Here is a 144,179-nt window from a genome sequence, read left to right as displayed (position 1 = left end):
AATTTGAATACATTTCTTAAATTTGACAAAAGTTTAAAGTAAAACTCCGCTTCAATCAATTTCAGATCGATATACCAACCCACTGAGGAGACAAATGCATGAGAATGGCCACGTAAACTTCAAACATGTGTCCTTGTCCACCGATTGGTTGTTAAGTGACTATGTAGCTGATTGCTACTGGGGGTTTAAAGCTTCTGTGCTTTATTGACCACATACGTACATAATTGCGCACCAAGTCTATAGGCTACGTGTAGCCCAGCCTTGCTGGGTGTGCAGCTTGCAATGCGTTTAAATCATAGTCCTTTATAACTTTGCACCGTTGGCCCATCTCTCACTCTGCTGGCATTCTCTCTGGTGTTGTGTGTATAGCCCTAAACCAAGTTAGCCTAATAGCATGCTACTATTAAGAGGAGAGCAGAATTATACAATTGCAAATACCTGCCACTCAATTAACCCTGGCAGTGCTACAATGAGTCACTCCCCTGTCTCCACCCACAGCAGTCTTAATTCACAGAAATGCTAATAAACTGCTTAAATTTGGGAAAAGTGAAGAATCGGCTTCCTCACTCCCTGCATGCCAATGGCCAATAAGTACTAGTTGCCTAGGGAACCAACGGTTTCTCCGAGCTATGTGGCCCATGGGTCAGGAGCCTATCTCCTGTTTCTGTAGAGTGAGGCAGCTTGATGTACAAGTACACCCCCTGGACATGACGCCAGCTTGTCATAGGGACTCACCCCAAAATCCAACCCTTGATGCTGAGTGCCAAGCAGGGGGGCATTAGGTACCATATTTATAATCCAAGGATATAATCCAAGGATATAACCCTGATTTCCCACTCTCAGGGCGGACACTCTAACCACAAGGCTAATGAGCTGGCCAATGCTTGTGTGCAATTTGAGATGTATTGGTCAACCCACTGAAGAGAAAAAAAATGGGTGAGGACAGACAGAAGGACAGAGTTTTCTTCATTTAATATTTTATTATACATTGAATTAATATTTAATAATACAGTAGGACAGGATAGTAGGATTAACAGCAGGATAATAGGATAATAGTTAGATAATAGATAGTAGGTTAGTAGTATTTAACAGCATGATAGTAGGATAGGAAAAGTGTTCCTTAAACATACAGTATGAAAAGGACAGGGGATTTACGCTGAGTGTGTGTTATGAGCGTATCAATACACATGACATCTGCCGAGCAGACCTGAAGCCCAAGACTGAAGTCTGGAATCAGTGCTTAAGAAGGAAAGAAAGACAGAAAGACAGACAGATTAAAAGAAGATCCATTCATTCATTCATTAATTGAGTGGTTGCCTCGTTGACATGGCTACCTGGCGAGAGCCTTGGCCACCAGGTAGGCCAGTTCGGCCACGTTGAGCACCATGCAGATGGAGGAGGTGGTGGCCATGAACACGGTGAAGATGGTCTTCTCGGTGGGCCGGGAGATGAAGCAGTCCACCAGGTTGGGACAGGGCCACTGGTCGCACTGCACCAGCCGCGGCATGTGGAAGCCGTCGTACACCATGTACAGCGCACACCTGGGGAGAGGAAGGACACAGCAGGGTACAGGGTGCCACCGCCGCTGCTCTCCTGACCGCTCACAGGGTTCAACATACAGGCCAGTGGTGGAAAAAGTACTCAAATTCTTTACTTAAGTAAAAGTACCAATACTGCAAAAATATAAATACTCTGTTACAAGTAAAAGTCCAGAATTCAAAATGTACTTGAGTAAAAGTACAAAAGTATTGGCATCGAAATGTACTTAAAGTAGCAAAAGTAAAAGTACTCAAATGTTTGAAAATAGCCTATGTATAAAACAGGGCTAAAGTGGTAAATGTATGTTTCATAATATCATAATTTATATCTGAAAAGTAACTAGTAACTAATGTTCTCAAATAATTGTAGTGGAGTAAAAGTACAATATTTGCCTCTGAGATGTAGTGGAGTAGAAGAAAAAATATTGGAAATACTCAAGTAAAGTACAAATACCTCAAAATTGTACTTAAGTACAGTATTTAAGTAAATGTACTTAGTTACTTTCCACCACTGCATACAGCATATCAGCTCACACACACATGTACCAACCTCCTTCCTCCCTTTCTTTCTTCCAAAATCCCTGCTTCCTTTTTGTTCTTTCTTCCTTCTCCTGTTTCTTGCTTCTTAAAGGTTTCATGACATTCAGTTTTACCACACATTAAAAGTCTTTGTCATGGTCCTTCAAACGTGTATAAAAAGTTTGAACAAAAAAATCCACTCCATTGATCCATGGCAGGTGTTTTTCTCTCACATTTCTAAAGCCTTTTCAACTGCAATGAAAAAATAAATCTTTGCCTGCGGGTGTCGCTGTTGAGGGATTTTGCCTGTCAATCATCGCCTCTGCTCCGCCCCCCCCCCCCCCCCCCCCCCCCCAAAGGAAAGGATAGGGGAGGGGAGGGGCGAGGAGGAGAGTGGGCGGGATTAATGGCCTGTGACTTCACTGCCCAAGGTTTTTCAGGATTACTTTTCAGCCTAATTATTCAGAAAACCCCAGACCACAGAAAATCCACTGAATGTTCAAAGTTCATATTTTTTGGTTGTAATTGAGGTCATAAAACCCCCCAAAAAACATTAAAAATGAAAAAAGTGAAAATGAATGTCATAGAACCTTTAACCCTTGTTCCTTTCGTTCTTTCGTTTGTTCATTCATTTCTTTCTTTCTTTCTTTCCTTCCCTCCTGTCTAGGGTGACCAGATGTCCCGCTTTACGCGGGACAGTCCCACTTTTTTTGGGGGCTTTTTATGCCTTTATTATAGATAGGACAGTAGGCTGACAGTGACACGCATGCAAAGGCCGTCGGGATCGGGACTCGAACCCACGACACGCTGTCAGGCTACAGTGTAGCCTAGGTGCCTGGAACGCTACGCCAGCGGCTCAGGCCTCATTTCCATGACTTTTAACGTGTCACACAAATTGAAACGCTGTTCTAGCTTTCAAAGGGCTGTGTGGAGAAAGCGCTCTAATTACCCTATAATAATAAACCAATCAGTCATAAACCAATGTGCAACGTCCCACATTGTCCCGCAAGCGGTACTTCTGTCCCACAGCACAGAACAGTTTGGATCTGGTCACCCTACTCCTGTCCTCCCTCCATCCCGCCCTCCCATCACCACAAAAAAATGTCAAACAAAGAGCCTCATTGAATCCCAAATCACACATTTACTGAGCTGCTTTGAACAGAACATTGACAATAAAGAGCAGAGGCAGACAAACACCAGACAGTTGCACTGCTTACATGAACACTCCTTCCAACAGCAATCTGAACAACAGGCTGAAGGCGTATGTCCACCAGAGGGCGCCAGCTAGCGGGAGTCTCCTCTTCTTCAAGCTCTCTAGCTCTGTGTGCTCTGACTTGTTGAGGAAAAGACTCCGTCCAGAGCCCTGCCATATGATACAATGAAATATAATGAAATATAATGTGGGTGGAAACCTTATACATCCAAAACCTCCAATGGATTCATTGTAGCTACCTGATATCCCTAATGTGGGCGTGTCATTATAGCCGCAAATGTTTAACATTTTTCTAAATGTAGCAGATCTACATGCTTACATGTCGTAGTACGATGCAGTTTTCACATTTGATGAGGTATAAAAGAGGGATTAAGAGGTTAAAGGATGACCAATAGCATTCATTTATAGGGAGGGGAGGGCAGAAAGAGATGAAAAATGGAGATAGGCCTACTAGGTTTCTGCCCGACAGCAACAATGTGTTGCATGAGGAAGTATAAAAAGTGACTAAAGTAGTTAAAGGATGACCAATAGCATTAATTCATGGACAGAAAAAAATAAAGATAAGGTTTCTGCCAGACAGTGTTGATATGTTGTTGCACACTAAATGTTCAATTCAGTGTGGTCCCAAAGTGTAGATTTATTAGTGGCAGCAGTAGTACCTGTAGGATCCTCTTCTTATCGCGATGGTTCCGGTAAGCCACATACATAGCAACGAGGAGGGTGGGTGTAGAGACAACGATGAGCTGAAGGCACCAGAGACGTATGTGGGAGACGGGGAAGAAATGATCATAGCAGACGTTCTCACAACCAGGCTGAAGGGAGACAGAGAGAGAGAGGGATAGATACTTTACTGTTATTGCCACTACATCATTATCCTGAGAACAATCATTTCTCCACGGTTTGGTCCAGTATGGACGGAGGGGTGGATTTTCATGAATCAGTATAGGCTGGCCCAAAGAGATTATTACATTTGGGTCTAAAGGTTCAAAGGTCAAGGTCACCCAGGTCAATGTCAAAGTTACATACTCAGCCATATCTCAGGAATGGAAAACAGAGTAGATGAGATTTTCAAAAAGCACAAATTGCATGACACCGCCGTACAACAAAGCTTAACCACTTGAACTTAGTGACTGGTGTCCTCCCCAGATTTCTATCCTTGGCCCCCTCCTTTTTCTGCTACCCCTATAGTCAGATCTATAGTACACAAAATACAACGTGTCTATTTTGGCCAAGTGCATTTTATGACATGCGCGGAATAGGGATCACGTGGTTAAGTGGTTAACACAGCATTTTAAAACAAATGCCCCCCCATCCCTCCCCATGTACTACCTGTAGTGTGTTACAGGTGAAGTCGGACTGCTCATCGCCCCAGACGCTCTCAGCGGCCACCACCAGCACCATGACGCGGAAGATAGACAGCACTGACAGCCAGATCTTCCCTAGGCTCGTAGAGTGACGGTTCACGCCCACTAGCTGGGCATACAGCGTAGGCCAAGAAGACATACTGTGCAAAGAACAAGGTGAGAGGGAAAGGGCGGGGAGTTAAGTTCCTTTTTTTTTATTAACACAGTCAAATCTGGAGTGTTATTTTAACGCTGATAGTGTACAAGGGTGTATTTGCTGAATTAACACTCGCTCATTAATAAACTAACTGCATTTTGCCTCATATTTACAATTAGGAGCAGTGGACAGCCACTGACCAGCAGCCGAGGACCAGATCCAGCTGTAGGGCCAGTACCGTATAGTCGAGAATATGTCCCCAACATGCATGTGTTTTGGTTTGGGAGGAAATTAGAGCATCTGGTGGAACACAGGGACAACCAACTTGACAGAAAGGCCCCAATCAGCTTCGAACCCAAATGGGGCCCGGCCCAAATGTTGACCATTAAATGTTGGTACCTGTGACTTTAAAACTACCAATGGCCAAAACATCCTATTCTGTTCTAACAATGGTTCAATATATTTGCAACTGTTTTCTGTTTAAAGAAAGGCTCTTTATAAATCTTTAGACTTACAAAGAACCATTTTGTAAAAGGTTCTGTAGAGAACAATTTCTTCAGTGAAGTTCTGAGGAGAATCACGTTAAGCTATCTCCAGAGTCTAGACCTGGATTTGAAAGGTTCTTTGTGGCTCCATTAGGGAGTCTTTGAAGAACAGTTTCAAAGAATGGTTCATGGCGAAGTCAAATGAGAGCTCCGGAGAAAGAACATGATAATGAAGACAGGAAGACAGGGAATTAAATGAGAAGAGGGTAGAGTTGAAAGAGAGAGAGAGAGAGAGAGAGAGAGAGAGAGAGAGAGAGAGAGAGAGAGAGAGAGAGATGGGTTAAAAAGGAATGAAATGAAGAGTAGGAGGGAAGAGAGCTGTGGAGGGGGGAGAGAGAGAGAGACAGAGAGAGAGACAGAGTGAAGAGAGCAGTGCCAACATTCATGTGAACTGATGAACCTCTCATCCCACTCCTGTCTTGTACTGAACTGAACTGAGCCCACTCATCTAACCACTGTACATACAGTACAAACCTACCTACCTACTACTACAACCCGCACTCATGTACCCTACCCATTCACATTCAAGATATACTACGACACAGTAGTATTGTGTCGCAGTTTAAGCCATTAAGGCCTGAGGTTCCGATCCTACAAAATGTCTTCTAAATCCTAACAGTTTTCTGAAAACTTTATGTTGCAATAATATCAGTGGTCCTTAAACCTTTTCATGTCAAGGACCCTCCAATATTATATGTATTTGGCCGCCGACTCCTCCCATCTGGAAATATTTTGTTCCAGGGACCCCCAGAAGCAAAGATTTGAGTCAAAAATGTTTGCTTAAAAATATATGTATATTCAAAGATTTGCAAAAATGTTCACAATTTTTCAAAAATAGCAGATCTACAAGCTCATAGCGCGGCACTCTGTGCCGTGCTATAAGCTTGTATATCTGCCAATTTTTAATAGACAAAGTATAAAATAATGGTTTAAGTGGTTACACAGATGCGTTCCCGGTTTTAATGGGTGAAAACTCTGAAGAATAAATGGAACCAAATGTGTGGACCCGGTTCCATTTGGCACACTAAAGGCTTTTACTGAACGAAGACTGCACTGATGTCTCTGCACACAACAGTCAGTTCTATTCCAATCATTTCACGTGACATTCAGACTGAATATAGTTTGTATTTTAAAACTAATTATCACTTTGGGCACTATATAATAGCCAGCAAGAGTTTGTTCCGTTTCTAATAACAGCATTATATCTCCCATTTATGCTTTGATGAATGAGAACTTTACAGTCTATGAATAGGCTGGTCAGATATAAACAAGGGATAACTCATTGATATTTGTAATATTCTGAAAAATAAATCAATACAACAGTTTTTTACAGGCCTGTACCTGAATCTGAGTGGATCACCAAATATGTTTTAATTTATTTCAAATAATAATAATAATAATAATAATAATAATGATAATGATAATGATAATGATAATGATAATGATAATGATAATAATAAATTATAACAACAATAATAATACTAGAATTTATTTGTAAAGCATCTTTCATGCAAAACATGCAACTCAAAGTGCATGGGCATATAGGCCTACATTAAAGAGATTAAAAACAGGAAACATTGATTCAAAGTAAGAAAACAAGCAAAACAAAGTGCTTATATAACAGATACATTCTTAAGTAAAGCACATAATAAGAAAATGGAATGGAAAATCTAATTAAAAAACAACGCCTTAAATGGTGAGAAATTGTGTTATAAGGCTGGGTTAGAAAGATGAAAGATTTTTGTTTTGTTGCAGCCTACTGGCAACCATGCCCTACAGTAGATCTCTGCTCAAAATGTATTAAATTAAACTGCTATTGCATAATGGCATGGATGTATTTGTCATTTATATTCTGTTAAAGTAAAATAATCTACGCACCAGTGGTGGAAAATAACTAATTACATTTACTCATGTAATTACTTTAGTACTGTACATAAGTACAATTTTGAGGTACTTTTACTTTACTTGAGTATTTCCAATTTTCAATACTTTTACTTCTACTCCACTGCATCTCAAAGGCAAATATTGTACTTTTTTTATTACTTTAGTTACTAGTTACTTTGTAGATTTTTATTATTATTACAAATCATACATTACCCACTTCAGCCCTATTTAAACTTTGGCTATTTGAAAATAACCGATCTACAAGCTCACAACCCGTGTGTTGTGAGCTTGTAGATCTGCTATTTTCAAAAGATTTTTATACATTTGAAAACTTGAAATGGGACATTCTGCACAATGAGTACTTTTACTTTTGGTACTTTAAGTACATACCAATACTTTTACTCAAGTCCATTTTTAATTCAGGACTTTTACTAGAGTATTTGTACATTGCAGTATTGATACTTTTACTTAAGTACAAAAATTTAATACTTTTTACTTACTGTAAGTGCAAAAATTGAGTACTTTTTCCATCACTGTAGGCATGGATGTAAATTTGTCATTTAGATTATGTTAAAGTAAACTAATCTACACACACTACTCACCTGTGGCTGGTAAATTCAGGATGTATCCATGATGACAATATTCCAGATGTTTTGTTTTACACCAAACAGGTAATGTGACCTTTGACAGGTCACATTAGTATCGATAATGACATCTGGAACTTTTGATCAGAACCAAAAAAGAGAAGTGGTTAACTTTGTGAGCGCGTGCACGCAGCAGCACAGATAGCAGGTGAGGAGGGTGCGCGCAAGGGCTTTTCTGCAGTGGACAGCAGCGTTGCCAGGTTTTGCGAGAGAAACAAGCAACCAGTTCTATGAAAACAAGCCCAAAAGAAGCGACACGAGCACTTTAAACCTATTATGCAGCGGCTATTTGAAAATAGCCAATCTACAAGCTCGCAACGCGTCGTGATGTGACGCGTTGTGAGCTTGTAGATCTGCTATTTTCAAAATAATCTAGAAGAAATGTGAACATTTTTGAATACTTTTGAAACATTTTTTACAACACAAATCTTGTATGGGGTCCCTGGCATAAAATGGTTTCAGATGGGGGTCTGCAGACAAATACATATTCATTTGTGGGTCCTTGACGTGAAAATGTTTGAGAACCACTGGTTTAAACAACATTAGAAAACAAGCCCAAATAAGCAACTACACTTTAGAAACAAGCCCAAAAAACTGCAATCCGCAACTAACCAATATTTAGGCTACAAACAACTTTACAGAAAAAGAAGCCCAAATTCGCTTACAGTAAATGGACATGGCAACGCTGGTTGACAGTGGTCGAAGGAAGAGTCTTGATCCCACACACTGGAGGTATGGCTGCACTGTGATTGGCTAGCTAGTTGTCATGGCAACTCCTACAATCCATACCGACAGAACCGACCAAGCAGAATATGACTGAACACGTTGATACATTTTAAAGATTACATTTGATATTATAAACAACAACCAAAATGTAGCCTTCTTTGTTGAGACATGATAACTATCATGGCTTATGTCCTATAAACCAAAACCAACAAACCAATCGCAGCGTGATCAACTCCCCAGGCTATGGGATCTAAATTATACTGAGAATCCCAGAGTTCTGAGCATCTCTACGCACCTGAAATAGATTAAAGGGGGGGGTCACCAGATGACAGTGAAGTGACAATTTTAGGACTTTAAAGATCTTTTTAATACCTAAAAGAAATAAATCAACAAACTATACAATAAACACTGGTCAAGCATTGGCCAAATTGTCAAATAAAATAACAAAGAAAGAAAGTATACATATATATATATATATATATATATATATATATGAAAATAGCCGAGCTTGTAGATCTGCTATTTTCACAATATTTATTTGGGCGGTCCCCAGTTCAAATAGAATTATTATTTTTGGGGGTCACGGCCTGAAAAGGTTAAGAACCACTGGCCCACTGCATGCTTTTTCTGTTTGTTGTGCCCGTTTGGTAGAGTAGCTAGCTGAAGTCTGAGATTTGCATGAACAAAGTTCTTTTGTTCTGTAAAAGGGGATGGGATAGGTGAGGGATCCATGGGAGAGGGAACTCAGATGTTCTGATCTCTCAATGGCTGTAACTGGACACAGGTAAAGTGCAGAAAGACAATGAGACTGGCTGCTCAGGGCCAAAACTGCAAGAGACAATGCAACACTGTCCTCAGATCAGAGCAAATAAGACCTTAAAAGGAAACACAACCAAACTAAAGCTTAAATCACATGTGATGTCCTGAAGGAGTGGCAAATCAGTACTTATTACTTATGCACTTATTCTAAGTTGCTAAGAGCATTGGTTTAACTGCTGGAATGTACACAGCAAAATCCGGAGTGCCAATTTGGCACCTGAGACCTCTGGGCACCATTTCTTCAGGCTATATTTAGTTCTTTAATATTTCAAATGTTATTTTAGGCTATATGCACATTTATTAGTAAATGGTAGTGGTACATACATATAGTAATCATTTTTAATGACATTTCATGCCTAATATTTCTACAATTGCTACAAATTCTACAAAACTTGTGGATAGCTATATTGGCCATATAAGAAGATGAAGGGTATACGTTTTAGGTCTGATAATGATGTACCGTGCACGTTCAAAATATGCTTTACATTATTTCCAACCATTTCCCAAAGCATACATTTATGCATTTTTTTAGTTTTTTTGTTAATTTTTACATTTTGGAAAAAATAGCCAATTTAGCATTGAGTTGCCCACAGTGTTTAGGTGCCCACTCAACCTGTGATCTACTGTAACACTTAGGATTTTTCAAGTTTATTTGTATAGCACATTCAAATCCTGCTGAGACATAAATCCTTTAATCTGTGATATTCCTAAAGTGATAACAACAGGCTGACTTTGTAATAGTGTTGATGTGGCTGTTAAAATTCAGGTCTCAATCCATGACTACACCAAGGTTTTTGGCTTGGTTTGTGTTTTTTAACATTACTAAGTGTAGCAACTAAAGAACTCACACACTCAAACTTGTGTGATCATGTAAGCGATGGTTTGTACCCAATACTGTTCACCAAGATTTTAGGGCATAAGTTTAAGACTAGACACATGGTAGACAGACAAATAGAACATCCTGGAAGGAAGGAAAAACTCATATGCACATGCACACTTGCATCGAATGCACCCACACACATGCACACTTGCACACACACACTTGGACACATACACATACTGTGCAAACTGAGTTTGTTAGACAAAAATGCAAAGTAGGCTAAGAGTTGTGCACCAAGATAACGCAAGATACTAGTGAACACATACAAATATGCAGGATAACACAAAATTGCAAACATGACATGGGCAAATCATCAACTTTGTGGAAAATGCTGTGTGCAATGTAAATTCTCAGTGTTAATTTATCCAGTGTACAAATGGGAATGCTCTACGAGTCTGTGACTCAGAGAGTGTACAAATGGAACCAATTTGGATCTGTAAGGGTCCATTTGCTTCCATTTGTACACTCTCATAGTTGGAGAGACCGAGGGGGCGTCAGTGATTGTAATTGGGCCATTAATAAAATAACAGCAACATATCCCTGATGCATATCGGTGAATGGATATCAGTGTCTCGGGACTAGACTGAAAGGCCCACTGTTGTGAAGGGAGGAGAGCAGAGGGAGTGAGAGAAAACAGAGAGGACGAGAAGAAAGATGGGGGGGTGTGATGAGAAAGGAGGGAAAAAAAGAGAATGGCGGTCGGATTCTTTCATGTGCTACCCATTCTGATGAGAGACAGAGGACTGAGAGACAAACGCAGTGATTGAGGAGAGAGGCAAAAAAGAATCAGAGAGAGAGGGAGAGAAAGAAAGAAGGAAAGAAAGAAAGAAAGAAAGAATGAGAGAGAGAGAGAAAGAGAGAGAATCGTAAAATAGAGCTTATTGTTAAAGTACCTCCTGGTCAACTGGCCAGCAATGAAACAGAGGAGTCCAGTGTCAGGACACACACACACACACACACACACACACACACACACACACACACACACACACACACACACACACACACACACACACACACACACACACACAGAGAACATACAGAACACACAGAACACACTGTTCATACACACACACGCGCATGTGTGCTAGGGCTGGTAAATTAATATTCGATATTCGAATATTCCTCGAATATGAGGAAAAAATGAATTTCGAATATAAAAATTAATATTCAATGAATAATAAAAAAGTATTAATTGTTTTTTAAAATGTGTTTATTTGACAGGGACAATACAAAAAACAATGTATTAAGTTATAAAACAAAATATATTTTGTATTGGATCAGAGCCCTTGATACATTGTTTTTTGTATTGTCCCTGTCAAATAAACATATATAAAATAAAAGTATAATAATAATAATAATAATAATATTCGAATATATTCGATATTCTGGCCAATTTTTTAGACCAATATTCAAATTTCATTTCTGAGGAATAAAGGCAATCAGCATGCACACATACAGTAAACACGCTGTAAACACACAAACAGACTGTACAACATGCACTGGAAACAGTAAATATGCAGTGGTGGACAAACAAGTACTCAGCAGTACTTGAGTCAATATAATATTTGAACAGGAGTATAGTTACTCCTGGTATCCGATAGGACTTGCAGAGTCCTATCGGACTATACATTAGTATCTTTCTGCCAGTCATCAAATTATTGGCTTGGAATGCGATAAAAATAAAAACATCTCCATGGATTCAAGGCTTTATAGGCTGTGTAATTGATAGAAAATAAGTAATGTTTTGGGTGTGAACTACTCCTTTAAGTATTTTAAATAAAAAGTGCATTTTCTTTTTAATATAATTGCATTGCTGTGTTAAAAATGTTACCTTTTGTTTTTTCCAGAAAAATATCAATAATAGTGAAAATAGCAGATCTACAAGCTCACAATGCATCACATCATGGCACGTTGTAAGCTTATCTCCTATTTTCACTATATTTATATAGTGTAGGGATTAGGGAATAGGGCTTAAGTAATTCATTCATAATGTATACTGTTTCCCTTCCTACAAATGTAGTGGAGTCAAACTCAAAAGTACAATATGTACACACACACACACACACACACATCACACACACTACGCTACACTACACTACACTACACTACACTACACTACACTACACTACACTACACTACACTACACTACACTCAGAAGGGGAGAGCCATTGGGCATGTGACTGAACAGCAGGTCTCAGATCTGTAGGTGGACTTGGCTCACAGAACCAGGACCAGTCCCACTGTGTGTAAAGCATGAAGAGAGGACCACCACATGGTGTGTTGTTGCTTATTGCTGACTTCTTTCACGTACAGACAGTTAAAGACATTTTCAAAGCATGAGATCAGTTGGACTTACAGTAAATTCTCTGTCTTCTGTGTGTCTCCCAGAGGTCCTTAGGAGGGAGGTTGGTGTTGGCGATAGGAGAGCCAGTTGCAGGTCAGAGGTTTGAGCTGGCCCAGAGCCAGCTGGCCCACGCCTGCTGGCATGCTTTAGTTTACATGAATGAAGGAGGGACAATTCAATTCAATTCAATTTGAGTTTAAGCACATTTCAATGTTTAATATATAAACTATTATTATTATTATTATTATTATTATTTATTTTTTTTACAACTTTTTTCAAATACGGTTTAGTGGAGATTCACTTTACATAGGAGGATAGCAGTAGGTATTGCAAGTATTGTTTTCTAATATACAAACATTACAAAATACATGTAACAGGCAGCCAAAGAAACTTTAACACAGAGCAAGTAAACCAAGAAAGAAATAATAAAAATAACAATAAGGTAAATATATATAATTGAACAAAATTCCCCTCCCAACCCATATATGCTGAAAATGAAAATAAAGAAGGAGAAATGGGAGATTAGGGAGGGCAACAAACCTTTTTACGGATCACCTTGTATAGCTGTCAGAGTTCCTTCCAAAGATAACAGATAAATGCGTTCAAAATCTAATCACAATGGGGTCTCCTATCCCTTCAAACTAGGAATCGTATCCGCTCAAAATGTAAATTGTAAGGTGTTAGTGAGCTCACTGGTCCACAAGTTCGGAGTTGGTGCTTCCTTCTTCTTCCAGAACATTAAGATTTGCTTTTTGTTGTTATTAACCCAGATGAAAGGAATTGCTGTTGAGACTTAAGCAGACTGACTGATTGTTCAGAAACTCTGTGGATCTGGTCCTATATGTGATGTTCAATAACTTCTGAAATCACCTTAAACATTTCACTCCAGCAGCTATGCAAGTTAAAGCATAGCACATAAGCAGAGAGTGGCCTCAGATGCATTACATTTGTCACACAGTTGGTAAGACTTTTGGTAATATCCTGTGTAATTTGGTCTTTAAATAATGAAGTCTATGAATTACTTTAAACTGAATAAGACTACTTTACTGTAGACACTAGAGTTAATGGTGCGATGATGGATCTCCTTCAGACTATCTTCCATCTCATCTCTACCCCCAACTCCTTCTGGAGGACTGATGGACTGCAAAGCATCATATAAACGATATCATTTGTTTAAGTGCATATGCAATCTCTTAGACACATTTCTATGCAGGTCTGAGCAGTAGCAAATCCAGGGAAATGAGTATCAGCTTCTGACTTGCAAAAACTTTTAAAATAAATAAAAAAATAAAAATGACCCCTGTGGAGTCCATATTTGTACAGGTCAGTTATAGAATGTATACCTGAGTTATGAATGGGATCCAGTAGGGAGCGGTAATGCAACGCACACGGATGCCAACCGCCGTAAAACCCCAAAAAGAAGAAGAAGGAGGTTGACCCGGAAACAGAAGTCCACCGGAAACGGAAGTAGCGTTGCATCTTTGCAGGGGCTAGTTTGTTGTTCAGAAAGAAGATCTAAGCGAGACATAAAGCGTCTGCCTGTCTGGGTCCTTGATCTATCTTTACGGGATAATTGATTGATATATTATCACAGGATAGGCATGGCTCTTGAATCCAGGATCACACAAGAGGAAATCAAGAAAGAGCCGGAGAAGCCCATTGATCGCGAAAAGGTAAACCATCGAGACAGAACGATCCAGTGCTAAGCTAACGTGTTAGCTCACAAGGCTAACAGCGTGGGATAATACGTTGTGTTTACATTACAACATATACGGTTAGGTTATATGCATTGCTTCGTCTGAATGTACATGCAGGGTTGCCATGTCTGCTTATTATAAGCGACTTCGGCCTTGGTTTTTCTGTAAAGTTTCTTGTAAATGTTGGTTAGTTTCGGGTTGAGTTTTTTTGGTCTTGTTTCTAAAGTGTAGTTGCCTATTTGGGATTGTTTCCTAATGTTGTTTAAACCAGTGGTTATTAAACATTTTCATGTCAACCCCCCAAATTAATATGTATTTGTCCACAGACCCCCCCCCCTTCCATGTTCCATCTGAAAATATGTTGTGCCAGGGACCCCCCATACACAAGATTTGTGTTGTTAAAATGTTCCAAAATTACCTCTTTGTTTGTTTTTTGTTCCCCTATTTTAAAAAACATTAGCAGATCTACGAGCTCGCAACGCGTTGAGCTTGTAGATCTGCTATTTTCAAACATTTTAGTACTTCTACTTTTGGTACTTTAACTATTTTGATGCCAGGCTTTGATTTGTACAGGGTCCAGTTTCGAATTGCAGCCACCTGTAATTGTGATTGGCATTAAACAACCATAAACTCACCAATATTGCACCTCTACATACAGCTTTGTTTATGTTCTGTGTCTCTGTCAAGGTTTTGTTTAAAGGAAAACATCCACCATTGTCAACAACTTTCTGTCAATAAATCTTAACTCTGTGCAAACAAACAGCACAAGCCAGAATTGTAGAGGTGCTGCTGTCCACCATAGTAGTGGTACAGATGACTGAGATAAGAGGAAGAGGTTGCACAATCTCATAGCCACGATGCAGGATTTATTAGAGACACACATCCGATGTTTCTACCTTTTCTTTCCAAGTGTGCATTTTCAAAACGGATGGTACGCACTGCTACGCAGAACGTTGAGTGATTTAAAACGAGCGCTCCCCAAAATAAACACGTAGAAAGATGCACAGAGTTTATTGACAAGTTGCTCATAACAGGTGGATTTTTGTGAAACAAAGCCTTAACAGGGACAAAGCTGTCCATAGAGGTGCAATATTAGTCAGTTTATGGTTTAATTGATCAGGTAGGACTTTTCTGTTTCATGAATGGGGTTGTCAATGGAGGACTTGCAGCTTAGAGGTTATAGGTAACCTCTACATTGCTACATGTTGAGTAGAGTTCCGTGACAAGAAAACGTCACAAACTAAACCCAGTTTTCTCATATGAATTTTACACTTTGAAGGCATTTTAGTTCTTCACACACACATTTGGAAATAAGCTCTTGAGCTTTTTTATCCTTTTGACAGATATAAGTAGAAAAAGGGTAGTCCCGCACACTGTCTTCACTTACAAAAATGTATTTATTAGGGATACAAGGTTTTGGTCACTCTGACCTTCATCAGGCATCTGATGCACCATTTGTTATTTCAATGCTAATCATTGTTGTTTGTTTCTCCAGACATGCCCGCTCTTACTACGGGTATTCACCACCAACAGCGGCAGGCATCACAGAGTGGATGAATTTGCCAGGGGAAATGTTCCCTCTAGCGAGCTACAGATATACACATGGTGAGTTCAGTAACACATGACATCACTCCTGCAAAGTGTCTTTGCAGTAGTGAGTGAGCTTATTTCATAAGACATTATTGTAAAGAAATTGAAAGAGTTAGAGATGTACCGATTTCTGATAACTTGCGCGTCGGTCGATACCGAGTACCGATCCGATACAGTGTGTAATTTTAACAAATCTCAAAGTGGAGTCCAGGGACTATCTGGGTTCCTTGAGGGGGTTCCAAATGGAACCCATTTGGTTCCATTTGTACACTCTCAGAGTTATGGTGGTCCTTGAAATTAAAGGTTTTGAGAACCACTGATCTAGGAATAAATAAAAAATCCATTTATAATTGTTAATAGTGCAGCTTTTTTGTTAATAGTTACAGCCAAGTTTGTAAAATAATAATGTAAATAGTACAGCATGGGTACACACTAGCCGATACCATCATTTTAAGCAGTATCGGCAGTTTTACTGGTATCAGTACAACTCTAGAAAGAGTGGGAGTGATTGAAGGAAAGGGTGTACAAAAGACAGATGGTGTTATGTTTTGTGTGTTTGTGTTCGTTCCAGGATGGACGCCACTCTGAAGGAGCTAACCAGCTTAGTGAAGGAGGTGTATCCTGAGGCCAGGAAAAAAGGAACCCATTTTAGCTTTGCCATCGTCTACCCTGATCCCAAGCGACAGGTGTACAGGTTAGTAACACAATAATACTACAAAACAACATCAGTTAAAGCCATCTTTAACAAAGAACAGCCGACCCGGCTCGCTGACTGATCATAGCCGAGTTTGATATCTGTATATACTGTAGATGTCATTCCAAAGCAAAGATTGGTTAAAGTGTGGCCTTGAAAAGCTAGAGCTGACCAGGAGCAACAATCATTCACAAGGAAGTCTGTTTTTAGCCCCACTTTTAAAGGCAAAACTTTTTTAATTATGGTACTTTATTTTATTTAACCTTAAAGCTTTAGCTGTTGATTACAATATGTGTTGCTTGAACATATTCAATATGTTTATTACACAGCTTTGTTGAATGCTTCATTCTGATTGGTCAATCACTGAATTCAGCAGTGTGTTATTTTTGAATAATGACCACTGAGCTCAATAACGGGCTGCTGTCTAATCAAAGACTCAGAGCACCTACTGCGCTGCTTGATTTTGTGCCGTATCCAACATGGCGGCCATGTAAACAAACGCACAATGTAATTTACAGCTAAACATTGCTCTCAAGAATGTTTTTTAAAACATTTGAAGCGAGAAATAGACAATGCGGTAACCGAATATTGCCATTAACTCATTCCCTGCCTAGAACGACTAAAACGACTTTTGTCCTTTAAGCCCCCTCTGCCAAGAACGACTAAAACGACTTAATGTTTTCAACAAAAAAAAAATCTTTTTTTTTTCTTTCTTTTTTTTCTTCTTATTTATTTATTTAATTTTTAACCTAAAGACCAAGGAGATATGATTTGTTGAAGATCTAAACTCCCATCCACTTCCTTGTTAACTTAAAACATTTTGTATCTTGGCTCCTGAGTACTTTTTTTTTCTATGAAAAATCTCTGGCAGTTTGTCAAACGCAAAAATAAAAAAGTTCTGGCAGTGAATGAGTTAATGGACTGCTTTCATTACTGTATGCAATGAAATCCTTTGTTTTGTTGTTACGTTTGGGGTGATAAAGACCTCTACGCTATCACGTTGGGGTCTTATTTCTGGCTCGCCGTCAATTACCCCTACTTTTATCATTTTTTAAACTGCTGTGCTGCTGACCATAGAGCATTTTTATTTCTGTGTTTGATGCACAACCTCTGACTCTGTTTCGTTTCGTGCTTATTTTGTCTTTTGGAGGCTGTGTATTCTGATTTTATTTAGCTGCACATACAAAAATACTTTCTCTAAAACATACGTTCCCTTTCCTAGAGTCAAAGACATCGGCAGTACTGTTTCCGGGCGGAAGGGAGCAGACGACTCCATGACGCTTCAGTCTCAGCGTTTCCAGATAGGAGATTATCTAGACATAGCCATCACACCGCCCAACCGGGCTCCGCCCATCAACGCACGCATGAGGCCCTTCTGAACAAACACACGGTTTCAGAAATAACCATCCTGGCACACAGCCAGCCACACACCCAGGAAGGGGTCCCATACACACATTCTACATTCAAACATCACATAACTGATCTTCGTACCTGAATCATTTTTTAAAAACATTTCTTTTCTTGTCTTCTCCCAGACAATTCATCGTTTGGCCAACTTGCCTCATTTTGTAAGATGTGACATGTAATAAAGTTGTTGTTTTTTTTTCAACGAGTTGTCATCCATCATTGAGACAATCAAATATAATGTGTTTTTTTCCCTACATTTTGAGCTAATGTTTTACAATTCCTTTTTTTTATGAGTGTTTGTTTCTGGTTGCATTAAACCCAATAAACTGTTGCTTATCTCAAAGCACAGACAGAGCTGACATTTAGCTTAGATTAGATGATGGAGCTACCAACAGGGGCCCAGGTACAAGAATGATGTTGGTTCCTCTACTCATGCTAATTTATTGAGGGGTTGGTTGTGCGGCACAGTTATTATTTGTGGAACGAAACCCCTGCAATCCCCCCAAAACGTATGGTATGCTTTGCATGTTGCATTGATTTACCATCTCATCAATAGGCCAAAATGGCTGCTGGTTTTGTAGAACTAAATCTTAAGTCAGTCACAAGGACTGAGCCTTTATTATATAGGACCCCTGCTAGGCTATTGTTTTATATAATGTGTTTAGTAATATTTATTTTTACAATATATAAAGTGTTTTTTCTTTATTGCTTAATAATAAAGGCAAAGTATAGTTGAGGATTATGATGAGCACGTGGACCATGTGGAGAGAGCAAGGCGCCCCAAAGCCAGCTCTTTAGGTTTCATCCGTCCACATGTGAAAAACTATGAGGAATGTCATAGTTATGTTTGAGAAAATGGACAATAAATTATTGCTATAAAGTAAATGTTATTGTCTTTGACTTTGAAGCAATAGGTATTCAATTGCAACAATTTGAAGTACATGTACAGCCCTGTTGATAGGCGTACATTTTTGTTTAAACAAACAAAAAACAAACACTAATTGTATAACAGTGGTGTAAAAAGTACTCACATTTTTTACGTAGTAAGTAAAAGTATCAATACCACAATCTAGCAGAATGTCCCATTGCACAAGTTTGAAAATAACAGATATACAAGTTCACAACGCGCAATGTGTTGTGAACTTGTAGATCTTTTTTCAAATAGCCAAAGTATATATAAGGCTAAAGTGGTTAATGCGTGTTTTGTAATAATAATCAAAATCTACAAAGTAACTAGTAACTAAAGTTTTCAAATAATTGTAGTGGAGTAGAAGTAAAAGTATTGAAAATTTGTACTCCAGTAAAGTAAAAATACCTCTACCTCAACATTGTACTTAAGTACAGTACTTGAGTACGTGTACTTAATTACTTTAACCACTGCTGTATAATAGAATTGAGCTGGAAATGCCCCCCCATTTAAAGCATCTCCCAGTCATTTGCTTGTTAACTGCGTCACTTTGAGGTTCGGAAGAAGACGAAAAGAAACGCACGTGAACCCTGAACAGCTGATTTGTCATGCGAGAGAGGAGCTATTTGGTGCGTTTCTCACGGGGCAAATGTGCAGGTATGGTTAAAGTTTTTTTGTTTAAAAAAAAGTAGAAGTGTACATTTCACTTTGTTCCCCATTGCTTGCATGCAATGTTCAGGGTTGTACGTTAGGTAGCCATGGTGGATCACACGACGGTCCTCTCGTCTGTCACGACCGTCATGGATGAACTTTAACCTGGTATTTGCACTTTCACCCATTTTTGTCCCGTACATCTACATAAACGTTCACATTTCAAATTTAAAGTGCTTATCCCATGTCCATGGATGTTATTACGATGTACGGGCCCCCAGAAGTACCCTTATCTTCCGTATTGTTAAATAAAAAGCTTTTTAATCTGATCGATGGCCAATTTCTCATAGAGTTATAATGTATCAGAGTGCAATACACCTCCCAACCGATAAGGTCACGCAGTTGAAAGCTTATGGCAAAAATACGGAGAAAATGTCCACCGATTGGATTAAAATGCTTTTCATTGAACAATACGGAAGATACGGGTAATTTTGAGGACCCGAACATAATTGTAACATCCATGGCCATGGGATAAGCACTTTATATTTGAAATATGAACGTTTATGTAGATGTACGGGCCAAAAACGGAGAAAGTGGAAACACCAGGTTGAAGTTCATCCATGACTGTCATGATATGACAGACGTCATGTATCAGGGCTAAGCGTGTACTAAATGTGGCTCTGTTGCACTTAATTTGACCGAGAGGCCATAATGTCATAGTGACAGTGACTGTGTACGTATTCTCGAAGTTGTCCGAGTATGTAGTCGCTGGCTTTGTACCTTTTTTATAGTACTTTATGTACCTTTTTATAGTGTTTGTTCCCTTCGCTCAACGTGATACGTGAAGTCAACTTCTGTTTTTAGCTTGTCATAGTATTTATTTTCCCACACGGTGTCGCTGCAGTTCAATGACTCAACTGATAGGAAAGTGCTAATGAACTGAACCTTAAATCCAGATATTTAGGAATTAGGTGGAAGCCTAATGGCATCCGTGCCTGGCACACTGTCTATTTTTTCGTGTCTACAGAAATTAGAATGCTCAAAGTGTGGTATACTGTTTGGGTAGTGGCCAAGAAGGTAGACCTATTTTGGCCAAGTAAGCTACATTTGCTCCAGTGGTAAAGTAAAGTAACTAAGTACTATTACTAAAGTGCTGCACTTAAGTACAATGTTGAGGTATTCTTTACTTAACTGGAGTATTTCCAAATTTCAGTACTTAAACGACTACGCTACATCTCAGAGTCAAATATTGCACTTTTTACTCCACTACAATTATATATTACATTACATAACATATTACGTACATTATTAGCCACTTCAGCCCTATTTAAACTTTGGCTATTTTCAAGATTTTTATACATTTGAAACCTGTGAAATGGGACATTCTGCATACTATTATTTTTGGTACTTTAAGTATATTTTGATGCAAACTTTTGTACTTTTACACTAGTAAATTTTGAATTCACCTGGTCATTTGGGGGTTAGTATCCGGCTCTAGGGGCTTCAACTCTATAGCCAGGAGGAGCTGGGGTTCGAACCAGGAAACTTCCAGTTCCCAAAATGCCTGCTCTACCTCCTAAGCAGCTTCCGCTTGTATAGTATGGTGTGCTGCACACAATATAAACGAGGTGTCCAACTAGTGAGATCAAGCTCTATGCTGTTCCTTCCTGTCATCTGCAAAGTCCTGTTTCATCACCATAACTAAACATTCATCAATGATGGCTGATACCATAGCTATGGAAGTAAGACTGGCCTTTTGCTGTCAAGGGGCTGGGCCAGCCACCGGGGCATTGTTAAGATTGTTAAGTCAGCAATTGCTAAAGAGAACATTTGCATGAATGAATGATGAATCGAGCTTCTTTGATGGCTGTACGGAGAATTAGTTGAGGTACGTTGTGTTATCAGTTAACATAACTGATGACAGTTGAGTTGACCCCTGACATAAAGGTCAGGGGTCTTGAACTTTATGTCCACTTTTAGTGTGAAACCAATTGGGAAGCACTTGGCTGAATGAAGCATTGTCTTTAGAACATTCAGAATAAATTGCTAGCCTTCAAGCAATCTTCTAATGCTGAAAGACTATTCTGAAACACTATCTCTGTCTGTGTGCGGACATCCCCTCCTCAAGGCTCTGTAATTGTGTGAGAGAGAGAGGGAGAGAGAGAGAGTGAGAGTGTGTGTAACCTAACTCGTGTTATTGATCTTCTTTCCCTGAAAAATAATACATTCTCATAGAAATCAAAGCCTCATAATATACAGTAAATGTAATTGAGGGTTATTGGTATCCAAATAGTACTTGTAAAGAGTACTTGTGACCTCTAGTAAACACTGTTTTACTTAACATAGGGTCCAGTCACTTACTGAGACTGTGCTGTAACCTCATGCTTGCCTTTGACCACACGGGCACACACACAACCAATTTTAATCAGTCCTATTTATAATGGGACATGTGCTGTTTTTGCATGACATAGCCCACACTCAAGGCCTGTCCCCTGTGTTATCTTCTTTTAAATGTACCGTGGACATCCCCTAGGTTTCACAATAAGCTAAGCTGTTGTGGCCAAGTCATGCTCTGCCGTACCACGGTATCGTGCTGAAAATAGCCAATCTACAAGCTCACAACATGTCGCATCCGCAGCACATTGTGAGCTTATAGATCTGCTATTTTCGGCACGGGACACCGTCATACGACAAAGTATAAATCGGGTTGTTAGAAGTGTCACATTGTAGTGCGCGTGGGACATGTCCTGGGCTTTATTTGGCCTGGCATACAACCACGTCACAAGACCTGTGTCCATATGACTAACTGCATGGCTCTCTATTGTCAGAACAGTGAAAGGCGCCTCTGTTTGGGACAGTAAACTGAGCAAATTAGCTTTGATTGTTCTACTGGGAGTCAGGTGTGTGTTTGTGTGTGTGCATCCTGTGAGTGTGTGCGTGCATGCAACTGCAACAAATACGCTTAGCAGACTGTAGGTTATATAATAGCTTATTGAGTCAATGTGTTGTTGACCTGTCTTGAGGTCCATCTCTACTCTGTCTGACTCCCTGGTTAGGTCATTTTGGAACTGTGCCTCACAACTCTCACTTTGTTTGACTTATTTTAAAGACAGACTTTATGGGGCAGTAGTGAGCACAAAGAGTGAAAGAGATGGAAGATGATTTAAAACAGGAATGGAGGCAGACTTGAACCCACAACTACCTCACTTAATTTCAGACTTTTCCTATACTATACGAGATGAGGAGATAAAACATTTGTATTGGTCATAATGTTAACAAGGAGGATGTATATGTGTGCTGTGCAGAAGCTGGACATTTTCATGTGTTCCGCAATTGTTGTGTGTGCGTGCGTGTGTGTGTGTGTGTGTGTGTGTGTGTGTGTGTGTGTGTGTGTGTGTGTGTGTGTGTGTGTGTGTGTGTGTGTGTGTGTGTGTGTGTGTGTGTGTGTGTGTGTGTGTGTGTGTGTGTGTGTGTGTGTGTGTGTGTGTGTGTGTGTGTGTGTGTGTGTGTGTGTGTGTGTGTGTGTGTGTGTGTGTGTGTGTGTGTGTGTGTGTGTGTGCACGATGTAGGCATGGACTTTTGTGTGTTGTGCAATTGTCTTCAGTGCTGGGCCGGTGTTCATGTGCACGTGTGTCTCCTGTCCTTCCTTCCCTCTCAGCTCTAGTTGCTGACTGGAGCAGATGGACAGTGCATTACACTCTCTCTCTCTTTCTCTCTCTCTCCTTACTGCTCAGTGTCTCTGCCGTTAGAACTGGGGGTCGTTGTTGTGTTTGTCGAGATTCTTCCGGTCACTTGGATCTGCGTTACACCTCTCTTGGCTGGCGCAGTGTCAATGGTTTAGTATCTCTTTTTTTTATTTCTTAGCATTAGAACTGTAGGTAGAATCAGTGTTTGAATTTGCCATCACGTTTTTTAGTCAGTTTATATCTAAATTATTTTCTAATTTAGTTTTCTATTAATTCCATCATTCATTTATTCACTTGATTATTTAATTATATTTTCCAACTTATATTTCTTTTCTATTTTTTGTTTATTTGCCTGTATGTATTTTTAAATGTAATTGGGTTTAAATGTAGTTTCCTGTTAGTTTGTTTAATCTAGTGTCTGTGCTGTTTCAGCTAGCGTTGAGGTTCATGTGAAGAAGAGGAGTAATAAGGTGGTAAAGTTCTGCATAGCGTGCGTGCCGGGAGGGGGAAAAGATCCGGTGAACCCGGGGCCAAGATGGGAGAGGGCCAGTCGGTGCACCAGGAGGTGGAGGAGACCACAACGGAGGAGGACAAGGTGATGGTGACAGCGAAGGAGAAGGAGGAGGAGGAGGAGGTGGTGGTTGAGGAGCAGATGAAGGACAAGGTGATGGCGACAACGAAGGTGGACGAGGAGGAGGAGGAGGAGGAGAAGATGGAGGATGAAGTGATGGAGAGAGCAGACATGGAAGAAACAGTGGAGGAGGAGGTGTACAAGATGATGGAGGAGGTGGAGGAGACGACAGAGGTGGAGGCCTCCGTCACCGGTAGGGAGCTGTCCCTCTTTGTATGTCTTGTGTCTCTTGTCTTTTTGTCTCAGTTTCTGTTTGCTGGCAGACTGGGGAGTAGGTCTTTTCTCTCTCTGCATGTGTCTCACTTTGTTTGATGTGAGCAATCTTATCAGTCCTGGCCCCAGGTCAGCGGCCGTTTAGCGTCCGTTTGCTGCCCTGATCGACCATATCCTTATTTACCAAAGGTGGCACAATTGTGTGATGTGTGTGTGTGGGGTGTGTGTGGTGTGTGTGGTGTGTGTGTGGTGTGTGTGACATCATTGTGATCGACAAGAACAGCAGAGAGGTTGGTGACAGCGAAGGAGAAGTGTGTGTGTGTGTGTGTCTATTGGAAGTTGGCTGTGCTTATGATTCAAGTTTAGAGGAAGCTTTCCTTACTAAACAAGTAAAATACCAGCCATTAGTACAAGCCATTATACATCTAGGCTACAAGTGTCAGCTCATTGTTTTTATATTTGGCAGCTTGGACCATGTCCACAGGCTGGTGGTCAGGGGCTTGAGAATTATGGGGTTGTCCAAGTGTAAGGCAAAGCAGCTTGCAAAATATTGCTCAATCTCCTCCATTATAGGTAGTCGATCTATTTGGAGAAGGTGCTTCCTGTACCCATAATTTTTCTCCGGTGTTGTTGGTAATATGGCAGACTGAAGTGTATGACCAATGTTAACTGTGAATAAGTTCATGCGCATTTGTTGTTTATATTCTGGACTTGTTTGTACTCAAGCACTGAGACACATGTTGTTTCAAGTGAGTGGGAGATCAGAAGCAACTGAAAAATATTTGTGCCCTTGTAATGTATTTTATAAATGTGGACTCAAATAAATAAATTGAAATGTGTGTGTGTGTGGTGCGGTGCCACAGTTAGCGGTGGGTATGCTGTTTTTGTCGGTGAGAGGACGTTACTTCTATGTAATGTGGAATGTGTTAGTTGTTGGTGCGAGGTACTGGCAGCAGAACAGAGGTAATTGGAGGTGATGGCTGGAGTCAGTGCTGGCTAGACAGGGAGTCTGCCTGGCTGGCTATTAGGCTAATGATAATTACGAGGCGCTACTCCTTGACACTGGAGTCGTTTTGTGTGCAGCAAGCTTTCATGACTTGGACTGAAATATTGCGTTGTATTTTCCCCCTAATTGTTAGAGATGCGAGCCTGCTCACTGCTTTTAAGAAATCTCTGTGGTGTCATTGCGGAGCCAGAGCCAGTAAGGAACTTGCAGTGGCGCGTCCAGACCTTTTGACCCCACTTGGGCCATACTCATAAGTAGCGTACACGCATACACAGACCCATGCATGCATACACACATGGGTTGGAATGGCATTTTTTGTATATAGCATTTTTTAAACATAATATAGCATTATATTAATTTTTGTGTTCACTATCCATAGTTGCATATCTACTTAATTGCAGTGGTGGAAGAAGTACTCAGATATTTTACTTAAGTAAAAGTAGCAATACCACAACTAAAAGGCCTGTGTTCAAAATGTTACTTGGGTAAAAGTACATGAGTATTGGCATCAAAATATACTTAAAGTACCAAAAGTTAAAGTACTAATTATTTTTGAAAATAGCAGATCTACAAGCTTGTAGATGTATAAAACGGGGCTAAAGTGGTTAATGTATGTTTTGTAATATAATAATGTATATCTGCAAAGTAACTAGTAACTAAAGTTTTCAAATTATTGTAGTGGAGTAAAAGTAAAGTACAATATTGTATGTAGTGGAGTGGAAGTTAAAGTAGTGAAAATTGGAAATACTCCAGTAAAGTAAAAATACTTTTAAAATGTACTTAGTAGAGTACTTGAGTAAATGTATTTAGTTACTTTACACCACTGCTTAATTACTAACATTAGTGTCTTTCTTGCCTTTGTTATAGTTTGTTTTAAAAGATAAATGGACATACCACAACACAACAGAGTGGCACCATACAAATGTAATTTGCTCAGAATTTTCGAAGGGAGACATTCTGAGCGCTCTGAATTTCCCAAACGAAGATAGCACCCCAGGCCATCTCTAGTGCACGCAGCATGTAATAGAGTGGCTGGCACCCTAGGGTGGCCACTCGGGTGGCCCATTCTACCTGTGAACTGGACCCCCAAAATGCTTCAACAGTATAATACTGTGTGTAACACTTTGTTTGAGCTGTCCTCCACTTCTTCTAGTTCTTACTATTGCTTGCTTGAAGCACTGAGGCATATTGTGAATTGAAGCTTCTTAAGTCATTGGATAAGAGTATCATCTAAAGGTCTAATCTCAAAGGATAGTGTTTAAAGATTTTTTTGTTGTTTCTTGTTACAAGAAAATGTTGGCCAGAATTGGCTCACCCAAAAAGTAGGCAAACACATACTGGGAACATTAGATTAGATTTAGCTTTTACGAGCGAGAAAATCTCAAACACAACGAACCTCATTCTTGAATATTTTGTTACGTGTAAACCATTCAAATGTGAAGAGATGATCTATGAAAACGTAATAAAAGTTTACACAGCACACTTTTAATGGGGATGTGCTAGATTTAAACACTTAAAACCTATATTTTGTTGAACGGGCTCCCCCAGGGGTCTGTACTTAGTACTTCATCCCCTCCTTTTAGCAGACTCTATCCCTCTACACCAAATCTCTTGGGAAAATGGCCGATCTACAAGCTCCCAACACGGTGCATAGTGATGCATTTTGAGCTTGTAGAATTGCTATTTTTGGTGTATGTTCGCCTATTTTTGGCGAATGTTCACTTATTATGACGCGCCCAGAATAGAGACAATTGGTTCATGTAGTTAAATATTTTTTCTTTTATAGGCATTTCTGCATATCATTAGATGGAGAAACATGAAATACGAGGTAGAGAGTAAAACGGGTCATAAGCCCATTGTGACCCCATCACGTCCTGATTAGGCCTGTGTCTACAGTTTGTCTTCAATTCTCCGTAACATACTCACTATGGGATATCAGCGCCCCCTGGCGATGCACAGAGCTACATACAATAAACTCCCGGGCCATCTCATTGGCTGTGAAGGGTATGTCACGCGGACGGAAGTCCTAGGGGTATAAAACCCTCACGTGACTGTGGCTCCTCCTCTTTCAGCTACTCTGCAGCAGATGCAGCACGGCTATTAATACATTACATACTACAGTGGATTAGATTTATTTTGATAAGAAACCAGCTTAACCCAAAGCGGGGATACTTGTATCCCCTACGGGCTTTCTTTTCGTTAAATCTTTTAGCACGCTCCCGCGGCTATTCTTCAATCTTTCTATCATCTTAGTTTTCCTCCCCATTCATTCCAGGCTAGCCCGAACGGGTTAAGTTAGCCGCTAAGCCGGTTAGCTTAGCCCTTTGTTCGGACCGGTGTTAGCCTAGCTTAGCTTAGCTTAACACCCGATGCTAGCTGTACCACGATGGAGGCTCCTCGCAAGTGCTGTGATCTCGCGGGCTACGCTCACTACATCGCCGGCGACGACCCTCACCAAGTCTGCAACGTACCAGGGTACTGCATCGACTGCATTTCTCTCTTGAAGCACCTTAACTCCCGCCTGGCTAGAGCGAGACTCTCGCTGGATGCGGCGGTGTACAACTGAGTGGTGAGGCCTCGTATGCAGCCGGCCAAGCGGCCCTTCCCGAGACGCACCGTGCGGACGAAACTGGCCCGAGGGCCGTGCGTGGTGGCCCACACTGCGTGCGGCCTCAGACCATGGGCTCTCCGGATAGCGTAGCCAGCTGGCCGCGGCGCCACCATGCTACCAAACAAGCTATTGCCCCTGTGAGTGGAGGGACCCTCCATTTGCAGAGCGGCTACGGCACACCATCGCCCACTGCTGCTGTGTCTGGTGGGCCACACCGGAGGCAGCAGCCTAGCGGCGTTCCCTCTCGCCCCTTCAAGGTTCCCGCGCCTGCTCAAGCACGTCGCCAAACGAACGTTTACCAGGGGAGGAAGCCGACAGGGACGAGGGAGAGTGAGTGAGTTAGGCCAGACTAGCTACGTTAGCTGCTTGCTAGTATAACGTCGCCCTAGTCAGGCAGTGTTTTGTTGGCTTAACACACTAAGCAACAGGTTATTAGCGGTGCTGTTCTAGCTTAGCTTGCCTCGCTAGGACAACACCAGCTTGTTAGCCTCCCCACTCAGACCGCAACCGAGCCGGCGTTTTACGAAGGACAAGACCGGTTCCAGGTACCAGACTACGCCTTCTCCTAGCGCCAGACTCCCATCGGGTGCCATGGGGACACATGAGGGTTTTTCATAAGACTATGTTAAAACGTTTCATGGTGTTTACTGTTTCTGTGCCTATTTTGTTTCATCTACATGTTTCAAAGTACACAAGCACATTAGCAGCCCTGTCAGGAGGCTCTATTGGTTGTTTTTTCATAAGGTATGTGAAAACGTTTCATGCTGTTACACTGTATTCTGTGCCTCCCTTTTTGTTTCATTCACATGTTTCAAAATGCATAAGCACATTATCCACGGACAGGTTCTTCGGGCGCCTTTGGGACACATGATGGTTTTTCATAAGACTATGTTAAAACGTTTCATGCTGTTTCTGTGCCTATTTTTGTTTCATTTCGAATGTTTCAAAGTACACAAGCACATTGGCAGCCCTGTCAGGAGGCTCTATTGAGACACATGGTTGTTTTTCATATGGTAATGTGAAAACTTTTCATGCTGTTACACTGTATTCTGTGCCCCCCTTTTTGTCTCATTTTCATGTTGCAAAATACATACGCACATTATCCAGCCCCTGTTATAAGCCAAAGAGTGTCTATCATGCCTGGTTCACATGATGATAGACACTGTTGGGATACCTTATCTACCTGTCTCAACCCCTGTCAAGAGGTATCAACCCCTCTTTATAAGCCCATAGTATCTGTCATGCACGGGTCCACGGCATGGCAAATACTACTGGGATATATTGTCTATACAGGGCCCAAGCCAATAAAGTGGGATCAAAACAGTTTTGCCTCTCGTCCACCAGGGGGCGTCAAAACACCACTGTGGGACGAGAGGCTCACAAACGGCCACTCGGCACAAAATGGCCGCTCAAACCCACGGTTGCGCCACAATGGCGGATCAGAGGGCTTGTCGTGTCAACAACCTTTGTGTACTGTACCACGTTCACCTCTGGAGGGCGGCAGAACGCCTCCTCCGCGGAGGGCCTGTCTCCCACGGCACAAAATGGCCGCTCAGGCCCACAGTTGCGCCACAATGGCGGACCAGTGGCCTTGTCGTGTCAACAACCCTTTGTGTATTATGCCACGCTCGCCTCTAGAGAGCGACAGAACGCCTCCTCCGCGGAGGGCCTGTCTGTCGTCACTCCCAGCGCGACCGGCAGACCGGGACAGGCTGTTGACGCCACGCATATGCGTCATCTGTCTCCATGGTAACGGACGTCAACGTTTTCTTGGCCCGTGGTGAGTTAGCCCTGACTAGCTTGTTAGCTGCTAGGTTAACATAGCCTGCAGTCGGGCTACTGTTGTTTCACTTAGCGGCTGACTATCCTCACTGACAACAACACATAGCAGTGTGGTTTTTTAGTGTAGCGCACGGCCAGCCCGCTAAAACAACACTGTGGTGGCCGCGTCCACGGTCTCTAACGGGCCCCGCACGCACGCGCACGTGCGGGTCCGCTGGATCACGTGACGACATCACCGGTCTCCATGGAAACGGTTACCAACGCGGACAGGTTCATCGGGCGCCATTGGGACACATGATGGTTTTTCATAAGACTATGTTAAACGTTTCATGCTGTTTACTGTTTCTGTGCCTACTGTTGTTTCATTTCACATGTTCCAAAGTACATAAGCACATTGGCAGCCCTGTCAGGAGGCTCTTTTGAGAGTGGTTTTTCATAGGGTATGTGAAAAAGTTTCACTTTTTTACACTGTATTCTGTGCCTCCTTTTTGTTTCATTTCACATGTTTCAAAATAAATAAGCACATTATCCAGCCCCTGTTATAAGCCCAAAAGTGACTATCATGCCTGGTTTCACAGCATGGTAGACACTGCTGGGATACGGATACCTTCTCTACCTGTCTCAACCCCTGTCAAGAGGTATCGACACATGGGGGTTTTTCCACCCCCAGCGCCGATAACCCCTCTGTATAAGCCCATAGTGTCTGTCATGCACGGTTCCCGACATGGCAAATACTACTGGGTCTGGGAGATTTGTCTATACAGGGACCGAAGCCTGTATATAGCCAGCCCCGCTAAGGCAACACTGCGGTAGCCACCTACCACCGCTACCCTTCCACGGTTTCTAACGGGCGCCGCACGTGCGGGCCCGCTGGATCACGTGACGACATCACCGGTCCCGTTGGAAACTCAAGGTTACGAAGGTAACCCCGGTTTGTGCGTTGTCCGCGGGACTGGGTGGCATCGGAGCCCTCTCCTAACTCGCTCGCTCAGTGCGCAGCTTGTTGGAGAGTTGCTTATCTCAGTACAGCAGTGACACGCTGTGGTTGTACTGGTCAGCTCCTATATCGGACAAGGTGTTGTTTCTCTCATGCGGGAGGTAATGCAGCCAGGTCTCTGAGAGAGGAGGATCTCTCTCTCTCCTGAGCGAGGACGATTTCAGAATACTATCTTGAATCAGAACCAAGTTTTCTATTCAAAAAAGTTTTCGGGTGGAAAAGAAGGGGGGGGGGCGTATGACCCTCTCTGAATACGAAGGGTCTCAACAAATACCTGATGGTTTTTCAAAATTCCGGATTTTGACGACCGCGTCGCAGCTGCGGACGGGGCGTCAAGGGGATTGGTGGAACAGCATCGATCAAGGATGCTTATTTCCACATTCCTTTCTATCCACTGCAGTCAGGAGGTGGCGCGGCACACAGACGTGGCCGTTTCCCCACTTGACGTCACGGGGTTTTCACCATCAATGTCCGTCGAGCGTCTTGGTCCCGTCTCAGCGGACCATTTTCATGGGGACCTTGCTGGGCTGGACCAGGCTCACGTCGCGTCTGTCCCGGGACGGGATAGACAGCTTTTCGGCCTGTGGTCTTCTCGCGTGAGGCGACAAGTCACATACAGGCTATGCATGCAGGCGGCGGGTCTCATGACTTCGGCCATACACCTGTTTTGTTTGGACAAGCCCCACAGGTGACCTTTTCTCCAGAGGTGGATGCGGGCTCTTGGAGTCGCGTCCACCTGAGGTTATCAGGAGGTCCGGGTATCCCCACGGTGCGTGGACATGCTTAGACCGTGGTCAGATGCAGCCCTTAACTGCTTTATGCGTTCCCACCACTGGAGCTGATTCCCCCAACACTGGAGAGAGTCAGGCTCCAGGGTCTGTCAGTGCTACTGGTGGCGCCGGCGTGGGGCGTGTGGAGATCGGAGTTGACTCCTCTCCTCTACGCCGAGCCTTGGCTTCTTCCCCTATGCACGGACCTGCTATGGCAGGGAGGGGACGTGATTTTCCATCCCCGCCCTCAGGACCTAGACCTATGGTTTTGGCCTGTGAGAGGGCGAACTTGACCTTGTGTGGTCTGCCTCCTGACGTGGTAGCTACCATCCAGGGGGCGAGGGCCGCTTCCACGAGGGATGCGTACGAGGCAGGTGGAACATGTTCGCGTCTTGATGTCTGGAACAGTCACCGCCAGTGGTGGCTTTCCAGGCTCCGGTGCGCTGCGTCCTTATTTTCCTGCAAGACAGGTTAAACCAGGACCTAGCGTTTTAAGGTGTACCTGGCGGCCATTTCTGCTTGTCACGAGGGCTTCGATGGCAAGACGGTTGGTCAGATCATTACCACGGACGCCAGCCTCACGGTGTGAGGTGTCGTCCACGAGGGCCGCTCAGCCAGGGGGGTGTGGGGTCCCAGTCTACAGACGGCCCACATCAACTACCTGGAGCTGATGACGGTCTTCTCTGATGGTCAGACTTTGCAAGGCTCGGTTTCGAGGTTGTCATGTCCTGATCAGAACCAACAACACCATGACCTTGTGCTATGTCAACAAGCAGGGAGGCCTGGCCTCTCCAGTGTTGGAAAAGCTAGCTGGCGATCTGAGTGGACGCGTCAGATCTTACACCCCGCCATCAGGACCTAGACCTGTCGGTCTGGTCCGTGAGAGGGCGACTTTGGGCTTGTGTGGCCTGTCCCCTGACGTGGTAGCTACCATACAGGGGTCCAGGGCCGGTGCCACGAGGGCTGCTTACGACATGAAATGGATTTTTCTGTCTTGGGGTCTGGAACAGTCGCCGTTGGTGGTGGCTTTCCAGGCTTAGTTGCGCAGCATCCTGTTTTTTCCTGCAAAACAGGTTAAATCAGGCTGACCTTCTCGACGGTTGAGATGTACCTGGGGGCCTTCTCCACTTGTCACGAGGGTTTCGATGGCAAGACGGTTGGCCAGCATCTGGTGCGTCGTTTCATGGGCGGCACCAGGCGAGCCAGGCCGGTTAACAGGCCTCTGTTCCCGGCATTGGGTCCTGGCGGTGGTGCTAGATGCACTCTGCCGCCCTCCGTTTTGGACTTTGTTGAGTCCTCTTGGTGGCCCTGTCTACAGCTAAACGGGTCAGTGACATGCACGCGCTCTCAGTAAGTTCGGAGTGCATGAGGTTCCCGGACGGCGACAGGAAGGTTCTTTTGAACCTGACATGGCGTTCGTTCACTCTGAGAACGGGATGGTGACCCATGCCCAAGTCGAGCTGGTAGCTTTCCATCCACCTCCTTTCGCTTCAGCGAAGGATAGATGGTTGCACTGTCTCTGTCCGGTGAGAACTTAAAGTTCTACTGTCAGGGAACAGTGGCCGGCCGTTTGTCGACATAGTTTTTGTCTCATTTGGCCAAAGTGGTCAGAGGAAGGCAGTTTGCTCAGGCGACACTTTCTAGATGGATCTTGGATGCCATTAAGCTGGCCTGCGCTAGCGGTGGCGTCCCGGTTCCAGAGGGACTGAAGGCTCGCTCTACTAGAGGCGTGGCGACATCCTGGGCCCTCTCCAGTGGAGTTTCGGCTCAGGTGATATGCGCGGCTGCAAAATGGTCGTCTCCATCGACTTTTGCGGTTTTATACAGCCTGGTCGTGGCGGCGTCATCAGTGGCGCACGCCGTCCTGGGTGTAGCGGTTGTCTCTAGTTAGAGGGGGGATTGAACGGGCCTGGAGCCTTGTTCTTTTTCCTGACTTCCTTCTCCTAGGTCCCCTTGGGACTGCCAGTTGGCTGGGTCCTCGGGGAGGAGGCCCTGTTCCCTCGTTTTACTTATGGGACAGTCTCGTGTCTGTTTCATTAGTTGGATGAGGCAGACTTGGTCTGTCAGGGTCTACCTTTTCTGTGTCCCGCACCTTTTCTGGCGCCCTAGCCCGGAGGGCTAGGGCGCCCGTGAGGCCGGAGGTCACGCCCGTGGGGGCGGAGCCTCGTGGGCTGGTGGGCGTGCGGGTTTGTGAGGGTTTGTATGGCTTATAGCCCCAGGGGGGTTTATGAATCCCATAGTGAGTATGTTACGGAGAATTGAAGACAAACTCGAGGTTACGAAGGTAACCCCGGTTTGTTTAAATTCGGAGTAACATACTCACCTAACACCCCTTTTTGTGCGCATCTGCGTGCAGAGAGCTGTTGTTAAAGAGGAGGAGCCACAGTCACGTGAGGGTTTTATACCCCTAGGACTTCCGTCCGCGTGACATACCCTTCACAGCCAATGAGATGGCCCGGGAGTTTATTGTATGTAGCTCTGTGCATCGCCAGTGGGCGCTGATATCCCATAGTGAGTATGTTACTCCGAATTTAAACAAACCGGGGTTACCTTCGTAACCTCGAGTTTTTTGTCACAGTATAGTTGCCAAATAATCTCAAAACAATGTACATTGAGGACAGATCGATACCTCCAAAATGCGTTGCTCCTACATAATCAACCCGTAGCTGTTCTAAACCTGTCAGTCAGCTACAATTGAAGTGCCAGCACCTCTTCAAGTTCAAGATCTGTAAAAGCCACCATTGGCTTCATGCAGTAAACTGACCCGACTGTGACTTTACTCAACACTTCAGTACCTTTTCATTTGGGTTGTATAGAATATTCAGGAGCATGATGCCACTTTAGAATTTAGTCAGGATTGTCTGTATGCAAATATTGTGGGAGAAGGGCTGTGAATTAGAACCTATAGAGCATCACAATCTTGTGGTACGTGCACAACTGGTTGAGCCACCAGGGCACCTGAGCAAATGACCGTTAAATTGATTTGGATCTGTGGTCATATTTTTCCTGGAATAATGGTACTTTCACTGTAAAATCTTGAGTTTTCATTTAATTCTGGGAGTGGGAGCCTTACAGAACCTCTTTTACAAGTCGTCGCTGTCGGGCAAAAAATGTCATTTCAGTCAGCAACACTGACGTCAAAGTAGAGTTAACCATTTATTGCAACAAATGGAATACAGTTAAGCTTGGCGTTAAAGGCTCCGCTCTTGGAGATATTCCCTGAACTTTGTCCGAGCAGCATGCTAAGCAAAATCGGGGAATGCTAAGCAAAACCCCCATGGGGGTACAATATCAAACAATACATTGACATAAATGTGAATTATTATATAGTATTTGAGCCTATGCCAGACTCTGATCAAAAGGTGGAAGCTGGGGTGGAGGAGGCAGCTAAGCAGCAGTGAAGCAGGCAGCAAGACAAGCAGAGAGACCTAGTGAATGCAAAGCCGTATTTAAAGGGACCTCCTTGTTAAGGCGTGACTTCTGATTGGAGTATGAATGTGTGACGTAATGACCAGCAGTAGTATGACTTTGTCATACTACAATGTCACACAAAAGTAGCAAAAATAGCTGATCTATAAGCGCACAACACGTTGCGATATGATTCATTTTAAGCTTGTAGATCGGCTATTTTTGCCATATTTGAAATAGTTTTGAACCAATGAAAAATGTGAACAAGAGCTTGTGACTTAATAACTACAATGGATCCATTGTAATCCAAGTTCTTTTTTCCATTTCCTGAAAAGTAACGGTTTTGAACATACACGGTTTTCACCCGACAGTGTCAAAGTGTAAGTGAAATATATATTTGACAAATGGCCATGGGATTGTATGTAAATAGCAACATGCACCCCCCGCTTCCCTCCATGTAGGGAAATTTACTTCCCCAAAAAAGTGCTGACATCTTATATCATCTATTTAGTAAGTATTAGAATAAATCTGAAGTTAGAGAAAGAGCACACAGCTAATAGTTTCAATCTGTGTCATCCTTTATACATTCAGCCAAGCCCTTATACTGGTAATCTGTTGATCAACAGCGCTAGCTTGCTAAATGAGTGGTACCCGTGGGGTCTCAGGCCAAATACATATTACTCCTTATCATCCCCATCATCATCATTCATAGTTGTCTGTCCCTCTCTATTGTGAAGTAACTAGAAAATCTGTAATCTCGCAGATAAGATCATCGTCCGAAAAAAAGAAAGAAAACATTTCAGGTCCCGTTGACAGACTAATAAAATGAATCCAGGCTTCAGCGTGATGTCAACAACGTAATGCCATGATGCTGACTGAGAAATGAGCATTCCTACTTTAATGACCGTGATAAATAAGTGGTCATTAAGTGTATCAGATTTTATTGAATTATAGTTTCCTGTGTATTGGTACCAGTTCAGAGCAGTCAGGCTATTCTTCCTGTCCATCCTTCTATTCTATGAGCCTTTGACTCTGCCCCTTCCATTTGATGGATTAATGAATCTAATTGGAGGGAATTTGATGTAATGAAAAGTGCATGACTGCCTCATTGCCTTTGAAGTTTAAATAGGGACTGCTTGAGTGGGTGTGTGATGATAACAATAAATACTGGGAGTCAACGTTAATGTGATATTCTGTAGAGAGGGAGATTTTAAGCATACTGAGCTCAGGAAAAGCAGTAGGCATTAACATACATCTTTTAAAAAAATAACACTATTGGCCCTACTTTTGCCAGCACTGTCTGCCTCTCAAATCCAAATAAAAGAAAGGGGCTGTTTTCTGTGGATTTTTAGAATGGCTAAAGCCAGCCATACTCCAACAGAACAACCGACATCAGTTCGGTTCGGCTTGTCCAAAACTACGATGTGACGTCACGTCATTCAGAGGTTCGGGTGGGTGGGATCCGAACTAATGTTGGGTGTTCGGTGCGTCCGAGATGTTGTGACTACCCGAATCAGTTCGGCTACTGTGATTGGTCAGAGGTTGCTCAGATATTCCGCATTGTTTCCGCCTTCATTCAGCCCAGCTTCAAGTTCATTCTGTCAGCAGTGAAGCCAGTGAAAACAGTTGTAGTTTGGAAGAGACACGAGCCAACTTCTAGGAGGTACAAACACCTCTGAAATCTCTGTCTAGTGACCATTCATAAACACTTCATAAACACAACCTCTTGCTAGAAAGGTCAAAACCTCCATACCTCCTTCATCCAGGTATTAATTTAACCATCTGTTCTACCTGGCTGTGTTCTGCCTGGTTCTTTTCAGTGCATGATGTCTTTGTGTGTTTTCTTGGTGGTACATTTAAATCTTGGGAAATACTACAATTCGGCTGAAAATACAGTATAAATTAGATACGTTTCCTGAACACAATTAATGAGAATGGGGATTATCATGATGTTAAGTTTTGAATACAAGCCTTTTACTTGGTATTGCTACTTTTAAGGGAACATTTTAAGTGCTTCCACCACTCATGCCCAGGAAGCGAGCCACTTCTGTCTTCCAGTCCTATGGGAAAGCATGTCTCGTTATGAATTGTTGATTTTCTGGTGTTAATAGACTTTGTTTGACCATGTATTATCTCTTCTCTTGTGCTGTGGGTATTAATTGGGCGGAGAGCTTAAGGGATAACAAAACACTTTTGCTGGCTACACACAAAGTACACAACACACACACACACACACACACACACACACACACACACACACACACACACACACACACACACACACACACACACACACACACACACACACACACACAATGCACACACGCAGTGTGATCGTATAATTAGCTGAAGGGGATTTATACTGTAACCACGCCCATTACTTCCTCTCTCACACAGCGGACGTGAAGCCAGATAAATGAACACACACACACACACACACACACACACACACACACACACACACACACACACACACACACACACAGGCTATGTGAGGAGGACGAGGCACAGACCACCCCATTAGATTTGGCTTGCACACACATGCAACACAGCATGTGTATATGTGTGCACATGTAATGCAAATGTATCTTGTTTAAGACACTTTTTGTTCAGCTTAAAGACAGAGAGCTTAAAGACATATAGGCTGAATGAAACATACACTGGGTTTATTTTTGGTAAAATGTCACTTCTGGAGTTAATTGGAGACAGTCAAGATGCATTGACTGAGCTGTTTCACAGTCTGTCTGTAACCATCAGTCTGTTGACTCGGGGACAAGCATACAGGAGCCATGTGTGGGACCTGCAAACAGGTTAGCTGTGTGTGTGTGTGTGTGTGTGTGTGTTTGTTGTGATGGAAGGACAACTTTGCGTGAGATTTTGTTATTTTTGTGTTTACGGAAATGTGTGTGCATGCGTGCGCCTATTGTTTACACTGTCAAAGTCAAACCGCTTTAAACGTTGCGCCACTATTTTGGGTATGTCATTTATAGGCTAAGTTGTCACCTGTAACGATGATGCAATGTGTTGTAGATGGGCTATTTTTGAAGATGCAACAATGTTCATCTTGTGGTGTATTATGTCATAACATCTGTTAAATGAGTGCGACCCGACAGGATTTCCTACAGACACATTGTTACCACCACCCCAACATTATTTTGCTGTTGCCAGAATTGAGTTTATTTTTAGTTAAGTCATAAAGCCGTAGCCACTTAAAGGGATACTTCACTCTCGGGCCGGGGACACATTTAAAAAAAATATTAAAAATAAATGAAAAAAGTTATGGAAAATTCATGGCCCCCTCACGCATTAGTAGGACACTCTAATGCGTGAGGGGGCCATGAATTTTCCATAACTTTTTTCATTTATTTTTAATATTTTTTTTAAATGTGTCCCCGGCCCTAAAGTGAAGTATCCCTCCCCTATATACTATGTTGACCAATGTCAACATAGTTCCCTCTACACCAAATCAACTTTCCAAAAATAGCTGATCTACAAGCTCGGCTCGCAACGCATTGTGTTCTGAGCTTGTAGATCGGCTATTTATTTACTTTTGCTTATGTTCATACAAATTACGTTTTTTTCAAATCGATTAGAAACTTTTGCACTTTTTAACCAAATATCGGTCAAAACAATAATCTGTGATCTAGGATTCTTCCAAAATCTGGATTGACTTCAGACCCAAAAACCTGGCGTCATTCAGGCTCCACGTTATACTGAGAGGACAGTAGTGTTGCTAGAAGGTCTATTAAATACCGGCTTTGTTGGATGATTGTGTCATTGGACAAAAATTACCTATTTTCAAATATGTCAACACTTCAAACGACAAAGTTCAAGAGTTAACTTTAGAATGTAAAACAGGGTGTTAGTCATCTGTCCACAGATAAATTGGTAACACTTTACTTGAGCATGCAAATTCATATACTCATCATTAATTCCTGGTCCTCATCATTAACTAATGGTGAAGTCACTATGACTTAACCAAGTGTATTATATATAATTTAGTCCATGAGCCAGAGCCCCAAAATTGAGCAATGATTATCGAAAGAGTGGGCAAAACCAAACCTATATTAAATTGTTCATAGGGTCAATACGAGTAAATAAATATATGATAACCTTTCCACAGGAGCAGCTTTTTCATGGTTATCACACATTTTGTTATTTTCCCCATACGTACATGACAGGTGAAAAAATTACAAAATTTAAAAAAGAGTTATCATAATGAAACTTCCTGAGTTGATTACTTGCATGAAGACAATGATTTATTGTATTACAAGTTTTCTGAAATTGTATATCTAAATATGCAAATTAGGCATTAGGAAAATATGCCTAAATTTGCATAACTTTCCAGAATCAACATTGAAACATTGGACAAAGCCAGAGTCAACATTCTTATTTCATTTTGTTAAGATGTTGGAGTCAAAGGTTTTTAACGAGGGAATATTCAATATCTGGCTCAATTTTGGGGCTCTGGCTCATGGACTAAATGCCTAATTTGCATATGTAAATATACAATTTCAGAAAACTACGATACGGTAATACGATAAATCATTGTCTTCATGTAAGTAATCAACTCAGGAAGTTTCATTATGATAACTCTTTTTAAAATGTTGTCATTTTTTCACCTGTCATGTACGTATGGGGAAAATAACAAAATGTGTGATAACCATGAAAAAGCTGCTCCTGTGGAGAGGTTATTATGTATTTATTTGCTCGTATTGACCCTATGAACAATTTAATATAGGTATGGTTTTGCCCACTCTTAAGATAATGAAATCTTGTCTGGCTCATGGACTTTAGTTAAGGATGTTATTCCACAGTTCCACTTATATGCCAGTGCCACATATATGCCCACGCCTATGACCAGTCATGCTCTTAGGCGGGTAGGAGTTGCGAGGATGGTCGGTCTCTGTTGGTCGTTCAGAGACCAACCCTCCTCGCTACTCCTACCATAATGATATATTACACTTGGTTAAGTCATAGTAATTTCACCTTTGAATTGATGAGTTCATGATAACCAATTAAAAAAAATATTATTGATCAAGTGATCAATAATTCATCATTAATTAAGCGTTAATTACGTGTATGAATTTGGATGCTTAAGTAAAGCTAAATCATTTTTGATGTTAAAATAATGACATTTTGAAAAATGTCATACCAGAAAATGTAGGAATTTCCCATTTGTGCCCATTAAGTTATTTCACGAAATTGTCATTGAAATATTACAATTTTGCTTAGCATCATCTCAAAAGTATTAACCTTTGTACTGTAGCTCAATAAATACTGGACACACATAAAATTAGTCAGCTAGCCCTTTGAAGGTTCAAGGATCAATGAGTTTTATTGTCATTCCATAAAAGTAGAAGTGGATGAAAGGAATTAAATTAGTTACTCAGGTCCTGGTTAAAAATGGTAGAAGAATAATAATACCAAAACAAGATTACAACAAAATAACAATTAATAGGAATATCCCTCTACACATAAATACCTACTGTAACTCTAGTGCAAATGTAAGTGATTGCACAAGCCCACTAACAACATAAAGCAGATACAAACAGATAGAACCAGACAATAGTATTAAAAACAGTGTGATCAATTGTTCACAATCTCACAGAGTTCACAAGTCTCACGGCTTTAGGGAAGAAGGTGTTCTCTGGCCTGGTGGTTCTGGCCCTGATGCTATGCACACTCCTGCCTGAAGGGAAGGGTGCAAACAGTCCATGTGCAGGGTGGGTGACATCCCTCATGATGTTGGAAACCTTTTACCTACACCTGCTGGTGTAAATGCCACTGATGGCAGGTAGGCAGATTTTCTGTGCAGACTTCACCCGCTGCAGAGCCTTCCTGTCTGCAGCGGAGCAGTTGCCACAGCGTGTTGCACCGTCATGTCACACAGTGCCAAATGTTCCTTTGAATATCGATAAATATGTACAAATGTGTGTGTTCTAAACAAACCCTTGTCAACAAAAACGGAACATCTTGAAGTTAAAATATGAAAAAGTAGGCAATTTTCTCAGCAGAAAAATATAGATTTTTGAAGGAATTAGTATGATTTAGTGCTGATGATACTTTTCGTTTGTTTTTCAATGATTGATAGTTGACCTTGGTCATTGATTACTCCATATACCTCTACTGACTAGCTAATGGATAACGTGCACCTGTGCCCAGGCCCATTCTGAGAGACCTACTCTTTCATCATAGGGTTGGTCTGCAATCGTTTTCAGTCGTGAAGCTGTTGCCTACAATACGGATGTTTATTTTATATTATATTATTTATTTTATTTTGATATTTTGAGGTTCTGACAGCACACTTTTGGCTGTCATGGGAACTAGTCTTCTCTAGCCAGCCTTATTGTTGCTGTGCAAACCAAGAATGTGGAGCATTGTTGCATATTGACTCACCAACAGTCTAATTTGCTTAACTGACGGACAGAGATGGAGAGAAACAGACAAGCAGTCAAGATGGATAAACAGGCAGAGAAGCTGTCTTGCAGAATGATTAGATAGACCAGCAGGTGGAAATACTCAGTTTACCATGTCTGCCCATCTGTGTTGTTGGTGTGGAGTGGAGAAAAATAGACAATACCGTAAGGCGAACCGGGTCAACCGACAAGGTGAGTTGTGGGTGTGTGTGCGTGATGCAGTGCAGTGCACGCACGTGCATTACTAACTTGTCTGTGCTATCACACTAGTGAGAGCAGTTATGTCCTGGCATTGGGTATATGTTCTGGATATATATACTGTGTGTGTACACACACACACACACACACACACACACACACACACACACACACACACACACACACACACACACACACACACACACACACACACACACTGTGTGTACTGTGTATACAACAGTAACTATGTGGACAACCTAATAGCCACGTGTGTGCACCACAGCATGCATGCATGCATGCTCTTGTACACACTTGCACATAAGTAGTTCACTTGTTTTCATGTCCCAGAAACCACAGTGGAATGGGGATTTATAATTGGCAATGCTGACTCCATGTGTGTCAGTGGCATGTGCCATGTGTGCAGAAACATGGGTGAGCATGCACGTGTGGGTGTGAGCTCACGACTGTGTGAGTGTTTCGGGGCGAGGCTATAGCTATTGTAAAGACAGATGCTGTGTAATTGTATTTTAAGTCTAGGTTGCTATTGTTGCGACGGTGTAGCAGTCAGTAACTGGCACTAAAGCCTATAAGACCTCAAATCCCTCCCAGCAAGGATGCTCGGTTAAATACTGTAGGTGTGTATACATATAGGAAGATTTGCAAGTACCTGCTACAATATTTACTATGTGTCCCACTACTTTACACACACACACACACACACACACACACACACACGCACACGCACACGCACACACTCTGAGTGAGGGAGGGGCCAGGAACAAGGAGTGGTGCAATCAATCCGCAAACTGACAGGTGTTAGAGGGAAAGAGAGAGAGAGAGCAAGGGAGGAGGAGAAGGATGGGGAGGGGGGGGTGAAGAAAGGCAGAGACAGCGATGAGGGAATCTTCTATCCATACCTGTGGAGATGAAGACGAGAGCAACGGAGGAGAGGAGTGGAGCGAGGGATGAAGCGGGGCATCATGGTGTGATGGAGCAGTGTGGAGGACAGGGATTCGTTAGCATCTCGCCAGAGGAGATGGCCAGTTACTATGGATACACACATTGCTGTCAACAGCTGCACAGTGAGTTGTGTGTGTGTGTGTGTGTGTGTGTGTGTGCGTGTGTGCGCGCGTGCGTGCGTGCGTGTTAGTATCTTAAGTAAAGGAATAACCAAACATCTGCTGTCACTCAACTTAGCTGAAGTGGTCTTTAGTTTAGTTAAAACGTTCTTTCTGTACTACTACAACTGTTATTTTTTTTCTTCTCTCCTATAATCCAAATCTGAGACTGTTGGTTCTTTTTGTTTTTTTTACCCATAATCCAAAACCGAGACTGTTGGTCTTCTCCCATAATAAGATTATGACGATAGTAGTCTTAATAATCTAATATTGAGACTATGCTGGTTTTTCTCCCATAATCCCAAACTGACCCTCCATATTAAATACCAAATGTATTTTTAGGTAGCAGTAAGAAACCTTTACCTTAGCACACTGCTCTAGTATAGAATGTGTGAGCACATTATTATTATTATTTTCATTTACGGCTTGGCTTGTCTTTAACATTTTCCAACTGTATCATGTGCAGTACATTTAGTTTTTTCATCACCTTTTGCCCAGGTGTATAGTGGACAATGGGGAATTGAAAACGGATGCAGTGGCAGTAAATGGCAAAGTAATATACCACCATATCCTTATTTACCAAAGGTGGCACAAGACAGACTGTGTGCATGTGTGTGTGTGTGTGTGTGTGTGTGTGTGTCAGAGAGAGGGAGAGCAAGTGAGCCTAATATAAAATAAAGTGTGTATAAGCGTGCACATCCTGTCATCCTGACAGTGAATATCTAAATGTAGCCCTGTTCCCTGCGGACATATCTGTATTTAGAACCTCTATGAAGTTGGCTCTTAGTAGGAGCTATTCTGGAAACCGCTGTCATAAAGACTATGTGTATTTAAAGGACTGCACGTGTCAGTCTGATATTATAAAGATTACCGTAGGAAATGGAAGGCCTAAAATAATTGCAGTGTTTTCAAAGTTTGGAAACACACAAGTAGCATTGTGCTTCTTCATTATAATGATTTTCTGTTGTTGTTGTTGTTGTTATAAAGTCCCAACTAGATGTATTTTTCATTATTTGTGTCTATCATACTTTCTCACGTGTTGGTAATTTTGGGTATTTCGGGATGGAAGCATTTCATTGCTATTGGAATTCCTGGAAATTTGTGCTTGATTTGCGGAAATGTTTTCTCTTGCATTGTCACTCTTCAAAACCCATGCTGTTAGTATGAGTCAGTCATAATTTCCAGTGCTTACACTATTTACCACAAACTGGTGATGTTGAAAGCATTAGGACATCATGTGATTTCACGGTCCGGGTCGGAGCGGGTCTGACCACATCCACTGACCATGTGGACGTCAGCTGTCAGCTGTAGACAGTGTTACCTTGTGAGCTCCCCTGCTATCTCCTTTACTGTTATCCCATCTTCACTCATGGCCATTTCCTCCCAGCAGGGCACAACTTCCTCTTTTGGGACCTTTTGTGTTCCCTCTGTCCGTTTCTCTCTAACCATCTCTTCTGTCGTCTGTCTTGTCTGTCTGTGTCTCTCTCTCTCTGGCACTCTATACTGTATTTCTCTCTCTCTTCACTGGAGTTTAATTCTTGGTCAGCTACTGAGTGTTTGTGTGTGTGTTATTGAACTCTTATTCTAGTAAAATAACCCTACATCTAGTAAAATAACCCAACCTGTCTCTTATAATGGTAAGAACCTTGTTTAATGGCACCATCTGTGGCCTGAAATGCACTAAATATTTTTTTTTAAAAACATTTTTGTCATTTCCCAATCCCCCATGTGTACTGAAGTGATTTTCATTGCGAGTTTCACTGGGAGAGCGTAACATGCTAGGTGGTTCATGCTATCACTCTCAGACAGTCCTCCCCCCGCTGTGCCCCGACCAACCAATAGGAGTCACTAGTACAGCAACAAGGTCAAGATCGCCTCCCAGCCTCCCACGAAGAGAGCCAGTCGTGTTTGTTGGGAGTGTCCGGCCAAGCCGGAGGCAACGCTGACTAAAGTTAAACCAAACACCCAAGTTGCCTTGGGAACAGTTTGTGTCCCATAGGTCAGTAGCCTGGTTCCAGATGAATCTGCCATTGCAAAAAAAAAAATGCCCTCGGCAGATTAGGTCTGGCCCCTCTCAATAGAAATCGGATTTCTCTCCCTCCGAAGTTGTGAGGGACCAATCAGGTCCCGGTTTGCAATTATGGGGCATTTTTTTTATTTGCCCCTCGGAAATGCAGGTTCCACACAGAGATTCCAGACTGATATCTACGCAGTGATATTAGCGTGGCCATGCCAGGCTAATAGGTCAGGATCATGGCAGAGTTTGTAACTACAATATAAGTAGTAGGCCAGTGTCACACACGCAGAGTGTCCCGTTACGGCGTATAGATGGCTGAGATACTTGTGAAGTCCAACACGTGTGAAGCTTGGAGTTCAACAATGGTGAAGCTTGATCAGGCACCAACCAATAGGAAAGAAGTGCCGTTGACCCCACTTGGCAGCCATTTCGCTTGCATTTTTTTCCCAGTGAGCCAGCACTCCAACATGAATTGAACAAACTACACACCAGAAAACTGGCACCAGAGCCGACTCTGAACGGCACTGCCCACACCCCGCAAGACAGCATGGGGAAATTGACAGACAGACACACACTCAGACAGGACCAGCAACATAGGGACTTTGTCCCACCTCTGCGTACTAAGTAGAGTCTCAAGTCTTTGCTCTCGAGTCCTGAGTCAATTCCCAAGTCAACACAGGCAAGTCGCAAGTCAAGTTCAAGTCCTAGACTTTTTGTTTTCGAGTCCCAAGCGAGTCCTAAACCCTTTGTTTCGAGTCCCAAACAAGTCATAATGCTAATTAATGATAATGTAAAGATTTACATAATTCATGAGCATTTTTCGCAATTTACATTTATCTTTAAACAATGGTTCTTCCAGTCCAACAGAACGCAGTGCTGATACTGTACTTTTCATTTCCTCCTTGAGGACAGGGTTTAACAAAACAATTTTACATGTCATACAAAACATTATCAGATAAACTTGAATAATTTGAAACTTGGACTCTATCTATGCACAAAAATAACGAAGACTCCAATACAATTAAACATGAATTTGTCAAGTGGAGCACAGGTACTAATACATTATGACACTAGGTGTCACTGACGGCTGGGATTTCTGACCAATAACATTAATAGTTGGATGCTTTTTAAACATTTAAATATTTGGCCTTGTTGTAAGGTATTAAGTGACTTGAAAAGACTTGAAGTCTCAAGTCAAGAGGGCTCAAGTCACAAGTCATTGGCGTTCAAGTCAAGTCACTGGCGTTCAAGTCCCAAGTGGAGTCCAAGTCCATTTGATTTGATCAAGTGAGTCTAAAGTCATCCAAATTGGGAGTTGGGACTCAAGTCCAAGTCGAGTCTCGAGTCCAAGTCCCCACCTCTGAGTAGTAGTAGTAGTAGTATGCAGTAGAATCCTTACAAATGCTATTTTGAAACGGTGCCATGTTCGTCTGCTGTGCTTTTTGGTAGATGCATTAACATGGCTCGATATCTTGCACTGTTTTTCTCATCAAGCTATCCTCTCTTATCTGATTGGCTCTTGCATGGTCTTTACTCCTTCTATCCGGGTTCCTGTACACTCTGTCTCTGTGCTCTCATTCTCTATACACGTACACCATCTCTCTTTCTATCTGCCTCCCTTCTTCCTTCCTTCTCCCTCCCCCCCTCCCTCCCTCTCTTCTACCACACCACCTCTGTACTTCCACCAGCATATTTACTTCCATTTCTACTTCCTAGACCTATTGAGCTATGAATGGCATTGCATTGTACTAGTTAATCTGTTACTGTTATTAACTATTCCAGTAGTCAACATGACTCAAGTCAAGACCTATCCTGTACAGGTCTGTTCATTGGTGATGTGAATAATGTAACCGCAAAGAAAAAGGTTATATTTTGAATTGCATACTATTTTGCATTGACATTGGGCACAGACACAACTCTCTCTCTCTCTCTCTCTCTCTCCCCCCCCACACTTTAACCCTAGTGTTCAGAGATGCCAGGGTCACGTGTCAAAATGCTATTTGTCATACGATTAAGTTTATAGGGCATAAGTGGTTAACTGTAGGTATCATATGACTGTAAGATATGAAAGGAGACGCCTAGCAATGCTATGCATCTGTGTAGATAAAGAGACCTTTTTAGTCCCTCCTGGACACCGCAAAACAAAGTGGAATACAATGGAACAGACAGAGCGATCAATCTGCCTAATGACGTGCTCCCATAGTGACAGTGTATTAGCTCCTGCATGTTAGGAGGCTGCATGCCTGAAGTCAGGTTCAATGTTTAATCTCCTTTTTCACTTAAAACCATTAACACCATACCACTAGGCGCCCATCACAGCCCTAATGTCTGAGTCTCTCTCTCGCTCTCTCTCTGGCCTTTGTAGAGCTTGTGGAAGTGACCCAGGAGGTTGAGTGGCCGCTAAGGCCTCGAAAGGTTCTCGGTTCGATCCCTGTTTCCCCCCTGGGTTAGTGTTGAAGTGTCCTTGAGCAAAACACTGAACCTCTAACTGCTCAGGTTGATGCCTTGCATGGTTTCCTCCGCCGTCTGTGTGTAAAAGTGTGTGTTTATGAGTGCATGTAGTGCATATTGTAAAGCACTTACCCTTTTGCGCAGGCGCGCACACACACACACACACACACACACACACACACACACACACACACACACACACACACACACACACACACACACACACACACACACACACACACACACACACACACACACACCTCCCTGCAGTGCCACCCAGGCTGCAGTATGTGAGGTGTACGTGAGAGAAGAAGTCTGATAATTGGCCTGATGATCATCTGGCACGACATCTGAAATCCAGATGAGAGAGCAAAATGATAGATGAGAGACAGAGGTAACGCAATGTTCCTACTCCTTATAAAACTTATAAAAATAGATGTTTATAACTTTAAGAGTAGGAAACTTACACAGCACCTTCAAGCATCTCAAGTGTGCCAACACCAACATAAACCTTTTGGCCTGTCTTACTATTGCAGCCATTCTTAAATTCTTGATTTGTTTTCATTAATGTGTTTATTATTAATGCTGCTACAATGTCTGGGGAACAAGAACAGCAGCATTTTACTCTGTACTCATACACAAGATGTAACCATAACATAATCTTGTATCTTGAATGAGAGGAGATAAAGGGAGAGAAAAGCAAGAGGGTGTTTTTTTAAATTTCGATAGATAGAAGATAATTAGATGAGGGGACAAATTTAATGAGTACAGCTCATTGTCCCTTGTGATGTTGCTTCCCGTGCATGTGTGTGCTCATGTCCTTGTGAGGGACCACATAAGGAGCTAAATGTACCCAATACAGCTAGGCAGATGAGGAAATATTACACATTATATATTTCTTGTTCTGTCATTCAGACTGTCCTCATCATTTATGTCTCAATATGTTTTATTGTTCTTTCTTCCCTTCATGCAATTGTTTTGGTCACTTCTTTATGAACCTCTTCCTGTTTATGCCCGCGCTGACCAATAGCGTTTGATCCTGGAACGGAAGGAGCCAATAGCGTTTGATCTTTACTGACAAAAATGGAAAATAAACAGTCCGGTCAACAGTCTGGTCCCAGTCTAATTCACATCCCATGAAACGCTCGCGCACACGCAGGCACACACGCGCACGCACACACGTCTCCTCAACATCCCATAAACGCAGACAGTAGTCTACTCTGCATCCCATCTACACACACTTGCACCGATGTCTCTCTCTCTCTCTCTCTCTGCGCGCGCAACCTTTCCAGTATACGTTTAATATATTTTGCTGTCCTTTTTAATCCACACATACTGTACCTGAAGCATAAAGGCTGATTTATACTTGTGTCGTGCGGCATAAATAACCGATCTACAAGCTCACAACGCGTGGGCATTTTGTAGATTGGCTATTACAATGTTGGTGTGCGATACTGTTGTACAACAGATTATCAATTGGCTTAACCCATTAATACCTGGAACGCATCTGTGTCACTTTAGATTTCTTTGGCTATTCAAAAATAGCAGATATACAAGCTCATAGCGCGGCACCGAGTGCCGCGCTACGAGCTTGTAGATCTGCTATTTTTGAAAAATCGTGAAAAAATATTTTTCAGATTTTTTTTCAAAAAACTGTTAGGATTTAGAAAACATTTTTAAGAATCGCCTCAGGTCTTAATTAAAGGAGAATTCCGGACTACGTTTTTCTTACCTTTTTTATATGATATTACTATATCCTAGGACGAGTGGTACAGAAGAAACATTTCATAACTCCACCTCGAGTCCGCCGCAGCTAAAAACCCCGAGCGGGCGGTCCATGCTCTAGATTGTGTAATTTTTATTGCGATTTTATATATATATATTTTTTCCTATCTGACTTTCCTAATGACAAACTGTGAGACTTCTGGAGGGGTGCATCTCACACAAACACCATGGACAGTTTTCTCATGTCATTAGGAAAGTCGGATATGAAAGAAAAGAAAAAGAAAGTAAAATCGCGATAAAAATACGCAATTTCGAGCATGGACCGGTCCGCTCCGTTTTTTTGCTGCGGTGGACTCGGGATGGAGTGAAAATGCTCAACTGTACCACACAACGTAGTCCGGAATTCTCCTTTAAATCATTAAGACCTGAGGCCGCTTCTAAACTTTTTTTTTTTCTAAATCCTAACAGTTTTTCGGAAAACAATTTAAAAAAAAAATGTTCACGATTTTTCAAAAATAGCAGATCTACAAGCTCGTAGCGCGGCACTCGGTGCCGCGCTATGAGCTTGTATATCTGCTATTTTTTAATAGCCTAAAGAAATCTAAAAGTTGTGTGTGACTACACACCTGTTCGATGCACAACAGGATAACATGACCGAAAGGGAGTGACCAACGAACGCTGATGCGTCAAACGTGTCAATGTTCAACAAAGAGTTGAACTCCACGCGACGGCATGTGATACAACTTCTGCAACCCGGAAGCTCACCCGTTCACTCGCATAGAATGAAAGTGATTGGGACGTGACTGTTTCAGTCGCACATGTGTGACAATACCCTTAATCAGCCATCCCCACACACACTCAAGTCACGACAGGTTGCTCCATCTGCTCTCTGTGCATTTCAGAAGTTCTGTGTTGAAGTTCTGTGTGGCAATACAGTAAATAATTGTGAGTTTATACTTAAGGGATGGCAAATTATCTTCATGTATGTTTTTGTAAAGCTCTGAAAATGATTGAGAACTTTGGACAAAATCCAGCTGTCTTCTGTGCTCCCCTATTGAGTCTGTTACAGTTGTATAATATTCAAAATGTAGCTGTTTGACTTACTTAATTAATTTTCTAGGACATTTTGTTATTTTTTCAGACACGAAACACAGGTTTAAACAAGGAATCAAATCCGACTTCGAACAGGGCGGGGGTTACTAAGACTCATGTGACCCATGCAGGGTAAATCACCCAAGAGAGGAAATAGACTATTATAAACCCTTGGCCATTTCCTGTCCTGGAGTCGGCACATTATTATCTAGATGTTTAGAGGCCAGTTGCGACCAAAGAAATTGCTATGTTGCTGCTTGCTAATAATATGCAATTATGAACCCACTTAACTTCAAAGCAGGCTGTATTTATAGTCACATGGTTTGCATGTTTAACATAAGATGTGATACATGTCATTATCTGAAGGTAGATTTCTGAAAAATGATGCCATATAGCGTTTCTGTGTTTTCTCTTATATTTGTACTTTAAACGATGGTCAATGTGATATTGATCTAAAGGGTCTTGGTAGGTTTAGCCTTTTTAAATCTGATGTGATCAAATTCCCCCTGAATTCCTTAATTTAGATGTTGCTTAAGTGTAACAATTGACCGATTTTAGCATTTTCACAGTCAAATTAACACTCCAGATTTGCTGCAGATCTTTGCTTGTGGAACTCGATCCTGGTCGCATCACTGTCGTACCGATAATCACGGTAAAGCACACCATCTCATGTAATATTGCTTAATTTCGCATCCGTTCACATGCACATTCACACACCAAGGTGCAGGAAACGATGCAAGGCACTAATCTGCTCATCGGGAGCAGTTAGAGCTTCAGTGTCTTGCTCAAGGATACTTCGGCGCGCAGGCAGGAGGAGCCGGGGATCGAACCCTGGAACCTTATGATTCCAAGAGATGGCCGCTCTACTTCCTAAGCCACTGCCGCCCCACAAAATGTTTCAAACAATATGTAAAATAAATCAAGTAAATAAAAACAACCTCAGTGAAAAGAAAAGATCAGTGGCAGGTGTCTGGATAGTACAGTCATGTACACACAGTAACATCATCAGTGTTAACCCATTAAATCCGGGAACACATCTACAAATGTCTTCTAAATCCTAAGTTTTCTGAAAAAAACTATATCAGTGGTTCTCAAACTTTTTCATGTCAAGGACCCCCAAAATTATATGTATATGGCCACAGACCCAATCTGAAAATATTTTGTTCCAGGGACCCCCAGAAACAAAGATTTGAGTCAAAAATGTTCCCATTAAAAATATCTACATTCATAGATTTGCACAAAATTTCAAGATTTTTCAAAAATAGCAGATCTACAAGTTCATAGTGCCACGCTATGAGCTTGTATATCTGCTATTTTTTAATAGCCAAAGTATAAAATAATGGTTATAGCTAAAATCTAAAATGATACAGATGCGTTCCCGGATTGAACGGGTTAATCTGACTCTGAGAGTATATGAATGACTGTATTAAATACACTGACAAGTTTACTGTGTAAGAGAGAAGATAAGTAGGGGATGAGACGTGTTATGGTGTTTTCCTCTGTGCGCGCGTGCATGTGTGTATTATGACAGTGGGAGTAGATTATCCTCTTTATGTCTGTCAGCACTGGTCACATACAAAAGGTAGCTGATGGGTTTGAATCTCCCTGACCTAGAATCTATCTATCTCTTGAATGTTTTGTAAGACAAAATGTAGACAGAAATATTCACACAATATTCACAAGAGAAATTCACAGTGTGAATTCCTGGATTTACGAATTGGAAGATATAGATATTTATTTATTCTCCCCAAAACTTTGTACCCTTTCTCCTCCTTCATACTTTAACCTAGAAACGTCATTCAAACTTTTGAAATACTGAACTTTTTAAACCTTCAATTTTAAACTGGAAATCAGTGATGAGGCAAATGGAGCTTTGTGGATATTTAGACACTGAGCCCACAATGTTTCTTCAGGAGCAGTACTTAACAACTTCAAGTCATTCAAGCAAAGAGCCGTTTTTATGGCATGGCTCTTAAGAGGCGAGCTGTGTAAAAGAGTCTGTCTGTGTGTCTTTATCCGGGGCTAATCAAACAACTGGACTGATCAGCAGTGGCACCAACCTTTTTGTGCATGCCAAGGAAGTACCAACATGCATTTCTTTTTTACATCCATTTCATTTAAAAACTTTGATGTGGCAGTCAGATTGGGTTGAAACCATGCACAAATACGGAGATGACTCATGTCATAATACTGACGTCATAGATGACTGACATCATATGTCATAGATGACTGACGTCATAGTACTGGCCACATGAAGTCCGAGATCCACATGGAAGACCCCTTTTTTTTCCTTTTCTTTTTCACATTTTGTGAATTCATAATCTCTGATTCACATCTCTCCATATTTGGACATGCTCACAAGTACCCAGTTTGCCATTGTGAGGACGATTTAATGTGGCTTCGCCACTGAATACATGCCTTGTGATTTGTACAGCTTCGTTCGCAAACTGCACACATACGATTTACATGTGTGTCTACATTTTACGCGCCCTGTTCTTTAACTTCCCATATTCTCTCCTCTCCTTTGATGAAATGTAATGTACCTGCTGTGGTCTGGGCAGGCCCAACACTAGAGCAAAATCAATAAATACTTAATCCTCTTCGTTCCCTGTGGATCAATAAATGGGAGATGATATTCACGAGGGGGCACACAAAAAGTGTGCCCACTTAAAGGTTTTCATGAATAAGTGCTTTATAAATATAATGTATTATTATTATTAACTCTTTGACTGCGGTTGACTCGATAACACGTCAATTGATAGTTTGTCCAGTTGGCCGTCGACGCGTTAGACGCGTTGGACGCACGTTCATTGTTTATTCAGCGAGTCAGCGAGCTGATGAAAGTGTCTATTTGCTGCTCTCTGCTGGTGGAACCATCGTATGTGTTCAAAACCGCAGCTAGACAATCTATATGAAAATTTAATAACAAAATAACAAAACAAAAAAACACGAAAATCGCTTGCACTGGGGGTGTACTTTATGAAAATACTCTGGCAGTCAAAGAGTTAATACTGCGTGGAGGCACGCATTGCTGCTTGTCTGGCTGACATCTCGGAGTGGATGTCGACAAACCACCTGAAGCTCAACCTGGACAAGACCCAGCTGATGTTCCTCCCGGGGAAGGGCTGTCCGCACCGAGACATGGCCATCACCATTGATAATGCTGTGGTGACCTCAACTCGGACTGCGAAGAATCTGGGTGTGACCCTGGACGATCAACTGACGTTCTCGGCAAACATCGCATTAGTGACAAGGTCCTGCAGATTCCTCCTCTACAACATCAGGAGGATTCGCCCCTTCCTCACGGAGAAGGCAGCCCAGGTGCTCATCCAGGCTCTTGTCATCTCCCGCCTGGACTACTGCAACTCCCTCCTTGCTGGTGCTCCGGCATCTGCCATCAGACCTCTGGAGCTTGTTCAGAAAGCTGCGGCTCGTCTGGTGTTCAACCGCCCCAAGTTCTCCCACACAACCATCCTTCTCCGTTCTCTACACTGGCTCCCCGTAGCGGCTCGCATCCAGTTCAAAACCCTGGTGCTAGCCTATAGGGCAGTGAAAGGAACAGCTCCTTCTTACCTCCGGGCTATGGTCGATGCCTACACCCCTGCCCGACCACTTCGGTCTGCCACCTCGGGGCGACTGATTGCCTCGTCACTCAAGGGTCCTTCTGGCCGATCCACACGGTCACGACTCTTTTCTGTTCTGGCCCCACAGTGGTGGAATGAACTTCCCACTGATGTTAGGACAGCAGAGTCACTGCCCATATTTCGCCGCAGGCTGAAAACCCACCTCTTCAGGAAACACTACCCTTCCTCTCTGTCTGACCTACTTGTTGTTAACTAGTTGTACGAACGCTTGTTTTCTATTGTTGTATTGTTTATTGGATCTTGTTTAGTCGATACACTTATTTGTTTTAGCTCATGCTCATTTGATTTAGCTATTTTGTCTCATCTGTTTAAGGAAATAGGTAGCTGATATATTGCACTTTTACCTTAGCGCTAGGTATACTCTTGGTTGCTTGTTTTTGCAGAAAATGCACTAAAGACTTGTGGTGATTAGTAGTTTTCGTTCCCTACCTATGTTGAATACACTTATTGTAAGTCGCTTTGGATAAAAGCGTCTGCTAAATGACTGTAATGTAATGTACTTTATTTTTTTACACACAATCAATCCGACTAAATAGTCTAAATATTATTTTCTCAGTATATAAAAAGAAGGGGGAAAACAGAATCTTATTCAGGCTAACAGCCAAAGGAGGCAGAGACGGAGATTTTCTGTCCACAGACGAACACACGGACGGACAGGGCGAATACATAGTTTCGGCCACGCCTTCAGCCTGGCGGAGACAATGATGGGGATTCTTTCCACCTGCAACATTTTATTCAGACATTTGTGATGTGTCGGGCTGTACAGTGGAGAAAGACATGGATGTGATGGCAAGCGATGCAGGATCCACAGTCAAGGGATTCCAACCATTGACTGTGCATTGGGTGCACTAATTGCTTCAGCCTCCAGGGAGCGCTCTTGGTATTTGGTTCTTGACAGAGTGTGAGTGAGTTTAGAAATGTGTGTTTTTTCTCAGGATGGCTGTGAATTGAGCCTCCTAGTGTGTATTTGCATGCTTCTTTATCCCTGTGTGTGGAGCCCTGGGTCCACCTGCTGTTTGTGTGTGTGCGCGTGTGCATGTGAGAGTGAATGAATAAAAAAGACAAGCCGAAGCGAAACAGTGTTCACTCTGTTGAAGCTTGTTCTCTATTGACACATTTTGCAAACTGTGTTGTTGCAGTGTTGTTGGCAACGATCAGAAGAGGGGGGGGGAGAGAGAGAGAGAGGGAGAGGGAGAGAGAGAGAGAGAGTGTGTGCATGCGTGTCTGTGTCTGTGTCTGTCTGTGAGGTAGTGACAATCGGCAACTAAATGTCATAAGTCGAGCTCTCTTGGAGGCTTGTGCCAGGGTTGACAGCTGCTCAATGACATCATCCAAACAGACAGTGGAAGCAGATGAGAAGGAGGGAGGGATTTGTTGTGACATCACAAGAACTCTTTATCAATGGCACAAAAAAAGACTTACTGATGTTTACATTTTTTTTTTTACAAGTATTCAAACATCAAATCTGTATTGTAGGGTTGCATTTGCATTACCAACTACTGTATAAGTACATATGTTTCTTATGCACATACCTGTTAGGTTCTGAGGTTAACTTTGTTCTTACTTTACACCTTAAGAGATACAGGAGCGCGGGTCCATAATTTTATCCAACTGAACTCAGGTGCTCTTTGGAGAGGGGTAAATCATAGGACATACAGTACACTTTTTAAGTTCCTTTCCTTTGGAGAATCACTGTAGTAAGTTGTACTTCAGTTGGCAAGTACTTCATCAAAGTGTGGACCTTGATGAAGGCTCTCTAAGCCGAAATACGTTGGTCACCTGTGCATTTCTTCTTCTTTTTTTAAATCTTTACCAGCCATGGTATAATAGAGGCTTTTTAACCTTTTCAACTGACCTAATGTACTTGCTAAATTAGCTCCACAAAGGAAAGGAACTTAAATTGTATGTCCTTTGTTCTTACTATATTAAAGAAGATTCAATCAAAGCATTTACTTTTGTATATGCAAATAGTATACTGGGACGAAGAGGGGAAACCCAGCAGATTATGGACATTGTCCTCACTCGACTGCAGATTCCCTTCAAAACTGTTTGATCACCCATGAACCATAAATGTTAACATCTGAAAATATAATATATATATATATATATATATATTTGTTGTCATACAACAAAGAATCTAGTGCTTAAATTATGACCTCACCCATTTTCAACCTATCTTCATATAATTGTTCAATTCAAAATGTAAAAATATAATTTTCATGATAAAATGTTACCATTTTTTTCTACTCGGTCTGTGTCTCATATGAGGGCTGTGGACTCTTCAGAAACCCGCCTACCAGTGACATCATCGTTGGGCAGATTTTTTTTATTCAACAAAATTAAATGTTTTAATTTTTTATTTGTATTAACACAAGAACTTCCATTATAGCATTTGCTAACTTTCATATGGAAAGGGGAATCCTTTCCTTACTGAGGGGAATCCGTCCTTTGGACCAACATATATAGGACACTGTCCTACATCGAAATTGGTAAGACTGCGTTCATGTGATGTGGTCAATATTATAAATTAATAGCGCAACATTGGAGTTGACATGAAACGGCAAACACCCCGAGGGACCTAAAAATTCAGCTCTAAATGTGTCAACTGAAAATGAATGTCTATCATATGCATCCAAGCAATAGATGGTTTGACAGATTTTTCTTCTTTTATGTGATGACAAATGTTGGGCACATAAATATTTTTATTTGAGGTTTGACACTATTGTAATTGATTTTGCTTGAAGAATGAGACATTCTAATAACGTATACGCAATGTTTGAGGCATGTAAGTCTACCTCCGAGCAGACGTGAGTTTGGGTGTTTAAAAAAAAAATCTGACTGTATGTGGAAAGATGCGAAGTACAAATTATGTGCGGACCCGAGCTTGGTGAATGAGGCCCAATGTCACTCTCTCTTTCCATGTCTGTCTGCTTCTCTCTCTTTCTCTCTCACACCCCCCCCTCCCCTCCCCTCCCCTCTCTGTTTGTCTCTCTTTCTCGGTCTGGCTCTCTCCCTCTCGAGTCCCCACCTGCGTGAAAAGTGAGCAGGGCTTGGAATCTGACACCAGCTAGGGGTGGAGCCATCTGAGTCTCCGCCTCCCTCCATCCCAACAGCCTGTATGTGTGTGTGTCTGAGTGAGTGAGTGAAGGGGGAGGTGTGTGTGTGTGTGTGCGCGCGAGCGCTTCTCTGTGCAGTAAGAGGTGGAGAGAGGTTGACAGCTCATTGAGCGGGTGAAGTCCTCAGCTGTGGAGGAATGGACTGCCTCAAGTTCTACGCGACTTTCTCTGACTGTGTGTGTGTGCTTTAGGAGTGTGTGTGTGTGTGAGAGGGCACATACACATGTAGTGGGAAACCATGGCCCTGAATCGAGTGTCCCAGCTTTGCCACGATATCACCAGGCTATGGCTGCAACTGAAAATGATCACAGGTACTGTGTGTGTGTGTGTGTGTGTGTGTGTGTGTGTGTGTGTGTGTGTGTGTGTGTGTGTGTGTGTGTGTGTGTGTGTGTGTGTGTGTGTGTGTGTGTGTGTGTGTGTGTGTGTGTGTGTGTGTGTGTGTGTGTGTGTGTGTGTGTGTGTGTGCTCTTGTTGGCAATGAGCGTGGTCCAGGTGTATCCAGTATCAGTTGCTAGGTACACCAGGCTGTGGAAACTTTGGTATCAATGGTCGCCTGGTTGGTAAAGTGAGAACACAATGTGTAAAGTGTAGCTACAAACCAAAGCTGGTTCAATGTCCAAGGCTGTGTTCTGTGTTGTCTGATTGCCTCATCCTCTGGACAGCATAGGCAGCTCTAGACATACTCTGAATTTTGTCTGCACATACACAGTAAAATCCGCAGTGTTACTCTCTTTGAGAGTGCACAAATGGAACCAAATGGACCCATGGTTCCATTTGTACACTCTCAGAATTACAAATGAATAACACTTACCGTGTTGGGTATTTTACACATTCATATTTTGGACATTTGTTGCATCTACGGCACACATCTCATTCTTCCTTTTTTTTTCTTGTGACTTGCTTAATGCTGCTCTATCCACTATCCATTCCCTGGCAACCATTCAGATGTATAACTTGCGGGCATCAATCTAATTTAGTTTCATCTCATCTTTCATTTTCAATCGATTGAAGAGATGTTTCTAATGGGGACAGCCAGTACTGATGTTCAATGACATTTGTCTTCCTCCTAACAGCATGTACAGAATGCATCAGTTTTGACCACATCCCGGAAACCCTGTCCCTATTTGGACGTCCATCTCGGAAGGACAAATCTGGGTGTCCTCAGTTTAAGGCAGATCGTGTCCACGGAGAATAAGATGTTTTAAAGGTTTAATGACATTCACTTTTACACCACATTCAAAGTCTTTGTCCTGGTCCTTCAAAAGTGTACAAAAAGTTTTAAGTGAAAATTCCATTCCAGTGATCCATGGCAGGTGTTTTTCTCTCACATTTCTAAAGCCTTTTCAACTGCAATGAAAAAAGAAATCTTTGCCTGCGGGTGTCGCTGGTGAGGGATTTTGCCTGTCAATCATCGCCTCTGCTCCGCCCCCCCTCAAAGGAAAGGATAGGGGAGGGGAGGGGCGAGGAGGATAGTGGGCGGGATTAATCGACTGTGACCTCACTGTCGAAGGGCCAAGCTCAGATTACTTTTCAGCCTAATTATTCAGAAAACCCCAGACCACAGAAAATCCACTGAATGTTCTAAGTTCAGGTTTTTTGGGTGTAATTGAGGTCATAAAACCCCAAATAAAACATTGAAAATAAAAAAAGTGAAAATGAATGTCATCGAACCTTTAAAATGAAACTCTGTTCTTCCCGCTGTGGTGAGCGTTTGGACAAAACACAGCACTTTGGAGTTTGAATGTAAACACTCCCTCCCTCCCTCTCTCATGCTGTTGGCATAGTGTGTGTATGCACGCTGTGTGTTAGGGATTCTGTTTGCCTGTTTTTTTCAGGCGTTTGTATTGGTTTTGGATGTTTCTCTCAGGTTTCACTCAGCTAGCAGATGGGGTAAGGTGATCATATAAGGGGGTTGCGAAAGAGAGACACACACACACACACACACACACACACACACACACACACACACACACACACACACACACACACACACACACACACACACACACACACACACACACACACAAAGGGAGATAGTGCCAAGGTGTCATCCTTTCCCAGTTATGCTTTTTTTGCCAAGTCAAAGATTTGAATTTAAAAACAGTCAGCTAATATCTCCAGGCAATCTGGAAGTTTAGTACTGTGTGTGCGTGTGCGTGTGCGTGCATGTATGGTTATGTGAGTGTTGGAAATAATACTAACAGATATTATCTCAGTTTTCCTCCTACCTGCCTTAACAAAAGCACTAAGAAACAATGTAGGTTTTGTTGAGATAGACAATTATGGTTCAAGATATCTGGTGCTTAATTTTACACAGCCCGGAGACAGAGATTTTATGAACAGGAGTACAACAGTCAGTGTGGTCTCATTGACTTGATGAAATTAAAACAGCCCTTGGGCCAAACAGAAATGCATTGGCGCCAATGAGAAAATAACACATTATTCCTCCCTGAGAACATGGGCGCTTTCCATCCAGTAGCAGTGACTATAATTTCATACACTTTGGCAAACTCAATTTATTCCAGAAGTGTCCGCATTCTGATCAAGTTAAGGTTAAGGTTGGTGAGAGGTTGCCTTCTGTGAACCTAGCCTATATGCTGGAAGTTTACCATGGTAAACTTGCCTTGTTTTTTAATGGTAATGTTCTGTAGTAGATTTGATTTGATTACCTTATTAGTCCAGCAGGGGAAATTCAGTTTTCAGCTTCACCCAGCTGATGGCTACTCGGATTGGTTATGATGAGTACTCAAGGGGGAGCAATAAGGGGCCAGGGACACTTGGACACATACTGTAGACCAGGGCTGGGAGGTGAACCGGTTAAAGGAGTAGTTCACCCAAAAAAATTACTTATTTTCTATCAATTACACACCCCATGAAGCATTAAATTCATGGAGATTGATTGAGATAATTTGATTACCGGCGGAAAGATGGTAATGTTTCTGGTAGGAGACTCAAATCAGTGTCTTTGAGTCTCCTACCGGAAATACACCTGGTCATCAAATTATTGGCTCAGGAATGCGTCAAAAACAAAAAAATCTCCATGAATTCAATGATTCGTGGGGTGTGTAATTGATAGAAAAAAAGTATTTTTTTGGGTGAACTATTCCTTTAACTTTCTGATTGCCAGAAGGCCTCTCTATCCACTAAGCTACGGCCACCCTAAAGTTATGCCCATAATTTTTTATGTGGTGTTCTATAGCTGCACCATTATTTCCTATTCAAATCCCTGTGCATTTGCTGTACGTGGCAAATAAAGCGCTTATGATTTGACACATCCAGATAGGGATTGTATGATGTATCCTTTCAATCAATCTACGGTATACATTTCAGGAATCTGTATCTATTATTATGTGTAACTGTCGGTCTGTCTGTCTCTCGATATGCCCAAATATGGAGATGACTGCTGTCATTGATTGCTGACATCACAGGCTGGCCACCAAGTCCTAACGTGTACTGCACGCCCAAATATGGAGACTGTGTGGTTTTTGCCCAAATATGGAGATGTCTTTGGTTCATTATGGACCTACAGTGGAGTTACAGTATGACATCATCAGCCTCCAGCTGATGATGTCATACTGTAACTCTTTTAAGTCTCGAAAAAGCCCCTCTACAGCGATACAGAGTATAGTAGGAAGAAGGTCAACATGGGGGCTATGATAAGGCTGTGTGTTCTGCTCTGTCTTGTTCTGGCGATGTTGCCTTCTCATACAGCATTAGTATCAGTCATGTCTGTTGACTTGGGCAGTGAGTGGATGAAAATGGCAATAGTAAAACCTGGTGTGCCAATGGAAATTGCTCTCAACAAGGAGTCGAGGAGGAAAACGCCAACGGCCGTGTGTCTTAAGGAACACGAGCGCCTTTTCGGGGACAGCGCATTAGGAGTGTCAGTGAAGAACCCCAAGTTTGTCTATAGGCACCTTCAGAGCCTACTGGGCAAGAAGCATGACAACCTCGAGGTGGCGCTCTACCAGAGACAGTTCCCCGAGCACCAGCTGCTAAAGGACCTGACCAGAGGCACGGTTTACTTTAAAAACGCAGAACTGCAATATACCCCTGTGGAACTCCTCGGGATGGTCTTGAATTATTCTCGTGGACTGGCTCAGGACTTTGCAGAGACAACAATCAAAGATGCAGTGGTCACTGTCCCAGCCTATTTCAACCAGGCAGAGCGCAGGGCAGTTCTGCAGGCTGCTGAGATGGCGGGTTTAAAGGTCCTTCAGCTCATCAATGATAACACAGCTGTGGCCTTGAACTACGGAGTCCTCAGAAGGAAGGACTTCAACAGCACAGCTAAGAATATGATGTTCTATGACATGGGGGCAGGAAGCACCACAGCTACTATCGTCACCTACCAGACCGTCAAAACCAAAGACTCAGGCTCTCAGCCCCAGATGCGGATCAGAGGTGTAGGGTTTGACCGCGGATTGGGGGGCTTCGAATTAGACCTGCGTCTGCGGGACCACCTGGCCAAAGCCTTCAACAACCAGGGAAAGAGTAAAAAGGATGTGAGAGAGAACACTCGCGCCATGGCCAAGCTCCTCAAAGAAGCCCAGCGGGTCAAGACGGTACTCAGCGCCAACGCTGACTACGTGGCAGAGGTAGAAGGTCTGATAGATGACGTTGACTTCAAAGCCAAGGTCAGCAGGGCTGAATTTGAGACCCTGTGTGCAGACCTTTTTGAGAGGGTGGCCCGCCCTGTGCAGGACGCCCTCACCTCAGCAGAGATGACCATTGATGAGCTAGATCAGGTGATCTTAGTCGGCGGCTCCACTCGTGTACCCAAGGTTCAGGAAGTGCTGCTCAAAGCTGTGGGTAAAGAAGAGCTTGCTAAGAACATTAATGCAGATGAAGCAGCAGCTATGGGTGCTGTGTACCAGGCCGCTGTCCTCAGCAAGTCCTTTAAGGTCAAACCCTTCCTGGTCCAAGAGGCAGCCGTTTTCCCCATTCAGGTGGAGTATACTCATGAGACAGAGGAGGAAGATGGCACCAAAAGTCTGAAGCACAACAGGCACATCCTGTTCCAGAGGATGGCGCCGTATCCCCAACGGAAGGTCGTCACCTTCAACCACTACAGCGACGACTTTGCCTTCAACATCAACTACGGTGACCTCAGCTTCTTGGGACAGGAGGACCGTAGCATGTTTGGCTCTCTGAACCTAACCACCGTCAAGCTATCTGGGGTGGGCAGCAGATTTCAGGAGCACTTGGAGCATGCAGAGTCCATGGGAATCAAGGCCCACTTCAACATGGATGAGAGTGGCATGCTTCTTCTGGACAGGGTTGAGTCTGTCATTGAAACTAAAGAGATTGAGGCGGAACCAACATTTATAAATCTTGGAAACAAAATTTCCCGCTTGTTTCGAGGGGGATCCTCAGAACCTGCTGCTAATGCGACTCAGCCACTCCAGGATGAGGAAGAGGTGCCACTGGAGTCTGGAAAGGAGACCGAAGAGAAGGATGTTGAGAAAATGGTCAAATCTCAAAAGAAGACCAAGGTCATAGCTGAAGACATCGCTGTGGAACTCGTCATCAGCGACATCCTCGACCTGACTGCAGATGAAATCGCTTCATCTAAGAAGAAGCTGCAGGAGTTGATGCACAGAGACTTGCAGAAACAGGAAAGGGAAAAGATCCTGAACAGTCTTGAGGCTTTCATCTTTGAGACACATGACAAGCTGTACGAATATCAGCAGCTGGTGTCGGACGAGAATGAGCAGATCTCAGGTAAGCTGAGCGAGGCCTCTGCCTGGATGGATGAGGATGGCTACTCAGCCAGCACCAAGGAGCTGAGAGAGAAACTGTCCACGCTGAAGAGCCTGTGCAAGGCCATGTTCTTAAGGCTGGAACAAGAACAGCACCAGCTCCAACAAGACCAGCAAGGCCACAGCCAAGGAGAAAGTCCTGCCTACCGTGGAGGAGAGCCCAAAGACGGTGATAAAACAGAGGGTGTGCAGTCAGTTGGAGTCCCACCCACTGAAGAGACTGCTGCAGAGAATACAGAGTCATCTAATCACTCAGAGCCTGCAAAGGAAACAGAGAGTACAGGACCAACAGAGAAGGCCCAGTCTGAAAACCATATACAGGATGAATTATAACTGCTGGACCAAAAGATTAAAATAAAAAGTCAATATTTATTGACTGTGCATCATGGCCTGTTCAAATTTACTTCTCCCTTTCTTTTGTTTTGTTTCATTGCCCTATTTGTCACTTCCAATAGGTAAGAATGCTTAGACTGCAAGGAGGAATGTTTCCCAAACACTGGTGGGTTGTGGACCCATTTTTATGAGTCACGTTTTTTTTTCCACCTTTCCTGCAATTTTGTTTATTTGAAATCATTTTCAAAATTATTGCAAAAGATTTTAAGAAATACTTTTTTGTTTAATAAAAGTTCTCAAGAAGAAAATTGTGAAAATAGCCAAGCTCACAACGCATCGCATCACGATGCCTCGTGAGCTTGCAAATCCTCTATTTTAACTTTTTTTGAAATACGGCTTTCTGCTGTCTTTTCTGCTGTCTTCTTCCCAGGATGTCCCGATCATCACCCAAACATACGTGTCGTCAAATAATAATAATGATGATAATTTTGCTTTATATGTAGCAAAAACTAAAATCTCAGGCGTTCCCGGCTTGAAAGGTATAACAGCGTATAATAGACCACCTGATTCGAATGCTATCAATGCATTGAATGGGCGAAATAGGCGATTTATTAGACCTTTGAATGGGCGAAATAGGCGACCTACTTACCTACCCGCGATTTATCAGACCATTCATTGGGTGTTATCAAGACATACTGATCTACCAACGGAGATGACTTAAATAGTTCAGTTTCGGTTTTGGTTTCGGACCATGACGGAGGCGCGCAGTCACAGGCGAACTGTCACCCCGTGAAGGACCACCGAGGGAGCTAAGGCGACCGAGTTGCTGTCCTGAACGGTGTGACGTTCGCCTGTGCCTACTCAGCGCCGTTCGAGTTATGTACCGATAGGCACAGAATCGTAAATATTGTTGTGGGGACTGCTCTGCCTCCAAGTAGGTCAGTAGCTCCTGATTACGCCCCATGAATGGTCTGATAAATCGCGGGTAGGTAGTAGGTCGCCTATTTCGCCCATTCAAAGGTCTAATAAATCGCCTATTTCACCCATTCAATGCATTGATAGCATTCGAGGTCTATTAAGACAGCTCAGACTGAGTTCAGTGTACACGGACATGGGACTTTTTTTTTTTTGCAAGAGGCAATGTTTTTGTAAATGTACAGTATGTTTTGGTGTTAATCTAACTTGTCAACTTTTTTTAAATGTGTGTTTTGGAACTTAAATGTCTGTGATTGGCTAAGTTCCTGTACATCCCATAACATAAGGGATATAATTGGCTAGCCTGGCAGGACACTGCTCATCCCATAGGTTGTCGAATGACTGCTCTGCGATTATTAAAAAAAGACAGTTGTTGAATGATTTAAATGAATCCGTCAGCGTGCACAAGAAATTTGATGCTGATTGGCCTATTAGTTTGTGAGTTTAGCAGAGACGCAGACAGACAGATCCAGTAAATGTGCGAGCACACACACACACACACACAGCATAATCTCCTGGCGGAGATAATAATGACTGCTCTGCAAAGACTCGCTCAGCTCTTGTGCACGTAAAGATGAGGACTGGACAAATAGATTTGGTTGGGGAAAAAAACGTTTTGGTCAAACCGTTAAAATGTTAAACAGTTGTGGGCAACTTGAAATATAAAAAAAGAAGAAAACCTGTCACTTTCGTGAGATAGGCTACTTTTTCTTCCTCAACAAGTGAGAACACAGCCTTAAGGGATTAGTTTTTGTAAATGTCTCTTCTCTTCTCTCTGTGTTCCTTTTCTGCTGTAGTGTAATGGCTGGTAACCATGGCCAGAGGCAGTTAAAAGAAAGAAAGAAAAGAAAACTGGCAAAATAAACCTCAGGTTTATTCTTAGTGTCATGCTTTGGAGTTTTTCCTTATGGCGTTTTAATGGAAGGAGGGAGAGTGGGAGGGAAGAGAACTGGGTTTAGACCCACAACATTGCGTGTGTGCGTGTGCGTTTCTAGGCTGGTTCCACACTAGTCTCTGACCCACAATTGTGTCCAATCATGAGGTCAGGGACCAATTTATTGAATACAATATTCCTCAATTGATTTGAACAGACACACTTGTGCTTCAACCAGCTTTAAGCTTCTGTTTTGACTATGAGAATCATCTTTTGCCCCAAAGTAGCATTTGGACCCTACGACGTGGTTTCCGCGTGCACAGACTGCACACACATGCAACCACGAGTGCAAGGACAGAGACACAAGTACAGCTAGAAGCTCCGTCTCATTCCAAGACAGTCTGGCAGCTTGTTATTTCTAAATGCCTGCTTTTTAGTTTTTTGTTTAACCACATGAACCCTAGCGTCCCAATTCCGGGGTGAACACATGGCTTGTAGATCGGCTATTTTAGGTAAAGAGTTTTGGTGCAGAAGGGGAAAAGGAGCAGACCAAGTATAACGATCTGGGGATCCTGGACAACTATGTATATAAGGTAGTTAAACTTTAGTTTAACTCTGACATCAGTACACACTATACCTAGCTTAAACGTCACATGTGATTTTGAGAGATTCTTATAGATACTAGTGCAATGCCTGTCGTAATGAATGCCCCTACGGGTGCTCAGCAATATAAATGGCAAGTTTGAAGTCAATTAGTTGAACAGTTCGAGCTGTACACTTGAAATACACCATCTAAAAATTTAAATACCCAACAGTGTCTGTGACTCCGTCCCTGTATGCACACTGGTCCTCTGGTATGGTAGGTCTTAGTTTTTGGGACCGGGTTAAGGTTAGGGCTTATGGAATGAATGTAGTCCATGGTGGGTCATCAAAAGTATAGTGAGTCGTGTTTGTTTGTTATCCCACTGCAGACAGTGGCACAGTGTTGTGTTGTTGAGGATGATGCCACTTTCTATTCAGTAGAGCCACGTTGCCTGCCAATGAGAGGGACAGTAAGAGAGACTCCATTGTCCCACAATTACACATGAATCTAGGCGCCAAACCCAAGAATCTGGACTCTACAGTACATCTCCAAGAAACTGTTGCAATGTGGAGGCTATGACACTTGGATTGTTCTTAGTTTGTTGTGATACTAATATCGATTTTCATTGGGAAATGTTCTATTCTTGTCTACCCTTCCTTGTGAGGCAGGTCAGAGCACAGAACAGCCCCTGTGGACCTTGCTTGCTCATGGACACATGGCAGACGGGGGACTTGAACCATGCTACCTCTGGCTAGAAGTATTTCACTGTATGACCCTGACACCCATAATATATGCCAAAGCTTACAGTCGCTTAATTACAATGATCAAGACGGTGAGTTGGCGAGTTCATTAGCCCAGGAGCCCCTGAGGGGTTCCCCTTACTCATCACTGATTCAATTTGTGTGCAGCGTTGTTTGTGGTGTGTGTGTGTGTGTGTACGTGTGCGTTTGTGTGTTGTGCATGTGTACAGAGGAACCATGTTAGAAATACGTTTTTGTGGAATGTCCTCTGGGTGCAGCCTCACCTCATGATGTGTTCCCTGTCCTTCCTCATCCCTGTAAACTTCCGTCAGTGGACAAGACACTGTAGGAAGTTGGTGAAACACTTCTCTTTCTAGTCATATTATGACTTCCTTTTTTTAGCCCAACATTGCCATGTGACGCATGTATCTTTTTTGTTTTAAAGAGAAACGACACTTGTATCTTTTAATCTTAGTTCATACCAAAGACTCACGAGATTAAACCAATTTAAGGCCGATGTACTGTATACCTTGTGTCGTGCTCTGAAAATACAAGCTCACAATGTTGTGCGGATGCAACGCGTTATGAGCTTGTAGGTCTGCTATTTTCGGCGCGACACCCTGTCACCATCGCACAACGGAGCATACATTTAAGCATGAGAACGTTGCAGAGAAACATCGCAGCAGTCAGAACTAATCATTTACCCAGGGGTTCTGCGGCCATATGTTGGGAGCCATTGCTGTGAAGCAGTAGTTCTAAACTCGTTTCTCACTGGAACTATGGAGTCATATATTAAATCATACTGTACTTCCTCTATTAGTTTGTCTTTTTCCGAACACTGCTTTAACGGGTAAAGAACAATAGGGCAGATATATAATATGTTTGTGTTTGTCCATCACAAAGCTAGGCTTCAATTCATACAGATGTCTGTAATAATTGAATATTCTTCTTGATCTGCACTAATCCAAGCTCTGTTTTTTGGAGATGGGACACACACACAACACAAGGTCACCTGAGCATGTGCGTGTGTGCACACACACACACACACACACACACACACACCACTCTGTGTGTGTGCATGTGTGTGTGCACGCAATATAAATAACGGATAACTAACACAAGGTTGCACACACAAATTCCAGCACAGTGTTTCCCGTGTGACCCAGTTTCTGTTTGGTGTGTGTGTGTGTGTGTGTGTGTGTTTGTTTTTGAGTTATCCTGCTGCAGTGACAGATGGGGTCCTGGTAAACCCTGTCTATAATTCCAGATAATAGAGCTTGGATTCCCTTACATGTGTGGACACACTATCACACCGACACACACACACACACACACACACACACACACACACACACACACACACACACACACACACACACACACACACACACACACACACACACACACACACACACACACACACAGCTGTAGACTAACTGGACAATCCTGGCTGGCGGGTGGGTGGGCGCACCGACGCACGCGCACACACATGCGCGCAGCTAGACTGGCTGGACAATCCTGGGTGCCGTATACCCTACAGCTGCTCAGTTACATGCCACTACAACAGTTGACATTTCATACCAGCACAGCAAGTTGTCTCTTAACCCAGTGCCTTTAAGTCTACATTCCATGATTTTCCACATACCAAAAAAACAGATGAGCTGAATGTATGGCTCACACATACTTATAAAACATCAATAACATTGTACAGGTTCTCCCACACACGGTAAAATCCTCAGTATTAATTTATCCATTTACTGTGCGTTGGCAGGCCAAACCTTTGTCCATTAAACCACTTGAACGCTAGCGTCCCTATTCTGGGGGGAACACTTGCTGAAAACGGAGGATCTACAAACTCACAATGTGTTGCAACGCCACGCGTTGTGAGCTTGTAGATCTGCTATTTTCGGCGAAGACATTTGGTGTAGAGGGGAAGAAAGAGTGGACCAGTCAACTAAGTTAGTTTAAGTAGAAATTATAGTATAGAGGGTAAATGGTTAAAAGGGATTTGATGTTGAAATGCCTCCACTATTTTCCTTCTCAGCTAACTGATAAGGAACCCTGCGGTCATGGGGTTTCTTCCCTATCCTCCTGGTGTGTGTGTGTGTGTGTGTGTGTGTGTGTGTGTGTGTGTGTGTGTGTGTGTGTGTGTGTGTGTGTGTGTGTGTGTGCACACACAGTAACATCCTCAGTGTTCATTTAAAGGGGCTGTAAGGGATATTATTTTGTTAAAATAAATGTTAAATAGCTCTATATTTCCATAGTAGTCATTGCTATAGTATATATGTTTGTTCAATAACACTGTCTCTCCATTTCTTTAGTAAACAGAAAATACATTTTCCGGTCGGGATGCCAACTTGTACTTTATTGTACAGGTACATAAGAGTAAAATGTATTTTTGTTTGGCTTCCTTCAGACAATGCAGCAGCATAGATAATAACAAAATAATGATGAAATCGTAAAAAGATTGAAAGAAAAGAGCAAAAAAAAGAATAAAAAGAGAGCATCATCATTATGTACATGTGCATATAATCTTGTTATATTGTATACACAAACAGCATTTTTTTCCAGTAGCTGCCACCTAACTTTGTGTAAAGAACTTTATACACAGTATATTCTATATACAGCACATTAGGTACAGTACTGTAGGTGCAGTTCCTAATCTATAACGTAATAGTGCAAGAAAAGGACGTAGAGGTGTGAGGGATGGGAGGGCGTGTAGTGTTTCCCTTTGCCCTGGTTCGTTCTAATTCTTATCAGTTCGTTCATGTACCTGATTGTACGGGGAAAGAAGCGTTTTTGCAGTCTATTGCCAGTAGCTTTGAGACTGCGTTGCCGTTTTCCGTGCGGCAACATCTCACGGTCTGTGGTTGGGATGGCTTGGATCCTTGATGATTCCGCGAGCTTTGCTCACACGGCGTTTGTCGTACAGGGCTTGGATTGGGGGAGATCACATCCGCTGATGCGTTCAGCTGTCCGCACAACCCTGTGCATTGCCTTGCGATTGAGGTGGGTGCAGCTGCCATACCAGGCAGTGAAGCAGCCAATGGGATCAGGATGCTTTCTGTGGTGCCTCTATAGAAAGCTCTTAGGACTTTGGAACCCATGCCAGTTTTCTTCAGTTTTCTGAGAAAGTAGAGGCGTTGTTGTGCTTTCTTCCCCACCCGCTCTGTCTGCACTGCCCAGGTGAGATCTTCAGTGATGTGCACCCCCAGGAATTTGAACTCTCGGACCCTCTCCAGGAGAGAGAACTCATACAGGATACTGGATAATCAAGTGAGATTGGAAGTGATGAAAGATAAATGATCTTTGTTGAGTTCTCTCTCCTGATCGGATAAAACATTTTAATCTGCCCTGAAAATGTATTCTTATATTGTATAAGAGTTTGAGAGATGGGTAATATAGATTTTCATAAGCGACCCATAAGGGTTGATTTGGTTAAATTTGTACACTCTCAGAGTTAGAAATGGACTAATAAAAATGAATTGGTGTCCTTTCTGATCACATAGGATCATTGTCTAAGCATGGTTCTGACATTGCCCTCATCTCTGCTGATTGTTTATGAGCTTACTTTGCGGTTGCACTTTGTTTTTGGGAAGGTTTTGCTTCAATGAGATACTGTAGGACAGCAGAGACACAGGAAACCGAGGGCAGAGGGGGGGTGGGGGGTCTCCAGCCGGACCAGGGACGTTGCAATTATGTGGTCGACGCGCTAGCCGGGCAGCTACCAATGTGCCCCTTCACAGTTGTCGCCTGAATGCCTCAAATGTAAAGTCTCTATGACCTGACTGGACCTGATGTGTGTTTGAAGCAGAACTGAACAGAGAGGGAGGATCGGACCTCAGGGGGGTCATTGTGTGTGTGTGTGTGTGTGTGTGTGTGTGTGTGTGTGTGTGTGTGTGTGTGTGTGTGTGTGTGTGTGTGTGTGTGTGTGTGTGTGTGTGTGTGTGTCCAAAGTCACCCCCAGGAGTTCCTAGCAAAATGAGGAATGGTTTAAATACTTAAGCCCTATTTTATTTGCCGGATATTCAAAATAGAACAGTGAGCTTGTGGAGCTGCTATTTTGGAAAACTGCTGACAAATACTGGCAAATCTTTTCAAATGGGGGTCCGCAGTCAATGCATGAAAACGTTTGAGAACCAGTGCTGTACAGTATGTGGCTCTGTGCAGCCATGTGCGCCCTGCAGGAGTGTGCACAGTTGTATTGTGTGTGTGAACATCAGAGGGGTCCCTGCTGCCACCTGTGCCTTTGATCTCTGAGGAGCCGGCTGCTAATGCAGCTTTTGGACTGACAACATGTGTTTAGCAGGATGACTTGTAGAAGCATAACCGTGTGTGTTTTGCAGGATGACTTGTAGAAGCATAACCGTGTGTGCACGTGCGCTTAATGAACACATGATTTTTTTTTAATGCAAAAAAAATGTTTTTGATAGAAAGCCACCTATTACACTGTGAATTATTTATTAGGCCTACACAGTAGCTAGTACAGTATGTGCTGTAGAATTTTCTCTCTTTCTAAAGGGCTATCATGATTCGGTCAAGTGTACAATCACATTGCGTAATCACTGTGACCTTTGGGAGTGTGAGAGGCTGACAGATGACACTGTAGACGCCTAGGCGAGACAGAGACAGAACATACAAAGTAAAAGATTCCTTTAACTGTCTATTTTAAAAAAAAATCATTTTTAGAATATTATTTGAATATATTATTTCATTAAGGAGATCGTGGAAGGATGGAGAGAGAGAGAGGGAATGGTATTGTGATAAGAAACCACTCATCTTCAAAAACCCCAGGCCAGGATTATGCAGTTTCATGGTGCTGAGTTCCAGCTGAATTGCAGTATATTATATAGTATAGCTCTCCACACAGAAGGAAGCATGACTGTCCACAATGAATATCTAAGCTTTTCTCAACTGTGACTTTGTGTAAGTGGACACAGTGGAAACCAGAACCACAGTTTCTTTAGAATTATTTTTAAATATGGGGAACATAGACTGTCACATTATTACGTGTGTGTGTGTGTGTGTGTGTGTGTGTGTGTGTGTGTGTGTGTGTGTGTGTGTGTGTGTGTGTGTGTGTGTGTGTGTGTGTGTGTGTGTGTGTGTGTGTGTGTGTGTGTGTGTGTGTGTGTGTGTGTGTGTGTGTGTGTGTGTGTGTGTGTGTGTGTGTGTGTGTGTGTGTGTGTGTGTGTGTGTGTGTATATATATATATAGTTATAGTTCTCATTTGACACACATTATACAGTATACAATCATGCATACACACACAATTGTACATGCATGCATGATATAGCATACATGCCACAAACATACACACACGCGGATGTTTATGCACAAACACATTGTGAACCACAGCCAGGCCAACGCATTAAATATGTAGGAATGTGTGAAGGAATCATGTCCTCCATTCCAACAAGCCCCCCAAACATCTTTTCTGTTCTTTAACCTCTCCAAATCCAGGGTTTATTTTCCTTCACAAGCACGCACGCGCGCACACACACACGCGCGCGTGCAAATACTTTAATGCAGTTTGCGACACTCACTCAGACAAAGCTAGGATTGGATGTCCCCTGTCTATTGAGGAAGTGGGTTTCTTGCATTTACAACCGTTGACAATATATAGGATGAGAAAGTTATGAAATCCAATTGATTGGATGTTATATTAAATGGGATTGAATGGCTTATTCCCAAAACTAGTGAGTTTTGCGAATAGAATGGAACATATATATGTTTTGTTTCATAGAAGGTACTGTGGGGGGTGTGTCATTCATCCTCTCTCGCCACCAGTTAAGTCCCTGAATGAGGAATGAATGAATGGTTGTGGGGTGTGTGGGGGTCTGCAGTATTTGGGGGATGGGTACAAGGAGGAGGGGGACATTCTTTTTGTACCCCCCCCCCCCATAGGTTTTGAATCTGGGACTGGCCCAGTTTCTGTTGCAGGCTAGCCGCTGTAGTGAGATTTTCATTCATTTCATTGAGTCAAAGCAGTGTGTTTTAAGAATGGAACCCTCACAGCCTCAGCACCCATTGAAAGGCTGCTTGACGCCTGAATGTCTGATGTATGTACCTCCCCATGGACATGGGTTCTCTTAGCCTAGCATCCCAATTCTGGGCTTGTGGGCAATGTGATGTGATGTGAGCTTGATTGGTTATTTTCAGGGATTTGATGCAGAGGGGAAAAATGGAGGGGGAGTACAGACCCCTGGGGGATTCCAGTCAACAAAGTACTGTACAGTATATAGTGTTTAAGTATTCAAAACTTTACATTGTCAACCACAAAGCATAGGGCTGTTTGTTTGATTTTTGGGATACTTTTTTACCAGATTTTGGTATGTTTTTAATTCGTACTTGGTGATAATCCCACTTTAAAAATGTCTGCTTCTTGTCTGTCACTGTTATGTAGTCCTGGATCACACTTAATCCCCATCTTCTCCTTCATTTCTCACCAAAGAGGCAAAGCTAACCCCAGATTTGATTGCATTTTAAAAATGAGCCTCTTTGGCTTAGCGTTTGCATCACTGTGCTTTCTGTTGTTTCGGCGCTGTGTCCTCCAGAATCGTTCACTCGTCTCTGAGACAATGCAGCAGACCAGAAGCTAGCTTTTCAAAGAACCACACCCTCACAAGTTTCAAAGGGTGGTATTGGTGGCAGGAGTTGTAGACTCACACACAAGGCTGATGTCCAGAAACATCCTAAATAGATTGAATAGTATAGTATTAGAGTACGTTTATGCTGTTGCTGTCGGCATACCTTTTACTTATCTGCATAATTGTAAGGGGGGACAGTAATCTGACTGATATTTTGTTTTAAGTATTGACCAGTAGACTGTAAATTGTAGTTAGTGACGACAAGTTTACAACTTCAGTAGGTCAAGAGTATTGGGTTCTAGTTTAGGGGTCACTTGGACACACACACACACACACACACACACACACACACAAATGCATTTGCGCACATATACACACACACAGACACAGACACACACATATACACACACAGCACATGTCTGGATACGTTCCAAAACCTAACCCTGACACACTCTACTAACAGCTGGGCCTACACACACATGTGGAACTACACACACACACACACACACACACACACACACACACTCACACTCACTCACTCACTCACTCACTCACTCACTCACTCACTCACTCACTCACTCACTCACTCACACACACTTCAGACAGTGTGACACAATACTGTATCTTAGTTTTCATACACTACAGCAATGAGGGACACACAATTAACTGTGCAATGTTAGAGACAGTATACATAATCTACCTGGGTTATTAGCATCATGGTATGTGCCAAGTTTATCCTTCTTTCCTGTTATTTCAGTCCTGTTTTCCTCTCAACATTTCTCCTTCTCTCTTCTTCTTTCCTTATGGTTTACCCTGTAATAGAGCCTAGTTAAAACGTTCCTCCCTGTCATTGGAGAAATTGCAGGTTGTCTTCAGATGTTTTGTAAAAGCTTGGGTCAGCCGTACAATTGGCTAGCAAGCTGGAGTTCTCTAATATATGTGGTCTGGAGGAATTCAAAGAGCGCGTCCACAACGCCTACATCCATTTATTCATCCAGATCATTATCTGAAACTGTCACTATCTCTAAAATACAGAGGATGTAATATTTGCAGTTGGTGGTCAAGGGTCTAACTTTAACTTTTGTGATGAAAAGTTCAATTGGCGAAGTAAGTTTATTTGTATATAGCACATATCTCCAACAAGGCAACAATTCTAAATGCTTTACACAAAACATTAAGCATTGAAACATTAAAAGCACATACTAAAGGCCATTTGAACACAATAAAAAAGTTCAAATAAAACAAAAAAATAAGAAGATAAAATTGGCAGTGAAATGCAGCGGCAAGAAAAGTCCTTTAAAAATAACTGAGTTGGAACAGTCGTGTAGTTTTCTGGAAGGTTCCAGATATGTGGTGCATGAGTACTGAATGCTGCTCAAGGTCAACGATCAAGGTCAGAATGTAGAAACGATGTTTGGATTTTCATGAAACTTGGTGGGAATAATAATTAGGTCATGCCGTCATGGCCACACTTGAGGTGTTCAGGCAATCCATGCCTATGCTTTTGATATCCACCTCTCGCCATTATTGTTTTATGGCCGGTGGGGGGGGTGTGTGTGTGTGTGTGTGTGTGTGTGTGTGTGTGTGTGTGTGTGTGTTTAGTGAAAATAGTCGATCTACAAGTTCTGATCTTGTAGATCGGCTACTTTCACTATTTTATGCACGACAAAATACATATTCTAAGGCTTTTTTTCTTTAGCAAATCCAACCCTGTATATATCATAGTTGCTGTAACCTTGTCTGCGTGTGCACATGAGGCCTATAATGTACATGTACAGTATGATGACTCATTGTTTAGCCAATGGTGTATGGTGGTGACATATGTAAGAGGACTGTAACTTTAATCTTTTAAATCTGTAGGATTCCTCAGACCCCCGCCCGCCCCACCCTCTCCTTTTCTGTCTCTTGCTATTCTGTGAAAGAGAACTGGTCAAACCTAACTTTAGATTTTGGCTGGACCGTTCCTTAAAGTTATAATGCAGTTTGTTCAGTTCAACACACGTTGACATTGTTTTATCCAAATATTCTTTGACAGCGGCACACACACACACACACACACACACACACACACACACCAGTCATAGACCCAGTCTCTACTAGTATAACCAAATACCCTCACTCTCGCACGCACGCACACACACACACACAGGTAAAATAGCACAGGGACACGATGCAAACTCATGAAGCACGCACGCACGCACATAAGCACGCACGCACACGCACGCGCACCCACACCCACACCCACTCACACACAGTCCTTTGCCCTCATCAGTCTCTGGTTTTGTCTTTGATACAATTCACTCTCCTCTCCTTGTTCCCTCCTGTCATCTTCCATCTACCTAACCCTTATATGAAGCTCTTAGCATGAGCCACTTGGACAAGACATTCATTCAGGTGTGTGTGTGTGTGTGTGTTTTGAAGAAACTTTGATCCAGACACACCAACCCCTCTCTCTCATGACATATAGTATGCGCCCAGAAAATATCGGATTGCCCAGATTTGAGCATCTCTCTCTCTCTCCCTCTCTCTCTAGATGACATTATGCAGAGGAGATGCAGTCCACTGTTTGCAGCAGAAATCGGCTCCGAGCTTCAGAAACGGTTTGCCTTTCTGCCAGGTGTGTTTGATTTCTCCATATTTTAACGTTTTTGTGTTTTTTTTTGTAAATGAATGCCCTACTTGATCATACTCACACGTCACACAAAAGTATCAGATTTACAAGCTCGAAGCGTGGCTTGAAGCAACACGTTTTGAATTTAAATCCTGAGAAGTAACAGTTTCGGACATACTGTATGAGATTTCCACCCGACAGACGATATACCCCAACGGCACAAAGCAGCCGTACACAATTAGCCAATTGTAATATAGTTCAAGAAAGCAAAATGCCTCAGCTTTACTTTGAATAAGCTATGAATTGGAATCAAACAATTGAATTGGATGCAATTTGGTTAAATTCAACACAGTGTCTTGTACAGTACTAACCCCAGTCCTTCTAATACTTTTTCCTGTTCTAATCGTTAGTTTTTTTATAGTCTCCCTTAATGTTTTGTAGTAAATTCATGAATACATTACTTTTTCCTGTCTATTTTCCTCCACCAAAAATGTAACACTTAAGCCCTATTCAGAATCTGCAATCTGCACACATATACCATATATATCCGCCGATCACATAGCAGTGCCCAGCGTCATACAAAAACGTGTCCGTTTCTTCCATTAGTGGGTCAGGTTGCTATTTAGATCACCCTGGTGATTAATTATTCACAAGCCGTTACCAAACAGGCATTGTTGCATAGTAACCCAACTTGGAGCTCGCTTTAACTGTCTGTTTGTGTGTGATGTTTAGGTTTTGGGGCCACTATGCTATCGTTTTGTTCTGAAAGAGGCTAGCCATCTATCAGTGGGTCTGTGTCTTTTTGTCCCAAAACTTCTGGTGTACAATGCCAGTAGGCTAATGTAGAACCCCACACATTTTTGTTCACATAGTTCTATACATTTTTTGTTCTTGTTTTTGGTAATAATTATAATGGAAGTCAATGGATTGAAGCCCGAGATCTACATGAAGCCAGGGTGTTATTAATATACCTTTTAGATATTTTTTGTTATATTTAGGTTGTCACGAGTTGCAGCTCATCTTCTGTTATTTCATGTTATTTGTATTCCCTCAATCATGTAGTTGTGGTTGTGTCTGTTGTCCTACCTGCAGAGTGTTCTTGTGGAAAATATCTAGTAAATTTGATTATAAAGGGTTAGGGAAAATTAGGGAAAATACCTCACATTATTGCATGGTAATGTACCAAAAATGTGGTCGTAAACATGTTTGAGTTGGGCCCCTACAACATGAGTCACTGATCCAGGATGAAACTTAATTTACTCTCTTAAATACCCATGCAGAATTAGTTTAAAAGAAGTCTGAAATGTAATTGGATTCCATTTTACTTAGTAATCAGTTTAGTGATATCTCAGTGTAAATAATGTTTTATTTGTGCCACAAGTCCGCAAGGACTTTTTTGGTCGGACCTTTTAGACAAAAGTATTATAAATGTAACTGTGTTGTTTTGTTTTACATTCTTTTTGCCTAATAACAATTTCAATCAATCAATCAATCAATCAAAACCATTTACAATTTAGCCTATTTAGCCTTTGCCTTAGTTCCAAAGTCATATTTTTGACTGCTGGGTAAAACATATTACCATAGTTTTTTGTATTACTATACCTAATTCCCTGCCATTTTATGGTCGAGATTAATTGCATGGATGAATTGATCAAAATAATGAATAGATAGATTCATCAATTATGAAAATAGCCCATAGATAATTGTGGCCCTTAAAAAGCCTGTATTAATAGAAAGTCTGTAGTTCCTTATTATGCTGAACTCCAACAGACTGGACAAACCCATTGGCTCACATGGATTAATCAATACAAATATTTTAATATAAATAAACATTATCTACTGTACGGCCCTAAAAAAACGTATGTAAGGATGTCAATCTACCCAAACGGAAGAAGAAAATAAACCCCACAAAAGCATGTACTGATATATAATGACATACAGAAGAGTCTTGTGTATGATTGAAAGTAATGACATACAGAATAGCCTGGTGTGTAAATAAAGGTAATGGCAGACACAAAGCATCTTTAACCCTTCCATGACCGTCAGTTATTTCCTCTGCGTTGGCAGGCGGCCGCGGGGAAAACGGACGTCCCATCATCGTCTTCCCAGAATTCCCTGCATTTAGTGAGCTGGACGAGGAGGAGCTTCAGAGTGTACTCGGCTACCTGACCAGCATACCCAGGTTGGACATGCGAACGCACGCACGCACGCACCCACCCACACTGAGTTCTGCTTTCATGGTGCTCTCTCTGTCTCTGAATTGTGTATCGCTGAATTTTATATTGCTGACACTTGGTTAATCTGCAACACACGCACACACACACACACACACACACACACAGGCGTGCCGCGTGCACATATAAAGGTTAATGAGCCTTAAATGTATGGCAGTGCCTGTGGAATGGATGGCCATAAAATTGTTGAAGGGTTCCATTCCATAGACAAAAAGGTAGACGCTGCGTCGGATTCTGGGGAGTATGTATCTGCATGCGCCATATTGGGAAGGGAGAGGCAGCTTGGAACTGTACAGAACTCCACTGGAAGAAGAGACCTGGTTAGTTTGTGTCCAGCTTTGGATGAGATTGGTTCAGAACGAAGATGTGTTTGTGCTCAGGGAGCACATTGAGGATACCCCAATTTGGTATCGACAGCCCACATTTTATGTTATTGTCATTAGTTTTGGACATGGACATAAATACATTAGAAGGTTCGGCTCCCCCTTGCCAATATGACGGCCGCAGAGATAGGTCGCTCCAATGAACTGCAGCGGCCAAATACGTATCTACTTCTATATCTATCTCTCTCTCTCTCTCTTTGTCTGTCTGTCTGTTAAGAATAGTTTTGTGAATGAGGCCCTCTCTGTCTCCTCTGATCTCTAAGGTTTCCCTCGCTCTTAAGTTTATATATGTATGTATATTAGTATTTGTGTGTATTGTAGTCTATTGTAGAGAGAGAGGGGACACACAATGCAAACACAAAACTTGTAATGTAACACCATCTGCAGCCAGTAGATGTCAGCACAATGCTAGCATTCAGACTGAAGTCCTGGGTAGCCTCATGTCATGAGTTACCACAGCAGGTACACTGAGAGATCAAAACGGAAAGAGAGACACACCCACAGAGCGAGAGGGAGGAAGCTTATTTTAATCAGCTGTTTATTAATTTTCACTCTCTTCATGGTCCTTGTTTCTATAAAGATAGTTAATGTTTTAATGTTGATGTAAAGAGGTTTGTGCCAATAAAGCATTTTCAATTCAGAGAGGGAGCATGAAAGGATAATAAAGGTCATGAGAGAAGATGCATGCAGAGAAAACAGACTGAAGAGAAATGGATTTAAAGAAAGACAATGCCTTTGTTGTCTCTTTCTCCGTCTGTTCTCTTTCCTTTTTGTCATCATTTTATTTCTCTTGAGTCATCAGAATGTTGACATCACGGCAGCAGATCCTGTGTTCATCTATCTGTCATCATTCTACACCTACACTCTTTAATTTCTTAACTATCTGTTATCATTTTTGCCTCCACTGTTTCATCTCTCTTATCTCGCCTCTTATCTGTCTCCTCTTCCGTCTTCTCTCCTATTATTATTATTATTATTATTATTTCTCCCTCTCTACGCCTCCTCATTTCCTCTTTCTCTCTCACATCCTTTCACCTTTTCTTGCCTTTACTGCTGACGCACACACACACACACACTATGAAAAGGAGCGAGGGAGAAAAGGGGAGGGGGTGGTATGGTACTAGGTAGGGGGGGGGGGCTTGTGTTCTTATGTCCGCCCCCAGCTCCACACCAGCCATTCACACCCCGCCTGGGCCCGAGCAGCCATTCAGCACCACTCTGAGCGACGATTGGCCAGCGGAGAGTGGTGAACGGTGGGCTTAATTTTAATTGGCAGAGGACTCAAAGCGGGTAGAGGAGGGAGGGAGGGAGAGAGCGAGAGAGAGAGAGATGCTGTAGAAGGATGCAAAGAGGCTCCATCTCTCCATCTAGGTGCAACGATCACATTTTATATCACAAATCACAGCGAGGGAATGAAGGAACCATGACAGCATTGGAATAAGGAAGAATTGGAGAAAATTGACCGATTTCCAGACGGTGACAATGGAATATTAATGGCATTTTCCTGGATTATTGAAGACTTGGGGGGGAATGCCATTTGGGAAATCAGTCGGCTAGGCTGCCGTGTTAGGAATATTATTCCAGCCGCAGGAATGAATTGATGATTAGCTGCCGCGGCCTTCACTTGGTAGGACATACAGTAGCATCTATTTTCTGTGCGTGCGTGCGTGCGTGCGTGCGTGCGTGCGTGCGTGCGTGCGTGCGTGCGTGCGTGCGTGCGTGCGTGCGTGCGTGCGTGCGTGCGTGCGTGCGTGCGTGCGTGTGTGATTTGACTATTGGCTAATATTGTTATCCAGATGGACCACCTCAGCAGTATTTGTATGTTGGCTCGTCAGTGTGTGTGTGTTTGTGCATGCATGTGTTGCAAATCTGGCATCATAACAGTCAAGGCGTTGTGTGTGTGTGTGTGTTAGTATGCATTTGCTTACTGATAATAATTATACACAATTTGATTTTGGGGGGAAAACCTACTACGCGCGCGCGTGTGCGCGCACACACACACACACACACACACACACACACACACACACACACACACACACACACACACACACACACACACACACACACACAGGCTTGCACACATATAAAGGTTAATGAGCCTTATTTGGATGGCAGTGCCTGTGGAATGGATGGCCATAAAATTGTTGAAGGGTTCCATACTCACTCACTCACACACACACACACACACACACACACACTGTTGCTATGGTAATCAGAGGGCATGCTCATATTCATAACGTAGACAAACTGTTAAGCACTTTTGATCTCACACACACACACACACACACACACACACACACACACACACACACACACACACACACACACACACACACACACACACTTTTTTTCACACACACTTACTACACAGTAAAATCATCAGTGTTAATTTGTCTATTTGTAACTCTGAGAGGGTACAAATGCAACAGGTCCATTTGGTTACATTTATACCCTCCCAGAGTTAAATTAACACTAAGGATTTTGCTGTGTATGCTGTAAGCATCCAAACCAAGTCCTGGTGCTTGGGAACCACCCTGAATACAGCTGGTTTTCTATCCTACCAGGGAGTTAATTGCGTTCACAAATTAGACCTGGGACAACAGGGGAATACAATTAACTACCTGGTTGGATGGAAAACCAGCAGTAGCAGAGAGGAACTACATTGTACCACTGTTCTAGCTATTGTAATGACTTTAGACCTAACACGCGCCGCACGCACACGTACACACACACACACACACACACACACACACACACACACACACACACACACACACACACACACAGTTGCTATGATGATCAAGATGGTCTCTTGGAATCATGACATCTGATGGATTCACATTGAACTGATAACACATACTGTACTGAACACACACACACACACACACACACACACACACACACACACACACACACACACACACACACACACACACACACACACACACACACACACACACACACACACACAGGCCTCTTCCATGGTGATCATTGTGTTTTTCCTCTCTGCAGTGTTGCATCGTCAGGAGTGGGTTTCATCTTGGTTGTTGACAGACGTCAGGACAGATGGGCTGCTGTGAAAGCTACCCTGCTCCGCATCGCTGTAAGTAGTACTCTTGCTGTGTGTGTGTGTGTGTGTGTGTGTGTGTGCGCAGCTCAGAATAGATGAGGAGAAGAGACATGAATGTTGTTTATATAGCATGTTGTTTAGACAGATGCAGTAGGTTCATTGTTTACTTGGTGTCCTTGTTTCTTTGAGGCACTACATTGTTCTCTCTGTACTCTGCTTACAGTATGTGACTGTTTGCTTTGTTGTTTATTGACTAGAGTTCATGCTTGCTCTGCTGCGTTCTCACACTTGTAAGTCACTCTGGATAAGAGTGTCTGTTAAATGCTTACATTTTAAATTTACACATAGATGGAGAAACGTGTGTGTGTGTGTGTGTGTGTGTGTGTGTGTGTGCGAGCGCAAAACCGTGCTCATTGATAAGTGTGTGTACCTGTGCATAATTTCATTTTTTCATCATTGCTAAAAACATTTGAATGGATCACTAATGGATTATTCTGTCACTTTCACGAGTTGCATTCATAGTGAGACTCAGTCAAAAAATAGCAGTATTTATGTTTGAGTGGGCAGTGGTGCCACACACTGGTGGGAACTGTGTGTGTGTGTGTGTTGGAACAGATTCCACTGATTGCGTGCTGGTTTTCTCTGGTTGTGTGTTGTGGTGTTTTCCCATCAAAACAGTGCGTTTGTGTGAGAGCGTGGGCTGTTAGCCTAGTAGCCTAGTTATTGAGCAACGCCACGACTTCACTGCTTCAGCTCACATGACAAACGGATTGTTTGCACTCGGTTAAAAAGCGGATGAGGGAAGTAGGGAAAGACGATAAGGCGTGAATGGAATGCGAGGGAAGGAAGACAGGATTGAAGGAATGAGATGAAGGGATCTACCTCAGACAGGATAGAACAGAGAGAGCGAGAGAGAAAGAGAAAATAAAAGATGTGAGTGATTCAGTATTTACACATTGTGTAACCCAAACGGTACAGCTAGGCCTGTGTCTATGTACAGCACATATTATAGTAAAACCCTCAGTGCTGATTTTACTAAGAGGCTAGTGTAAAAATTGACCCAAATGGACCCTTGCAGGATTTTACTGTGGGATACAGTATGTGAACTAATTGGCCCTGATACCAGGGTGCAATATGTTTCACAAGCCTGATTTATACTTATTTGCGTGCTGATGTTGCACACGGAAAATAGCCCATCTACAAGCTCACAACGCATCACAGTGCGACACGTTGTGAGCTTGTAGATTGGCTGTTTTTGGTGCGTGACGCAATGCACTTCCAATTATTTCAGGCATTAGCTGTATTTGCTCATGGGAGTACTCATAGTGGAGACATTTAGCTGCAGAATTTTAATATCCGGGTTCCTGGTGTCTGGGGAAAACATGTCAATTCACGTCATTAGTAGACTATTAGGCGGGCAATCTTACTAACAGTTAAAGCTGTTCCCCATAGCTTTCTAATTATGTGAAATAGTTTTTTGACTGACGAAACAGATTGCATCTAACATTACCTGCCAAACGTGTTAGCACAGAGTTCCCATTATTATTAATCTAGTGTCTCATTACATGGATACTTCTGGGACGTCGATCCCTGACACTCTGGTACTCACCCCATCTACGCTCAGACTGTGCAGAATCCATACCTGCCAACACTCCAGATTCCTGCGGGAGTCAGCATATTTTTAAGCCTTTCAATTCAATTTTATTAAAGTGTCAAATCACAACAAGTTGTCTCAAGACACTTTACATGTAGAGCAGAGACCCGACAGTCCCACCCTGAGCAAGCAAAAACTCCCCCTTAACTGGAAGAAACGTCAGGCAGACCCTAGGCTCTAGGGTGGGGGCCTTCTGCCTCGACCGTGTCGGGGGGAAAGAAGAGAGAGAGAGGGAGAGACAGAGGAGAGACAGAGAGAGATAGAAAGTAGTAACAATAACAATAGTAGCAAATATAATAGTGTAAGATAGTATATGATAATATAATATAGTACAACAATAATGTGTATACAGTATATAATGGTATAAGAATTTCTCCTTCTGTATGTCTGATTGGTAATTTCTCCTGTTAATCTCCCAACTTCATGCACAATACATGCGCAAACAACCCCTCAGGTTGCTGCTGAAAAGTGAAAAGGCATGAAACAGTTCCCAAGAAGAAATACACTTCAAAAGTTCAGTCCACTTACTGCGAGACCTTCATCTTTCTAACTCCTAATATATCCATATTCTAAACACTAGCCATACACCTATTCTAGAGGCTGTAGCTGACTGTGTAAATGTCTCCTGCAAAAGCTTATTTCACAGAATTTCCCCCCTTGCACATACGATTGAAGTCCAATCTACAGTAATGGTACGCGTGAGTCCTGTCTAAGTTCTTTGTCAGCAGTTCTTTATGGGATCGTTTAAGTTTGGTTGTTGCTGCAGAAGCAAATTCATCACATAAACCTCATAATTAAGTGTTTGTGGCTCTGATTGATGTGATGGAGTCTGAATTGGCTCCTATCACGTTTCGTACATTACTTTGGTCCCTTTGCACAATGTGCCATGCAACACACAAAAAACTAGAAGAAAATGACACAGTAAGAAATAATTCCCCAAGATGCTTAGGAGCAACATGTATATGGTGTATACTGGTGTCTGCTGTCTCTTTTCCGTCCACTGGAAATTATTTAGCTAAATTAAGCTTGATAGCGTGCTATAGTGAAGGCTATTCAGTGGTATAAAAGCCACAGTAATGAACAGAACTCTCACTTAAATTAGCCAGACCTATCAAAATAAGCCAGGATTTTCCTTTATCTGCCTTGATGGAATACCCACCTGCTCAGAGACGTGGTTAACCAGGTCTGAGACGTGGGGCTTTGTCAGGCTCTGCTGGCAGGATCCTCTCCTTGTTGTGCAACGTTTAACCTTTTAATATATGCAGATGTATGCTAATCTATGCTAATTGGACACGGATAAACATCAGGCGTAGGGGTTTTTCTATGGGATTCCCAAGAAATTTGTCCTGACCGTGACAGTAGCTCATATTGGGGATGGTCTGCTTCAATGATTGGCTACATCACTTTAACATTCACACTAGGGGTGTGCGCGCGCGCACACACACACACACACACACACACACACACACACACACACACACACACACACACACACACACACACAGGCAGTGAAATAATAAATTGAACTATCGTTTAATTTAGAGCATATGCTGAATCAAATTTTAGTTATAAAATAATCAGTGTAATTCTAATATATCTCTGCTGTCCAGCCAGAACCTGCTAACTCCAAAACGCTCATTGTCAGGAAACGAAAAGACATTTTTTTTTCAGGAAATGAAGAAAACCTTATATTTTTAAAACAAAGCAATACTGCCTCATCAAAGTTGGTATAGTGACTTTATATATCGTCAGATACTTGCATGTGTCATTATATTATCACCACTTTACCCAAACCCAGCGCAAGTGGAGATAGTAGTTTCAGACGAGCAGAAATCAAGCTGAAATGGAGTTAGGTGTCCGAACAACAATAGCTCCACTTGCTGCTGAGGGAGAGGTTTCAAAAGGGTACACATTTCCAAAAGCTAACAATGGATCTCCAAGCTCACAATGCATCACAACAACGTGTGAATTAATGCCCTGATGCTTCATGACACTTATATAGGCCAACAATAATAAACAGGACTTTAAATATTACAATAACTTTTGCAAAGAGGGGTTCACAGAATTGGAGTTTCAGTAGAACTAGCGCGAGTCGCGACAGAAATGCTATCAACTCTTTTCTTCTTATCACATTGCTCTCTTCATTAAACACTTCATAGATTTTAGAAATATAATTACTTGTTTTCATAACATTAGCGTCAGTGCTAAGTTTGATAAACAGGTACACTGCATAGTTTTAACCATAGGTTTTAACAGACTACGGGGAGTTTGTTTACGTGATCCTCCTCCTCGTTCACTGCGCAGCGCGCTCTGTTCTGTGTTGTGAAAAGGCTGCAGCAGAGTAGAGAGGGGGAGTTGTTTGTTTTTGACGGACAGTTTGAGGATCCAATGGAGTTGGGAGGTTTCGTCAGAGGCGCTTTTTAATACTTTTCATTGGTTCAAATGTTTAGATTTTTTACACAGACGTAAAGGGTGTTCAATAGCGTTGATTTATGAAAAAAAAAAGAAGCTGAAAATGGAGTTAGCTGGTTCGTCCCGGACACCGACAACTGTGTATATGTATATGTGTTTTACCTTAGCGCTTGGTATACTCTTGGTTGCTTGTTTTTGCAGGAAATGCACTTAAGACTTCTGGTGATTAGTAGTTTCGTTCCCTACCTGTTGAATGTTGAATGCACTTATTGTAAGTGGCTTTGGATAAAAGCGTCTGCTAAATGACTAATGTATGTGTGTGTGTGTGTGTGTGTGTGTGTGTGTTCTTTTATTCATTAATCTGTGTACATGTACAGTATACTCTACGCACTTTTTTTTCAGTTTTAAAATTATTTGATTTTCGAGTTCTGTTTTATGCAGGATATGTTTTTTTGGATACAGATAACTTGTTCTGATTTACCTTCATTTTGTGCTTTATAACCTTATTTCATAATTTTACGGTGATCAAAGTTAATTGCATATAGATGAATAAAATCATCTGGAAAAACAATCCAACAGATTAATTAGGCCCAAACCTCTAGTAATATAATCGTGCATAACTTGCACACCTCCCCCACCACACCTCACCCTACACACCCCAACCAGTCATAATGGGCTGTTCCAGTTCTTTTGTGTTGTTCCCGACCAGTTGGTGTCCTTGAAGTGCAGGCTGATGATTTGTTGATCTGGAGAGAGAACCGAGTCATTAAAATGGTTGCAATCTTTCTTTTATACCAGATGGTTTTCCTTTTGTTGTTAAAGGTCATATTTTCTATTTGGGTGGTTTGATCAATGTGAAGGTGTGAGAGAAGGGAATGAGAAAATGAGAGCGAGTGACACAGAAGGGAGAGATTCCTTCCTTCTTTCTCCTCTCTCCCCTGTATAAATGACTAAAACGACTCTAATAAAAATGTATGTATATTTATAAACCAGTGCATTGTTGCAGGTGTGTGTGTCGCATGCATGTGTGAACCAGTGTAAATTGTGTTCTGGGATACCCATGGTTAAATCAGGCAGCATCATTAGTCTTTCCTCCAGGCATAGGGAGCAGGTGGTGAGAAAAGAATGAGTGTGTTTATGTGCGTGCGTGTGTGCGTGCGCACGCACGTGCTCTTCCCCTTCAGTCCCAGTTTATCTCCCCAGTGTCCTGGGGGCGTGTGCTGGCTGGGTCCACCAGCACCATGTGCTGTGTCCCTGCTGATGAGTGAAGGTCACTCATCTTCCCGTACAACGCTCCTCTCGTCATGGTCACTCAAGGTCATTGGATAGCATTTCCAATGATGATCTCTTTTTCTCTCATAACGGAGTGCCGTTTTACCTTTGTATAGTGTGTGCCATACTGTACCACATACTCTATTATACTGCAAATTCCTAATTCCAGGTTTTATGTTGTAGTTTTTTCCCCCTAGCAGTGCTGCTTGGGACATTTTGTTTTATGCCCCTAAGTTTGTGTTTTGGGCCCCGTTTTGTTGCACAGTGCAAGGTTGCACTGCTGCATATTTGTGAAGCTGAATGAGTGGAGAGCTGAACAGACAGTCTGGTCCTCCTCTGTTTGTATTCCACCTGGATGAAGACGGGGCAGTGTGACATCTATGCTGCTTGCAGTGCAGTGTGATGTCTCACATGGAGCACGATGGAGGCCGGTGCTGCATGCAATGCAGTGTGACTTGACGTGGATCAGTGCTGCATGCAGTGTAAAAATTTGATGTGGATCAGTGCTGCATGCAATGTAGTGATATGTGGATCAGTGATGCATGCAGTGCAGTGAGATGTGGACCAGTGCTGCATGCAGTTCTGTCAGGACAACTCATGAATGGATAAAGGACAACTCATGAATGGATAAAGGACAACTCATGAATGGATCAAATATTTTTATTGAATATAAAATGAGCAATATATTTCTTTTGGTTTGGCGATGAATTGGATCTGCTTTTAGGTACTCTGAGAAAGCACATTACATTTCCCTACCAATAGGGACTTCGTCATTTAAAAGCAGCAGCAGCAAGCATCAGCAGCACAGCATTAAAAGGCCTATTCATACTCGACGTAAGACCCTTAAGTAAGCATAAGGAACGGAGGGGGAGACCAAAAAGGGGAGGGGGGATGGGGGGTTTGTCCGTCGATTATGTCTACCGTCAGGTTGAGCTCTGAGCTCAACCTGACGTACCTGACGTACGTTCACTGCTTCCCTCTGGAGGATGAATAGCCTCTTGGCCCTAATCACGCATAAGAAACGTGTCAAACTATGAATGCACTGACGTAAAGAACGTACTAGTTCCTCACCCCCGACGTACGTCAATCTCCATCTCCGTCTAGTACTGTATGTACGCCACTTAGGCAGCACCTACTTCCCCATTTACAGTAAATAGAGACACACGGCCGACTACAAATTCACGCCCACTATTGAGACAGCGCAGCCACTCGAAGTACGGGTGAACGATGTACTGCAGCTGTCAATGCAATCCATATGAGAGGATATGAGAGTTAGCCTACTTTTGAAATAATCCTACATGAACTGGAGACGATATAGATTTGAATAAAAATATGTTTCTAAATGTATGGAGTGTCTTTGTCAACATATCATCTTGTTTTCTCAATAATTGATGTGTTTTACGTTTAATTTGCCACTTGAATGGGTTACCATAATGTTAGCACAGCAGAGGGGAGACGGCAGACAGACAAGTAGTTGCATTTCAGTGACACCACTGTCTTTACGAGCGCCGAGCGCCGACTTTGAAGAGTGGAATTCTCATCAACCAGTGAAATTACGGTATTTTACGATACCTCTCATATGGATTGCATTGACAGCTGCAGTACATCGTTCTCTCGTACCTCGAGTGACTGCGCTGTCTTAAAAGTGGGCGTGAATTTGTAGGCGGCCGTGTGTCTCTATGGGGTGCTCTAGGGTGCTCTATTATGAAGTGAGTATGTGATTGGTTAAGAATAGACGATTGGAGCTGAGACGGACTATTGGTCGGCCAGTAGCAACTGCACTGAGTTCCCTGACAGAACTTGCTCTGTGCATGTCTGTTCCAAGTGGGACGCTCATTGCAGTGATATGTGGATCAGTGCTGCATGCAGTGCAGTGTGATGTGGATCAGTGCTTCTTACAGTGATATGTGGATCAGTGCTGCATGCAGTGCAGTGTGATGTGGATCAGTGCTTCATACAGTGATATGTGGATCAGTGCTGCATGCAGTGCAGTGTGATGTGGATCAGTGCTTCTTACAGTGATATGTGGATCAGTGCTGCATGCAGTGCAGTGTGATGTGGATCAGTTCTTCATACAGTGATATGTGGATCAGTGCTGCGTGCAGTGCAGTGTGATGTGGATCATCAGTGCTGCGTGCAGTGATATGTGTGGATCAGTGCTGTGTGCAGTAATATGTGGATCAGTGCTCCATGCAGTGCAGTGATATGTGGATCAGTGCTGCATGCAGTGCAGTGATATGTGTGGATCAGTGCTGTGTGCAGTAATGTGGATCAGTGCTCCATGCAGTGCAGTAATATGTGGATCAGTGCTCCATGCAGTGCAGTGATATGTGGATCAGTGCTGCATGCAGTGCAGTGCACTGAGTGCAGTGATATGTGGATCAGTGGTGACGTGGATGACACAGCAGCTCTGGTGCAATGTTTCAGACTGTTACAGTAAAACCGCTCATTAGAAAGATTGTACTCAGACGGAGGTATAAACTATCAAGAATATTTGTATTGTGTTAAAATCATGATTACATTTCTTTTGTTCGTTTTTAGTTGTTCTTTTTACATTTTGAGTACCAATTTGAGTAACCTTTTTTCTCACATTTCTTTGCCAATTAATCCTCCCCACACATTTCTGTGTTTTGCCACTGTATTGTACCCTACTGGTTCACCTGCTAGTGAGGAGCCCCCACCAGGTGGACGTAGTGCCACCATCCAAGTCCTCCCATTCAACACCCACACTGTCATGTAAAACAACCTGGTCTCTCGGTTCAACCTCAGCTGAGCACACACGCGCGTGATTACAGTGCATGTGTGGGCGGGACTGATACACTTCATGTGGCCAGGCTATGTCGTCAGTCATCTATTCTACAGTGTGACATATCTATGACGTATGACTCCATATTTGGGAAAGGTTGCAGCCAGATCCAACCCCATTGATATGCATTATGAAATTTAAGGTAAATATTTTAAAATAAATTATAAAACATGTGAAAAAATGTGAGTCGGTAGAAATTGGCAAGATTAGCCCCAGATAGACAGGCTCACAGATCCCACAGTGCCACACAAAACATTATTGTGTTTAATCATTATGTTATAGATGGTTATGTTTATGTGTAAGGTTAAAAATGGTTGTGTTTAGGCATTAGGTTAGAGATTGTTAAGAGAGGCAGTTAGCAACTAATATTGCAAGACCTCACTCATGGATTTGGAGCTCATATAAATTGCGTACCCCTTCAGAAGCCATGACCTTTTACTTTTTCCCTCTTTTTTTAATAGCTGGAGGAGGGGAGTGAACAGCCTCTCAACATGTGCTATGGGCTGATCCTGGTATAATAATATAGTGGCTATCCCAACTCCCCAGGGGACCATGTACCGTAGTAGATATCTACCCCTCCCTCCCCCTCACATCTCTCACCTCCTTCCTCTGTCCTCCTTCTCCGTATCACTCCTCTGCTCCCTCACAATCCTCTCTAAAAATATAAGATACTTTGATCAGCGGAAAATTATATTCTGACACCTTATCATTTATTTATTGCGTTTGTGCGTGACTGCGTCATGGGACTGAGCAGCATGTGTGTGTATTGTCATGCAAATGTATGTAATGCATGAAGTGGAGACCTCTCTGGTTTTATCTCCTTTGGTTTCCAGGCATCAGAATATTCATCCTGAATCCTCTTGATTTGTTCTTTAAAAAACACTTGAGGTTATTTCTGATGAGGTCATTGGTTGATTAAAGATTTGCTTGATGAAACAAACCAATATATAATTATATAATTCAGGTAATATTATAAGCTGCTAGGGTTGTATTTGTGATGTACCTTCTTTTTTTTCTTTTTTTTTAAATCCACAGATGAAGACCATGCTAATCCTTAAATGAACTGTGTATATTAGAATAGACTTCTAAATGATTGCAGAGAAACTTGATATATTATGCTACTCATTCTATTCAGGCTGTTTATCAGACCTACATGTTTTAATAAGAAGCAATGCGTCTGCATGATGGCCAGCGAAATTCATATTTCACAGAAATAAGTCATTTTCCAGCTGTAGGAGTCTCCAGTGGCAGGGATTGGAAACCAGTGAACCAGGATATTGTGTTAGTGCTCCAGGTTAGCTGAGAATACATGACATATGTAGCAACTGGTTATTAAAGGAGTAGTTCACCCAAAAAATTACTTATTTTCTATCAATTACACACCCCATGAAGCCTTGAATTCATGGAGATTATTTAGTTTTTGTCTCATTCCTAAGCCAATAATTTGATGACCAGCGGCAATGGAGACTCTTTGAGTCTGCTACCGGAGACTCAATCAAATTATTAGCTTAGGAATGCGACAAAAACTAAAACATCTCTGTGAATTCAAGGCTTCATGGGTTGTGTAATTGATGGAAACAAGTCATTTATTGGGTGAACTACCCCTTTAAACTATTATCATTACTTGAAAGAAAGGCCGGTGAATTTATGCACTATTGCAATGTCTCTTAACTCTTTCAGTGCCATTCTTGTTTATGGAAGTTTGGTTCCGAGTGCCACAGCCAAAATTCATTGTAAAAAAAAAGTGCTCAGGAGCCGAGATACAGCCTTTTTCAGTAAGAAGTTAAACACGAAGTGAATGGAGCAGCAAATCTTCAAATCATCATATCTTGGGTTCTGAACCTTTTTTTTTCAAGAAAAAAAATAAAAATAAAAATAAATGTCATGACGTCTTAGACGTCATGTGGTGCTCAGGGCGCTCAGGGCCATGACGTCTTAGACGTCATGTGGCACTGAATGAGTTAATGAGTGGGTCAGGACTCAAAGAGCAATTTTAATGTTGGTGTAATATTCTGGATCCTGACTTCATGGTCAATAGAAAATGTAGGTCCCTGTGTGAAAAGCGTCTGCAACCCACAATGCATGCTGTTCACGTGCACAAGCAGCATGTCTCAATGCTGTGACCTAACACCTGGACAGACAGAGGGCTTGCATTGTGTGTTTGTTAATGCTTTATTTGTTAGATAGACTGTAGAGATACTGGGAACCAAGGACAGAGATATGCGAGACAATCCCGGCAATCGGATTCAAACTCAGGTCCTCGTTGCTCACAAGGAGCTCATGGTCTGTGCAGTGTGCACTAACTGGCTTATAGCCACCAGGCAGGCACCCCAGAGCACTGGTATTTATGACTAATAACGTGATACAGGATGCTGCATTGGCCTGCAGAGGCACAAAACATACTGATACATGAGTGGTCCACTATATCTCCCTCTCTCTCTCTCTCGCTCGCTCACTCACTCACTCGCTCACTCGCTCGCTCAATTGCTCCCTCTCTCGCACCTGCTGTGTTTCTCTGCATCACTCTGTCTTGCAGCGTCTCTCTCGCCTTCACTCTCTCTCGCGCGTGCTCTCGTTCTCTCTCGCCCCCCAAGGCGCGTGGTCTCCATGGCAACCCCAGGCAGGCATTTATGATGGTCTATGGCTAAGTGCTATAGCTTCTGGCTGTGTGTGTCTGTTCGCGTGCGTACGTACACCTCTATGTGGAAGTCAATAAGCAAGTGATTGAATGATGACCGTGTATGTCTCGAGGTCTATAGACAGAATTATATGGCTGTTTTAGTCACATCGACCACCGTGTTCCTCATGAGCATATATCGCTTATTATGGGATGTTCAGTGTGATTGTAGTACAATATTAGCTTAGCTATCCATAGCGGCAGTAGCAGGTAATTGGAATACATGGCATACATCTACAGATCGCTGAAGATACTGTAAGCACATTGCAGGTCAGGACTGCCGTATTTGGTCAATGCATCTCCATATTTAATCTTTTTATGTTTTGTTTTTTTCATCATAGATTAATGCCCTGTTTTATACTCCGACTCCCTATCCCGACTACCTTTGCTGCGTGTCACCCCTTCATCTCTCTCCCCATTTCCTGTCAGTCTACTGTTCCTATCAATAAAGGCAGAAGAAAAGCGTTCACAACCCACCCATCTGACCACTGAAAGTGTATTTATGAAAAATACAGTATATTATTCACCCAAATTGCCGTATTTATGAAAAACAGAATGAGGTATAAACTGGACAGGAGATATATTTGGTCCAACCCAAAATATAGTAATTATGATGTGTGTGGGCGTGGGACTCTGGACAGATTTATTTATGAAAAACATAAGTGTGTGGGACATTTAGTCTAGACAATACACCTGTTTGTTGAATCATATCAGATTGCCAGTGTAGTGGTTCTGTAGTGCGTGAAATCGGTCTAATGCATTGGTTATCAAATTATTTGAATTAATCAAATGGCCAATAACATATCACTTATTTATTTGAATGGCTTCATTTGGACTTGTCATGTCCCTTGCTGTATGTGTTTTCATTTTATGTTGGATTAAAAAAAGAAATCTCTGCTTGGTTTTTCCCAGTCTTTATGTATGACAGCATTAGAATTTCATGGTCTTGTCACACTGACAAGATAGCCTTGAGCTCTTTGTGTGTGTGTGTGTGTGTGTGTGTGTGTCCGTGTGTCCGCGTGCGCAGACAATCATCTGTGTGTGACTGTCACTGTTTTATCGATTGATGCTCGCTAACAGGGTGGAGCGATTCACCCAGCATCCTCTAAACAGCCAGAACCAATTGAATCTCATGGATGAATGGCCTCTCTTCTTTCTTTGCTAGCTGGAGAAACGCTGAAGTTTTACAGCACATTCATTTTACCAGTTCTCCGCTGGACACATTCTAAGAAGGCTCCATCTACATGCTTACCCAAAGCCTGATTTATACTTAGTTGCACAGCGTTGTCGCGCATTGGAAATAGCCGATTGCGTCGCGTCATGATACGTTGTGTGCTTGTAGATCGTACACACGTATAAATCAAGCATAAGCCTAGATCTTTTCAGTGTTGAAATGGGTGGCAGTGCAGCTTAGAGTGCATAATCCCCCCCCCCCAACACACACAAACACACACTGCAGCTGTGTATTCTGTCAGTGTCCTTGAGCAAGAACCCTACATGCTAAAGTCATCCTGGATAAAGGCGAGAGCCACCGTAATATAAGGTTTCTCCACTCTGCTCCAGCTGAAGATGTCTAACTAGCCTTATGTGCTTCCACACGTGGCAGAAATATTGAATTAAGTCATATTCCTCACATATATTGTATGAAATGTTTGATTACAGTGGTTGTTTCAGTTCCTTATAAGTATTTTAGTTGTAGCTGATGTTCGGGGGGATGCGTCCACGCTGCTCATAACGGTTTCTTTCCCTTCTCCCTCTGTCTTTCTCAGGGCTCGTTTCCAGGGAACTTACACTTGGTTCTGGTGTTGCGCCCCTCCACCTTGTTCCAGAGGACACTCTCAGACTTTCTCTTCAAGTTCAACAAGGATGATTTCAAGATGAAGGTGACTGTAGCTCTTTCACAAAAAGGCCTTTTATTTTGATGGCGGTAAACATGAACCACTTCAGCCCTATTTTGTACTAGCACTATCAAAATAACACTCTGCCTATAGCCTATACAGTAGATACCTCTCGCAGCCTCTCGTTTTTGAGTTCCATCAAGATATTGAATCTCCCATTAGTGTTGAGATTCCCTGGTATTCTGAGCCGAATGAGGCTTTGTCAGCAGTATTCCGGATAATGTGTCAAATTTGATTAATGACAGACATTTTTAACCGGTAAACAAATAATACCTTTTTTACTAGTGAGTTGAATGCCAGCTGCGGTATGCATTTTGTCTATATTGCATGTCCAAAATAGGGATGCCAGGTTGAAAGTGGTTGATGTCTATCAGCAGCATAATTGATGAGTTTGCAAATTTGACACACAACAAGGGAGCCGGTACAGCTGACGCTAACAGACTGAAAAAGGGGGCCTAATGAAGCGGGGCAGCCCCTCCACAAGAAAACTCGATTTTTTTTGCATGTTATAAATATTTATTATTTGCGACAGAATACTTGTTTACTGGTTGAATATGGCTGTCACACTTGCACATTGTCAGTGGAATATTGCTGACACAGTCACATCAGGAACGCCACAGCGAAAGTTTTGGCTCAGAATACTTCTCAGAGCTAATGGAAGATTTCATTAATATCTATATGGAACTCAAAAACGGTATAGGCCTAGCGTACCAGCTTACTACCCTCAAAATAGAGGTGTGTGTGTGTGTGTGTGTGTGTGTGTGTGTGTGTGTACTTTCTTCCCCTACCTAATGCATGTGTGTTCATACTGTATTTATATATTATGTTTTATTCATTTGAGAATGACAAATGGTATGTTTAGTACTTTTAGACTATAACTGGTGACTGTCTTACAATCATAATCTAAAACTGTGTGTGTGTGTGTGTGTGTGTGTGTGTGTGTGGGGCAGGTGGTGATGCTGAGTTCGGTAACTGAGCTCCATGCTTACATCAACCCCACACAGCTGACCACAGAGCTTGGAGGAACACAGGAATACTGCCATGACACCTGGATCTCCCATCGAACTGTAAGAGCGAGCGAGCGTGTGCACACACACACACACACACACACACACACTTAAACACATTTCCTCTGATGTTAACCACTTGAACCCTAGCATCCCTATTTCTGGGGGAACATTTTCAGAAAATAGCCAATCTACAAGCTCACAGTGCAGCACGTTGCGACACATTGGGAGCTTGTAGATCAGCCATTTTCGGCAAAGATATTTAGTGTAGACCATGTGAATATGGTCAACTAAGTATAGGGCCCATGGTACGATCAACTTTTCCAGGGGGTTCTGCTTCTTACTGGACAGTTCATGGCTTGAACCATGTGCAAAACAAAGTGAAACCGGCCCCGATCACATCATAACACTGTGCACATATCTAGGCTTACGAAAGCCTGAGTCATACTTAGTTGTGTGTGGGCGTCATGCACAGCTTGTAGATCTGCTATTTTCAGTGCAGATCTACAGTCAAGTATACATGATGCACTAACAAGCTTGCAATATAATGTATTTGTATTATGTCAATACAAACATGCTGTAATTGTAGAATTGGGTCTTATAAATCCATGAGGGCTGGGCACTTTGTGTGCAGGACACGAAAATAAAATAATCAATCAATCAATCAATCATGCACCCAAATAGATATACACAACTGATTTGTGTATGTGTGAGTGTGTCCTTATTGCCTTTTCTGTACATACGTGTGTGTGTGTGTGTGTGTGTGTGTGTGCTTTCTTCTCCTACGTAATGCATGTGTGTTCATATTTATACATTCTGTTTTATTAATTTGAGGATGTGTGTTACAGGCGATCGAGGCATTTGCCCTCATGGTTAAGACCACAGCCCAGACACTGCAGGCTTTCGGCACAGAGCTGGCTGAGACGGAGCTCCCCAACGACTGCCAGGCCACCACCAGCCTACTGCACACACACACTTTGAAGAAGAACCACATGAAGGTGTGTATTTGTGTTACTATACTAGCGAGGACCATATGTCTCCCCAAGTATAATAGAAATTGAGAAATGGACATTGTGAGGACACTGGTCCTCACAAGAGAACTGGTTGTTTTATGGTAGGAAAAAAAAGGTACAAAAATAAAAACAAATTTAGTTTGAGAAATGTAAATATTTTTTTAAACGGCATTAATAAAATTGGCATCCTATAATGCTGATGTCCTCACAAGTATAGTAATACAAAGGTGACTGTGTGAGTCCCTTTTTCCTTTGTTCCTTTCTCATACATATTAGTCAAGCTTCATCACCTTTTACAGCTCAAATTAATAAAACAAGTACTGCTGTCAGATCTTACTATACCGGCATCAATACATATCATTGCCTATTCCGAAGTCATTTAAATGTTAATACACTTGCCTGAGTAATTGAGTCAGTGCCAATAGCCAATACCTATGTCACTTAGTCATCACAGTGGTCATCACAGTGATGGAAGCTCACTTAAAAAAAAAAAAGTTTTTTTTTAAGTGCATAGTCCTATTTATAGGTTATTAATGTCATGTGTCTCGCTAGCCAATCACAGTGCTGGATAGAGTCAGCCAATAGAGTCAGCCGATCACAGTACAGCTAGGGGTGTACTAATGAGCCAATCACAGTACAGCAAATGTGTACTAATGAGGTGTCCCAACCCCACTTATAGGGGCGGCTACACCGCCCAAAAAGTATAACCTAGTAATTCATGAGGGCTTAAAGGGATATTTCACTTAAATTTCGGTCATTTTATCGTCTACTGAGGCTTTTATGAGCCCCCCAGACTGTTTTTAAGTTGCTTGATTCAGTATTTAGATATTTGTCTCCGCCAGAGGTGGAGAGTATGTTTTCGTTCTTGTCCTTCCGTGTGTCCCCCCCGTCTCAGCCAAGCTAACATTCGTCAAGCTTCGCGTGACACGTGACAATATTGTTGTCACCAATGCTCTGATTGGCTAGCGAGACGCATGATGACATAGAAACCTATAAATAGGTGACGCACTTCAATTCTTTTAAATATTTTTTGAAGTGAGCTTCCATCAGCCAAGCTAACATTGGTCAAGTGACACGTGACAATATGTAATATAAATAGGTAAGACAGGATTAATCAGGAACAGTACTGGCGGAGACCTGTGCTCCGAGGAGCACATTTTCTAGTTGATATTCATTTTATCAGACACGCCCCCTTCCTATACAAACCCATTATAACTTCAAACTCCATTTTTAACATGTTAGATTCATCGTAAACACCCGGCCTTGGTTCTGGTGACTCACCCTGCCCTCCTACGTGAGGGGGCCGTGTTTTTTGGATTACTTTTTTCATTCATTTTATTTTATTTTTGGGCGGTGAAACCGCCCCTATATGTGAGGTTTGGATATTTGTACACCAAATCCTGCGCTGTGATTGGCCAAAAATGTACCCCGCCTAACCCTGCACCGTGATTGGCCAATCACAGTCTATTCAGGACTGTGATTGGCCAGTGTCACATGACACATGTGCATAGCCCTATATAAGAAACCATAACTTTAAAAAAAACATTTTTTTTTTTTTAAAGTTATGGTTTCTTCCATCATAAAGAGTGTTTCAATAAATGTATTTATTTTTTGTACATGATTGGTTGACTCCATTCAGTATTGTGATTAGCTAGCAAGACACCGCCCACTTCACACAGGGTGTGATTTTTGGGCGGTGAAACCGCCCCTATAAGTGAGGTTTGGAAATTTGTACAATTATCTTGGGCAGTGAAACCGCCCCTATAAGTGAGGTTTCGAAATTTGTACAATTATCCTGCGCTGTGATTGGCCAATCACAATCTATTCAGGACTGTGATTGGCCAGTGTCACATGACACATGTGCATAGCCCTATATAAGAAACCATAACTTTAAAAAAACCATAAATTGGTTTTTTTAAAGTTATGGTTTCGTCCATCATAAAGAGTGTTTCAATAAATGTATTTATCTTTTGTACATGATTGGTTGACTCCATTCAGTATTGTGATTAGCTAGCAAGACACCGCCCACTTCACACAGGGTGTGATTTTTTTTATTGTATTCAATGTTTTTCATTTTCCAAAAAAAATATTAAAAATAAATGAAAAAAGTTATCGAAAAAACACGGCCCCCTCGCGTATTAGGAGGGCAGGGTGAGTCACCAGAACCAAGGACGGGTGTTTTCGATGAATCTAACATGTTAAAAATGGAGTTTGAAGTTATAATGGGTTTGTATAGGAAGGGGGCGTGTCTGATAGAATGAATATCAAATATCTAAATACTGAATCATACAACTTAAAAACGGTCTGGGGGGCTCACAAAAGCCTGAGTAGATGATAAGATGACCCAAAGTTTTTTTGAAAGTGAAATATCCCTTTTAACACATTGGGTGCCAGCATTTTTTCATAACAACTTACGTTGGGTGCCAGCATTCTCCCCATTGACTGCGCTTTGCTGTTTAAAGCTCTAGACTCCACGAGGAGCAAATCCATGTAAAAAAAAACATCCATTCATGTTGCGCGATGACCCTGGCTACAGCCTGGAACGATAACATTTCACTCGCGAGTTACAATGGGGGGGGATCGCGCATCGCGCATGACCGGTTTTCCCCACCGGAAACAGATTCGGAGATATAGGTGTTTTAAAGAAGGAAATAGACAGGAAGTGGATGGCGGCCATGTTTTTGTTTTTCCGGTGATCTATCTGGCCTATCCTTCTCAAGATCACAATGGGTACTCCCAGAGCTGCTCTAGCCCCGCCCGTGTGGAGAAAAACGAAAAAAACAAAAAGACATATTTCACGGTCTGGACCGTGTTCGGCACCGGACCGCTACTCTGCGCAAACACGGTTCAGACCGTGTTTGGCACCCGATGTGTTAAAGGGATAGTTCACCCCCAAAATGACTTTTTTTTCGATCGATTAGTCACCCCATGGAGACTTGAATTCATGGATATTTTTTAGTTTTTGTCGCATTCCTAAGCCAATAATTTGATGACCGGCAGCGGTTCAGGTAGGAGACACAAAGAGTCTCCTTTGTATCTCCTACCGGAACCACTGCCTACCGGTCTGCTGATCATCAAATTATTGGCATAGGAATGTGACAAAAACAAAAGAATATCCATAATTTAAGTCTCCATGGGGTGACTGATCGATAGAAAAAAAGTAAGACAAAAGTACAGTTTAAATACAAGGTCAACTAAAAAAGCCCATGAAAGCCTAATGGCTTGTTTCAAATGGGGTCTTTATGTACTCAATTCATAGTGATATTAAATGACAGACAGATATACACTACTATGCAGAACATCATATAAACAGTTTACAAATTGAAAAATAAGAAAACTAAACTAACTAAAATATGTACAGTAAAAAGTTCGAGAAAAATACTGGGGGGGGTTTTTTCGCGACAGCGTTGCTGTCCATGGTGCTTAAGGATGCATAAGGGTCGTCTCGTCTACAGTATAGGATCTATAGACTGTGATTATAGGGTACGTGTTGATGTCAAAGAGCGCATTGCTCCAATTAGTTTCTGAAACAGATCTCCAAATGACAATGACCCTGTCTGTATGCAGCAAAATACAATGCAGATTTGCATTTATTTACTTATTTTTAGCGGAGAGCTATTTTTAAAAGTCTGTTTGCATGTCCCCCCTAAATTATAATGAGACTGTGCCCTTCGCTCATAACCAGTGGGCTAAACATGCCCTCCCTGTTAAACAAGTTGCTCGCTTCATGAAAGAAACTTGTGTGTAATTCCCAGGAGGACTTGAAGGTGGCGCTGTCTCAGGGAGGTCGTCTGCTGGAGTGCATCAATGAACCTCTACAGACCGACCCTGAATACAACATGACTCACGATGAACTGGAGAACCTCGCTACTGTACAGAGGTATGGATCTCACATTTTTGGGAACACTTTTTCGCTACAATCTCGATATCTCTTGAGGTATTACATATCAATGTAACCCCATCTGCCCAGATAGCCATCTTCGGAAGCCCTGACGCCGACTTACCCATAACCTCTAAGCAAGCTAGTGTGATCTCATTCTGCTCTCTCATTGCCTGTCGCCAAATTCTGTTCCATTGGAAAGGTAGCAAACCACCACCAACCTCATCATGGCTACAATATGTCATGCTCTTTTTGAAACTGGAAAAAATATCAAATTTACAATCAGGGGCTCAACTAAAAAAGTTTTACTTTAATGGCAGCCACTCATTACTCACTTTAACAAATCAGACTCGATCTGACCCTGGTCCACTAGAACAACCTATCACAAGTTCCCATCTTCATTCACAAATTTCCTCTCATCCTTCTCATATATACTTTCCCTTTTATGGAGGCATTGGGGCTGGTTGTCCAACAATATGTGGGCGATCTATATTTATGTCAAACAGTTAGAGGCCAGGCCATACGGTATAGGGTAACTGAACTCCACAAAAATTCTGTTTTAGATTTTTTGCTATTTTCTTTTCTTTCTTTTTTCTTAATGTACGTTATTAGGTTGCTATTGTTTTCCTTTTTTTGTTCTTTGTTATCTGTAATATGCGTATGTGTGTAACCTATGCTGTGTTACTGTGAGTAGTATGTATGGTTCGTCATGCGAGAAAAAAACTATACAAATATTGACACCTCTTTGTAGTGCGTGCCATGTACATTGATATTTATCGGTCAATAAAATATCATTATTAAAAAAAAGAGGTATGGATAGACATTAGAAAGAGAGAGAGAGAAGTGGATAGATAGATGGATCTGCAAATGGATGGACATACTGACGTCAAACCACTCCCTGTGGGTCATGGAAGTATTTTTCCCATTCAAAATCTTCAAAAATACTTACAACACGTAATACAAGAATAGTTTTGAAGCATCAACTGACGGTGAAATTTATCGAAATTGTAAGAAAATAAAGGGCCATCTACAAATCAACAACACTTCTCAGACTTAGAAATGACCTAATGATTAAATGTCCCATTACATGTGTGGCCGCCTCCCAGCACCACTGGCACACAAAATCAGCGTCATATCGTGTTGCATTGGATTTTCAACACCCGGCGCCCCAGCCCGTAGGAGTCACTAGCATTGAGATAGACATAGTCCTCCGTACTCGGCTTCCCTCCCCCTAACACAGGCAATTGAGTCCGTACAAACACTCGGCCAAGCCGGATGCACCATGGTGGATTCAAAACCCTAGACTCCATGGTGATGGACAGGGTACTTACCCTTGTGCCACCCAAGCACCCAGTAATCTAGTAAATTAAAATGGGTTCTCAATCTCCTCTCCTATCCTCAGACTCCTAGGCCAGCTGGATGAGACAGAGACAGCATTTGATGATTTCTGGGAGCGCCATCGCACGAAGCTGGAACAGTGTCTCCAGCTCCGCCATTTTGAACGGGACTTCAGAGAGGTGAGGGGAATTGTGGGAGTTCTCCTGGGGAACAGCGAAAGAACAGCGATAACGCATGAAAATATTGTTTGTGTGTTTTGTTGCTATAGCTTATAGAAGTTAAAAGCGAAAACATGTGTTGTCTCTTTACCTTTGCATTGAGTGTGTGTGTGTGCTTGCATGTGCTCATAGGTTCGTGCCCAGCTAGACGTGGCATCGGAGAGGTTGTCGGGGTTCTCTGAGGTCAGCATAAGCCCTGCCCATGCTGAGCATGTCCTTCGAGAGCTCAGCAGCCACGAGGAGAAGGCCTACGTAAGCTACACACACTCAAGCACACACACGTGTTATATGGTTATGTTACATGTGGACACCTGCACAAATCTACATACTACACACACATGACCCCCTATCCTGTCTCTTATATTATACTGAAAAAAAGATACAGCGTAGAATTAATTTTACATACGTCATACGCAGTATGCACATTGTACATAAACGCAAGGACACACAATGGCTCAAACACACACACAAAGCTATTAAACAGATCATCCATCTCACTGACACTACTGACTTTGCAGTCTTTGTAGTCCATGCAATTCACGTGAAGATCACGTGAATGGTTTGTCTTGCAAAAGCGCACACCACACACAAATGCACACATGTTATTGCAGTGCTCTCTCTCCATTTCTCTCTCTCTGTCTGTCTCTCTCTCTCTCTCTCTCTCTCTCGGCATGTCTTTGACGTATCCTTCAAGGCATAAATGTTAATGACATAATCAATGTTATGTCCCATCCCCCACTTACTGGGATGAAAGTGCACTGTGCGTGCGTGCGTGTCGCATGGAACTGAGTTTAGGGAAGGAGGGTGTATGTGTGTCGGGCGAGACTGAATCTGCAGGCATGTGTTCTTCCCCATATTTCCCATTCCATCCAGTGGTATTAGCTAATGAACAACACTCTGGAGAGGAGAGGATGGATAGAGGAGGGGAGGGTGATTGGTTACTCAAATAAGATTCATTCAAAGATTTTTATGTCTGCTCGGATGGAGAGAGGTACTGCAATTGCAACTGTAACACCCAGGATTCGAAACCCAGGATTCGAACCCCGGTCTCCTGCGTAGGAAACCAAACATCTACCGCTCATGCAAGAGGGAATCATCCCTTGACCAGGGGAGATATTAGGCTTAGGAGTTTCAGGCAGGACTACTTGTCAACCGTTAGGGTTGAAAAGAGGGAGTGAGAGAGAGGGGAGAGAGAGAGAGGGGGGACATTCCTGAGCAGGGTCTAGTGGTTAGCAGGAATGTGGTGTAACAGAAAGGTCGCAGGTTTAATCCCTGCTGCGTCTTTGTCGAAGTGAGGGCTGATCAAACAGTCAAAGACTAAACCTTTCTTTCAAAGAACAGTTTGCATACGACATCATTAGGAGAATAAACTCCCCCGGAGGATATGCTATTGTCCCAACGATCCTGACCCTTTTACAAGCACTGCTGTTAAATCTTCAGCTGTGAGCTGATGGGCTCTGCTTTCACAGTATTATTGCAGACAATTGGAATGTCGTTTCCCGTTCATTTCCTTTTGCATTCACATTTTTGGGAACGAAGAAAAGAAAAATCACATGGGGCGAGGTCAGGTGAACACGGAGGATGCCGTATCACTTGAATGTACTATTTTACAGCCAAAAACGTAAATGGCAGTGTGTGAAGGAATGAGCTTCATTCCACAATCAAATCAAGACCTTTTTCTCAAAGTCCTAATTGGCTGTTTCATTACTGTAGATCATCGCTAGCTTCATACTTAACAGCACCACTGACAAAGCCATAACCACTTTCTTTTTTATTTTATGATCAACACTTAATGCTCAACCTGGCATCCCTGTTTTGGGCAAAAAGGCAAAACCAAATTCCCCCCCATTTAAAAAAAATCACACCCTGTGTGAAGTGGGCGGTGTCTTGCTAGCTAATCACAATACTGAATGGAGTCAACCAATCATGTAAAAATAAATACATTTATTTAAACACTCTTTATGATGGAAGAAACCATAACTTAAAAAGAAACAAATTTATGTTTTTTTTAAAGTTATGGTTTCTTATATAGGGCTATGCACATGTGTCATGTGACACTGGCCAATCACAGTCCTGAATAGACTGTGATTGGCCAATCACGGTGCAGGGTTAGGCGGGGTACATTTTTGGCCAATCACAGCGCAGGATTTGTTGTACAAATATCCAAACCTCACTTATAGGGGCGGTTTCACTGCCCAAAAATGGATAAAACGGCAGATAAATAACATATCTACAACATGCAACATGCTGTGAGGTTGTAGATCAGCTATTATACTGTAGGGCTTCACGTGGTAAAACGTTTCAATCGTCCCTCATCATAGAGTGTGTCCACCTTTTTCAGGAGGTGTTGGACCGTGCCCTGTCCTTGGCAGGGGAAGGGGACGCGCTCATAGACAACTCCCACTATGCAGAGGACTCCATCAGGCCCAAATGCTGTGAGCTGAGAGTGGTGTGTGAGGGGATCACCTCCACGCTGACAACCAAGAAGAGCCTGCTGCTCAGAGCCATGGAGCTGCACCATGCTCTGGAGAAGGTAGGGCGTGCATACGTGTGCAAAGGGAGGGAGGCAGTTTGTCTATAAGCATAGGTGTGTGTGCATTTGACCAAAATAAAGAATTCAACCCATTTATGAACACTGTTGGTGATAATAGGTAGGTATAATAAAATCGCTCTCTCGCTCTCTCTCTCGTATCTCCATCCCATCAGGCATCCAGGTGGTGTGAGGAGGGTATCTACTTGTTGGCGTGTCAGCCGGTGGACCGCTGTCAGTCTCAGGATGGAGCGGAGGCAGCACTGCAGGAGCTTGAGAAATACCTGGACACGGCCGCCCTCCACACTCTGAATGACAACAGCGCCATCTGCTGTCAGTACCAAGCAGTACTCACTCCTCAGCTCAGAGTGAGTTAGCCTACTCTGTGTGTGTCTGTGTGTCTCAGTACGCAAAATGTTATGTACCCATGGTGGACTGAAGGTCATAGACTGGGAAGTACTGTTCCTGTATTAAATGGCCAACGGGAGCCTTATTGCTGAATTAGTTGAACCCCCTTAGTTCCCTTAGTTCTCCCTTCGGTGTGTTTACATGCACATTCATTATAGTGTGATTAATAAAACATTCTGGTTATTTAAATGGTCTTGTAAACATCATTATCTGATATCCAAAATCTGATTATGATCTCATTTGGGGTAAGCAAACTCCTATTGAGATTGCTGGGTTTTATTTGATTCATTGTAAAATCTCTGTTGGATTTCGTAACATACGTAGGCCTATGCCTGAATGCGTAGCCATAAGATGTGCCAGCTTCAATTCTCTGAGCTTACGGAGAAACCAGCGTGTGATCAAAACATGTAAACCAGGGTTATTGCCATCATGTAAACACTCTCTCCCTCCGTCCCTCAGGACCAGGTGGAGAAGGTGTTTCAGAAGCAGGCTTCTGTCCAGGAGATGTTTGAGAAGAGGAGGGTCAGTCTCAAGAAGCTGGCAGCCAAACAGACCAGACCCGTTCAACCTGTAGCACCGAGACCTGAGGTCAAATCACCACAGGCCTCTCCCGGTAAGGAGGCCCGGTAACAGTGGCTTTCATCACCATAGTGGGTCAGGGGCCTCAAAGGCCGACCCACAAAATCAATTGACAGGGTTGTTGGTTGGCATGTGGTGGCTCACACCAAGAACAACTTTAAAGATGAATTGAAACATGTTATGTTGTTTTATATATTGACTTCAGGGTTGTTGAATTCAGGTCCTAATTTGAAGCCAGTTGAGAAGCTCTATTTAATCTTAAATTAAAAAAATAAACGGAGCGAAAAGAGGTGTGGATGGATAGATGGCTAGATGGATAAAAAATAAATTGGTATATCAGGGTTCAACGTGTCTTTATTGTTACATCTTGAGTAAGCTATATAAGTATATCCTTATTTTGTTCTTGTTCTTTATATTTTGTAACAGCAATGAAAAGGAATAGTAAAACGCGCCCGCACACAAACACACAAATGTGTGTGTGTGTGTGTGTGTATATATATATATATATATATATATATATATATATATATATATATATATATATAATATATAAATAAAAACTTCCCTCTCCCCTTTATAGGATGGATAAGAGCCTTGTTAATCTTGCACCCAGTCTTCAAGTCAAGTCAGCATTCTTCTGTCACGATACGGTTAGAGGAAGAGAAAGATGGTGATGAAGGAAGGGAACCAGAGGTGGCTAGAAAGATTTAAGAAAAGAAAATAGAGAAGAATCTAACCTATTGAACTAACACCTAAGATCAGAGAGATGGTCTCTCCTGGATGGTCTTAGCAAGATGATATTTTTGCTCTAATCTCGAGCACTGGGCTACTAGCGTAGCAATGTAATCAAAGGATTAATGGATGGAGGGAAGGATGGAGTGAGAGAGGGAGAGAAAGAGGGATAGTCATAAAATGCAACATGGGTGGCTGCTGCTGAGTAAATGGAAGAGAAAATGAAATGAAGTTGTATAAAATGTACTGTATTGATCTGTCCTGCAGAACAAAGGAGGAAAACAAGGACATTCTCTGAGGACAGCGTGCTGAATGGAATCTGCAAAAAGGTCAGTTGTCCATCCGCAATATACAACTTTTTGATTTACTTATGGATTTATTTTATGGACATTTGTTTTATTATGTTGTACATATATGTGATTGTGTAAATGACAAACTAAGTGATGAATACTTTCTCGTGTGTGTGTTTGTGTTTGTGTGTGTGTCCGTGTCCAGGTGGAGTCGTCCTTACACAACGGCACCACCCGACATGCTTCTCTGTCTGAAGAGGAAGACAACTTGGCGGTCCTTCGAGGGTAAGGGTTCAGAGAACTTTGGAGACGGTAGCTTCTAGGGGCGCCAGTGTCATAGCTCCACATTGCTGTCACTTTGCTCACACTGAACAGAGTCAATTAACGGATACTGTTATACCTTTCATCTCAACCTTTTTGTGATCCAGCTCAAAGTCTTCATTTCTTTGCAGTCACAAAGTAATGGAACACATCACATTTCAAAATGTTGCATTCTTCTGTGTGTGTGTGTGTGTGTGTGTGTGTGTGTGTGTGTGTGTGTGTGTGTGTGTGTGTGTGTGTGTGTGTGTGTGTGTGTGTGTGTGTGTGTGTGTGTGTGTGTGTGTGTGTGTGTGTGGTTACAGCTATGAAAATAAAGTCAGACTGAGGAAAAGCTAGACACTCTAAATGTCAACTTTGATTGTAATATATAGGAGCAATTAATCCAGTGTGCAGAATCAATTTTTCTGTCTCCACAAGTTCCTTTGTCTATCACCTGGTATTTTATCAATTGGATGTGCGTGCCTTTGTAAACTTTTAGCTTTTCTTTTTATTACAGCCATGTAATGAATGAGCTGTTGGACACAGAAAGACTTTACGTAGAAGAACTACTGTGTGTGCTGGAGGTGAGTTATCACTGCAACAATAGTCTGCTACAGACCTCTGTTTACAGCAGTTAATGTGAAAAAAAGTATACATGGCTCTGCACCATGTGGCTTGGAAAGCCGAGCCCTACAATAATAATAGATATTTTTATTTTAAGAGTATTCAATTTACTGTAGCAGAATACATGCTTCTATACACATTCAGATGGGGTCTATATTTTTCGTTTGAAATTGTCTCAAGTAAAAACATATGATGCATATGATTATTGGATGATGGATTTTTTAAAAACGCAAACGAAAAACGGAAAATTGTATCAAAGGGGGTCCTTGGCCTGGGGCATGTCAAACCTTGAAATTTTAAAGGTTGAGATTCACTGAAGTAGATAAGAAGTTATTTATCGCTGTGCTTTAGGGCTATGCAGCAGAGATGGACAACCCTGCTATGACTCACCTCATCCCCAGCACCCTGCTCAACAAGAAAGACGTCCTGTTTGGCAACATGCCAGAGATCTACCAGTTTCACAAGAGGTAAAGATACACCGTCAGTCAACCAGCTGTCAGTCTGTTAGTCAGACACCAAGATGAGCATGACCAGCTGAACATATCTTTTGCACTGATCTGAACTTTAGAGGAAGTTCAAAGACTTGGCTTGATTTTCACAGTGCAAATGTTCAAGTTCCCACTTTAAAACACAATTCCTACTTCCTAAAATCCGCATTTCTGTTTTTACTGTTAGAAGAATTTCTGTTGTGACATTACTATTAGAAGTGTGAGTGCTTAATATCTAATAAGAAGTGTGCAATAAGTTCTTACCCGCGTGAAAATCATCACTTTACTCGGCAGAGTTTATACTACAAAACCCTATTGTCAGTGGAATAGAGTGAAGCTGTGTCAATATAAAATGTTTAATATGTTTTAAGCAAACTTTAGTTCACAGTGTTTTCATTACCTGGCTTGAAGCAAATAAAATACTTAATTGTTTGACAAAAAAAGATCAAATCCACCTCAACTCCTTTTTGCGATATTTGACACATTTCGTCACATCTTGATGTCGACTTATGCGATAGGCTGTAGTAACACTCCTGTACTACATCAAGTATTGCCTGTGTCTCTCTTTTTCATTTGTTTTGTGTTTGTCTGTCTGCAGGACGTTTCTCAAGGAGCTGGAGTCATACATAGACTGTCCAGAGCTGGTGGGCCGATGCTTTTTAGAGCGGGTACACACATATTTACTGACTTAACTAACTCCCATTTCATCCATTTACAGTCTTGTCGAAAGTAGTAAGTAAGTGTTTATAAAGGGCGGTTATTTAGATTGGAATTTGGTCAGTGTACGTACAGGCAGGCTGATTTCTTGTTCATTGCGGTATATTGATTAGATTGCACCTCAGTGATCCCGAAGGACATTTGTTAGGTATAGTAGTACATAAAGGTCTGTGCAAGACAGAAGTATCAGTATACATTTCATACATCTGTCTGTCTGTTCATACATATATACATACAGTAGCTATCTTGTAGCTGTCTTTTTGTCTGCGTTTATCAGTCTATCTGTCAATCTATGTATCGATCCCTTCCTCCAGCAGCCTGTTATTGATCTACTTGCAGGTAGATGTTGGTGGAGTCTCCTGGCATACTGCCAGGACTAGCAGCTGGCATTCATTGACTGACACGTTTTGTTTCGCGTCTGTGTGTTTCTCTGTCTAGATGGGTGATCTGCAGATCTATGAAGCCTACTGTCAGAACAAACCTCGCTCAGAGAGTCTCTGGAGGCAGTGCTCTGACTGTGCCTTCTTCCAGGTCAAAATATTCACCTTTCACCCTTTAAACCACCCAGCCACGCATTTCACTCGCCTCCGGTCAAAGTTCACACTCAGTGCCTTGTAATGGTAGAAGATAATGAATGACCTTATCTATGTAAGAGGTGATTGAATCATGCCTAAAGGTGAAAAGAAACCATTTAGAACAACAGTTATACTTTTACTGCCGACAATTTTTCAGCGTAAATATTCACTCCCATTCATGTTGAAATGGTGTGGAAAGACAATCTATGACAAAGTTACAGGGTATAGGTAACTCACCCTTTTGAATGTCACTACGCCATTTATTATTTTTCCTGGAAAATAGTTAAGTGCTGCATTTCGAACTCAAATTTTGGCTGCTTAAAGAGGAGTTTAATGATACAGTGAGTTACAGCTAACGCTGACATTTATTGAAAATGTACAAAATGAAAACAAACATGATCTCTCAGAAATAAAGCAAATTTGAGGGAAATGGTCAGAGTTTATGTAAGCTACAGTATGCGGCTGAGATTGACTGGGTATTGACTATGTACTGTAGTAATATTGGTATGGTTCTCTTAAATGTGAATGCCTATCAACATGTTTTACTTCTCACTAAAATAAGTCTTGGGGCTTGTGTTTCTATGGGTAATAGGAATGCCAGAAAAAACTGGAACATAAACTTGGCTTGGACTCCTACCTCCTTAAACCTGTCCAGAGAATCACCAAGTACCAGCTACTGCTCAGGGTAGGGTTGTGAGTGCACGAATGTGCTCATACATTTTTGTATCTGCACAGTGCACACCAAACATTCTTCAGTTATGTGTTGATGATGACTTAATCTCCGGTATGTGTTGTATATTTCCAGGAGTTATTGAAATACAGCAGGGGTTGTGATGGCTGTGACGACCTACAGAAGGCGCTCTCCTCAATTCTGGGGATCCTGAAGGCTGTCAATGACTCCATGCACTTCATCGCTATCACAGGATATGAGGTCAGAGGAATTGGGTTTAAAAAAACACTCGGACACATTCCTCTGCTAGAAATGCTACCATGTAGCTTGGGGTGCATTTCTGAACTGTATTATAGGCAGTAAGACAGAGCTGCCAACTCTCACCCTTTGAGAGTGAGAGTCACGCAATTTAACCTCTTCTCACGCCTCACGCCACACTTGCCATTTCTCACGCTTTTTCCCCCCTCTCACAGCAAAAAAAAAAAAAAAGAGCAATCGGGTGGAAAACGGAAGCCTCGTCCTAAAACACACTGCCACCCTTTTTTCGCGGACCGTGGCCGCCGCATTAGACCGGGGGCGAGGGTGTTTTAGGACGACTTTTCCATATTTGTGGTTGGTGCGCTGCGCGATGGGATGCAGCCACGGTTCACATGACGCTCGTCTGTCACTAATACAAACCAATCAGAGGCAGCTTAAGGCGGGTCATTGCGTCTCTCTAGCCAAGGAGAAGGATTTAAGGAAGCACAACAGTGCACTTTGGTGGAGAAATTAAAAAAGTATACAACGTGAAACGCCGACCGATGCGTCTGTGTCAGCGCCTCAATATGCCGTGACTGATTCTGAAGCGGGTCAAACGGTAGATCACTTAACCACCTCCTTTTTACAAACACATTATCTTTACAAATCATTTTATTTTGATGAAATGGTGGGTCTGACTACATGAGACTTAAACGTTACACAGGCTGCTGGTGAGCAGCATACATGTTGCTGGTGGTTCTAACAACAAACTGTGACTAGCAGTGTTAGTCAAATCACTGGTTCTCAACCTGTGTGTCGGGACCAGGGACCCACAAGTCCCAGGGGGGTCCCCACGTAATTTTTTTGTTTGGGGGGGGGGGGTCCCCAGATGACAGTAAAGTGACCATTTTTTTAAAGACCTTTTTAATACAAAAAAAAGAAGGAAGAAATGAAATTTTAAATAGCATTACTGCATGAAAAGTAATCAACAAACAATACTATAGGAAATTGTAATTTGTGAAAATAGCTGATCTACAAGCTCACAACACATATCTCGGCATGTTGGGAGTTTGTAGATCGGCTATTTTTACTCTTATAGTGTGACACTCTTGTATGATGAAGTAGGGCAGTGGTTCTCATACTTTTTAATTTCATGGACCCCCAGTTTAATAAGCATTAGCCCACGGACCCCCATTTGATACCTCTTTGCTATCTCTGGGACCCCAATCTAAAGAAATCCTAACTCTGAGAGTGTACAAATGGAACACTCATAGTTAAAGTCATGTAACTCCTCAAGGACCCCTGGGGGTCCCCGGACCCCAGTTTGAGAACCGCTGAAGTAAGGCATTCATTTATGAAAAAACATAAAGTTGAAATATGGAAATACAAGGTTTCGGCCTGACAGCGAAGATATATATATGATTTAAGCATTTGCATTTATCCATCAAAACATTATGTTTATTTGTATTTATTCATTTCCTTCACTTGCTGACGTGCTGCTGCGCAACAGGGAAGATATCCGCCAGGCCAGGTGGCCCTACCCAGGCCCATGAAATTGATAGGCAGTCTACAGTAGCCAATTAGAATGAAATCTGCTAAAACTGACTCATACACTAATACAGAACCATATATAGGCAAAATATTGTCTCTGACTCTCTGTCGGTTGGGAAAACTGTTTACCTTTTATTTTAAAACAATTTCAAATGGTGAAAAAAGCCAATCTACGAGCTATAATTATTATAAATTAAGAAATACTATATTTTAAATAGTGAAAAATACAGAAAATAGGGGAAAATACATAAAATATCTAATCTGTGATTCTAATGTGATTAATGTGACCCCTACAGTCAGTGAAGTCCAGGGCTGAATGTGACAAATATTGAGACAAATAGGCTATAACTCAATACATAATTTTATGAAATAAATGGGTTATATTTTACAGATACAGTAGTTACACTATTCTTGTACTATATTAAAATTAAATCATCCTTATTTTATTAAATATTAAATTTATTAAATTCATTATTTCCGTGGACTTAAAAATCATCGTTTTATTTGATGGCCTTCTTTTTGATTGGCCTTTATTACAGGCCCTACCAGCCTGTAGGGGGAGGTAGAGAGTCACATTATAATACCAGCCTGTAGGGGGAGGTAGAGAGTAACATATTATAATACCAGCCTGTAAGGGGAGGTAGAGAGTAAAATTATAATACCAGCCTGTAGGGGGAGGTAGAGAGTAACATATTATAATACCAGCCTGTAGGGGGAGGTAGAGAGTAACATATTATAATACCAGCCTGTAGGGGGAGGTAGAGAGTAACATATTATAATACCAGCCTGTAGGGGGAGGTAGAGAGTAACATAGTATAATACCAGCCTGTAGGGGGAGGTAGAGAGTAACATATTATAATACCAGCCTGTAGGGGGAGGTAGAGAGTAACATATTATAATACCAGCCTGTAGGGGGAGGTAGAGAGTCACATATTATAATACCAGCCTGTAGGGGGAGGTAGAGAGTAACATATTATAATACCAGCCTGTAGGGGGAGGTAGAGAGTAACAAATTATTATACCAGCCTGTAGGGGGAGGTAGAGAGTAACATATTATAATACCAGCCTGTAGGGGGAGGTAGAGAGTAACATATTATAATACCAGCCTGTAGGGGGAGGTAGAGAGTAACATAGTATATTACCAGCCTGTAGGGGGAGGTAGAGAGTAACATATTATAATACCAGCCTGTAGGGGGAGGTAGAGAGTAACATATTATAATACCAGCCTGTAGGGGGAGGTAGAGTCAAATATTATAATACCAGCCTGTAGGGGGAGTTAGAGAGTAATATATTATATTACCAGCCTGTAGGGGGAGGTAGAGAGTAACATATTATTATACCAGCCTGTAGGGGGAGGTAGAGAGTAACATATTATAATACCAGCCTGTAGGGGGAGGTAGAGAGTAACAAATTATTATACCAGCCTGTAGGGGGAGGTAGAGAGTAACATAGTATAATACCAGCCTGTAGGGGGAGGTAGAGAGTTACATATTATTATACCAGCCTGTAGGGGGAGGTAGAGAGTAACATATTATAATACCAGCCTGTAGGGGGAGGTAGAGAGTAACATATTATAATACCAGCCTGTAGGGGAGGTAGAGAGTAACATAGTATAATACCAGCCTGTAGGGGGAGGTAGAGAGTAACATATTATAATACCAGCCTGTAGGGGGAGGTAGAGAGTAACATATAATACCAGCCTGTAGGGGGAGGTAGAGAGTCACATATTATAATACCAGCCTGTAGGGGGAGGTAGAGAGTAACATATTATAATACCTTTGCTCTAAGTGAAACCTGTGTCCAAACCCAATGTTGAATAAATGTGACTAACAATAGCATAATGTAGTCGTGTTTTTCATCAGAATTAATGAATAAATGCAATTATTAACACTATATAAGCATGAGGGGGCCGACAGGGAGAGCAGCTGGCATGGGGGTGAAGACATCAGTCTTAATGTTAAATTCCTCTAAATCAGCGTTAAAAAGGGCCCTTTTTAAATTTTGGGCCCCCAAAATTTTTTTCGCCGCCGGCCGAACGCATTACGACAGTTAAAGTCTCACTCTTACAAATTTCTGAAAGTTGGCAGCCCTGAGTAAGACATTTAGTTTACATACATTCTATAGTCTAGAAAGTTAAAATTCTGTAATGAATGATGGATTGATTGATAGATAGATAGATACCGGTAGATAGATAGATGGATACCTTTATTGATCCCGCTGGGGAATTTCAGTCGCCCACAGGCAGCACAGCAGTTAGAGTTACAAAGTTACAGATACAGAGTAAGGAAAAGTACTGTCGGATACTGAAATACAAAAGTAAGAAATAATGCATGTGTACTGTAGCCTATGTAGTTTGTGAGTTTGCAAGCATGCCATCGTTATTGTATATGTGTTTAAATGAATACTTCTATCCTTCCCAATCTCTGTGGAACCTTTTACCCTCCAAGGTATCTCTTTTGTGTGAGCCGATGCATGTGTTTAATTATTTCCTCCTTCCCTCAGGGCAACCTGTCTGAGCTGGGCCGTCTGCTGATGCAGGGCTCCTTCAGTGTCTGGACGGAGCACAAGAAAGGTCACGCCAAGGTCAAGGACCTGGCCAGGTTCAAGCCCATGCAGAGGCACCTGTTCCTGCATGAGAAGGCCCTGCTCTTCTGCAAGAAGAGAGAGGAGAATGGGGAAGGCTACGAGAAGGCCCCCTCATACAGCTTCAAAACCTCGCTCAATGTAAGTCCTCAGATGAGGGGGAAGGAATACGAGTTAACCACATGAACCCTAGCATCCCTGTTCTGCGCATGTCGTCATAGGCAAACAGCTCTGTAAAAGTGGATGAACATTCAGAAAAAAATTTATATCATTTGGCAAAAATAGGTGAACATTCGGCAAACATTCTGTGAAAATGGCTCACAACGCCTTGTAGATCAGCTATTTTTGCTATTTGACATACAATAAAATATATAGGGTTTAAGTGGTTACAAAGGTGGAGAACGGGCAGATCGGTGACATGTGGCTCATGTCCTTGTACCTACAACATTTGTTTGAATTTTGCACACAACTTATGTCATTTATAAGACTAGAGGTTCGGGCCGCTACGCGGCCCTCACATCTAGAGTTCAGGCCGCTACGCAGCTCTCACACATATGTCGCACCGCCGATCCGACTGATATGCCCATATATGGATATCTCTATCTGTCAGTCCTTGTCCCTTTATGCCCATATATGTAGATCTCTGTATCTGTCAGTCCATGTCACTTTTAAGCCAATTCTGTATATGGAGATCCCTGATGTCATCAGTATATGCCCCTTTTGTGCCCATATATGGAGCTGACTGATTTGTTTGCACCTGATGCCATGACGACACATTGAGGTTAGACAACACACTCCATATTTGGGCGTAGCTGCATTGGGAACTCCTTATATGGTTATGGCTGAGTCATGGTGACATGAGCGTTACGCTCATGTCACCATGTCAGAGGTCCGCTCGCCCGTCCACCCGCCCGCTGGCCGGTCCTCCCTTAAGCCAATTTTAATATAGGATAGAAATCGGTACACGTTATCTCTGGCATCATGTGATCAAGATGAGTCCCAGATCCCATTCCAATTGGCTAAGACTGCCTTCCAAAGCTTGCCGCAAAACGGCCTGGTGGAGACTTTGCTTGACTTTATGTTGTTATATGTTTTTAGAATGGATCAAGAGTCTGGAAAATGTCTTTTATGGTATTATTTGTGTGTACTTTTCTTTATATTTTTGTGTGTTTTAACTTTTTTAGAATGGACCAAGAGCCTGTAAATCATGTTCTCTCTCTCTCTCTCTCTCTCTCACTCTCACTCTCACTCTCTCTCTCTCTGCTCAGATGAGTGCTGTGGGGATCACAGAGAATGCCAAAGGAGACCACAAGAAATTTGAGATCTGGTGCAACTCGAGAGAAGAGGTCTTTATTGTGCAGGTAATAAAACAGTCATCATCTAGGGCAGTGGTTCTCAAACCTTGTAATTTCAAGGACCCCCGTAACTCTGAGAGCGTAAAAATTTAACCAAATGGACCCGTAAGGTCCACTAGGTCCACCCTGACATAAGCCCCTTTTACACTGCCAGTTCAGGACTGGAATGTTGCCCCATCATTCTGCCTAGTTGTATAAGGTATGTAGACAAATTGGTTTGTCATTTTCATGCCGCTTTTGAGCTGGCAGCAGAGCTGGTTATAACGCTGAGTCAGCGTCTGCCAGCTTGTCTGTGTAGAAGGGACAGCCAGCATGGGTGGGAATACTAAACGGTGATTTGTGCCTACTGCAGTTGGGCAGCCGGTGTTGTGCACCAAAGATAGCTGATCTTCAATGAACATGATTTTTTTGAGTCAGTATTTTGTGAATCAAATGCGTAGGTTATCATTGAAATGTATAAAATCTGGTGCCAGCTGTCAACCTCAGTGAGCAACTCCTCTCGTAGCTAAGTTGTCATTACAGCATTTGTCTATACGGAAGTAACACTCAAATGCTGCCGGGTACTAGCGCCCAAGGATATTTTTGCATGCAACAACTTAGGTCTTAAAAGCAGTGGAAGATGATGCTCTGACTGGTATAATTCATGTTACCCCAAAACACAGACTAAATTTACAACCCCTCTGTGCCCAGATTATGCACGTTTAATTAGCTAAATTGGTGTTGGGCACGCCCCAAAATGCACTTGCACCATGCATTTAGGTTCTCAGAGATAAATGAACACTGAGGATTTTACTGTACACTGTAAACGTTCCAGTGCAATACATTGTGATTCAATTAACAGGCCTAAGATGGAAACAGAGATAATGTGTTTGTGTGTGTGTGTCAGATGGTTTATGTTGTCTTTCGTCTCCACTCCAGGCTCCAACTCCGGAGATCAAATCATCATGGGTCAATGAGATCCGTAAGGTCCTGACAGAACAGCTAAAAGCTTGTAGAGGTAACACACACATACACACACACACACACACACACACACACACACACACACACACACACACACACACACACACACACACACACACACACACACACACACACACACACACACACACACACACACACACACACACTCACACATATTGCTTTTTCTCTCTGACTCTGTCCCACTGTCCGTCTTCTCTTTCACCAATATAAGACGCACACAGACAGACACACGCACACACAGACACAACCCCATCACTCTTATGTTTTTTGTTGTGTTTTAGAAGCCAGGCAACAGAGGCCATCAGACACATCCTCACCCAGTCCCAGCCCCAGCAGCAATAACACCTCCATCTCTCTCAGGTTGGTCTCTCTCTCACTCTCTCTCACTCTCTCTGTATGATAATCCAAACGCAACACAATGAAACTTCTATTCGAGTCCAACTCAATATCTGACATATGATGCAATTTGGCAGTCAAGAAGGCAACATTGTTATAAATAGCTCGCATTTGAAAGCTCGGCTCAAGCCTCGCAGCTCAACTATGCACACCTCTTGGTTATCTTGTTATTTCTTATTTCATCTATTCCCTTTTCCTCCCCTCTCCTCTCCTTCAGTCCGTTCCGTTGTAGCGTTCAGAAGAGCCAAAAGAAACAGGAGGAGAAGAAGGCGGAACAAAGCGTGACGTCCGAGGCCAACCCCTCTTCCTCACCCAAACACAAAGGTAATTGGTTGATTCAAACAAACATCCAAATACTAAGCCGATACTGAAAGGTAATTGGTTCTTGACCCATGGTTGTACTCAAAGGCAGTACTGTGCCTATCCTCACTTAAGCCATTTGAGCTGCTCCCTGCACTCCAGATATCAAGACCCGTAGATCCTGAGGGAACAGGAGTGTTGTTTTGAGAAATAGTCGTTTTGATTTACTGCATCAGATTGAGTGAATCTTACAACATCAGATGTATCAGATTTACTACAAAGTATTTTCTGATTTCTTTCTCCAAGAACAATATTGCTCGAGTCATTCGCTGAATTTATTTAGGCAGCAAAATATCAACGGTTTTAAATAAGGTTTTTGTAGGATTACACTTCATCTGTGTTTTTTTATTTACTGCAAGAACAGGGGGATTTCTACTGTAGAAAGAAAGTCTCAGAGAATCAGTTGAGTTTTGTTTAGACAGACTTCCCAGGTCTATTCTTTATTCCTTACTGCCCTTCTCTTATTCGGTTTGCTTTTACTTTTGAATTCTTCTGCTAATCTCAAATCCTGTTCTCTTCACCTCCTTCGCTTTCATGTCTCTTCCTCTCTGTCTGCCTCTGTTTCAATCTGACTCTTGTATATCTCTGTCTGTCTGTCTCTCTCGCTCTCTCCCTCTCTATCCCTGTCTTTCATCCATGACACTCGTTTCTAGATGAGCCAGTGACCAGTCCAACCACTGACAGGTCCTCAGTGGCTAAAAAGCGTTTTACTTTACAGGGCTTCAGCAATCTCAAGAGCCAGAAAGGTAACAAACAGCACCAGACTTGGAGTCACTTTCTAAGAATAGGTGCAACACCAACCCCAGCCTCTAGACATAGTGTCCCTGGTTGGTGAAAGTTGGTAACATTACCACTTCCCTTTCATCACCCTGGTCCCACCAGGTACATGATTGAAGATTTGATAGCAAGCTAGAGTTCCCCACAGTATGTGTTTAATTTACCTCCATACTGTCCTCCTGTGGTCCCATTTGGAACCCAAATCCCAAAGGTGTTAAGTGTTTAAGTCAAGGCGTTACTGTCATCAAAATGGCATAATAACTTGTTCAGAAGTAGTTTGTCTATAAGACAAACTACTTCGGGGTTAGATAAGGGGGGTTAGATAAGGTTTTAATATGGTTTCCTTCTTTCATTGCATTTCTAAACTTTCTTACCTTCCCTTCTCTTCCTTTTGTTCTTCTTTGTCGTTCCTCTTCTCTGCTTGGGGCCAGGCTCAACCCTGAGCCCTGACCACAGCGCCAAACGCCACTTGGTCAAGAGTGACCCAACACCATTTGGGTTTAAAGGTATACTGTAGCTTCTGTCGCTAGATCACAATTAAACTCTACTGAGTAGCTCCATTCCACAAGACTCCATTAGCCATCGATCCATCCCATCGTAATCTTGTTGCAGCATGTTTTCTTTTGTCTGTCTAAATCCTAGCTGATATAAAGAGGGATACAATTCTCCATTGTGTACACACACACACACACACACACACACACACACACACACACACACACACACACACACACACACACACACACACACACACACACACACACACACACACACACACACACACACACACACACACACACACACACACACACACACACACACACACACACACACTCTGTATGTCATCCCACCAATTTTAGCTTGACTTACATTGTGTTACATGTAGCTAACATATTAGCTCCAACTTTTACAATAGGCTGGTCATCCATATGTATTGTAAATGTGTTTTAATCTCGTGTAGACTTCATGTAAAATTAACCACACGTGTTGTTTTGTCCCTGTGGTCTGAGAGCACTGGAAAGACGGCAGTTAGGACATCGTCATTTAGCGACAGTGTTGCGTTGGGGTGTGAATGACCTTTTGGAGGTGTGTCCATTGGAAAAGCTGTATCTGTCAAATAGAAAGACAACATGATTTACTGACTGGCGTTATGACTTATGTCTCCCCTTCAGAGTGGGAACTTAATGCATCGATCCAACTAAAGTCAACAATTTGATAAATGACTGATCATGACTGACTGATTGACTTATTAACCAACTGACTTACCGGCTGTTTCTCCCCATCCAGAGCCTTGTTGCCATATGTCTCTGAGCAGAGCAAGGTGGATAAGTACTTCTAGCCTGTTACAGAGCAAGAGGCAAGGTATACAGCCACCCTGAGTATAAAGCACTTTGTGCTGTGCTGTGCTGTGCTGTGCTTGGGGTTGGTCACAGAGAGCTGTTGATTTGATTAGAGGTGAAGTATATTACAGTATATAATATACTGCCTTCTCTTCCTCGAATCAGCGATCTTTTTTCTGACTGCTATGTACTCCTTGGTGTGGTGTGTTTTTGGGGTTGCTGTGGTGTGGTATTAGAAACAAACCAAAATAGCCATTGGCAGAATTATTGTCGAGTTACCATTGCTTAAGTCCAAGTCATTGATGTTTGAGTCTTGAGTGTGTCATGAGGGTCCATGTCTAAATAGCATATCAGCTAAATAAATTTAGCTGGAAATTCAAATGATTTATAAACATTAATGAAGGCATAACCAAAATATACATATTTAAGTTTTGTTCTAAATAAATTAACCTTATGTAACCCTACTAGGTGACACAATCGAATCAGCCTCGGACTTAAAATGTGTTTTTGCAGCATTTCTTATTAGATAGAAGACTGAGATAGGAGAGAAAGGGTAGAGAGTGGATATTTGTGGCTTGAGACCAATGTGTCTCTTGTATGGATTTCAGATTGCAGCATTGAATTGAAAACTCATCTCTTACTAAATTTCTTTCTTTAAGTTACAGAGATTTAGTTTACGATAAATTTGACGTTTAAATATAGATCGGAACACTCTTCTCTTCAGAAGAGGAAACGTGACCTGGCATGTTTCAGTTAGTTTTATGTCATGGCCACAAGATTTAAGACCATTAGAGCTGCAAGGTGTGGCCACTAGATGACCGTGTCATCTGTGACTGTGACCACAATATACAGTAAATAACTGACCCCCATCTTCCTTTATTCTCTGATCATCAACTGAATTGATTGATCTGCGGTGTGCTGAGATTGTGACTGATCAATGGTTCATGATGACAAACCCGGCTTGTGTGTGTGTGTGTGTGTGCGTGTGGTGGCTGTTCTCAGATCAGTTTATTTTTTTGCCATTCAGATCATCCAGAAGTCTTCCAGATGAACATTTTGATTGATTGTGTGTTTGTCAGTGAAGGGTCACCGTTAAAAATGCCAGTCACTCATCCTCTGTCTTTTCCACACCCTTTTCTCTCCCTCCGTTTCCATCATTGTTCCATCTTCCTTCCTTCCTTCCTTCCTTTCCCAACATCACCCGCTCCTCTTCCCTTCATCCCAAACCCTCTCTGATATACCTTCATTTCATTTTGACATTCTTCTTCTTCCTCTTCTTCCTCTCCTCTGTTTCTGATCACCCTCTCCACCACTCCCTTTTCTCCACTTCTCTCTGGCTCTCCTCTCTCCTCCACCCAGGATGGAACAAAGCATCTCTATCGGTGGACGCATCAGAAGAGCATGATGTGTACTCCAGTGGCGAGGACCCCATGAACTCTGACGCTGAGGACGAGGCCGGAAAGAAGCTGGTGAGCACGGTGATGAGACTTTATGGCAATGATTCCCAACCTGTGGGCTGCGACGGTATTCCAATCATTGGGAAAACACTAGACTGGGATCAACTCCATTTTGCCATTTTGCAGTTTTCTGATCCGGTCTAGAGCGGATATAACTTGCGCTGTCAGGCGGGCGGAAGTCATGGCGAAAACCAAGAACGTGCTCCTACAAAATGATTCCCCTTGTAATTAATAATTTGTAATTTGATGAATACGAAAAGTTTCTTCATGTACTTCTTAGAATAGAGAAAAAACTATTAAATAGCCATTTCTTTTTTTTTATGTAATGTTTTTTTGCTCATCACATGACTGATTTTGCGTCTTTAATTCAAACTTGGCCTTTGTCCTTCTTGACCTCTGACCTCTACAGTCTGGAAAATACACAGTAGTGTCGGACTGTGAAAAGACGAGTCCTCAAGAGCTGGCCGTGAAGAGTGGAGACGTGGTTCAGCTGATCAAGGAGGGAGAAGATGGACAATGGTAGACCCTTCAGTCTCACATCAAACATCCTACATTAAAATCAGTTCAGTTCATTTAACTCTGAAAGGGTACAGATGTGACCAAATGGTCCTTTTGTTTACATCATTTGAGAAAAATTGAAAAATAAAAACTGAGGATTTGTAAACTGTGTTTCTCAACTGTTAGGACTCAGCAGGATTCAATGTTTGCTTTCATTGTCTCCAGGTTTGTGAAGAACCTGCGGAACAGCAAGGACGGGTGGGTAGCAGCAGCCAACCTCCTCAGTCTCATCTCTGAGTCCAAGTCAAACCAGTCCCTCAGCAGCTCAGGTGGGTGTCTATTAACCAGGGTATGGGTTAGACCCAGTCCTCAGTCTAATCTGAACATCTATAACTTGGGTTTCAGTGTTCACGTTTGAATGTATTCACTGCAATTCCTTGTTTGTCCTGTAGATGGCAGCGTCTCAGGGAACCTCAGCACTTCCTCCAGCTGCAGTGAGACCTACACCAGCTTCTCTGACATCAAACCCTGACCTGGGACTGCACTTTCCCCGGATCCAGACCTAAATGTAAACCCTGACCTGGGACCACACTTACTCCGGTTCCTACATATTCATAAATTTAAACCATTAAACCTTCACTTGGAGGAGCCACAAATCTGACTGGCCAATCCTTAAACTGAAAACAATCAAAGGTTTAAGGGATTGACCACTTTCTTCTGCCTAAATAGGTGCTAGCATATAACTGCTAGCTGGGGGTTGATTGCGGTGTTTAAGATGTGGGTGTTCACTGAACCTGCGTGTTTCCTGATAAGCGTATACTCATCTGTCAGCTTAATTGAATAACTATCTGGTACAATGGGCTTTACAATACAACCACCTCCCCTAAGCAGTATACCTATTTATGCAGCACATCCACTTTCCCCTTAACCGTGTATACCCACCTGCAGTTACAATGACAAAAAAACTAAACTTGAGCTGCAGTTCACGTCAGCTGATCAAGGCCATTTTTGCATGAAACATCATCCAGACATCAAAATGTTGTCTCATGGCTTCAGCGTCAGACGTTTATCCATGCACTGTGATAACTAGCAGCCGGCTGCAATACGAACCATTTGGGAGCGTGCCCGTGAGCGTCTCAGAGGGAGGGGCAGATATTTGGGGGTGGGGGGCACGCTACCTCTAAGCCTTGTCACTTTTTTTCTACATGACACACCTACTTTGGGGTGGGTGTTAGTGTTGCTGTAGTGTTTGGCAGACCAATGAGCTGCGGGTCTGCTCACTCAAAGCCAATGAGCTTTTGGTCTTTGTCATGTTTTTTTTGTTTGTTTGTTTTTTCATTTCCAGGAAGTCTTTAGAAAATGAACTGCTGTCACATTGTCACTATCCAACAAGAAAGACTCTGAATTCATTCAGTTTATAAAACGGCGGGGACTACTTTTGATAAAAATGGCCAGAAGAGGAGGAAGAAACCTGGAGAGAATCCCTGCGCTGTAACCTAAAACACCACCTAGTGGTCAGACATGCTTATCACACCTACACTTAATGTACAAGTGGATGACAGAGAGGTGGCATTGTCCCTCCTTTCAGACAGCTCAGCTATCTAGTCGTTTCCCGGGACTGCTCTGTTCCTAACTCTCAGGAACCCCAATAAGGGGTAGGGAGTGTGTGTGTGTGACGTGTGTATGTGTGTGCGTGTGTGTAATACATGTACATGCATCATGCACATGCAATCATGAATCAGTGTATCCGTATGCGCATTCTTGCATGTTGCGTGTTTTCTGCCCTCTCACTCACAATAGAATTAGGGCCATTAAACTGCGGCTTTTCACACCAAGTCAAGGTGTTCTTGTTCGTGTTGATTGACAATTTTACTCCCATGTGCACGCGGCTCACCTATCTCTCTGGTGCACGCAAGTGGAACAATGGCAGGCTTTGTCCTTTCAATATAGTGGCAGCCAACACACCACAGCATGTGACAATAACTGCTTCCCCTAAAACAGGGCCAGCATGCAAAAAGAAAAAAAAAACACTGCATTTTATTGGAGACAATAAACAACCAGGCAAAGTCAGTATTGGTTTTGAAAGTGTGAGGTGCATGAGGAGTGAGTCATCTGCAGTGCTATTTGGCCCTCTAAAAATCAGGATGTTGATACAAGTTCCCCCCCCCCCCCCCCACACACACACACACACAACCCCTGAAACCAAGCCTCTGCGTTCTTAATAGAGTGACAAAAGCCGATTAAAAATCGGTGATATACCAATTAGGTGTCACTCCACTGGGAGCTGTACTCACTCACAGCACCAACAGACCTTGCAGAAAACTGGAGAACCGTGTGTCATAACATACCTGACGCACACACAGTCTCTCTCTCCCCCCTCCCCCCTCTCTCTCTTTCTGTCTCTCTCAAACATGCACACAGCGGTGATTTGTTTTTACTGCTCTCGATGCTGAATGTCAGTTCTTTTCACAACTTGTTTTTAAGGAAAAAATTACCTTGCGTCCCTCTGCTGTATAACCAAGGTGCACTGTAAAATTCGATTCTGAATGCTGAAAATAAGTACATGTACTGTATTACTAGATATTTACAACGCCAGTTACTATCATTAAATACCAGGCCCACAGTTTTGCAGTTAAATGGCATCCTTATGAAGGACAACATTACAAACACTCAAGGCAACAGTTGTATCGTCCCTGGGCACACGCATCAGAATGTGTTTGAAAAACTGTACATTAGTGTTGGATGTGTTAATGATGCCATATGTTATGGTGTTAGGCTATTTATGACACATTTTCTCATGCGTGTCCTCTGGGATGACAGGTATTTACATTAACCACTTAAACCCCAGTATCCTTATTGTAGGAAGGCTTTTGCCGGAAAATAGCAGCTGCGACTGGTTGTGAGCTTGTCAATCTATTTTCTGCGAAATCGTTCCCCACAATAGCAGAAAACAGAAAAGACACTAGTATAGAGCCCTGAGGGACTCCGGTCAACCATATGGGGTTTAAGTGGTTAAAATACTGAAATGGAAAGCTGAAGCCCCCTTCAATGAAATCAGGCATGTTTTATTTGCCTGTGCTTAATTTCCCAGATTTATTCTAAACTGCTTTGAGTAATTTGCCTGTTGTTCAAAAACTATTTAGGTTGAATCTAATTCACCATCGCCTCCTTCTGGAATCAAAGATTTATCTTCTGGAAAGAATAAAAAAGTATGATAATCTGACTGCAGGCCCTTTTGGTTTAAAACTGTGGGCTAAACCCAAGTATAATCTGTGAATGTTTTGATCGATGTTGGTTAACTGGTGTACGATCAAAAACAAACATAAGTTACTATTGTACAGATGTGTCACACTATTACCTCACATTTTTTCCTTGAAATCATGCATTTGTGAAGAGAATCATATATTTTTGTGAGTCTCTTTGTCTTTGTGTATATCATCGTATGGGATTTCCCCCACTATTCGTGGCATGTTCTTCACGGCCGTAATTTTTAAAGCTCTCACGTGAACCTCCCTCGAAAAGGAAGATATTTTATCCAGCACTATTGATATATCCTGAGGGTGTATTTTCTGCCCCCCTTATGTTGCTGAGATTGGGCACTAAATTGTCAGCAGCATCGATTCAAGATCACTCAATAAAGTTGATTGAAATATTTGTATTTTTTAATTGGCCGTCTGAAAGAGGAGGGTTGCATTGAGTTTCATGTTATGCAGCACATTGCAGCAAACTACTGTCTTTATTTTCCTATTGTATCTACTGAGTATTGTGTTGATATGAAGAGATATTATAATGAGATTGAGATATGCCTACATATCTGTATATTTGTGTAAATATGTAATTCTGAATTGTATGTATTATGATTAAAGCAGCTTTAATAAAGTCTGACATGGTCTCCTTTAAAAGTAGTACTTTTGTCATGCCTGCCTTTTGTTTGAAGGATTGGAACGTGCGTGCGAGACACACACACACACACACACACACACACACACACACACACACACACACACACACACACACACACACACACACACACACAAAGCATCCTACATTGGGAAATATATATATATTTTTCCTTAATACTGCAGTTCTATAGTTATTTGATTTGCTATTTTTCTTGTTGCTGCAATGTAGAGGAGAAACCCCAGAATTTACTTGTATACTGGGATGTAAATGATGAAGAATCTTAGATGGGATAATAGTTCAGGACCCCCCCCCCCTCCCCCTCTCTCTCCTATGTTCAGGACTACGAGAGAGAGAGAGAGAGAGAGAGAGAGAGAGATTCATAAAATTCATTCAACATTTCATATAATATATGGTTTTAACATTGATGTGGCTTTCATTACCTATACTTCACTTATAATTGATTTTATATTTGTCAGGAGCCAGCTGTTAAGCAACTAATTAATTTACTATTTGCATCCAACCAATGGCTGGGTGCAAATAGTCATCATTTATTTTTGCAAAAACAATATGCCCCTATAATTTTAATTTTAGCAGTCAAAATGTAAAAATTGTTTATGAGTATTAATTTTCTTGTTCCATTAATCATTATCATTTCACCCGGAAACGTATTTCAACCCCGTGACCGAGAATCTCCAATCAGCGTTTCCCATTTGCAGCCATGATTTAAAGCCAGGGACGCGTTCCAACATGAAGTTCCAACGCTTTAGTGCTTTCCCTCTGATCCTTGACGTCTTCTCCTTCGCTGACAATAATAGTGGTGGGACTAGTGTTGCCAGATAATGATTGTGTGAGAGAAATAAGCAACTAGGTTTGTGAAAACAAGCCCAAAAGAAGCGATTGATTGAATACTTTATTAGCAGTTTGCTCTGAACAGGAAAGTACAGTTCAATACAAGGTGGTATGCTATGAGGATTTTAAACCCAAGAAAGCCTATGGCTTGTTTCCATTGGGGTCCTTTGTACTCAATTCATCGAAACATTTAATGACAGACAAATATACAATATTATGCAAAACATCATACTATCATAACCATACCTCTATGATCATAACACGGTCACACTCGCCTGGATTACATCAGATCAGAGTTTGCGCAAGAGGGGAGGTGTCGAGGACGCGTGAGGACGCCCTAGCAGCAGCGTTGCCATGTCCGCTTATTATAAGTGACTTTGTGCTTCCTTTTCTGTAAAGTAGCTTTAAAATAAATATTGGTTGGTTGCGGGGTTTTGGGCTTGTTTCCAATGTGTAGTTGCTTATTTGAGCTTCTTCCCTAAATGTTCTTTAAATCAGTGGTTCTTAAACATTTTCATGTGAAGGACCCCCCCCAAATATATTTGTCTTGTCAATGTTTCAAACAAATATCCCAAACATTCCACATTTTATTTCAAGATTTTTTTTTAAATAGCAGATCTACAAGCTCACAACGTGTCGCGAACTTGTAGATCGGCTATTTTCAAATAGCTGATGTATACAGTACAGTTACAGCAGAGAGAATAGTCGCTTCTTTTTGGCCTTGTTTTCATAGACCATGGTTGCTTATATCTCTCACAAAAATCTGGCAACGCTGCCCTAGCAGTGTTTTCACACAGTAACAGTAGTGGAACGGAACCCTCCTCGGCCCTCATTGGAGTGTCAGACCAAGATCTTGAAACACTCACCATCCATGATCCACACACATTTCTCTAGACTAGTTTCTACACAACTCCACTCAGCCCTGGCGTGGTGGTGGCCCCAGAAGCTGGGTTATTAAGAAGCTGGGTTATTAAGGCGACACTGTGCAAGACGGGACAGATCAGAAGTGATCGAGATCAAAATAAAGATCAAAGAGCAAATAATCTCCGCACTGTAAGTATTATTATTCGACATTGTGTACAGCAGCTCTACGTAAGTCAGTGCCAGCAGCAGCAGCAGCAGCACGTATAGGGTCGGTGTTTTTAATGGTGATCATGTTAATATTGCCCTAGCCTTGGATCAAGACTATCATCATAGATGTATTTTATTGATTTAGACATTTGCATAATCTATGATCAGACTCGATCAAATACATCTATGATATAGCCTTGATCCAAGGCTAATAATATTGCCCTTGATTTGATTGTTTCCAACTGAGTCGCTGTGATGATGATGTCGCAATCGCTTCAAATGTTGCCACATTAAATCAGATCTGCTGTTGTTTTTGTTTGGTCATAATAAAGGCGTTTTGACGCGGGTGTTGGTGTACGGATTGGGAGGAAGGATCTGTCACGCATTAAACGCGGAGTAGTTCGTAAAGGAAACATAACAACATTGCCTTGGATTGTTTTATTAGTATGTATGCTGCCTTAATAATTAATTCATAGCTGTCTGACTGCATTACAGACGCACGTCTTTCGGGGCTGCGCTTCCCTAAACACTGTTGGGAGGCTTGTAGTGCGCGTGTGTGAGGGGGGGGGACTATTTGTTTTCCCTTCTCATTATATTGACGAGTACTTCTTGTTTCTCTCGACTAGATTACTGTGTGCGTGTTTATGGAGAGATGTCATGTCACACATTCCAGATATGCTGCTGCTAACACACACACACACACACACACACACACACACACACACACACACACACACACACACACACACACACACACACACACACAATCAGTCTGCCACGCTATTGGCCAGATGGCTCTACGTACTGATGGCGTTGTACTGTACAAGGGCCTGTAATGTTTAAGGACCCAGGACTGCATGAGAAATGCTCTCTGTACCCGACAACAATGGTGTAAAGTAACTAATTACATGTACGCAAGTACTGTACTTAATATTTTAATACTAGTTACTTTGCAGATATAAATCATTATATTATAAAACAAGCTTGCGTTGTGAGCTTGTAGATCTGCTATTTTCAAACATTTTAGTACTTTTACTTTTGGTACTTTAAGTATATTTTGGTGCCAATACTTTTCTTTTACTCAAGTAACATTTTGAACACAGGACTTTTACTTGTAATACAGAGTATTTTTTATATTGTGGTATTGCTACTTTTGCTCAAGTAAAATATCTGAGTACTTCTTTCACCACTGCCCAACAACACACTGACAGACTGTACAAAGCCAATTCCCAGTGTGTTAAAGTTAGGTAAATGTCCATTTTGATATAGCCATTTCCCAATAGTAAGTTATGTGCGTGTCTAATTTGTTTTAGGCCTATATATCATATGTTCAGGAAGAGGTGTGTCATCTCTAGACTTTGAGTTTGTTACACTTGTACTTTAAATGGCCATTGCTCCTGGTTGTATCTATCTATCTATCTATCGTGTAATAATTAATAAACAAGGTGTATAATAATAACCAAAACAATCTGGGTCCACTTTTCAGTGGTGCCACAGATTGATTGTTGACTTTTAGCCAGGTGATGGTGACCAGTCACTAAAGCAGTGTCCTTAACTCATTACCTCAGTACATGACCTGGAACGCAGCTGTGTGTCATTTTTAGATTTGAGGAAGAAAAAGGCATTATTTTACACTTTGGCTATTCAAAAATAGCAGATGTACAAGCTCATAGCGCGGCACAGAGTGCCTCTGTGCCGCGCTATGAGCTTGTAGATCTGCTTAAAAATCGAGAAAGTTTTTTGCAAATCTTTGAAGGTATATTTTTTTAAAGCGAACATTTCTAACTAAAATCTTTGCTTCTGGGGGTCAAAGAAAACAAAATATTTTGAGATGGGGGGTCCGTGACATGAACATTTTTGAGAACCACTGACATAGTAACATAAGTTTTTTTCAAAACAAAGTTAGGATTTAGAAGACATTTGTTAGAATCAGAACCTCAGGCCTTAATGGGGTGGAATCGAGGTGGAATCTGACTCCTCAGATATTTGACGGCCAACGTCTTACAGATAAATGTTGTCAATAGTTTCTGTCTTGTGTGTGATTGTGATAAGGCCAATTGCTTGTGTTTTGACATTGCTATATGGTCTTCCTATCTACAGTATGTCCATGGTTCCTATTAACTCCATGATTTTTGTGTGAGCCCAGTTGCTCTAGGACCTCACACAAAAATCATGGAATCATGGAGTCTAGGTCATGTCATGTCAATGACCCCCAAATTGATTATGTATTAGGTGGCCACAGACACCCACTTGCCAGGGACCCCCTTAAGAGAATATTTTTGTTTGTTATATTAGTTTTAGTACAGAATTGAATTGAAAATACACCTCTACTGTCGAGGGAGATAACAGTGGAGAGAGTGAAAACCTATGATCTGAATCTGTCATTATTTTTGTTATAGTTTTTATTGATGTTACAACACAGTAGAGGGAGAGACAGGAAACAGTGACATGCAGCAAAGGTCGTCGGCCTCGGGACTCGAACCACGACTCGCTGTCAGCCTGACAGCGAGTTGAGGCTGCTATGCGCCTTAACCGCAAGGCCAGCTGCGCCCCAAAAATCTGACGTTGTTACATTCACCCTCATTGGGCTAACTAGCCGGTTAAATAATAGTGAAATTAAACTGTTCCTCATTTCCCTGAGCATTTCAGGACCCCACAATTTAGCCAGGTGATGGTCTAGGTTCCCCGGGTGTAGGTTCCCCGATTAGGTTCCCCGATTATTAATCAGTAGGTTACAAGAGACTGCATTTTATAGGCATGCCCCCTAGTGGGTGAGGCTGAGACTGCAAGTGACATTCCAGTGCTACCTGAACCATCCTGTTTCTGTGATGTCATGACAGTCATGTGGATCTGGAGGCAGAGGTCTTGCATTATGTACAGACAGAGTTCAACAGCACAGTTCCTAGGCTACAGTAGTAGGGTCGCACTTACCATACAGATCAGTTCTGCCCCAGATTTTGAACACCAGACTTACAGTGTGCATATACACTCGAGTGACCGCAGTGTCACGCCAGCCCTTAAACACATTAACCCTAGCCTGGTAAACCCTCCCTCCGGAAATCTCATTTCTATTTGATTCCAGGAGTGAGTCTGGCCTGATAGCCCTTTGTGGGGGTTTCTAGTGGAATTACCAGCTAACCGAGCCTATCAGCGTCGTCGCACATAGTTCTGTGATTGACAGCGACAGTTGGCCAATCAGGTGGCGAGTTCGAGTGAGCCCAAAACACGAACGGTAGCCATCTTTTTCTTGTCCGCTATAATCTCCGCTATTTTTTTACTTCAAAAAGCTCTCTAACTTCTATTTTGAGGCACGGAATTTACTTATAATAAATCGTTTGGATAGAATTTAGTTGTTTAACTTCATATATGTGGTCAATTAATCATGACAAAGCCTATTTAAAAATAAAAATTTAGAGAACCGGTAGGGGTGGGCAGTGACACCCATGTATCCGAATAAGGCAACCCATTTTGGGCTTGGCTGTCTCAAAAGTCCCGTTCCGTCACATTAGACTGGTGAACTGCTGATTGGCTGAAGGGGAAAAAATATCATTGGCTGAAGGGGTTGTCAGTCAACGGTATTACTTCCGCCCAACTCAGCCTGCAGCCAATATTGCAGAATGGGCGATCAGCCCAGACTCACTCCTGGAATCAAATAGAAATGAGATTTCCGGAGGGAGGGTTTACCAGGCTACATTAACCCCGGCCCGCCGTCCCTATTTTCATTTTCAAAAATGTCCGAAAATAGCAGATCTACAAACTCACAGTGTCACATCGGAATGTGTTGTGAGCTTGTAGATCTGCTGTTTTCCGCCATTTGTCGTACAACAAACAAAGCATAATAGGGCTTAAGTGGTTAACTGCTGTACTCGGCTTCCTCTGCCCACGGTGAGGCTGGAGGGCCAAAGTAATGTAAAGGCCGGATGCTGTCTTGTGATGTGTTCAGTCAGAGGTGACGCTAGGCTAGACTGTACACTGGGAGATTTCTCAGTGCTCTCAAGACCCATTATTACTGTATGGTCTGCTGCCTATACTACGTTAACGGTGTATATGCATGCATGCACTCTTCAGTCATCACTGATGGACACAGTGAATAACGCAAGAGCATTCATCCTGTAAAAACATTGACAAATGTTCATGCCATGGCATTAACTTTGACCTTGCACTTTGTAAATCGCTCAGAATGAATTGGAAATTGGCTTTGATAGGGCAGCATCTGTCTCGCTCTCTTTCTTCCTCTCTCCCCTGATTACTTTCTCTCTTTCCCTCTACCTCTCTTTGCCTTTCTCTCTCTCTCTCTGTCTCTGTCTCTGTCTCTGTCTCTTTCTCTCTCTCATGACTTATGTATGACTTCAAACAGTCAGTCAGCCAGCATTGCCTTAGCTCATAGTATAACACTAAAAACAAAGGAGTTAACATCCTCTTTGCCCTGGCTGGATTGTCCTGTTTGAACTCTCAAATTACATGTAGGATATGCAAATTCCAAATTCCTTATCCACGTGTAATGCCTTCAACAAGGACATCTGCCTCCACGTTCCAGACATTCTACGAAGGCAACTTAACCCATTAAGACCTGAGGCCGATTCTCAAACTTTTTTGTAATTTATTCAAAATCTTTCAAACTTAAAAAAAAAGATTTTTCTAAAATGTTCAAAAATAGCAGATGTACAAGCTGGCGGCACGAAGTGACGCGCTGTGAGCTTGTATATCTGCTATTTTCGAATAGCCAATGCTAAAATCTAAAATGACAGATGCTTTCCTGGTTTTAATGGGTTAAAATCTATATACATACGTTATTAATTTTGTATCAGCAGTGTTAATACACACTCATACACACACACACACACACACACACACACACACACACACACACATACACATATCTTGGTATACACAGACAACCTGTTGAACCTGATACCTCATATTATGAGAGAGTAATATGGTTTCAAATAAGTGATCTTGTGCCGCCACTTTTATACACTCAAAGCACCACAATGGACATATAAGCTCCCAAGCTTTATTGCGTTTTATCCTTTTGACAAATATATTTTTTATTATATGCATTTTGTCAATATAGATGTCAATCAAAATGTCATTTACAGTTCTATTACATTACATTATATCATATATTATTTACTGACCCTTAAAATAGCCTTGAAAGGGAAGCATTCAATCTTTCGTGAGAGTTGTATTTGACAGCTGTCTAGTCTAGATAACAGTCCTAGGATCTTTTTTCCGTTTACATAACTGCTTTCATATTTAAGCTCATAATATATCGGGTCAAAGGTCCTGGTAGCTCATAATCCATGAGAAATCTGCTTATATGGGTGAAATATTGCATCAGGCCCGTTCACTCTCCATACTGTCAGGTGCTTAAGGGCACCAGACTCATGGGCTTCATTCACGTATATAAGCCTGATTTATACTTCGTTGTGTGCTGGTGTCCTGTGCTGAATATAGCAGATCTACGAGCACGGGACACCATCGTATGACGAAGTATAAATCAGTCTATAGTTTCTGGCTCAACGTTAGATAGATAGCGTTGTCATTGACTGACAGACAGACAGACAGACTCTCTTATAGACGGCTCGGTACCTGCAATGCCAGTGCAAAAACAATACTTAGGTGGTTTATAACACTGTTTCCCAAACAGTGGGTCGGGACCCATCTTTGGGTCGCGGACCAATTTTTATGGGTCGCAAGTAAATATCCCCCTTTTTGATGTCTTCCATAAAACATTTTTTAAAAAAATTCAAAAGATTTAAAAAAGTAAAAAAATATATAATAATAATAATACCAACACATTTCATAAATAAGATCAAGTAAATCAAATAATTTCTAGAAAAAAAAGGAGAAAAAAAAACTGTTTAAGAAGTAGTGAAAATACTGATCTACAAGCTTGTGACCTTGTAGATCAGCTATTTTCACTAGTTTGGGTCCCGGGCAAACGTCTAATTTCTAATTTTGGATCTTGAACTAAAGAGTTTGGGAACCACTCGTTTATAATAATTATACATACGATTTACAGTTTATAGGCCTAGCGCTTTTCTAGGTACTCAAAGTCGCTTAACAGAAACAAAATAAAAACAACTTCAGTAGGAAAACGTAGTTGAAAAGGTTAAAAAAATATATAAAAGAAAAGTAAACACAGGGGGTTGGGATTTATGCGAGTCTGAAAAGGTGGGTTTTGAGTGTGGTTTTAATTTGTGGTGAGTGTGGGGGCAGCTCTGGTGTTGGCTGGGAGTGAGTTCCACAGTGAGGGGGGCGGCTACGAGAAGGCCCTGTCACCCCAGGTTTGCTTATTTGTCTTGGGGATGTCCAGGAGGTTGGCATCACCCGACCTGAGGGAGCGGGAGGGGGCAATATATATATAATATATATTGTATGGTCCAGGCCAACAGACCTTATTGTATCATCATGAATCTGGCTCTCAAGGCCCCATGTCACTGTGTCAAATGTGAGGTTTAGTATTATGTTTTGGTACACTGCAGGTCACAAGTTGGACCTTCACCATATCGAGACCTCAGTCTGCACACGTGACAAGCGTGTCTTGTTTTTTGTTTTGTTTTGTTCATTACATTCCTGGGTCACTGAGCAGCAGAACAAGTTTTCATTTGAGTCCTGTTCCGAAAACACTGATCTTATAAAACTAACAGAGTGACTTGATAAGGAAGACAAATATCTAGCAGTAATAAGAGACTTGAGGGGAAGGAATTGCTTCCTGCTTTTACTACCAGTAGAGTGTAAAATGGTATATTAAGTGGAGGCTTGATGTAAACAAAGGGATGAGGCAGTTACAAAAAAAAACTCAATACAATGTTGTTTTCATAGACATTTTTGCTGCATCTCAGTAAAATGTCAACAGTTTGAGTTTGATCAGCTGTCATAAATGTATATAATCTTATCATCTTGGACTTTGAATGAAAGTGAAACCCTTTTCACTCACTATTATTATTATTATTATTATTTATTATTATTATTATTCACACACTGCAAATTCTGCATTCTGAAATATCTGACACGATATTGAAGTGAGAACGTGAGAATGTGAGGAACTGCAGGTCTGTCATGAATCCTGACAGACTCTAATAATGTGGAATTCTAGTCTTGGCAACATTCAAGATTCAAATTAAACACTTTATTGTCATTAATGCAGAATGAAAATGTGTCTTTCGCTGGTGCATGGCTCGTGTAGAAATACAATACACTATAAGAAAAAAAAAGGTTTAATAGTGTTTGGAGAAGTTGCATAAAAACACATTAAACCTTAAAGAAGTTAAGAAGTTGACCATTGACAGGAATATGTGGGCTAGCCCAGCTCAGATTCAGAACACATCATATTGTATATGCAGTACAATGTGTGCGGTTTAGTTTTATAAATGCCATGCAGGCAAACGGTTTAGCTTGCTAACAAATGATTCATTTGGGGGCACCAGATTAATTCCATTACATAACCTTTGGTAATATAGCCGACCACTAAGAAGCCTACAATGAAAGCTTAATATCTGGAGCATAGTTATGTCAAGGTTGCAGTCAGCAGGACTGTGTGTTGTTGGGCCAGGGAGGGTCACTAAAGAGATTAAACCTTGCCACCTAATTTCTTGTGGGATAACCGGAGGTGAAACCCCTGGCTGGCACACATTTGAAGTTCTTCCATCAGTGCTTTTCTGTACTCGCTTGTGGTTCTGCAGCGTCTCACTAGACTAGAGAGACACTAGAAAGAGAGAGCAAGACATAATGGATCATGTGAGACAAAGGTCCCAAGTGATATTCAAACCTACTGTATGACATCACAACTACTGTAGGAGAGTGGCCGGGCCATTGAAAAGCCCCATGACTTCTATACATTGTCATTCATCCTTCTTCATTATAATAATAATAATGATAGATCCATAACACTTACGTAGGCTATATAGTGCTATTCAAAATACCCAAAGTTGCTTTTCAAAACAATTAAAATAACTTTATTAAAGGGGAATTTTGGACTAAAGTTTTCTTACCTTTTCTATGACGTTATGATATCTTAGGATGAATGGTACAGTAGAAATTTTTCATAACTCCACCCCTGAGCCGCCACAGCTTAAAAGGTGCGCGGATAGGCCTTAGGTTAGATCACATATTTTAATAGTTTTTTTTTTAGTAAAACAGAAGTCTCGCTAGATGAGATTGAAATCTCGAGATTTCAATCTCGTCTAGCGAGACTTCTGTTTTTTTTTTTTTTTTTTTTTGGGGGGGACTGTTCTGTCACTATGAACGTCAGATCTAAAAAATAAAAATAAAAAAAAGCTGTTAAAATATGTGATCTAACCTAAGGCCTATCCGCGCACCTTTTAAGCTGTGGCGGCTCAGGGGTGGAGTTATGAAAAATTTCTACTGTACCATTCATCCTAAGATATCATAACGTCATAGAAAAGGTAAGAAAACTTTAGTCCAAAATTCCCCTTTAAGGCCAAAGATGAAAACTAAGCAATTTTTTTTGATATCGGAAGAATGAGATTTGAATGAAGGAGGGAAGGGAAGGCAAGGCAAATTATTTTACTATTTGTCTTTTTACTTATTTTTTGCTGTCTTTTTTTTTTGTTGTCTTTCCTGTCTTTTGTCTTGTTGTTATGACCTTGGTGGGGGGTGGGAGAGTGGGGGGTTGGGGAAATAAGGTGTTGGATACAGTACAATGTACATGTATGTTTATTGTCTGTTGCATATGGAAAATATATTATTTAAAAAAAAGTTTGACTCTTGTTGACCACTTAAACCACGAGAGATTCTGCATCAAAAGCAACTAGTTAATTTCCTCTTGTTCCAGATTAGTTCACAGTTTGTTGTCTCAAGTTATAAGTAACCACAGCATTATATTTTCTTTTCTTTTTATCCCAGTGGGTTCACAAGTCCAGACATTTGTAATCAGACTGATCTCCTAACATGTTGGTGACTCTCCTGCTGTGGTTGCACAAAGTGAAACTAAATGCCACTTATCAGTTAATGGAAACACAGCTCCTGTTGATGCTAGAAGTGCCCTAAAGCCTTGCTCTTTGCAACAGGTGACCAGATGTCCTGCAGCCCATTAGGGTATTATGTCTTTACGGTCAGCTTTGGTGGTAGAAAAATCTGCCTTGGCCCCTGGACTAATAGTATAGTATGGCATTTTTATCTGGCCATTATACTGTAGTTATACTATAACCTTTTTTATTTGATTTTGTGTAGTATGACTTTGCTATTCTTTTTTTTTTATCATTCAATTTGTATAGAATTTCACAAAATACAAAAAACTATAAACAAACATAGCCCCCCCCCCACACACACACACACACACTAGCTTGATCACCTCAACACATTGATTGCATCATTATTTAGTCAGAAGGTCTTTCAGATCTAAATCAAATTTGTCCATAGCAAAATTGTGGCTTGTCGAGCATTAACTCTTGTCGAGCATTAAATCCATTTTCGTGGGTTGCGAGTGAACATCCCTTTATTTTGTTTACTAAATTTTGTCATTAATTATTATTTTAAAAGATTTTCTAAAGATTTCCACAAAGATTCACACACTTTTCATGAGTTGAAAACAAATTAAAACATTTTTCAAAATGTATTTCATAAATAACCATGTGATAATAATCACAGAAATCCCCTAAATTAGAAAACAAATATTTAAAGAAGTAGTGAAAATAGCAGATCTGCAAGCTCGCGTTGTGAGCTTGTAGATCAGCTATTTTCACTGGTTTGGGTCCCGAGCAAACATCTGATTTCTCTTTTGGGTCTTGAGCTAAAATGTTTGGGAACCACTGCTGTAAAGAATGAAGCGGGGCTGGAAGGAGGAGCATTAGAGGAGTCTAGAAAGAGGAAGGACAGATATAGGATAGAGGGATTGATGGAGGGAGAGAGAGAGAGAGAGAGAGAGGGTGGGTGAGAACGCGTAACGCCCTTGCATTCCTTGCTGAGGATTAGTAGTCACAAGTTATAGGTCTGCCTCTGGCCTGCATTCTGCGAACGCCTCAGCTCCATTAGAATGTTCTAAAACCATATATCCTTTCCTTCCGTTGTGTACACACACTTACATGTAATGAATATTAACCCGAGGCTGCCTCTGAAAAAATCTTTCTACATTTCTCCATTTTCCACACAAATTTGAGTGAAACGTATGGTTGGTTTGAAATTGGTATGAAGATGTCACATGTTAAAATAAATCTATGGACACCAACGGCAAAGTCAGCTGTTGTTTCCTTTTGCGTGTGTGTGTGTGTGTGTGAGAGAGGTCATTGACACATTTTTCAAGGCAGATTCTGATAATTTGGAAAACAGAAAGGCTGATATCACCAGATTTTTTTTTCTCTCTACCAAAGATTACAATATATCCATAATTAATGAACTGTACCCAAAAAGGCATCTGACTCCACTGTCTGTGCATGTGCCTTCCATTCTGGACAGTCAGGCATGCTTACTGTTTTCCCTATTTTACAATTCCAGCACTTAAAGTAGTGCTTGAAAGTTTCTTTGTAGTGCTTGAAAGTTTCTTTGTTATGCATTCAAAACACTGTACATGTGAAACAAACAAAAACTTGAAATTAAATTTGTGGACAACAAAACTTATATCGGTGACCTTAGCCTCCGATCCTGATATGGTACAAAATGCTTTGCAAATTTTGGCCTGACATATTGATGAAACCGATATAATGGATTAAAGGATTCACCAAAAATGGCATGATTTATTTGTGTCTGTCTGTCTATACACATTAGAACATTAGCCTACATCTACACTCTTGTCTGTTGATACCCAATTTACCAAACATGTGTTACCTTCACTGTATGAGGCAAAATAACATCTGAACGTTTGTCAGATTGGCTCTGGAAGAGACCAATTATTATATATAGACCAATTTATAGACCAATTATTTGTTGCATTGCAACACGTTGTGAACGCCGAACATTCACCCCAGATTAACTCATTCACTGCCAGAACTTTTTTTTTTTGCGTTTGCCCACTGCCAGAAATGTTTCAATTTAAAAAAAAAGTACTCAGGAGCCAAGATACAAAATGTTTAAGTTTTAAGTTAACAAGGAAGTGGATTGGAGTCTAGATCTTCAACAAATCATATCTCCTTGGTCTTTAGGTTAAAAATTAAATAAATAAATAAGAAAAAAAAAAAAAAAAAAAAAAAAGATTTTTTTTTTTTTTGAAAAAATTAAAAGTCGTTTTAGTCGTTCTTGGCAGTGGGGGCTTAAAGGACAAAAGTCGTTTTAGTCGTTCTAGGCAGTGAATGAGTTAAGGACGCTAGTGGTTAAAGAAGACTTCAGTGTCAAAATGGCCATTGCTGTTGATCGTGTTCCCAGGCAGTCCCATCATGTCTATAAGTCTAGTGTGCGAGTTTGGTAGTTACACTCGAGATGACTTTGGAATGTGTGTCTGTGGTGCTAGAGGAATCTGGAGTGACACACACTCACGTACACACATTATTCGCTCGGTCTCGCTCAGCCGATGTTGAGTGAGTTATTAAACCAATTGATGTGGGTTGTGTGTGCAAAGTTTTATATCTGAGCCCTTTTTAAGATTCCAAATCAGATTCACATTTCAGTGTTTGGTGACTGATACACAGTCAAATCAGTGTTAATGTATCCATCTGTAACTCAGAGGTAGGGCTTGGCAAGTTGGCATGACTCGTTGCCCTCTGGACAAACCCGGGTAGCTGGCCCTGCACGTCCTACAGACTCCTTCCCACTGACTCTCCTTCTCCCTCTACTGCTAAGGGACATTTCGGTTTAATTCCTGCTTGGACACTGTAGAAAACATTCAGGGCATATTTGCCTGTAATAGTCTATATATGGAGATCCCCATAGATGGAGACAATCGACCTGCAAAGTCGTCATAGAGACCTAAACGTGCCATATGTATGGAGTCTGACATCAGCGAACCCTTCCCAGAAACTCCATGTATAGACATAACCATCACGTCCAGGACTGACGTCATGGTCCCATATTTGGGCATAACTGACATAGGCAGCTCCATATATGGAGACGTCTGACACTATCTGACATCACCATAGTGATGTCAGGACCGCAAACCAGCAGTATAAGAGAGGCTCAACACACCTCGGTAGTTCAGTTCCAGCAGCGACCCAGAGCAACATTAACTAACAGAGAGAGAGAAGCATCAAGAGATTAACTAACAGAGAGAGAAGCATCAAGAGACTCCAGCAATAATCGAGCCTATAGCCTGACACATATTCTCACAGTGGCTTTCGGATTCGGATAACGAGCCAGCCGATTAAGAGTTTTTGACACCATCACAGCGGGTCTTGACTTAGGTTTAACCAGTTGAACCTTTGCCATCCTGGTATATCGATACCCCAGGTAGCATTCATGTCCAACTAATTACCCACCAAAGCTGCTGAGTCAGGCTGTCAGCCGACAACTTATTGACTGTCCCCTTTTCTTCCCCTGTGTGTGTATATGTGTGTGTTGTCCAGGTCCTGAGGTGAGTGTGTGTGTACGTGTGTGTGTGTGTGTGTGTGTGTCCAGCCACCACCATGCCGCTGTTTGGTAAATCCCACAAGAGCCCTGCAGACATCGTCCGCACGCTGAAAGAAAACCTGGCTATCTTGATCAAACAGGACAAGAAGACGGACAAGGTAGAGGACCACACAACTCTCTCTTTGTAGTGTTTGGTGACAGCCGTGTGTGTGTGTTTGTGTGTGTGTGGGGGGTTGGGATCCGGAACCGTAGGAACCGGATCCAACATCAAGAAACCGGAATCAGTTCCATCACATTTGGAACCGTTTCTGGAACCGGTTTTATCACAGAGCTGGTATGTGGACTTCACGTCTGCTCTACAATTACAATACCAGTGGTTCTCAAACATTTTTATTTCAAGGACCACCATAACTGAGAGTGTACGAATGGAACGGGTCCATTTGGTTCTATTTGTACACTCAGAGTTACAGATCTGTAAGGGTCCATTAAGAGGGAATCGTTAAGGAACCATAATCATAAAAATCCTAAAGGATCCCAACCCTGCGTGTGTGTGTGTGTGTGTGTCCAGGGCCCCAGAGTGACAGCACTCTGTGAAAGTAGAGAGCAGAACAACCTGGTCCTGTCATCTACTGACACCTCCCTGTCAAGCCCTGTCTTCTCCCTGTGTGTGTGTCTCTCTCACACACACACACACACACACACACACACACACACACACACACACACACACACACACACACACACACACACACAGAGATGCTAGCCAGGTCCTTGATCTTATTGTTAGGTTTGTCTTGCTACTGTGGAGGTTCATGTTTCCATGTTATGAAATGCTTGCAGGTCTGTGTTTTCAGCAGTTACGCTACGTAACTGCGTCCATCTCCACCCATAAACATGATGCCTGAATATCTAGAAAGTCAACTTTTCCATGGTTTAGATTTCACTGACAGTTTTCCAATTGACCACAGTGGGTGGATTATTAGTTATTCGTTTTTTTTGCTGTTTGGATAATTTCATATTGGAAATTGAAAATGCAGTTGAATTAGTATTGTCAGTAGTGTTCATTGACAGTATGAATAATTTGGATTTAGAATGTTGAAGATTTTCCTTTTCCCTTCTGTCGCAGGCATCTGAGGAGGTGTCAAAGTGCTTGGTGTCCATGAAGGAGATCTTGTACGGCAGTAATGACAAGGAACCACACACAGAGACAGTCGCCCAGCTGGCTCAGGAACTCTACAACAGTGGCCTACTCATAACGCTGGTAGAAAACCTCCAGGTCGTCGACTTTGAGGTAAGAAGGATATTAAAGGGGATCTATTATGTTTTCCCTTATTTTATAATAATGTTACGTCAGATGTTCATATTAAATGTGTCAAGATTTTCTAATAATGAGGTAAACTACAGTAATCGGTGCTGCTTTCTCTCTGAAGTGGGTGTTAGGCATGGAGCTCTGTGGTTTGAGCCTAGCTTAGGTTTTTCATGTTATATGGCAACACTGCCCCCTGTTGTCATTCATTATCAGTTCCTAAAAGCCATGTGCATTGTGCAAGTCATTGAGACTGTGCTGCAAATTAACGATTTCATCTTTAATTTTTATTTCTTAAATCTGCACTCAAGAAAATGTCACCAGGTTAGTTAAGTGGTATTAAAAGATGTGTGTTTCTGTGTCTAGGGGAAGAAAGATGTATGTCAGATCTTCAACAACATCCTGAGGAGGCAGATCGGGACGAGGAGCCCCACCGTTGAATACTTCTGCTCTCATCAAGAAATCCTCTTAATACTGCAGAAGGGGTACAAACACAGTGTTTAATTAATGTATTTTCACTCGGTGGCCATTTGGTTCTCATGACACTCATGCCCGGTGGTTTAATGCCAGGTGTTAAGACACCTGGCATTAAAATTCTAATTGGCATAGTCATCACTTCCTGTATAAAAACAAAAGTGCCTGACACTCATTTGTTACCATGGTCAACATTTCTAGCTAGTTTGGAATTGTTTCTTGTAGAGTTTGAATACACGTTGTTGGATGTGGGATTGGATATGTTCTGTACAAAACGTTTATCAAGTGTTGTGTTCTTTCTCTAGGTACGAGACGCCGCAGGTGGCGTTGAACTGTGGGATCATGCTGAGGGAGTGTATCCGTCACGAGCCCCTGGCCAAGGTAGTGCTGCACTCGGAACACTTTCACTGCTTCTTCAACTACGTGGAGATGTCCACCTTCGACATCGCCTCTGACGCCTTCGCCACCTTTAAGGTAGCTGAAACCCAACTATTTTTTTGCAGTTTTGCTCATTTATGCAGGATATGTACTTATGAAAATGGGCGTTCTTATAGTCCAGTAATATTTAGTCCTGTGGTTTATGCATTTAGCCACTTAAACCCTATATTGACGTAGTTGCTTTACTGTATACAAAGCACATTCCTTTTTTATTGTTGCTGAATGTTTTCCTGAGAATAGGGACGTTAGGATTCATGTAGATAAAAAAGTGTATGCGGGATTGTCAATATATCCAATCACAGACTTAGAACAAACCTCTGTTTTTCTCTCCTTAAGGACCTTCTGACAAGACACAAAGTGATGGTAGCCGAGTACCTAGAACAGAACTACGATGCTGTGAGTACCTTCACAAAAACACTAATGATGTACATAGGATCACATTGACCATATTCACATAGCAGTCATTTTGATTGTTTACTTCATACTCGGCACTGGGATACCTCACCAGAGATAAAGTAAGAGTAAAATGGCCACCGTTAGATTAGCAATACAACACTTGCCCTATAGAATAATACAATTGTCTAATATCGGCGCTGTCGGGCAGACACCTTGTATCTCCATATTTCAACTATTTACGTTTTTTCATAAATAAACGCCCTACTTCGTCATACGATAGTATCACACAAAAATAGCTGATCTACAAGCTCACAACGATGTTTTGTGATCTTGTAGATATTTGTTTCTTTTAATTTTTTAAGTTCAAGTGCAAGGAAACTTTGGTAAAGGTTTGCGTTGCGTAGATACCTTGCCATGATGCAACTCCAAAGGTGGGCAAGATATCAAAAATTGTTACTCCATTGATTAGAAATTGATCATTCAAAAAAACAGTTTTGGACATAAGAGGCTCCCCCCCGACAGCCATGATATGGAAAGACAATAATTCACATTTTGATGAAGTTGTAGCTTTATTAGTAGTACCACACAATACAGTTACCAATAGATTATATCTGACAGGGTTTCTGCCCACAGGATTATTTTGTATGCTGTGTGTGATTGAGGTATGCTTCTCCTGTCATTGCAGATTTTTACAGAGTATGAGAAGCTGTTGCACTCTGAGAACTACGTCACGAAGAGGCAGTCGCTAAAGGTTTGTCTGTAGTTTTTCAGCATCTTCTCCTCTACTACTACTATTACTATTACAACTAGAAGTAGTAATCAGTTGTAGACTGCTACTGGCCTCTAATCCAACTGGTGACAATTTACTCAGCAACTGAGTAACTGCTCTATAGGTCCTCTGTCCTAATTATATTGATTGGTTACTATCCACTAAACAATACATTAAAGGGCCATTTCACCCCTGGAAGAAGTTTTCGGTCTTTTAATGAAGTTTAGGAGTCAAGAAACAAGATCCTGGGTTTTTTTTGTGAATAATCTGTGTTTTTAGATATCTAGTAATCTTCGCAAACGTCGTGACGTTATTTGCGTCATGAGAGATTGGTCTCATTCCTTTCCGCACTACATGTCTCGGCGTGTCTCAGTCAGACCATCTCAAAAGACAGCCCCAATGGGGTGTCCGTAACACTTTGTTCAACCTTCTTTCCCCACTCGGCCACTCCCATTAGCTGCGGCCAGCGGCCCTTGCAGAGTGAGGCATTACTTTACCCGAGTTATCTTCTGATAGTTGTACTTGAATGTTGACATGAAATAATAATCCTGTGTAGTGTTTCATAAGCGCAAGCTTGAAAAAAAAAATACAGCGTGGAGTAGCAGCGCTGGTAAACAAACACCGTCACGAAAGGCTAGGATCATAATACCAAGGATGTGACAGTGATGTCAATACTATGCGACACGGAAGTGAAACTGCATGAAGATACTAAGGATGTCCCAGTGATATGACATCACTAACGAATCCTTGGACATATATGTAACTAGATGAACGTTTGCGAGGACAGCCAGTGTTGCCAGATATTGTGAGAGAAATAAGCAGCCAGGTCTATGAAAACAAGCCCAAAAGAAAAATAACTATGCCAAGAGCACTTTACCTAGACATGGGATATTATATATTTGAAAATTGCTGATCTACAAGCTCACAACGCTTCGCAACCCATTGTGAGCTTGTAGATCTGCTATTTACAAAAAAATCTTGAGGGGGAAAAAGTCCAAAATGTGGTTTTTTTTTTTTTTTGCAAAATATTTTTATTTGCTTTTCAAAATGTGGAATATTTTTGACACATATTTGTTAGGGGCTCCCTGCCACAAATTATAATTTCAGATGGGGGTCTGTGGAAAAATACATGAACATGTTTGAGAACCACTGGTTTAAACAGCAATCAAAACATTTGGAAACAAGCCCAAATATCAACTACATTTTAGAAAGAAGCCGCTTATAATAAGCAGACATGGCGACACTGGCATGCTGTTTGGATGTTATTGTTGGAGATCACACCCACATGGAACCTCCCCTGCCACAAGGCACCAAAGCATTATGGTCATTGTAGTAATGCAGCAGTCCAGTCAAACCCTAGTCAAACACACAGATTTCATTATTTTTCTGGCCATAGGGTGCAAATTTTAAATTGTGCTACTGTTATCTACTACAAATACTATTACCATTGAGTGATTGCAGTTTCTTCCAGGGGTGAAATGCTCCTTTAAGAGAAGGACACTGTGCAGTGGTTCTTGGCTCAGTGGTTTCTGACCCCAGTCCAGTAAAGAAAAGCTGAGTACTTGCAGTACAGTAAAGAAAAGAAAAGAAAAGATTCAGCACACAGCTGTAGTTTACTATGCCCAGATGAAGGCCGAAATGTTGTGTACTACCTGTTGATATTACAACAAACTTTATTCGGAGCTACGGCTGTGTGGAGACTTTTTTCTTTTTCTTCACTGTTATTTTGTCTCGCACCAGTGACCACTGGATGTGCACAACATAGCTCTTTGAACTAGTTACTTAGTACAGTACAGTCCCAACCAATAGCATGACAGCAGGCCACCCGCAGGGTATTTGGATATTGGAACGGAACAGAATAAGATGACCAATTTGTTAATTTTGCCCATATTTAGGATTGTCATTTTCTCATCCTACTTTACCTTATTGTTCTGTGTGCCCATTAGTTGCTGGGTGAGCTGCTATTGGACAGACACAACTTCACAGTGATGACACGCTACATCAGCAAGCCAGAGAACCTCAAGCTGATGATGAATCTGCTCAGGGACAAGAGTCCTAACATCCAGTTTGAGGCCTTCCATGTCTTCAAGGTACACTACTCTGCTCCTGCATACAAACATAAGCCCGATTTATATGTTGTCGTATGATGGCGTCATGCACCGACAATATTTTTATATTTTCAAAACTAGCAGATGTACAAGCTCACAACGCATCACAAATGACGCGTTGCGAGTTATTTTTCTTTTAAACTTGGAGCATAGCTTAAGTGATTAACTTTTAATTGTCCG

The 144,179-nt window shown here is 42.0% G+C and overlaps 5 protein-coding genes across 8 annotated transcripts in view; 4 read left to right on the top strand and 1 right to left on the bottom strand.

Moving 5' to 3' along the window:
• Positions 1 to 1,171: 1,171 nt before the first annotated feature.
• LOC308080845 (gap junction beta-2 protein-like) lies at positions 1,172 to 4,773 on the bottom strand (the record flags this gene model as incomplete). Its single annotated transcript, XM_080422875.1, has 5 exons — positions 1,172 to 1,239; positions 1,335 to 1,541; positions 3,275 to 3,420; positions 3,930 to 4,082; positions 4,600 to 4,773. The coding sequence occupies 5 exons, from the start codon at positions 4,771 to 4,773 to the stop codon at positions 1,179 to 1,181; spliced, it is 741 nt and encodes a 246-aa protein (XP_080279001.1). The 3' UTR covers positions 1,172 to 1,178.
• A 9,324-nt stretch (positions 4,774 to 14,097) lies between these two features.
• Positions 14,098 to 18,205, top strand: LOC308080656 (histone deacetylase complex subunit SAP18). Its single transcript, XM_080422579.1, has 4 exons — positions 14,098 to 14,288; positions 15,808 to 15,917; positions 16,474 to 16,596; positions 17,819 to 18,205. Exons 1-4 carry the CDS (start codon positions 14,217 to 14,219, stop codon positions 17,973 to 17,975), a joined length of 462 nt encoding a protein of 153 aa, XP_080278705.1. The 5' UTR covers positions 14,098 to 14,216; the 3' UTR covers positions 17,976 to 18,205.
• A 5,766-nt stretch (positions 18,206 to 23,971) lies between these two features.
• Positions 23,972 to 124,112, top strand: LOC308080913 (guanine nucleotide exchange factor DBS-like). Of its 4 annotated transcripts, none has more exons than XM_080423011.1 (30): positions 23,972 to 24,071; positions 74,833 to 74,916; positions 76,978 to 77,092; positions 80,543 to 80,633; positions 93,191 to 93,304; positions 94,270 to 94,386; positions 95,175 to 95,324; positions 99,095 to 99,219; positions 100,622 to 100,736; positions 100,908 to 101,027; positions 103,117 to 103,308; positions 103,482 to 103,673; positions 104,173 to 104,326; positions 105,292 to 105,353; positions 105,520 to 105,599; positions 106,132 to 106,198; positions 106,590 to 106,705; positions 107,325 to 107,394; positions 107,882 to 107,974; positions 108,611 to 108,703; positions 108,824 to 108,949; positions 112,979 to 113,200; positions 114,328 to 114,420; positions 115,333 to 115,411; positions 115,680 to 115,758; positions 116,012 to 116,118; positions 119,631 to 119,740; positions 120,138 to 120,247; positions 120,452 to 120,555; positions 120,679 to 124,112. In XM_080423011.1, exons 1-30 carry the CDS (start codon positions 23,975 to 23,977, stop codon positions 120,756 to 120,758), a joined length of 3,357 nt encoding a protein of 1,118 aa, XP_080279137.1. In that variant the 5' UTR covers positions 23,972 to 23,974; the 3' UTR covers positions 120,759 to 124,112. The 4 variants fall into 4 exon arrangements, with proteins under 4 accessions (XP_080279137.1, XP_080279136.1, XP_080279139.1 ...); XM_080423010.1 differs by lacking the exon at positions 23,972 to 24,071 and adding an exon at positions 37,209 to 37,475; XM_080423013.1 differs by lacking the exon at positions 23,972 to 24,071 and adding an exon at positions 42,279 to 42,364.
• Positions 60,090 to 62,540, top strand: LOC308080189 (hypoxia up-regulated protein 1-like; the record flags this gene model as incomplete). Its single annotated transcript, XM_080421965.1, has 1 exon — positions 60,090 to 62,540. The coding sequence occupies one exon, from the start codon at positions 60,090 to 60,092 to the stop codon at positions 62,538 to 62,540; it is 2,451 nt and encodes an 816-aa protein (XP_080278091.1).
• A 1,713-nt stretch (positions 124,113 to 125,825) lies between the features above and the next one.
• The window catches only part of LOC308080915 (calcium-binding protein 39-like), a 20,857-nt gene continuing 2,503 nt past the window's right edge, over positions 125,826 to 144,179 (top strand). Inside the window, exons 1-8 of the mRNA XM_080423015.1 lie at positions 125,826 to 126,031; positions 138,505 to 138,666; positions 139,635 to 139,799; positions 140,181 to 140,299; positions 140,594 to 140,762; positions 141,063 to 141,122; positions 141,808 to 141,873; positions 143,838 to 143,981. Of these exons, the coding sequence (XP_080279141.1) occupies positions 138,565 to 138,666; positions 139,635 to 139,799; positions 140,181 to 140,299; positions 140,594 to 140,762; positions 141,063 to 141,122; positions 141,808 to 141,873; positions 143,838 to 143,981 (825 nt within the window). The 5' untranslated portion in view covers positions 125,826 to 126,031; positions 138,505 to 138,564. The remainder of the gene's footprint in view (positions 126,032 to 138,504; positions 138,667 to 139,634; positions 139,800 to 140,180; positions 140,300 to 140,593; positions 140,763 to 141,062; positions 141,123 to 141,807; positions 141,874 to 143,837; positions 143,982 to 144,179) is intronic.

The sequence above is a fragment of the Gymnoscopelus braueri genome (genome assembly GCF_963280865.1).
Source record: "Gymnoscopelus braueri genome assembly, chromosome: 24".
NCBI lineage: Eukaryota > Metazoa > Chordata > Actinopteri > Myctophiformes > Myctophidae > Gymnoscopelus > Gymnoscopelus braueri.
This window is presented reverse-complemented; position numbering and strand designations above follow the sequence as displayed.

What these genes read in the sequence shown, in the direction of transcription:
- LOC308080656 (XM_080422579.1), top strand. Translation starts at nt 14,217, where the DNA reads ATGGCTCTTGAATCCAGGATCACACAAGAGGAAATCAAGAAAGAGCCG. An exon ending in GAGCTACAGATATACACATG is followed by an intron (nt 15,918 to 16,473) that starts GTGAGTTCAGTA and finishes TGTTCGTTCCAG; the next exon opens with GATGGACGCCACTCTGAAGG. An exon ending in CCCAAGCGACAGGTGTACAG is followed by an intron (nt 16,597 to 17,818) that starts GTTAGTAACACA and finishes TCCCTTTCCTAG; the next exon opens with AGTCAAAGACATCGGCAGTA.
- LOC308080913 (XM_080423010.1), top strand. Translation starts at nt 37,346, where the DNA reads ATGTCACTTCTGGAGTTAATTGGAGACAGTCAAGATGCATTGACTGAG. An exon ending in AACTTGGCGGTCCTTCGAGG is followed by an intron (nt 105,600 to 106,131) that starts GTAAGGGTTCAG and finishes TTTTTATTACAG; the next exon opens with CCATGTAATGAATGAGCTGT. An exon ending in GAGGGAGAAGATGGACAATG is followed by an intron (nt 120,248 to 120,451) that starts GTAGACCCTTCA and finishes CATTGTCTCCAG; the next exon opens with GTTTGTGAAGAACCTGCGGA.